The 143906-nt window shown below is 39.6% G+C and overlaps 1 protein-coding gene across 3 annotated transcripts; it reads left to right on the top strand.

Moving 5' to 3' along the window:
• Positions 1-37562: 37562 nt before the first annotated feature.
• On the top strand, positions 37563-139021 carry Scel (sciellin). Of its 3 annotated transcripts, none has more exons than XM_052732535.1 (30): positions 37563-37708; positions 54148-54209; positions 54906-55020; positions 58051-58110; positions 62042-62110; positions 65824-65862; positions 67275-67352; positions 68794-68859; positions 85930-86010; positions 88142-88207; positions 89873-89932; positions 94137-94181; positions 95658-95717; positions 96021-96080; positions 98069-98125; positions 100400-100459; positions 102026-102085; positions 107017-107076; positions 108264-108323; positions 111344-111406; positions 116927-116986; positions 117123-117182; positions 117317-117373; positions 125291-125353; positions 128150-128242; positions 129206-129277; positions 131208-131282; positions 134282-134390; positions 136771-136873; positions 138066-139021. In XM_052732535.1, exons 2-30 carry the CDS (start codon positions 54167-54169, stop codon positions 138080-138082), a joined length of 1911 nt encoding a protein of 636 aa, XP_052588495.1. In that variant the 5' UTR covers positions 37563-37708; positions 54148-54166; the 3' UTR covers positions 138083-139021. The 3 variants fall into 3 exon arrangements, with proteins under 3 accessions (XP_052588495.1, XP_052588497.1, XP_052588496.1); XM_052732536.1 differs by lacking the exon at positions 37563-37708 and adding an exon at positions 38625-38749; XM_052732537.1 differs by lacking the exon at positions 107017-107076.
• The last annotated feature ends 4885 nt before the right edge of the window (positions 139022-143906 follow it).

The raw sequence follows: 143906 nt of genomic DNA, 5'->3' as shown, positions 1-143906 counted from the left end.
AACTGTCACCCACATGCAGAGGTGGTTTCTCCCTAGCCCCATAATGCCCCCCTCTATCAATATATTTCTTTCATTGCTCTCCCTCTCTGTCCCTCCCCCAACTCGACCATCCAAACCCTCATGTTCCCATCCCCCATGACCTCCCCTGTACTCCCCTACCCCCAGTTTATCCAGGAGGGAGATCTCACCTATTTCTCCTTCCCAGGGTGATCCATGCATCTCTCTTAGCGTCCTCCTTGTTATGTAGCTTCTCTGGGACTGTGGATTACAGCCTGGTTATCCTTTGCTTTACATCTAATATCCACTTTTAAGTGAGTACATACCATGTTTATCTTTCTGGGTCTGGATTACCTCACTCAGGATGATTTTTTTTTTCTAGTTCTATCCATTTGCCTGCAAATTTCATGATGTCGTTTTTCTTTTTAACTGCTGAGTAATACTCCAATGTGTAAATGTACCACATTTTCTTTACCCATTCTTAAGCTGAGGGGCATCTAGGTTGTTTGCAGTTCCTGGCTATTATGAATAATGCTGCTGTGAACATAATTGAGCAAGTGTCCTTGTGGTATGATTGAGCATTTTTTGAGTATACACCCGAGTGGTATTGCTGGGTCTTGAGGTAGATGGATTGCAAATTTTCTGAGAAAGCGCCATACTGATTTCCCGAATGACTATACAGTTTGCACTCCCACCATCAGTGGAGGAGTGTTCCTTTACTCCACATCCTCTCCAGCATAAGCTGTCATCAGTATTTTGATCTTAGCTGTTCTGACAGGTGTAAGATGGTATCTCAGAATCATTTTGATTTGCATTTCCCTGATGACTAAGAATGTTGAACAATTTCTTAAATGTCTTTTGGCCATTTGCGAGTCTTCTGTTGAGAATTCTCTCTTTAGATCTGTACTCCATTTTTTTTTTTTTTAGATTATTTGGTATTTTGATGTCCAATTTCTTGAGCTCTTTATATATTTTGGAGATCAGCCCTCTGTCAGATGTGGGGTTGGTGAAGATCTTTTCTGATTCTATGGGCTGCCGTTTTGTCTTATTTACTGTGTCCTTTGCATTACAGAAGCTTCTCAGTTTGAGGAAGTCCCATTTTTTTAAACTGTTGATCTCAGTGTCTGTGCTACTGGTGTTATATTCAGGAAATAGTCTCCTGTGCCAATGTATTCAAGGCTACTTCCCACTTTCTCTTCTATTAGGCTTAGTGTAACTGTATTTATGTTGAGGTCTTTGATCCACTTGGAATTGAGTTTTGCGCATGGCAATAGATATGGATCTATTTGCAATCTTCTACATGTTGACATCCAGTTATAGCAGCACCATTTTGAGGAGGCTTTCTTTTTTTCCATTGTACAATTTTAGCTTATTTGTCAGATATCAAATATCCATAGATGTGTGGATTTAGGTCAGGGTCTTCAATTTGATTCCATTGATCCACATTTCTGTTTTTGTGCCAATACCAAGCTATTTTTTATTACTATAGCTCTATAGCAGAGGTTGAGGTCAGGGATCGTGATGCCTCCAGAGGTTGCTTTATTGTACAGGATTGTTTTAGCTATCCTGGGTTTTTTGTTTTTCCATACAAAGTTGAGTATTGTTCTTCCCAGGTCTGTGAAGAATTGTGTTGGGATTTTGATGGGGATTTCACTGAATCTGTAGATTACTTTGGTAAGACTGCCATTTTTACTATGTTAATCCTACCTATCCAAGAGCATGGGAGATCTTTCCATTTTCTGATACCTTCTTCAATTTCTTTCTTCAAAGACTTAAAGTTCTTGTTACACAGGCCTTTCACTTGTTTGGTTAGAGTTACCCCAAAGTATTTTATAGTATTTGTGGCTATTGTAAAAGGTGTTGTTTCTCTGATTTCTTTCTCAGCCAGTTTATCATTTGTATACAGGAGGGCTACTGATCTTTTTGAGTTAATCTTGTATTCTGACACATTACTGAAGGTGTTGATCAGCTGTAGAAGTTCTCTGGTAGAACTTTTGTGGTTACTTATGTACACTATCATACCATCTGCAAATAACAGAAGTTTGACTTCTTCCTTTCCAATGTGTATCTCCTTGATCTCCTTTTGTTATCTTATTACTCTAGCTAGAACTTCAAGTATTATATTGAATAAGTATGGGGAGAGTGGACAGCCTTGTCTTGTTCCTGATTTTAGTGGAATTGCTTGGAGTTTCTCTCCATTTAATTTGATATTGGCTGTCAGCTTGCTGTATATTGCCTTTATTATGTTTAGGCAGGTTTCTTGTATCCCTGATCTCTCCAAGACCTTTATCACGAAAGGGTGTTGGATTTTGTCAAAGGCTTTTTCAGCATCTAATGAGATGATCATGTGAGTTTTTTTGTTTGTTTGTTACAGTTTGTTTATATGGTGTAACATCAACAGATGTTCATTATGTTGAATCATCCCTGCATCTCTGGGATGAAGCCTATTTGATCATGGTGGATGATTTTTTTGATGTGTTTTGGATTCGGTTTGCCAGTATTTTATTGAGTATTTTTGTATCAATGTTCCTGAAGGAGATTGGTCTGTAATTATTTTTCTTTGTTGCATCTTTGTGTGGTTTGGGTATCAGTGTAACTGCAGCCTTATAAAAAGAGTTTGGCAATGTTCCTTCTGTTACTACTGTGTGGAACAATTTGAGGAGTATTGGTATTAGCTCTGCTTTGAAATTCTGGTAGAATTCTGTGCTGAAACCATCTGGCCCTGGGCTTTTTTTTGGGGGGGGGGGTGGTTAGGAGACTTTTAATGACTGCCTCTATTTCCTTAGGGGGTTATAGGTCTATTTAAATTGTTTATCTGGTCTTGATGTAATTTTGGTATGTGATACCTATGCAGAAAACTGCTCATTCATTTCGTTTAGATTTTCCAATTTTGTGGAGTACAGGTTTTTGAAGTATGATGTAATGATTATCTGGACTTCATTATCAGCTGTTGTTATATTCCCCTTTTCAATTCTAATTTTGTTAATTTTGATATTCTCTCTCTGCCTTTTGGTTAGTTTGGATAAGGGCTTGTCTATCTTGTTGATTTTCTCAAAGAACCAACTCTTTGTTTCATTGATTCTTTGTATTGTTCTCTTTGTTTCTATTTTATTGATTTCAGCCCTCGGTTTGATTATTTTCTGTCATCTATTCCTCCTGGGTGAGTTTTCTTCTTTTTGTTCTAGAGCTTTCAGTTGTGCTGTTAAGTCACTAGTGTAAGATTTCTCCAACTTCTTTATGTGGACAGTTAGAGCTATGAACTTTCCTCTCAGCACAGCTTTCATAGTGTCCCATAAGTTTGGGTATATTGTGCATTAATTTTCATTGAATTCTAGGAAGTCTTTAATTTATTTCTTTATTTAATTTATTCTTCCTTGACCCAGTGGTGATTCAGTTGAGCATTGTTCAGTTTCCATGAGTTTGTAGACTTTCTGTAATTTGTGTTGTTTGTTGAATTCTAAATTTAAGCCATGATGATCTGATAAGAAAACATTGGGTTATTTTAGTTTTTTTGTATTTATTAAGATTTGCTTTGTGGCCAAGTATGTGGTCAGTTTTAGAGAAGACTCCATGAGGTGCTGAGAAAGTGTATTCTTTTGTGTTTGGATGAAATGTTCTACAGATATCCATTAAGCCCATTTTGGTCATAACATCTGTTAGCTCTCTTATTTCTCTGTTAAGTTTCTGTCTGGCAGACCTGTCCATTGGTGAGAGTGGGGTGTTGAAGTCTGCCACTATTAGTGTGTGGGGTTTGATGTGTGGTTTAAGCTTTAGTAATGTTTCTTTAACAAATATGGGTGCCCTTGTATTTGGAGCATAAATATTCAGAGTTCAGACTTCATCTTGATGGATTTTTCCTGTGATGAATAGGAATGTTCTTCTCTATCTCTTTTGATTAATTTTAGTTTGAAGTCTTGTAGCTGGAGAATTTTTCCCCAGCTCCCACCACCAAGTCCCGCCAGTCCCGGAGCCCACTTATAAAACAAACACACAGACTCTTACATTATTTAAACTGCTTGGCCATTAGCTCAGGCCTATCATTGTCTATCTCTCACTCTTATATTTAGCCATTTCTATTATAGTAGTCTGGGCTGGCATTCGTGGTCCTTTGGTGTCAGCAAAACATTTGTCTAGGACCTTCTGGCTTTCAGAGTCTCCATTGAGAAGTTGGGTGTAATTCTGATAGGTCTGCCTTTATATGATACTCACCTTTTTCCTTTGCAATTCTTAATATTCTTTCTTTATTCTATATGTTTAGTGTTTTGATTATTATGTGGCGAGGGGATTTTTTTTATTTTTTTGGTGTTCTGTAAGCTTCTTGTGTCTTCATAGGCGTGTCCTTCTTTAGGTTTGAAAATTTTTCTTCTATGATTTTGTTGAATATATTTTCTGTGCCTTTGAGCTGGAATTCTCCTTCTTCTATCCCTATTACTCTTAGGTTTGGTCTTTTCATTGTGTCCCAGATTTCCTGGATGTTTTGTGTTAAGAATTTGTTGGATTTAACATTTTCTTTGACCAATGAATCTATTTCCTCTACCATATCTTTAAAATCTGAGATTCTTTCTTCCATCTCTTGTATTCTGTTGGTTATGTTTGCATCTTTAGTTCCTCTTTGTTTACTCAGATTTTCCATTTCCAGAATTTCCTCAGTTTCTGTTTCTTTATTGCTTCTATTTCAACTTTCAAATCTTGAACTGTTTCCTTCACCTTTTAAATTGTTTTTTTCTTGGCTTTCGTTAAGGGATTTATTGATTTCTTCCAATTTTTTGTTTTTCCTAAATTTTTTCTTTTTTTGTTGTTGTTTTTGTTTTTTGAGACAGGGTTTCTCTGTGTAGTTTTGGTGCCTGTCCTGGATCTTGCTCTGTAGACCAGGCTGGCCTCGAACTCACAGAGATCCGCCTGCCTCTGCCTCCCAAGCGCTGGGATTAAAGGCGTGTGCCACCACCACACAGCTTTCCTCAATTTCTTTAAGGGAATTTCTCATTTCCCCTTTAAGGGCCTCACTCATCATAAAGTTATTTTTAAGGTCGTTTTCTTCTGTTTTATCTGCCTTGGGATGTTCAGGTCTTGCTGATGTAGAACTGCTAGGTTCTGGTGGTGCCATGTTGCTCTTTATGTTCTTGAATATATCCTTACACTGCTGTTTACCCATCTGGGTTCGGTACAGGTGTTGATTCTTGTGATGTCTTTGTTGGATGCATCTTTTGTTCCTTTATTGTCTGTTTCCTTTATTAACTTTGGGCCTGAATGGCCAAGGGTTCTGGTGATTGTCTGGTTGTCAGGTCTAGTGTGGTTTGTGGGGGTTTGGGTGTTTAGATCCAGCATATTGTCCAGTTCTTCTGGCTGCTATAGGCTTTACTTGTGCGTATTCCTTCTGTTCTTCCAACTGGTGTAGGTTTTGCCTGTGCCTGTTCTAACTGGTGCAGGTGGCGTTTATGCCTATAGGGTCTGCTGATGTTCCTAGAAGGCTATTCATGGGGAGGCTGCTCTTCTTCCAATTGGTGCAGCTGGTGCTTGTGCCTCTAGGGGCTGCTGATGTTGCCTGGCTGGTTGACCAGGGGGAGGATGATGGGTTCGGTGGGTTTGGGTGGCAGAGTGGGTCTTAGAGGTTACAGAGTCTATTGGTGGCAGTGGTGGTGGAGTGGCCTGCCCACAGGACTCTTACCTGCTGGCTGGCTGCTGGGGCTGAGACAGGAAGGAGTAACTCCTTTGTGAGGCAGAAAAATGTAGGGTAGGCTTGATGGATCAGTGTGAGGACAGCTACTGTTGTTAGAGTTTTCTTGCCTGGCCCACAGTCAGGACAAATCTCTCTCACCCGCCAGTCCCAAGCCGCTCAAACCCGATCAAGTAAACACAGAGACTTATATTGGTTACAAACTGTATGGCCGTGGCAGGCTTCTTGTTAACTGTTCTTACAGCTTAAATTAATCTATTTCTATTAATCTATACCTTGCCACGTGGCTTGTGGCTTACCGGTACTTTACATCTTCCTTGTCCTGATGGCGGCTGGCAGTGTCTCCCCTCCAGCTTCCTGTTCTCTCAATTTTCCTCTCTGTTAGTCCCGCCTATACTTCCTGCCTGGCCACTGCCAATCAGTGATTTATTCATTGACCAATCAGCAACACATTTGACATACAGACCATCCCACAGTACTTCCCCTTTTCTTTTCTTAAAAAGGAAGGTTCCTGCCCCACGTTGGGCGCCATTTGTTGTTAGAGTTTTCTTGCCTGGCCCACAGTCAGGACAAATCTCTCTCACCCGCCAGTCCCAAGCCGCTCAAACCCGATCAAGTAAACACAAAGACTTATATTGATTACAAACTGTATGGCCATGACAGGCTTCTTGTTAACTGTTCTTACAGCTTAAATTAATCTATTTCTATTAATCTATACCTTGCCACGTGGCTTATGGCTTACCGGTACTTTACATCTTCCTTGTCCTGATGGCGGCTGGCAGTGTCTCCCCTCCAGCTTCCTGTTCTCTCAATTTTCCTCTCTGTTAGTCCCACCTATACTTCCTGCCTGGCCACTGCCAATCAGTGATTTATTCATTGACCAATCAACAACACATTTGACATACAGACCATCCCACAGTAAGCTACAAGTTAGGAAAACCTATTTTTTTTTTTTTAATGTTGACTGTTCTTAATCAAGTGCTTGTTTTGAAGTTCACTGAATAACATTATCAGTACCAAAATTTTCACCATCTGTGGGACAAGTACCATAACCTCTTTACCTAATTCAGGGCACCCCACTTTTTACATTCACTTTCTGACTTGGTGCCCTGTCTGTAAGGTCAAGAGGTTCCTTTTCCACCCACTGCTCATCCATTTTGCCATTCTGGGCTTCTGGACCCTGGCTCTTCCTGGATTGCTTGAACCACTGAGAGGCGTTTCTCTTCGGAATGTACATTTCCTTATTCCACCCATTCTAGAAAGCTTCTAATGATATGGCTATGCCTTAACACCACCAAGTGATTCAGAGTACAAAGGAGAGGTTCTGTGTGACACGTTCTAAGCCTTAGCTGCATGATGTAAATAATAATCAAATAAGTATGTATTAATAGTCACATACTCATTATCTACAGGCTGCATGAAGAAAGAGTTGGCCACTACTAGGAACTGTGCCTGCAAATTAGATTTGTGGAAGGTAGATGGATGCCTAAAATAAATTGATTCTCTAAAGGACCATACATGCATGCAGGTAAGGTAAATTATTCTCATGTAAATTAAATCAGAAATAGTGTAATTCTTGGTGATCTGGGCCATGGTCCAGACAAGGTAGGACTGCTTCCCATACCAAGCTAGAACTATATTGTTGGCTTAGAAGTATCTTACAGAGGAGATCCTCACATTTTTCTTTCTAAAATAGAATCCAAAATAAAACTTAGAAATTCTTTCTTTTCAGGAGGATCACTGCAAGGAACCATGTGGTCAGAGTTCAGGCTCTCATTCAGACTGACTCCACTGCTGTCAGCTGCTACCTTGGTAAAGTTGCTTCATCTCCTAAACCCTTATTTTTTTTTATCATCTTTAAACTAGGGTCAATTGTGGTACTCAGCTGGGAAAAACAAAGAGCACAGTTCATTTAAATGCTTAGCATATATTCTGATACATTGTGTGCAACAAAACTCCACCTTAAACACAGAAAGAAAATTTGAATGTAGCTTCAACTTCATTGCTGTGTTCAAAGTTGAGAAGGTGAATAATCACACATCAGATTAAAAATATAGAGTGACCTTCCCTACTACCCAATGTGAAGTAAAAAAAAAACCAATAAAACTCGTATCCTCTGTGTTATAATGTACCTTGTTACTGTGATGTTTTCATTTCCATTCTGTATGATGAGACGTTGAGGACAGATGCCAGGTTCAATGTGGGAGTCAAAAGGGAGGTGTGCTGGGAAAGTTGCATAATAGTGTTCCACCTAAATGCCATTCTAATCTCTAAAACCTCCTTTTAAGTGTGCTGTGATATGTGTTACTCCTGGTACAGCTGGCTGCACCATACCTGTTCCAATGTGGTGAAACCTGAAAACTTGGGTGTCAAACTTTCATTTGACCAAAAGATAGAAATCTAAACTGATAGGACAAAGAGGCAACAGGTAAAAATTGCAACTCACCAATCAGTGCACAGACTAGTAGATTGGTATCAACCTGTTAGAAACGCAGACGTGTGGATCTCACCCCATTCTAGCTGAATCAGGAGTTGATTAATGTCAAGACCCTTAGAGATGCACTGAGGTAAGGAATGTTTCACATCATGTGTTTCATTTTCATTTTAGAAATTCTTATATTGGGGTGATGGACCTCATTGCTTCAACCAATTTAATAAAAATGGTATAGTGGGGAGCAGATGAAGTCCTGAGTGAATGTACTGTTGACATTAGTACAGCCATGTCAAGGACACATGCCTCAGACCCCTGTGGATAGCAAGGCCTTCCTGTGGTTCTACAGATGTTGGCAGTGTATATTGATCACAGTTTCCTCCTCCTAGATCACTGCAATGAGACTGCTCCTCCACAGAGAGCTCCCTCTATCAGTTACATATAACAGATGTTTCTGGGGTGCTGGGGAAGCTCACCGTCAGAACACAGTGCCCACTCAGCCCCAGCTTTTCTGTTGTGTGTTTGTCATTCTTCATTTCCTGTCAGGCCAGTCCCAAAGGCATGCAGTCATGGCATTGTACGTTTCCTAATTCTAGTTATTGATTGTAATCTTTGCCCATGGCTTAGTGAGAACAAAGACCAGTCCATCACTGTTACCATAGCCAACCCAAGTCTTGCTCCCCACCTGTGACCAATACCCTTGAACTAGAAGAGTTAGCTATGGGCTTTGGGCTCAGAGACAGGGAGGCAAAGTTCCAGTTCTTCCAGTTGCCTCTCTGAAAATTAAAATAAATTAGTTCAGTCATTTGTAAAACAAGGATAATATTAATAATATTTCCACATTTAATCTTCCAATGGCTCTTCTGACTTATATCATAAGTACTTCTCTGTGTGATCAGTTCATTTTCCAAAGTCCTTTGTGTGACTAGCTTCAGGCAGCCTTTCACTGAGTCAGAATATTCAGAATTAATGCAACTCAGATTCTCTGGTTGATTTTATGCAGCCTTTATTGGAGATTTATTTTCAGACTGAGGATGCATTTTTCATTTTCTATTCATCAAGCTTGCTGTGCTCAGCTGTATCCTAGCTCAAGAGCCATGGTACTAGCAAGGAAAAGAAAGATGTTCCTCCACGGAACTGACATTGTAGAGACCACTCCACACACTGTAAATGTGTAGTATACAACAGGCTTTACTTTCTGTTTAGGAAAATATCTATAGGGCATGGGATTGCTGTATTCTATAATTCTTAGTTGAGTAAGACAATGTCAAAACTCAAAGATGGAAAGAAAAGGGCTAGAATCATTTTATTACTACTAATGTTGTAACTCTTACAGACCTTAGGAATTATGGGAAATAAGTTTCATTTTGAAACTTATAAATAAATAAAACACAGGTGTAACATTTTTCAGTCATTCTGCCACTCAAAGTTATTTTTTCAGAGTCCATTACTGAATGAAAAAAATTAGGAAATTAGGCATCAGTAAATTTGAGCCTGAATTTGTAAAACCTCAGATATTAAGGTTTCAGAAAAGACTAAGAGCTAAGTTATACTCAAGTACTCTCACTATTCTTACAAATAAATGAAGGACTTACAGGGTCATTTGACATACAAAAATTTTGACTTTACAGAGACATCATAAGCAAGGCAACAACAATCACATTGTTTTTCCTAATTGGAAACTGGTTCTTTAAAAACAACACACCGGGCATGGTGGTGTGTATCTCTAATCCTATCACTCAGGAGACAGGTAAGTGGATTGCTGCGAGTTTGAGGCCTGGTCTACATAGCAAGTTCCAGGACTGCCAGGGCTACACAGAGAAACGCTGTCTCAAAAAAAAAAAAAAAAAAAAAAAAAAAAAAAAAAAAAAAAAACCAAACAAACAAAAACAACACATACATACATTTTATAGATATGTCTTGAACTCAAATATGCCTCACCAAATCTGTCTAATAAATTGCTGAGACGGTGGGTTTTTCTCTCCCAGTAAGAATGATCTTAGTTTGAAGATTAGCTGATAATGCCCATTATAGGTTCAAGTTCAGGTGTCACCATTATGGCCTTAAACTAATCCTAAAGTTTTCCACGTGTAAAACATGTTTCAACATAGTCACTAGCTTAGCAGAAGAACCCTCTCTAACCTGAAGTTTTGTTTCGTTTTATTTTCCTCAGCTCCTTTGAAGAGAAGAAATAGACAACAGATGAAGTTTTAACCACTAGGAACTCCCAGAGAGCTTATTATTATAAATAACAAAACTCTTACATCACATTTCCTTGATGGGTGATGAGAATACATGAAGTCACGCACTTCTTTTTCTTCAATTTCTGAAAACATGGATGCACTGAAGGAAGAAAAAAATCAGGAGTTGTTCTCCTGTCCTTAATTATGGCTACATGTAATTGGGAAAGCAATTTCCTAAACAGAACTTGAATAAGTCTTGAATAACAGGTTTGTGTAACCCAAGCCCTTCTCAACCCTGACTTGGGGCTTGGCTGTTTTTTTTCAGCTGCAGCAGAGTGATGCCTCTTCTGAGACTCATCTGTATGTTTACTTTTGGAAAGTGAACTTGGTGTTTTGGGGAGTCAAATCCAAACCTTTTGGAACCATTTAAGCTTTTTTTTTTTCACCCAACAAAGTAGCAGAATACATTAGAACAAAAACAATGGTTTTCTTTTAAAAGCATCACATGCCGATCTTTAATATTTTTCCTACTTTGCTTCCCTCTAGTGTCTCAAAGTGAAATGTGCATGGAAATTTTACACAGGGACATGCCCTGCTCAATGAATTTGTTCATCAGAAAGAAGTGGTGCAGAGTCCTCTTGTCCCTTTAAAGATTTGAATGCCCTCTGTCTCCCTAAACTACCAACAGCACCTCTTCCTGGAACTACTTGGATTTTTAAGGGTATTTTTTCTATATAGAATGTCTGGTTCTATTTTTTTTTTTATTTAAACTGAGTAATACTAGAGATAATAAAAGTGTGCAGATTTCAAGCTCAACTTGTATTTTACAGGTGAATAATTTACTATAATGGAGTGTTGACTTCATTATACTAACATTTCATAATACAACATTTTTAAAGGAAGGGAAAAGTCTATTAACATTTAGATTTCATGTGTATTACACTCCACTCTTATCTTAGAGACAGCATCTTGCCTCTTTCTGTTAATGTTTTTACAACTGTTTTTGTTTGTTTGTTTGTTTGTTTTTTAGTCTTGTAAAGAAAAAAAACAACATTCAAAGTTTGTCCCACAGCAGGAACTGTTACTGCGCAAGTATTGCTATTTGGTTAATGGTCTAAATGAGACTCACTGTGCTTTGTGGTTACTGTGGGCTGATACTTTGGAACTGTGATTCAGAACCACTCAAAGTCCCCTTTGTTTGAAGGCAGGGAATACATCACCAAACACATTTCCAAGATTTGATATCTCACCTTTCAGGTTGGATGGCTCTCCCTAGTGACAGATGCATTAATCAAAGAATCTAGGTGTGATCGCCAGTAAGTGACACTCTGTCTTTTTCTCAAACAAGAAGATGCACTGTGTCTTGAATTGTTTGTGCTCACAGCGATACTACAAGACACCATAGATGCCATATCTTTGCCTGCTCTCCATCAGGGAGTAACCTAGATGACAGCCAAAAAGCGTCATTCTGATTTTAGTCAGTCAATTCTCTAATGTTTTTATTTTTAGGGATTAAAGGTTATTTTCCTTGGAGAATTTCTTAGATGTGTGAAATATATTATAAGCATATTCGCCATTCACTATCTATCTGTAGACCTCTTATATCCTTTTGAGGTGTAAGGGAGAATTGTTAGGCTGTAATTGATAGCCCTGGTATTAAGAAGAGAAGAGGTTCTGGCCTGTAGGGACACATGCAGGCAGAATACTGTATACATAATAAATACATGCATACATACATACATACATACATCTTTAAAAAAAAAAGAGAAGAGGTAAGGTAGAGATGAAGCAAGCCTGGGTGAGATGCTTTTTTTGGCATTGTTTTAGAGACACTTGGCAGTAATCTTCAAAAGAGGGTGTGTTTATCTTTCTTGGCATCGTTTTTGTTTACTTGTCTCAGAGCCCCACCTTTTACTTGGGGTAGCATTTTCTTCAATATGCTAGGCAGCTGTGCTGAAACTTCCCAGAGGACCCAACTCTCCAGTAAGTTAGAAACAAATTAAGTTTGGTTGTTTGTTCCATCCAGTAGAAAAATAATATCCAGATGAACATATTGCAGTTCCATGTTGCTTGATATACGGAGGCAAGCACTAAGAAATTTGACTGCTTCAAAGTTGTTATAATTCATTATCATATATACTTATAAAACTATAAGCCCCAAGGCTATTGGTTGCTCTACATAACTTGATGGTAAAGCCCTGTTGCTGAGGACACTTACTTGTCCTCAAACATGGAGAAGTCAAGCTGGTGCCCAACTAGAAACTTCATCCCTACTAACCACCATTCACAGTACTAGAAGGTACTCTATACACTACTGGAGGGGAAAGGTACTCATCAATGTCACCCATCTACAAACCCTGTGCTCTACAAGATTGATCTGCTGCAAGATACACCAGTGCAATAGTGGCACAAGCATAGGCGTAACCAACCACCTTTCAACTGAATTTAAGGCCCACTCCATGAGATGCCACTCATACCTGATACTGCTAAAGTGGCCAAGAACTTGCGACTAGATAGGTCATGGGCCTAGGGAGAAAATTATTACTATTATTCTTCAAAAGAAACATAGCAATAAAATGACTCCTAATGTCACAGTGCTCTACCCATAGATCAATGCATCATTCAACATGCAGCAGATAGCTTCTTTTTTGCAAAGATGGAAACTATTATAGAGATCCACAATTGGACACTGTGCAGAGGGTCAGAAACTTTGGAGCACTCAGTTGTAAATGGGATGTCTGCATCAAACCCCTCCCTGTTGCTAGAGTTTTCCTGCCTGGCCCACAGTCAGGGCAAATCTCTCTCACCTGCTAGTCCCACAGCCACTCAGACCTGACCAAGTAAACACAGAGACTTATATTGGTTACAAACTGTATGGCCGTGGCAGGCTTCTTGCTAACTGTTCTTACAGCTTAAATTAATCCATTTCCATTAATCTATACCTTGCCACATGGCTCGTGGCTTACCGGCATCTTCACATGCTGTTTCTCATCATGGTGGCTGGCAGTGTCTCTGACTCAGCCTTCCACTTCCCAGCTTTATTCTCCTCCTTGTCCCGCCTACACTTCCTGCCTAGCCAATGGCCAATCAGTGTTTTATTTAATGACTAATCAGCAACACATTTGCCATACAGAACATCCCACAGCACCTCCCCTCAAGGCTCAGTGATCCATGTGGAAGAGAAGGCGAAAAGATTGCAAGAACCAGAGGTGTTGGATGACTACAGGGTGACACTGTCTCCAAGACACAACTGGACTGATGCACATATGAACTCACAGAAACTGTGGTACCATACATAGCACATTGCACAAGTTCACATCAGATAGGGTCCCAGCACTGAGAAGGGAATGTAGACATAAGGTCCCACCCCTAACCAAGAAGCTGTTTGCAATTGATACCTGCTGGCAAAGGGAAAAATCAGTTTTCTCCAATGAAGTGTGATTGGATATATCAACCATAATCCAGGGCAGGCCTCCATGTCCAGGAGTAGTTAGCCAACACAAAACATACTCCATGGTTTGTTTGCTTTTTTTTCTGAGCTTTTAATTTCATTTTAGCATTTTTTTTGTCTTATTTGTTGTTTTATTTGTTTTTTGGTTTTGGTTTGGTTTGGTTGTCTTTTTGGGAAAGAGAGAGAACATAAAATTGAATGGGTAGGGAGGTGGGGATAATTTGGGAGGCGTTTGGGAAGAAGAAAATGTGATGAAATGTATTATATGAAGAAAATTTTAAATAAAAAGTTTTTTAAAAACCTTAAAATAAATTACCAATGAACATTTTATTTTACTGAAAGTGTTATTCTACTTTTATTAGTCATTACTAGCAACTTTACCTTTTAATAAAAATCATAACTACTAAAGTTATTTGTATTTGAAGATCTACATTTTAAGATAGAAATTTGTGAAGGGCTAATTGCTAGTGTAAGAACATAGTGGCCAGATGGATGGGTTATAGAGATAGATTGACATGAAGGTCTCCTGGAGCAAGAACTCTCTGGGACTGAAGGTTTCATGAGGACAGGGATCTTTGATTCATGCACTCATGCCTCTGTCTACAAAGTGCCTGACATAGTTAAAATAAAACTATAAGACTGGCTGTTACTTTTTTTCTTTTTGTGCATGAATTTTCTTTTTCAGCTAATTTTTTCACACAAAAAGAGAGTGATTTCGCTGCCTTTTGAAGAACAGTTGGTTTCTGCAGGCTAATGCATACTTGAAAGATGAAACATTCTTCAGAACTCTGACATGCTTGGTTGGCTTTCTGTTCCCATTATCTTTTTCATAGTTTTCAGTGAAATTATTTATGAAACTATTCCCCTATTTAATGATTAGATGAGATAAAAATGTATCTAATATTAAATGTTTTAGTATCCAAATAAAGGGATTCTCCATGTGCAGTGTTGAAAAGCGGGAAAGGCTCATTATGTTCTATTATTATTATTGTTATGAATACTATTACAGTGTGTTTGGAGGGTGCTCATGTGCTACCACACACATATGGGGCCAGATGACAATCTTGTGGAGTAGGTTCTTTCTTTTCCCAGGCTCCGGGGATTGAACTCAGGTCATCAGGCATGGGTGGCAAATGCCTTTACCATCTCTCTGGCACTAGACTTTATTGTTGCTAAAAATTTCAGTTGATTAATATCTTTCATATTCTATGACCTATAACCATCATTAAATTTCATCAGCCCCCAAATTAAAGTTGTATTTCATAACCAAATTAAGCTTTTGAGAAATAATTTCTCAAGGGCTTTCCATAACTGAAGGGTGTCTGTGCAGAGTGTCCATGGTATTTAGCCTGAAACATGTCAGGTGGCTGCCTGTCAATGGATATGAATGGCACCCGATTTCATCTACCTACATGAGTAATTACAGTGCCATTGGCCCAGAGCCAGCATTAGAGCTTCAAAAATGAGTAGAGATATTTCATATCCAAAACCTATGTGTTAGAGTTACAATATTGTTATGAACACAGATAAAATACAATGAGGTACTGTAACTAAAACAACTGCAAATACCACAACAATGGGTGTGTAGAAATTAATTCCCGACCCTATATTAATACTTCTCTCTTCCTGTCTGTGTTTGAATGGGGTTACTGGGAATTGAGCTTAGAGCCCTGAACATGCTAGGCAAGTGCTCTACCACTGAGCTATACACCATGCCCCCCTTTTCTACTTTATATTTCAAGACAGGGTGTTGCTAAGTTATCCAGGCTGGATGTAAATTTGTTCTGTAGCTCAGGCAGGCTGTAAATCTGTGATCCTGCCTGGTGACAGAGGAGACAAAATTCCCAGTTTCATTTTCCATCTTCTATTAAAGTTAGATGTGACCAACAGATTAAATTCTGGCTAACAAGAAGGAAGTGAAAAGTTTGGGGTTGGAAGCCTAGTGAAGTCTTTTTAGCAAAGGAGACTTGCTGTCCTGAATGTGGTTGTAATGGATGGTGCTCCAGAAGCAAGCTTGGAGGAATAGAATCCCAGAACTCTGGGCCTTTGAGGATGGAGTAGGTGCACAAAGATGGCAGGACACAAAGACAGGAGCAGCCAGGACACTGAAGGCTCACCAGAATCATGATTGACACTCCCTTGACTTGGATGTAGAAATCTGTTTCTGCCTTAAGTTTTTGATACGTCCACTCTGTTACTTCAGTCTAATGTGATTCCAGATGATGCCAAAGGTGCTTTTTGTTTTTGAAAGAAGGATGCTCGGGAAATTATCAAAGAGAGGAATGTCTTGAATGATTATTTTAAAACAGTGGTTCTTGCTAGGTGGTGCTGGCACACACCTTTACTCCCAGCGCAGAGGCAGAGGCAGACGGATCTCTGTGAGTTTGAGGCTGGCCTGGTACAGAGCGATATCCACAGAAACCCTGTCTTGAAAACAAAACCAAAAAGAAGCAGTGGTTCTCAATCTTCCTAGTGCTGCAACCCTTTAATACAGTTCCTTATGTTGTGGTGACCTCCAACCATAAAATTATTTAATTTCTACTTCATAACTGTAGTTTTGCGACTTTTATGAATCATAATGTAAATTTTTTTTAACCTAGAGTTTTGCTAGAGGGGTCACGACCCACAGGTTGATAACCACTGTTTAAAGGAGTCCCAGCAGGAACTGTCCTAGTTATAGGAAATAAGGAACCCATGGAATTGTTTATTGCTACCACATGCTTCATTAAATATTTTTTATAATTTTTGGTTTTGAAATAATTTCATACTTAAAAATTGACATGAATAGTATTAAGAACACATCTTTACCCTTCCACTGGATCCAACTATTGCCACCATTTTACTCTATACTACTCATCTCTGACAGTTTGCTTTCCTTACCACGCAGTAACCATTATATGAATATGAAGCTGTGCACATCACAGTCATTTTCCTTGTATCACTTGTGCCCTAGACATTTCCTAAGAAAGAAATATTCTCTTTCATAATAAGAAGTCGGTCTACAATTAAGTGACGGTAACACGGATGCACTGATGTTTCAGAGCTACTGTCCTTTGCAGTTCTCACCTCCTTACTTTGCTGTGCTTTCCCCTTCAATGTAGGACGCAGCCTGTGCTCAGATATTTCCATAACCTTCAATAATTATCTTCTGTTTCAATGACATTTTGAACATATCATTGTCCTCTTTTTTACTCGAATATTCCTCTTTGGTCTTCTGATTTCTCTTGGTTGGAGTCAAGTATACATTCTACACCAACCCCTTCTCCGGTGACAATGTGCCCTTCTCAAGGTATCCCATGTGGAGTCAGACAAAGGCTGTCTGCTTCTTACTGTTGATCTTAATAAGGTAGTGAAAGTGTTGCTTAGTTTTCACCCTGTGTAATTGCTTTGTTTTTAACTTGAAATTAATTAGCAACATGTGTGGTAAGACCCTTTAAGTCCATGCCAAGTTTCTGGTCTTCATCAAAATCTCTTTTTGGATTTAGATCCAATCTTCCTTTTGATACTATGATAGTGTAAAATGATTTTCCAATCTCTTTCACCCCTGACATTTACTTGCCAGCACTCACTCAGCTATTTACCTTAAGCAAGAGAGTTCCATCCCTCTCCTTCTCTCCCCCCTCCTTCCTTCCCTGTAACTAGAGTTTTCCTGCTTGGACCACAGTCAGGACAAATCTCTCTCACCTGCCAGTCCCACAGCCGCTCAGACCCGACCAAGTAAACACAGAGACTTACATTGGTTACAAACTGTATGGCCGTGGCAGGCTTCTTGCTAACTGTTCTTATAGCTTAAATTAATCCATTTCCATTAATCTATACCTTGCCACATGGCTCGTGGCTTACCGGCATCTTCACATGCTGCTTGTCATGGCAGAGGCTGGCAGTGTCTCTGCCTCAGTCTTCCACCTCCCAGCTTTATTCTCCTCCTTGTCCCGCCTATACTTCCTGCCTGGCCACCGGCCAATCAGTGATTTATTTATTGACCAATCAGCAACACATTTGCCATACAGACCATCCCACAACACCTCCCCTCCCCTCCCCACCCCTCCCCTCCCCTCCTCTCCCCACCCCTCCCCTCCCCTCCTCTCCTCTCCCCTCCCCTCTCCACTTCCCTCTAGTTGCAATGCATTCCTTTTTTTTTTTAAGCCATATTTGTGTGACCCTTCTTTCACAGCAAGATTCTGGCTTTCAGCTATACAAACTCACTGCTCGATCCTATAACATATCTGAATTGTTTCACCATCATGTCACTCATATCACTGCAATAAGTAAATCTATTTTACATATGTAAATTGTAAAAATAACAAATTTATAATAAGTAAATCTATTTTAAAAGGCATTTTGGGAGCTGGAGGGATGGCTCAGTGAATAAGAGCACTTGCTACTCTTACCATAAGTTTGGATCTAGGCATCTCCGTCAGACCATTGATAAATCTCTGTAACTCCAGCTCCAAGGGATCCAATAGCCTCTTTAGCCTCCATGGGTACCTACACACATATGTGTGCATATACATACACAGAAACACACACACACAATTAAAACACAATAAAAATAAACTGCTTGTTTTTAGTTGTATACCCACCTCTCTCACTCCATAAATATCGTTTTAAGAACAAAACAAGTTTCAAAGTTACCAGTGTGCACTCCTGTCTATTCCATTGGCCTGAGACTATAAACTTAACCTGAGAATGACTAGAAATGGTTTTCACTCCAAAACCCAGGCATCTTGTATTTGGAACATTAATATAGCTGAGTGGTGACTGATATGTGTGCATGTATGTTTACATGAGAGTACACATGCAAGTGTGCATGTCTACATGTATGCATGCATATGTGTAATAGCTATTGGTAAGTAAAAATAGTTGTTTAAAATTGACTTACTATTGTTTTTTAACACCCAGCAAAACAGTGAGTTCTAGCATATTGCTGAGTGTAAAAAGCCAGTCTGGGAAGGCTACATGTTGAATGATTCCAACTTTTGGGAAGAGGTAGAATTACAGGAACAGTAATTATAGGAATGGTAAGATAAATCTGTAATTTCTAAGGCTTGGGAAAGGGGGCTTCGGGGATGAATAGGTGGAGCAGGATTTTCAGGGCAGTGAAGAATTCTGCATGGCCCTGCATGCCTGAAATGCTTCTATAAGAAATGTATATGTAATAATCACCACAAAAGAGTAAAACTCGGGATTAAATCACACATCACCAGCAATTATAAAATCAAAAGATTATTTGGGAAAGAGAAATGAGAAGATAATATCTGTTCATTTAATTTTTTTCTGCCATGATACCAAGAAGCTACATAAAAATTCTCCGAGGGGTTTTAGTGTGTTCCGGGCTCTGTTGTGTTTTAGGTAAACCTGGAGACGGAGATCAAGGCGTGGTGCTCAGACATCCCGGCTGAGTATCTCAGGCTTGTTTTCCAAATGAACATGAAGAGCAGTGGGAGATTCTTTCCCCAGCTCAGACCCAGACTTTCCAGGCTCACTCCCTGTGTCAGCTTGTTTGACTAGACCTGGAACACAAGCACTCTTTCTTAGTACCTCTCTCTCCGCACTCACATCCAGACCCATCACCCACCATTTCACTATCTCCCTTTTCAATGCACTTTCCACTTCTCATCTCAACCCCCACTCTCCTTCAGAGTAGTGTCATCTCTTGCCTAAAATGTGGCTCCACCCTCTGAAACATTCTCACCAAGGTTGGATTTCTGTAACCAGGGTAGTCTTTTGTAAAGAAAAATAAAAGGCTTTAGGTGAAGCAAAACATAAACACACTAAAATGGTCATGCTTTAATTATGTATTCAAATTTATGTTTTTATACACTATAATCACTATTTAAATCACACAGATGTAATGAAGCCTCCGATAACCCAGAAACCTCCTGTGTGGTCCTGTTGCAACATCCTGGCTTTGGCCAATGGGAAGGGAAAGTGCCCGATAAACGCAGGAATCAGTGTCTCAATTTACCTTCTGTGGGAGGGAGGTCAATCACATTAACATACTATGCTAAAGAGGCCTGAGAAATGTCTGCTGTAGCGAGGCAGCCATGGGCTCATTCTCAATTCTGTTATCATAGAAGAAAGGGAAAATAAATTGTGATGGAACCCTAGTAGCTTCTGCTACAATATTATCATCATCATCATATTTTTCTAACTCATAAAATTTTATTTCACAATATATTTAGCATTTTACATTTTTTCAATAAAGTTAATAATCACCCACTCCACGTCCTACATGCTTTTTCTTAGATGTATTTCTTGGAGTTTCATATTCTAAGCACTATCTTCGTTTAATTTTCTGTGTGGTCTGTTACCGTTCAGACTCACTTCTTGGAATCCTGGCCAATAAGCAGATAATACCCTGGCCTGCCCAGGGTCCTGATGTCATCTTATGTAAAGCCCGCTTTAAGAGAAAACTCTTCCTCCCCCGCTCCCGTTTTCTTTACTCCCACGAGGTGTGCACCCCTTTCTTTCTCCTTCCCTCCATTCTTTCTTCCCCTCCCCCCAAATAAACTTTCCATGTGGACATGTGTCTGCATGGCTGGCGTGTGTCCCTCACCCACCGGGCGGGGCACCTTGGCCCAACCAGCTGAGGCCTCCTGTGCGCCGCATCGTAACAGTCTATAGAGGGTAATGCAAATTGACTTAGCATGTTTCTTTTATGTATTTATTTATTCTTTTAAACTAACACCATTGCTTGGTATATTTGTGGGTGGTGCCTACATAATCTGTGTAACACAAAACACACAAAACTAGAGTTGTCAAAAGTAAATTGTAACCAGCGTGGTTTTTTATGCCGGTGGGAATGTGCACTCAAGCGTGTTTTGGGTAGTAGTTCCTTTGTGCTTGTCTCTCAGCTGTGACATCTTAGGTGTGATCCCCCTGCCATCTTGTCTGTTCCTCCCTGTCACCATCTGATGGACAGGCTCTTCGGAGACAAGTTTCCTCTTCTGTCTTACGCAGGCCCCATGGTGTGTAGCTGATGTTTACCTATGAGCCCTTCTCTCTCTGGAGCATCCTCAGGAGATGGAAATGATGATTAGAGGGTGGAGCTGAGAGGCCAGTCTTCAAAGGCTCAGCACTGGAGTGGGCTGGAGAGTGAGAAGGGCTGTAGACCATTGCTCACCACTATCTTTTGCTCCAGCACACAATCAGAAATGATCACAGTGTCCCTGTGCTAATGTCCCAAAGGTTTTCTATAACTGCTTTCTCCTCTGTCTTTCTTGTTTTTCAGCTGGTCATTATGGCTTAGAGGAAGTGGCTGATTTATTTCATTTGCCTCTCCCCATGGATGGCCCACTCCGTCTTCCTTGTTACAAACTCAAAATAACAACCATCAAAAAAAAAAAATTCTTTCAGTGCTCCGCCTGTTCCATTCTGGCTTCCAGGAGGGTCATACATGGTTCACAAATGATTCACAGACCATGAGAGCTGACTCCTGTTGAGAGTCAACAAGGCCCAGGATGGTAGCACATCTTATTTCTGCAGGCTACATGATTCATTCACCCGGCATGGGACTCCTCTGTGATGTCAGCAGGGCAGTAGATTGCACAAATAAGCAGACCACATGTCATGACAGACAGGGAGTACCTTCAGCTGGAATCTAGTAAGAATAAAGGTAAAAGATGAGACTGGAACCAAGTTCTTCCTCCCAAGCCCTTGCTTTTTCCAGTGACTGCTATGACCTGCAGAAAGACAGTGGTATTTCTGGTATTCCACAGAGGGAAGCCTGTGAGGAAAGAGGAAAGCAGGGGATATTCATGTAAAGTACCCAGTGTTACATCCATGCCTTACCTGAGTTAGGCTAAAATCACTTGCCACTGTAATTTTTTTTTTTAAATCTTACAGGTATCAGTAGCAGGGGAAGTCTATAGAGATTTCAACATAAATATGGATTTCGGGTAAGTGCAATTTAATAGTAATTTCCTTTCAAGAAACTCTAGATAATCCTGTGCCTCTGGCTGAGGAACTTGTTCTCTGTGCCACACCTCATGGGGAGACTCTGCTGCCAAATTCCCTCACACAGATCCCCAAAGAATGCCAAGGAGAGTGTGTTTGCTAGGCCCTGTCAAGTTAGTCTGTGGAGGGTGGGTCAGCACACAGGGCAGGCTGCATACCTTTCCGGGGAGACTCAGGAAACTGCCCTGCAAAGCAAAGGGCAAAAGAACTTCGGAACCTCAGGTGTTTACTGGAGTTAGGAATTTGCCTGAAGGTGTCTAGAGTACCAGTTTCTCTCTCTCTCTCTCTCTCTCTCTCTCTCTCTCTCTCTCTCTCTCTCTCTCTCTCTCTCTCCCCTCTCTCCCTCCCTCCCTCCCTCCCCCTCCCCCCCTCTGTGTAAATGGCAGTTGTTGGTCATTATTTTAAAATAAATTCTTTTACCCTCAGAAAATGATCCCCTTGACCAGTCACCTGTCTTTACTGATGCTCTTTTACTGTGATATCTTTAAATTCTCCCATAATAATTTTGCACATTTACAGGCATATGGAATGACATCTCAATGTGTCAACCATGTGTGATGATCAGATCAGGGTAATTGGTATAATTTATAACCTCAAATACTTACAATTTCTTTGTGTTGGGATCATTCAAAATCATCTCTACTATTTTGAAATATTGGTATTGGTATTGAAACATTGTTAATTAAATGTGCCAACCACAGTTACCTCACTGTGCTATGGAATAGTAGATGTTACTTTTCCTGTCTAACTTTGTCCCTGGGCCTGTTGACTATCCTGTCTGACTCACCTCTAACCCCCATCTTTCCCTGGTAACCAGAATTCTGCTCTTAGATTTTGAAGCTGACATTTTAGTTTTCACACTTGATTGAGAACACGGCAATATTTGTCTTTCTGTACCTGACTTGCTTCACTTAACAAGACTGACCAGATTTTTAACATTTTGTGATGGGCCTCTGCTCTTGACAAGTCACAGTTATGTGAAATGTGATGGTACTCCTTCCTTTTGCTCTCAGGGTTACTCCAGGAGTAAAAGCTCACCGTTTTTGAAGGCTCTGCTGAGAGGACAAAGGCAAAGGCATGTATCAAGCGCCTCTTTGGATTCCACAATCTTGTTTCATCACCATCAAGTATTGTATTTATTATGAATTGCCTCACCCAAGGGACTCTTCACAGTTTTTTAACTATTGGAAATCATGAGAATGGGGGCCAACCGTAGCCTCTTAAGATTGTGGTCAGGGGTAGGATGCCTGACAATTTACAGTCATTCCCATGGGTCCAGGGAACTGGAGATCCCAGCTGGATCAACAACAGAGAGGGAGAACAAGGAATAGGAGACCATGGTAAATGAAGACCACATGAGAATAGGAAGAAGCAAAGTGCTAGAGAGGCCCACAGAAATCCACAAAGATACCCCCACAACAGACTGCTGGCAATGGTCGAGAGACAGTCTGAACTGACCTACTCTGGTGATGGGATGGCCAAACACCTTAATTGTCGTGCTAGAAACCCCATCCAACTACTGAGGGATCTGGATGCAGAGATCCATGGCTAGGCCCTGGGTGGAGCTCTGGGAGTCCAATTAGCAAGAATGAGGAGGGTTTATATGAGTGAGAATTGTTGAGACCAAGGTTGGATAAAGCACAGGGACAAATAACCAAAAAGAATGGAAACACATGAACTATGAACCAATGGCTGAGGGGTCCCCAACTGGATCAGGCCCTCTGAATGGGTGAGACAGTTGATTGGCTTGATCTGTTTGGGAGGCATCCAAGCAGTGGGACCAGGTCCTGTGCTCATTGCATGAGTTGGCTGTTTGAAATCTGGGGCCTATGTAGGATTGCTTGGCTCGGCCTGGGAGGAGGGGACTGGGCCTACCTGGACTGAGTCTACCAGGTTGATCTCAGTCCTGGGGGAGGCTTTGCCCTGGAGGAGGTGGGAATGGGGGGTGGGCTGGGGGGAAGGTGAGGAGGGTGGGAGGGGGGGAGAACAAGGGAATCCGTGGCTGATATGTAGAACTGAATTGTATTGCAAAATAAAAATAAAAAAAATTTAAAAAAAAGAAAAAAAAAGAGAAAACTCACCAATTGAAGCAGCCTGAGTTGTGTGAAGGAAAGTGGGCAGTTGCAGATGAACCAACCTCGGTTCAGGATCCTGGCACAGGGCACTGGGAGGGCCTGTTTGGTCACGGCACCAGTGCTATTTATTTGGTGACATTATTTACCAGGTGCAAGAAAACACAAGGTATTGAAAGGACCAAGCAGTTGCCATAACAGGCTGCTCAGTCTTCTCTCAGAGATCAGGCCTCAATTTCAGTTTCCTGAGACTTGAGCAAGCAGTTTCTGGGAAGGCCATGAACAAAAGACATAGTCCTTGCAGTAGCTCCCTTTTTGCACGTACTCTGACTGCTCAAAGTTCAGCCAGATGTTTACTGTCTGGGACCCCTCACCAGCTTAGAGTTATGTGCATGAGTCAAGGACAGAGCCTAGACCACTGAGCCAGCCCCCACAGTCAGTATGTGCTTGGCCAGCCAGCCCCCATGGCGGCTCAAGGACAAAGCCTGGGACTTGTGCTGGACTGCCCCCAAAGTGATAATTGTAACCACCAACCAGTAAATTTAAAGGTTACATACCCTCACCCAATTAAAAGAGAACAGAGATAAAAATAAACCAATCAGAGTTGTACCCGTGCAAAATCCCCCCAACCCCCATGAAGGGCTTGTGGTTTTTGCCTTTAAAAAGCTAGCCACACGAAGAAAGAGCAACTCCTCTCTGCCTCACTGTATTGGGTATAGGGATGAGTTCCCTGTCTAGACTTGTATCTACAGAATAAACCTTGCTGTTGCATTCTGGACGCCTATGGTCTTCGGTGGTCTCTTTGGGGTCATGAGCTGGGCATAACAGTACAACGGAACCCACTATAAGAGTTTTTATTAGGGAACAGAAAGGGTGGAAGTGGGTAGACCTACCGATAAGAAAGAGAGGGGTAGAGCCTGCTTTTATAGGTCACCTCGAGCATGCATATATGGGCTTACTCGACTATGCATGCATGTGCATAGATTACATGATCACGCTTTGTGCAGATTATGTGACCATCCTGTGCACAGATTACGTAGGATATAAGGCTCTGGAGTGATTAAGCATTTTGCTTGACTGCTGACAGTGCATACACAGTCGTGTGACTCCAGAAGTGGCTAGGAATAATAACATAGATTACACCCATTTCTGTAAGTAAATGGGTCAGTAGTGGTGGTCTACATTCACACACAGAATGTATGAAGAATAATTGATTCTGTAACGTGGACACAACAACTTAAAAACTCCCCCACCTCTCCAGGTCATGGCTTGCCATTGAGACTTTGATGGCTCTTTCTTTTAATGATGGAGTCTAGTTACAGTACTTATCAAAAGCTCACAAAGAAAACATTAACGGATGAAGAAGCATGCATTGAACGTCTCTTTATTCCTCTGTATGCACCTTCATCTAGTTGATGGTCAGGATTCTGGGAAAAGAAGTCGAATGAAGTGGGTGGGTGCTCATGTAATCAATATTGGGGTACTTCCTATAAGCAACAGACATTTGTCTCTGGATGGAAGGGAATTCAACTATTTTTCTGGGGCCCTGCTTTGGCTCTCAGTAGCTTTGGACGTGTTCTGAGCCATCAAACTTCACCAAGCATCCCACAGTAGAGAAGAAGCATGGAGTCCATTGACTTCGCTTAGCAGGCCCTGTGGTTGTGGTTCCAGGCGTCTTCAGATTCATGCTGTTGCATAACAGAGATCAAACATGCACACTCCCCAGCCTTTCTCCGTAGGGTTGGCCATGGGTGTGTGAAGTCAAGACTCACTACCCGTTTCTGTGTTGCAGAATGATAGTTAGGCTGGATAGACAAGTCAGGTGATGTGGCTATGTCAGACAGGGAGGGAGAGCCAAAGACTGGTGAGAATCTGAGGACTGACTTTTCAACGCAGAGACTATGGAGGCTTGACTGAAAAGACTTCTCCCAGGCATTGTGGAGCACTGTGTGATAGGAAGCAGAACAATGTGAGCAGCAGTAGAAATGTTGAGAGGCAGCGAGAGCCCCCCTTGGCCATTTGCCTGATGTGAAACTCTAGCTACATTTTTAAGGTCTCTGAATCTCAGGGTTTTGTTTTATTCATGTGAGTTGAAAATGATGATAGTATTTTGCAGTGTTGATATGAGATGCCATGAATCTGTAATCTTAGCACCGGGGAGGATGAGGCAGGAGGACAGCCAATTTGAGGCCGGCCTGGACTACATAGGGGAATACTGCCAAAGGAAAAAAAAAGAAAGGAAAATAGGAAGGAAGAAAGGAGGGAGGGAGGAAAGGAGGAAAGGAGGAAGGGTTAGAGGGAGTGGGAAGGAGGGAAAAGGGAGGAGAGAGAAAGGGAGGGAGAGGGGGGAGGAGGAAGGGAGGGAGGGAGGGAGGGAGGGAGGGAGGGTGGGAGGGAGGGAGGGAGGGAGGGAGGGGAGGAGTGAGTGAAGGAGGAAGGAGAATTAAGAGAGAAAAGAAAGTTGAGAGGGTGAAATCAGATAAGGCATGAATGGCTAGAAGCTTGCTGACATAGTTCATGGTACAGATGTGACCACAACTTTGAATGGAGAGTGATATCACTTCCACACAAACTAAGTTAGTGCATCTTATTCTAGTCTCCCGGACCACTCAGAGGCTCATCATTATTGTTTATAAAATGAAGTATTTGCTCAATCCTATGTCCTTTTCTGCTTTAACATTCTCCTTGCACAAGAAGGGAGAGAAGCAGGAGACAGTCTTTCAACAGGACAGGTCTGCACAGACCAGCGCTTGGCCAAGTGTCGGCAGCTCTGGCTGTGGCAGGGCGTTCGGCCGTACCCACTCTTCCATGTTGCCCACCGCCGCAGCTTCACAGTACAGTGGCCGAGCTGAGGTGTTTGCATACGGCCAGCATAGGAAAATATTTCCTATCTAGCCTTTAAGAAAAAGATTTCAGGTCTCTGGCTGAGTTGCACATGAAGAGGCAACATGTTTATTGTCTGATGCTGTCACATGAACCCGTGCCTCATCTATACTGGAAATCAAGTGTGTCACGTTTTATTTCTAATGTTAGATTTGAAGGCTTCTTCAGTTGTTGGGAGAAATTTCCCCTGATGGGGAGGAAATATTCTGAAAGATTTTTTTAATAACTCATATTTTAAACTGATGAGCGTTTTGGAATCTCAAGTTGTTATGTCGTTTATGTAATGCTTGTATATAGATATGTGTAGCTGAGTCATGTTTTAGCCTGCCTTCACCTCCTCTATATCGGGTATTAGTAGTAGAACTGATAAAAGTTAAATTTTGTTTTTATGAAAGACACAGGAATGGAAACCTAAATAACCTTCCCGGATAAAATGATTATTAAGTAGACACAACAGAAGACAAAATGAACTCAAAGGTGAAAACATTAAAACGTATCAAAACTTTAAAAGAGCACAGGATACACAAAATAAAAAAGCAATTGGGACGGGGGAGATAGTCAGCAGATAACGACACTGATCACATGGTGGGTGGAATTGGATCTCTGGAATCCACATTAAACTCCGGATGTGATGGTTCATAACCACAATCCCAGCACTTCTCTGGTGAGTGGGGAACCACAGACAGGAGGTAGCCTGGAACCTTGCAGGGGGGCTAGTGTGGAGCATAAGCTGCAGCAGTAGAAGAAACCCTTCTGCCTCAGTAAGCTAGAAGGTGAGAACTCACAAAGTTGTCTCTGATTTCCATAGGCACATAGAGGCAGGTGTGTGCCTGCACACACACATACACACACTCTCACATATACACACATACTTATATACATACGTATACACACACACACACATAAGCACCCCCCACATACACACATGTACACACACACATGCACACACACGTACACACATACACACTCATACACACACACACACACACATACACTAACACTACAACTCTCACACTACTGAATCCAACTATTTTCAATAGCCTTTAGTTATAACTACTCCAGTAAGAATAGTTAAACTCTTGGTTGGGAGAAATGGTGTAAAATTAAAATGATGACATGGTAAGCTTATGTAAAAACTTCTAAAAACCAACATTTTCTAGGGACACAATTAGAGAATTTAATTAATCACAGATTTGTTATGGTAAAGGATGACTTACTATTTTACAATAATACTTGGGAGATTTGAAAGTTCCAGAACTATCTGGAAGTAGAAAACAAAATCAGGTTCATTCATTTGATTATATAAAGCACAGGGACCGGGGGACACTTTGAAGGTGGATTGTGAGAAGGATTGTGAACAAAGGAGCAAGCAGGCAGGAGAGGGGCAGGTGTGGGGAATGGAGGGCTCTCCCTGAGTGTGTGGGCAGGGAGCCAGGTCACAGTTTTGGGTCACTCAGGTGGTTTGAAAGAATGAGTGTGAAGTAAAGGAAAATTGCCACCGAAACACAGAATGAGAGAAGAGGACGGTGCGAGCCACGTTTCCCTAGTCAGCCAAGTCCTGGGACTTCAGTTGCCTTCCTAGTGGCTTCTGGGCTTTTTCCTCATTTGTCCTAAGTAATACTAATGCATTCGAACAATAAACCGTCTCTGAGACCTGGCTAGGGTGGGTTTGAGAAGGACTCAAGAGAAATAAACTCAGATCCACGTTCAAGTTGCATCCTCATAGCAAAGACAGGTACAGGGAGCACTTTCAGTGTGTGTGTGTGTGTGTGTGTGTGTGTGTGTGTGTGTGTGTGTGTGTGTGAAAGAGAGAGAGAGAGAGAGAGAGAGAGAGAGAGAGAGAGAGAGAGAGAGAGAGAGAGAGAGAGACTGGTAGATATGTGTCATGAATGTGTTAAGGATGTATAAATAGAAATTTTTATATATATATATATATATACATGGAAGTATGTACATGTATGTGCTTATGTAATATATGCAATTTATCATGGTTTAGGTAGTATGTTTCTCCAAGATTCCCAAACTATACTCCTAGTCTCTTACATGGTTTTGAGTATAAAGTTTTAGATGTGACCATAATTACGCCATCTACTTTAAGTTAAAGGTCATAATAATGTGTTCTATTTTGTATTGATTTACTCATTCAAATTATTATGTGCATTTGAACTTTTATTTACTAAATGAGATGTTTAGCTCTTTAACTTATGAAAGTTGATGAAGTTTTAGAGAGCTTGGAAATACCTGAAAACTTGATAGGTCCTGTAGGCTGAATAGTGGCCTCCTGAAAGATGTTCACATCTGAATTCCAGATCTAGTAAATGTGCTATTTTGATTGGCAGAAGAGAATTTGCAGATGTGATTAAATTAGTGAGGATGAGACAGGGCAATCATTCTGGACTGTTATGATAGGCCCGATCTTTTTTTCTTTTTTCTTTTTTCGGTTTTTGGAGACAAGGTTTCTATGTGTAGCCCTGGCTATCCTGGATCTTACGCTGTAGACCTGGCTGGTCTCAAACTCACAGAGATTTACCTGCCTGTGCCTCCCAAGTGCTGGAATTAAAGTCGTCCACCATCACTGCTGGATGATAGGCCCAATCTTATCACAAGCATCCTCATAAGAGGGAGACAAGAGGACCACTGTCATTAGTAAGAGCTGTGATAACAGAGCTAGAGGGTGGAATGAGATCTGGAAGAGATGTTGACAAAGGGATGGAGATGATCTCCAGAAATGAGAAAAGGCAGAGGCAGAGTCCCCCACCCCCCACTTGGTGCTTTCAGAATAATCTAATCCTGCTAACATCTGAACGTAAGCCCACTGGAACTAAGTTTTAGACATCTGACCTCCAAAATTGTAAGAGAATGAAGTGTATTGCTATGAATTTGTGGTGATTCATTTATGAGCACAATGGGGAGTCGAAGCAATAGTAAATTATGAGAGGGGAGATAAAGTAGATTTCAAGAAGGAAACGCAACCACTGTCGCAGTATTGGAGTGCTGAAGAAGAGTGGTTCCCAGGACAGAGAAATGCCAAGCTGGTCGAGGAGAAGACAAGTCTAAACACCAGTTGTCACCAAGCTGGCCGAGTAGAAGACAAGTCTAAACACCAGTTGTCATCTAAAAGAAATCAGCTACGCAGTATTTTAGCCAACGGTGCCCTCTACATGGACTTCTCTCATTGATTTTCTTGCAATCCCTTTCAGTCAAAGGTCATTATTAGTCATTTGTAATGCTCTCAGTATGCCCCAGGGGCTGACTCTTGAGATGATCTCCATGCACCTTTGAAAATCTGAATTCAGTCATAGCATAAACAAGGGTATTGTCCAAAGAGTGTTCTTACATTCTTGATCTTCTCAGGCACTCTGAGAAGTATTTCTGTATATTAAGAAATCGAGTGCATTAGTAGTTCATTAAGAGCTAATTTTTAGATGACACCTATTCTGAGCACTTTTCCCTTTTCTTCTTTTTATTTATTATTAATTTTTTTTGAGATCGAGTCTCACTATGTAGCTTTGGCTAGCCTGGAACTCACTATGTTGAACAGGCTGGCTTTGAACTCATAGAGATCTGCTCGCCTCTGCTTCCTGAGTACTAGGATTGAGTCCTGAGATTAAAGGCTTGTGCCATTATGCCCAGCCTAAGTGCTTTTTCTATGTTAACATAGTTGATACCCATAATGATTCACATAAGGAAAGCAGTACTTTATTATTACTGTTTCACAGATGAGAACAAGAAGAGGCATTGACTACATAAGTTAATGTAAGTAGTCTTTGTCAGAGGCTGACACTGTTGGCTGATAACTACGTTGCCTCCACTATTAAGATATCCTAATGTGGTATGTTATGCTGGGTTTATTATGTAAAATGGTTAAGTTCTGTAGCAGAAGAATATAAAGAGTTCCCTTGGCATAGAGAGAAAGGGGCCAGGTTATGTGTTCACTGACTGGTAAGGATGAATAGGGATCATAAGTTGCACAATAAACAGATATTTCAGGTCACAAGAATGCTGTTAGAAAAGATATTAGACACCTTAGGTCACAGGACATGTTGGGACACCAGCAAGAATTTGATATGGCTAGAGCGTAGGGTGCATGAGAAATAGCAGAGGCTGATTCTATAGAAGGAAAGGCCTTTTAAAAGGCAGAAGACCAGCTTTATGCATTTCCCACTTTCCCTACTTCTATATTGGCTGAAATGTGGCTGGTCAAGTAAAAAATGAGTATTAAGTCTTCCACAATGTAGGCTCCACCTCCTAAAAGCTCCCAAACCCCCAATATAGGATCACCAGTTGGGGCCAAGCATTTAAAATATGAACCAGTGGGGGACATTTTAGAGAAAACTTTGAACATTTCTAAACTGAATTGTCCTGTATTGCTAGTTAGTGGCTCGTGTGATGTCCTTGAACAAGATCCGTGGGCCTCTAATGTTGGATAGTGAACTGGTAGCAGGCAGAAAGAAGCAGGTAGAGTGTCAGAGTCACGAGCATGGGACATTCATAGAGGTGTTCTTGGGCCCCCAGCATTCTTCTGGATAATTAGTGATGTGTTTTTACAAAGTGACCAGCAAAACTGTTTTAAATTTTAGTAGATATTTGTTGAGAATTTCAAACATGAGCATTGCATTTACATGACTCCTGTCCCTCCCTCCAACTCTTCAGTCCCCTTCCAAGGTCATGATCTCATTTTGAATTCATATTTTTACATGTATATGCATGTGTATATATATATGTTCGCATATGTACATATGCATATACACACATATACACACACAACATATGTGTATATATATATACATACATACATACATACATACATACACACACACACACATAAAACCTGCTGAGTCCATTCAGCTTTGCTCACATCTGCATGTGAAATTTTACTTGTCATTCAAGAAGGCTAAGGAAACTATCTTTTTCTCTATAGTCTTGTGAATCCTCATATAAAATCCTCAGTGCTAAGCAGGTTCATTCAGACAGATCTAGAGTTAGCCTGAATGTTGTGCTAAGAAGAAAGGATTATGAAGAAAGGCAGAGGATAGAGGGATTGTAAATAGAGGCAAAGAGTGTGCTATGTGTATGTGTGTGTATGTGTGTATGTATATATATATATATATGAAAATGTCTATAAATTTCATATATATATATATGAAAATGTCATAATCAAGTCCTTCCTTTTGTACAATAAATATGTGCTGATTAAACAATTTAAAAAGTGATGGTGTTAGAGAGATGGGTCAGCAGTTAAGAGCACAGTTGCTCTTACAGAGGACCCTGGTCTGATTCCCAGCACCCACATGGTGATTCACAACCATCTGTAACTCCAGTTCCAGAGGATCTGATGCCTCTTTCTGATTTCTGTGGGCACCAGGCTTATTTGTGGTGCACAGATGTACATGTAGGCAAAATACTCATAAAATAAAATGAATAAATGTAATTTAAAAGTAAAAAAATAACGATTAAAAAATGTTTTTGAAAAGTGAAAGAATTAAGCCTAAACAGCACTGGTCTCAGACAGGGCAATAGTATCTGTGTGTGTGTGTGTGTGTGTGTGTATGTGTGTGTGTGTATGTCTGTGCCCATGTGTCTGTATACATGTTTACATGCATGTGTGTGTGCATGTGTGCATATGTGTGTGGAAGCCTAAGGCTGACATTGGGTCTCTTTCTCAAGTGTGTTTCACTTTAGTTTTCAAGACAGTATCTCTCATGGCACGAGAGCTCATTACTTCAGCTAGTCTGGCTGGTCCAAGCTCTCTAGGGACCTACCTGTCTTCATTGTCTACCCTCAGTGCTGGAGTTACAGATGTGTACCTCTGCATCTGGGCTTTTCATAAGTGCTGGGGATCAGACTTCAGGTCCTCACACTTATATGACACAGACTTTACCGGTTAAGCCATCTCCCCAGCCTTGACAGCATTGCTTTGTATCTATGCATTGTGAGTTCCAAGATGGTTTGTAACAGTCACCAAGCATTGATGATGGTTAAGAATGAGATTATTTTTTATCTGGCAAGGTCCCAGAAGGTCTGCTTCTATAGTAGAATGTCCTTGCATGACCATCAGGCTACCGGGTATCCCAACTGAGACTCCAGGTGGGTCTTACATGTATAAATCAGTAGTTCTTGACTTTAGAGAGAAACTGGGTGCTGAGAAAATCTCAGAGAAGGAAGACACTTGGGGCTCACATATGGCCGCTCTGCTGTTACTATAAGATAGCCTTTACCTATAATGCTCACCTTTACTGTAATGTAATAGTCATATCATTTTCTGTAATAAACTGTCGGTTCTAAGTATTATCATGTTGGGCTTTGTGGGTCTTCTCTGCAAAGGTGCTATTAGTGTGATTCTAAGAACTGAGGTTTCCAGAGCTTGACTTTGATCCTTACAACCTGAAAGAGTCCTGAGTGAGTCATCAGGGGATGGATTGAAAGTGGGAGTAGGCCAGGTAGCAGTTGATTAAAGTAGTTCTCTCAAGACTGGAAAGTCTGAAAGAAGTAGCAATGGTAGTCTAGAAGAAGGGAGGGTCAACCAAATAGAGATGTAGAATTAACAGTGTGGTTCAGTGACCGACTAATGGGATATAGTCAGAATATAAGGAGACTATGAGGAAGGAGGCAATGATGATGTGGGTTTCAACATTGGACAATAAATATAGCTATGATAATTATTATTTGAACAATATCTATAAAATACTAAGAAATATTTGTTTGAAGAAAGCAGTGAGGATCAGAGCTAATTTTATATTCTTCCAGGCAGAGATAGAAAAATCTAACAAGAAAACCAGAACATAATTTTTAAAAAGATATATTAATATATATATATGTATATATATAAAACTTCTGTTAGGAAAGAATACCCCTTGTTTGGTATCAATGAAACCACTTACTGTTTATGCTCATTATTCATTCATTCGGCCAAATAACACCAAGTGCTACTATGATCAAGAAGCACTACTGTGGTGTATATGGAGTCCTCTGACCTCAAGGGGCTTATCATGTAATTCCATTAGGTATTTGGCATTAGAGAAATTTGTGTAAAGTAGAAGAGTTTGATAAGAGTTGAGGACAACCATAAAGAAAAAAATAAATTATGAAATAATGATCACAGTTTAAAAATAAGACCGTAATTATGTAAATACTTTGCTAGTCTACGTTTTACAGTGGAAGGAAAAGTCGTTCATTCTTCTAGTCCCTATGCAGTTCTCTTCTTCACCCTGAAGTCAGGGTGGTTGAACCATATTTACAGAGTAGCACATGACTGTCTACAGAGGTCATGAGACTTGGTCATACACAGATATGCACAGACTGAGAAACTAGGATTTCAGGGACTGCCTTGGAAACATGTTTGGAATTTCCATGCTCCTGACCATGGTCCATATGTATTAAACAAAAAATTAATGTTTACAAAACTTTAACTAAAGAAGTTATAAGTCAAAATTAGTGTCACGTTGTGCCTGAAGTAACTATGTTCTGTCTAAACAAATATTGCAAGGTTCCTATAAACCTCGTCTAATGTTGATGTAACTGGGGTTTTGCTTTTAAAAATGCTGTACCCCTGAGGGTGGCACCAAGAGACATTGAGGCATGAGCCTACTCTTGGTCACTGGCCAAAATGAAAGGACTCATATACTCTTAATTTGTTTAATAATATACTCTTAACTGGCTTAATCAACATGGTTGTCTGCGTCTTTCTCATGTGGATTTATTACTGGTAGACACAAGAATAGAAGGGGGAAATTAAAACTTTGAAGTAGGGTTTTTCAACTTCAGTACCAAAGAAAGAGAGACTAGCTACAGATCTCCCTTATCCAGTTATATCAGTTCCCCTTTCTGCCATTAACTGGACCAGCTCTGCCCTGGATCTCCCAAACCAGAGCTGTGTTCATTATAGAGAAGATATCTGTTACTTGTTTTGAGCTTGAAGAAGACACAGAAAGCAGCAGGAATTAAGGACTAAGTTTTCCTGGTTCCTGCTGATGTTGTCTCTACAACACAGGCTTAGAGTCTGTTCAAGGCAAAAACACCTTGATATGATCCATCCTGTTGGTAAAGAGAAAGTCATTACAAACCACTATATCAAGAAGAACATGGGCTCAAGGGGTAAATAATTTGCTCACAGTGAATACTGAGTCCAGAGGAAATTAAATCCAGGCTCCAATGTGCTGGGTTTTTTTAAATTTTGTTTTGTTTTTTGTTTTTCTTTTTGTTCTTTGGGGGCCTGCCACCCAGCTCCCAAATAAATACATAGACTTATTCTTCCTTATGAATGCCCAGCCTTAGCTTGGTTGTTTCTAGGCAGCTTTTCTTAAATTATCTCATCTACCTTTTGCCTCTGGGCTTTTACCTTTCTCTATTCTATATACTTCTCTTTCCTTCTTTTTCCATGGCTGTCTGGCCCTTGGAGTCCTTCTCTCCTTCTCCTTCTCCTTCTCCTTCTATTTATTCTCTCTGCTTGGCAGCCCCACCTGTCCCTCTCCTGCCTAACTATTGGCCATTCAGCTCCTTATTAGACTAATCAGGTGTTTTAGGCAGGCAAAGTAACACAGCTTCACAGAGTTAAACAAATGCAACATAAAAGAATGCAACACATCTTTGTATCATTAAGCTATATTCCACAGCATGAACAAATGCAATACATCTTAAACTAACATTCCACAGCATGCATGGGTCTGTGCTGTGCTCTCCCACTGGCCTATGTCAGGATGGCACGTGAAGTGCATTAAGCAATACCTCAGCTCTGGCAGTGCTGGCAGCAATCCATTAATTATGGCATCTATCTACTCCTAGGCAGGAGAAATTGACTCTGTAATTACCACCCTAATGATGTCTTTTGTGTTAACAGGCATATAACATTTATTTCATTCACCTGGAAGAAAATTGAAGAGTCCTCTTTAAAAAAAAAAAATCCCCAAAGTCCAGGAAAAATAGACTAGAGATCATGATTTGTCTTTATCAGTTTTGGAACATCTTTGAGATGAGGAGGTAACAGTCATTTAATAACAATTATTAAAATAATGTGTGAAGGCTTCTTAGAACAATGCTTAGCACATAGAAAGTACAATACACGTGCTTTCTCTTTCCAATATTACGTAGAATAAGTGCTCACCAGAGCTGGTATTTCCTTAGATAGAATATAGAGACAAAGCAACATGGCATTATGATGTCTGAAAGACATGGTCCAACGTATACAGTAGACAGGGCTATGGTGCAATCTTGTTGAGTCCAGATTGTCTTAAAAACTTCATTCCATTTCTCCAGGCAGCTACCACCAATCATTTGGCATAGCCACCTGACATAAAACCTTTGCCGTTGCAGCTTCTGAGCTTACATTCGGAGCCCTCAGGAACTCACCGTGCAATGGGTCTGACCAAGCCCAGTTATTCTAAGCATCTTCAAGGCTTTGCAGTTCAGGCTGGAGTGAAACTGAGGTCACGCCTACCTGGCTACTACCACACCCAGACACTTTCATGTTTGACCTCCTTACACTCCTTGGAATTCTCAAGTTTTAGATAGTCACACTGAAGAATGCCTCTTTAGTATGAAGAGGTCTCGGTTTTGCTCAGGTGTTTAGAATGAGTCCTCTTTTGAATCAGAGTTGAAAGATACTGGTTTTGCTTGGTAAACTGGTTGTCCTGCTGCACAAGGGAGATGAACCACTAATTACACAAAGAAGAAATTGTAAACTGAAATACGTCAAATGTATCTTGGACAGCTATTTTTATTTTAAACTTCAACATGAGGTAAAATCCTACTTTTGCTTCTTCTGTATTTTAAGAGGGATGAAAGCATATATTTAAACAGTCTATAATGTAACTTACTACTTGTCCATACAAGATAGGTTGGGACTGTTTATTCCCACAGTTTTAACCAAGTTCTAATGCTGACTATAACTTTATTTTATTTTTAAAAGCTTTTCTTTATTCTTGATATTCTCACATGTGTATACAATGAAATATGACCATACCTATCCCCACTGTCTCCCTTTAAGTCTCCCACCATGTCCTCTTCCAATTTTATGTATTTTCTCTTTCATTTTTTGATAACATACTAAGTTCAGCTCGTGCTGTTCATATGTGCATGGGTGTGGGACCATCTGCTGGAGCTTGGGGAACCTCCCAGCTGCCCTTTCCTTAATAAACGATTCTCCCTCCAGTAAACTGTGATGCCAATAACTCCTCAGTATGGGGTGAGACCTGGAGACCATCTACACCATCGATGAAGGGGATTTTGAAGGCTTGATCCTGCAGAAGATCGGTCACATTTTGTTTTCCAATTTTTTCATGGGAGTTAGCAATATCCAACCTTACTCTAATCAATGTTTATCACTATGACAAAAATTTAAATTTTATTTTAAAAATAGTTTAGGGGGCCGAGGAGATGGCTCAGTTAGCAGAGAATCTGCAGAACAATTGTGAAGACCCGTGTTCCGTTACCCAGCATCCATGTAAAACGTGGGTGCAGTGGGGTTGTCTATGACCTTAGTCCTGTGGTAGTAGAAGCAGAGACAGGTGGATCCTTCGAGATCTTTGGCAAGGAACCCTGTCGTATAAAATAAGGGGGAGAGCAACTGAGAAAGACACCTGAGATCAACTTATAGCGAATGACATGTGTATACAGATGCATGTACACCTGCATGCACATTTGTGAACAGCCTCCACCCTCACATATATACCTAAACGCGTAAAAAATCACATATAAATATTTTACGTACATCACGAGTCACAGCTGTACGTGTCACTGTGAAAACTATCTTTGCTTTAGATTTTCAAATCCCTCAGCCTAGAATTAATAAACGATCAGGAAGTGATCTCCTGCAATCAGGAAGTGATCAGCTGCAAGTCATCCTGCAGTTGCCTCGCCCTCCCACCTGGATGTTTCTACTTCCTGTTATTCTTGTCATAGGCACAGTCAAGCTGGACCGAGGTTTTTAGGAGTAGTCTTAAGGAGGCTAATTGTTGGTGTGCTGACGAAGTAAGATGACCCAGGAAACATAGGTGATCCAGCTCCCTTTAGCAACGTTCCACAATGCTAAGCTTCCTCAAATCCTCCTCGCTGTTATGAAAGGTACGTTTCAGTGTCTGTGAGAGCAACCAACCCCCATCCAGGATGCTCGTCGGTGTCTCATGCCATCCACAGCAGAATCAGCTTTGATGTAGGAATCTATGCCCCCATCAGCTGTAAGAGAACTTTTAACCATTCTTATCACATTGAAAATTAATTAAAATTGTATTTTGTGTGTGTGTGTGTGTGTGTGTGTGTGTGTGTGTGTGTGTGTGTGTGTATGCTTGGATATGCATGTTAGAGTCCGCATGTTGTCAGAGGACAGCCCACAGGAATCCGTTTGCTCCCGTCACCGTGTGGGTCCTGAGGATCAAACTCAGGCCATCAGGCATGGCAGCAGGCGACTTTACCCACTGAGCCATCTTGCTGATTCTCTTTTAAATTTCGTTTTTTAAAAACATATTGTGAAATAATATAAGGAAGAAGATTCTTACATTTGGGGTGTGATATTCCTCTGATGTCTCTATAAAAAGTTCCTCGTGTGGAATTTTTATAATGGATTCCTTCTGCATTTTCTGGTCCCAGTGTTCCTGCAGATATTCCTTTCCCAAGTGAGCAGTGCACTCCTCGGACACATGTCTATGACCTCACATCCCAAGTAGGATGGGGAGGGAGGGAGGGATTCCTTCTACCACGAGTTTTTATTTTGATTTTTAAAAGCTTATTCACCAGTGGTGGGCTGGGACACCAGCTTGCTAGTATTGCGTGTTGTGGGTATCAGTTAAAGGAGTGATAGCAAGAGCATTTGGGGCAGAGCACCAAAATTATATGAAGAACTCACCAACAGAGACAGTAGGCCTGTGAATGAGACTGTTTTCGTTGAGTTGGTATTTGTACAAGGCGACACCCTCTTTCACACCGCCTACCTCCTCCCTGCGTGACTCAGTGTTGAGAGAGAAGCCTGTAAGCTGTTCATTAACAGAGTCAAGTGGAGGTGGGAACTGCACCTAGGAAACTCCAGGTGCCCATTTGTTTCAGCCAGATCCACTTGGGGAATCACTGTGGGCCAGTTAGCCAAGAGTTTTGGGTTTCTGCGCAAGAAAGGTAAGTTGAATTCTACTTGCAAAAATAAACACAGCTGCTTTGCTTTTTGTGCATAACTTTCTCGGCTTTCCCTCCAAACGATTCAGATCAGGGCTGTCTGCATTACCTTTGACTTGTTTCCAGCTAGATTTTGACAGCCTCTGATGAGTATTCTGTACGCCCGTAGCTCTGCACTTCCAGTTTCCATGGCTTTTAACTTGGCTATAGTACACATCACCGCGTCACAGAAATGGAGAGCCCTTTGAATTTCCCGTGGGAGCTGGCAGTTTTCGAATTCTACTTCACATAAAGATAATAAAGCTCTCAATCAGCACTCACTGGTCTGTTTTCTCCAGTGACTATAAAATTGGTTTATAAAAAGATCTTCCTGTTTTCACAGATGATGTTTCTAATGAAATTTTAAACTTTATTGATTTACAAATAGTGTCATTTTTTTTTTCTCAACTGTGACAAACACTGCTAACCCACTCAACCTTATTCTCTTCGGGTAGGAAAATCACCTTTGCTTATGTGAGAGAACCGTGGAATGGTGTGGAGGAAGGATGGGGTGACATGGAGATGTGTGGTTCTTCACAGGGGTCTGTGTGCATGTGTGTATGTTAGGTTCTGAATTAGCTTGAGAATGGATTAAAGAATGCAGAGGCAATTTTCAACCTCTCTGCCCATCTTATGCCTAAAAACCCAGCTGGCTTGTCTGCCTCCTCCCTTTTTTCCTTTTATCACTTCTGTTTATGATAGAGTAGTGGGAATAAAGCACAGCTTGTAGTAGCCGCCCCTTCCTCCTGAAAACCCGGCTGTTTAAGAACTAGAGGTTTCATTGCTTTCTTGACTGACTGAGCCACCGAAGTCTCAGTGGCTGAGACGCAAAGGCTTACTGATGAATTTGATGACTTGGTTTTTTAACATGAGTAGGCAGTAGGATGCCCAAGGATAGCATATATGGAGTGCAGTTTTGTTTTTCATGAAATTGAAAACTGGCTTTCACTTCTGTAGATGACACAGAGATGCCCTTTCTGACACTGGCCATGCTCTAGTAATTACAATATTGGAAAAGCTAAGCAGTTAAGAGTTTACTGAGACATTTGGATTCTAAATGTCAAGACATACAGAGAATGCACGGAAACAGGTCAGAATTTTATAGAAATTTAGGTATATGTACATCTTAGCATCTCATTGGTATAAATTTTCAACTGGAAGGGAATTATGGGATCATCTAGTCCAGCCTTTGCATTTTCTTTTAAAAACATATTTATTACTATTATTATTATTAGTGTGTGTATGCATGTTTGTACATGTGTGATATGTGTATGAGTATGTAAGTGTGCATGCCATAGCATGCATCTGGGATCAGAGGACAATTTTCAGGAGCTGTTTCTCTTCTTCCACCGTATTGTGGCAGCATCTCTCTCCTGTTTCTGCTGTGTGGTGTATTGCAGTCTAGCTGGTCCATGAGCTTGGAGGCAATCATCCTGTTGCTGAGTCTTAGTTCACTGCTGAGGTTACACACATGTGGTACCATGTTGGCCTTTTTACTTGGTTTTCAGGGATCAAATCAGGTCTCTAGGCACTGAGTCACCTCACTGGCACTACCCTTTGAATTTTCTAGATGAAGACAACAAAGAATAAGTATTAGGCAACCTTCCAGGCCCAGAGCAGCAGAACCAGATTGTGGAGTCAGATCTCTGTCATTTGCCTTATTAGATTTTCTCAATGATTTTTATAAAAAGTAGTAATAAAATGAACTATGCTCTATCTTTATAAAAGGACTGCAAGTGATATGTAAACAAGTATGCCCAACGCTCTTGCAGTGTATGTGGTGTGATTTTGACATAGAAACACAGTTGTATTTTGTGATGTTTGGGCTTGGTCTTTTTATTTTTTTATACTTGTTGGGTTAAATACTAAGCCCCAGCAGTCCCTCGGCATGCAGTTGTCTGACAGACATGTGCAGGCCCTAGTCTGGCCCTCACAGTCAGCATCCCCTCGCCTCCACTGCCTTTCCACAGGCTGGTTCCTGGGCTGTCTTCTCTGACTGTCAGAATTCTGATTGCTCTTCTTCAGAGAGTCCCATTCCTGGGAACTTCGTAAGCAAAACAGAAGTGTGTTTTGAGTGATTGACTACATACTGTGGAATGAACTTCGTATGGTCCCCCAGGCAGTCAACTCAAGAAAACATGATTTCAGATAGCATCTGGTATGGTGGATGCATTAACTCCAAGCATTCCTTAAGAGCAAGGAGATTAAACTCCTTAGTCCAGGAGTCTTAGAGAGAAATCTTAGTTGTTTCCTCCATTTTTTCTACCGGCAGTATCCCACTTCTCAACCATTTGTAGATCCTTTTCTATTTTCTCATCTCAAGAACTTTGAAATCAATAATGGTTGTAGGTATTAGTTCCTATATACCTACCTGTAGCTGCCTGGTGCTCCCCGTTTGCCACAGTGCAAAGCTATTATGATTTCCAGATTTGGTCGAGGCTCTTCCTCAGGTATGTGCTTTGCAAATGGCAGCTTGATTTATTATGCTGGTGTTTTATGTCAGTTGCCAAATTCTTTAAAGATACGGATTGTCCTTTTATTGTGGTTGTTAATTGAAAGAGTGAATTTTATGTTAAAGGCCAATAGGCTCATATCTAGACAAGAAAACAAGCAGCCCTGACTGCTCATTGTAATTGCACACTCAAGAACTCTAAAAATCTAAATAATTTATCCTTAGTCTCTAAACCCAAGGTTCTTAGCTCTAAAATGTTAGTAAATCTCCTTTATGTGGACATTCCCTTAGAAAACAATGAACTAGTTATTACGTTTATTGCAGCACAGACATCCTTGGACACTGCAGTAGGCTTCCCAAAGGTACATAAGAATTACACGGTCAGCAAAGTATGTCTGCACACAAAACTAACTTCACTTAAAAGATCTGTCCCATGAATCATTAAGGATGCTGTGTGCAAAAACTTAAAAGGCATCTGTATGCAAGAAATTCAAGGGGTTGTCCCCCAGATAGGCTTGACCTTGAATCAACCAGAACTAGAAATGGTTCATGATAGGACTCAGATGACAGGTAATTTTTATGAGATTGAAATGGGTATTCAATCAGTGTCTCTGTAGGATGAAATGGACAGTTGTCCCAGTAATCAGGATGTCACGTGGGTGATATGTCAAATTATTCCATAGCAAGGATCAGGAGAGTTTCATGTATTAAAACCAAGAACTATCAGAGAGTCAATTTTATATGTTAGGGTGTTATAAAAATAGAAAACCGATAACATTCAGAGATCTGGATAGCAAAAGATTTCATTAGTGCTAAATTTTGGATTTTTTTTTTTTTTTTTTTTTTTTTTTTTGGTTTTTCGAGACAGGGTTTCTCTGTGTAGCTTTGCGCCTTTCCTGGAACTCACTTGGTAGTCCAGGCTGGCCTTGAACTCACAGAGATCTGCCTGCCTCTACCTCCCGAGTGCTGGGATTAAAGGCGAGTGCTGGGATTAAAGGCGTGCGCCACCACCGCCCAGCTGGATTCCTTTTTTTATCATCAAGATTCCCACTGCTAAGCTTAGGCTCTTGGCCTGTGGGAGAAAATAAATGGCCCATTCCTAACCATCTTAATAGACTAAGTCCAGGCCAGCTAAGAAGTCTGCATTTCTTTCATTGGGTAAAACTCAACAGAGATGTTGACCGTGGTAAAGCCGTTTGCAAATTAACCTAAAAGGCTTGTCAAAATGGAAATATATAACTAAGATACTTAGAACTATTTATTTGTCTTCCCCTTTCCTAACATTTCAAGGTTTTGGGGTGATAATAGCTCTTTGAGGACAGTCCTTCTCTTTACAGGTCTGTCATCATTGGGTCTCTCTTCTTCTTCTTTTGAAAATAGTTTTACAGCAGTTGTCCTCTTCCTATTCTTAGGGATTCTGCCTGTCACACTGATTTCCAAGGAACAAAGTACCCAGGACTTCTTTATAAACCAAGGTGTATACCACTCAGGCCAATGCCGTTTACACCGTTTTTCTAGACGCATTTGCTGTATTTCTACTTTCCATTCTACAGATATTTGTCCTAGGCTAGTGTTCTCATTGCTTTCCAAAAAGTCAGTCATTTCCATAAATGCATTAGGAGTTCACTAACTAGGAAAAAGCTTCTGGAGTAGTTAACCTATCCAACTGTTACTCTCTGCGGATCTCGTAATACTTGGTAAAATGAGTTACGAAAATCTGCTCCGATTCCTGCAGCTGTTGACCCATCACAAGGCTCTGCTGCAAAGGAACTATTATTCTCTTACCATTTCCTTTAGTCCAGTAACTTTCCACTCACTGCCCCCTTTAGTTTGCTAAGTTTCTAAGACAGGAACTTTGGTATTAGGTTGGTCTGAGTTTGAACCTCTGCTGTGTAATTCACTGGCTCTGTAACCCCAGGCAAACCATTCATCCTGAGATAATGGTTTTTCAATGCCTGTCCTAGCTTTCTATAAAGTGACTCTGATGTTACTTTAATCATAGCAATTGCATTAGCTGCCTTTTGTTGCCGTAATAGAGCACCATGGCCAAGGTAACGTCAAGAAGATAGAATTTACATTGGCTTATAGTTCCAGGGGATAAGAGTTCCTGATGGCATAGTGGAGGCATGGTGGAGGGAAGGAAGCTGAGAACTCATATCTTCAAAGGTAAGCATGAAGAGAGCAAACTGGAAGTAGCAAGGCCTTTTAATCTCAATGCCTGTCCCAGGGATGTACTTCCTCCTGAAAGGCTGAACCACCTAAACCTCCACAAATAGCCTGCTAACTGGGGACCAAGTGTTCAAGTACATGAGCCTGTGGGCAACATTTTCATTCAAACGTCACATTCCACTCCCTGGCCCCCAGAGTGTCATGGCATTTCATGTAGTTATAGGATAAGGATAATCATTGTAAACTACTGACCTAAAAATGTGTGAGTCTTAAATGGGATGATGTGTATAAAACATAAACTTGTTACCCTATGACCAGTTTTTTTTTGCTTGCTTTTTCAGTTTTCTTCCTTTCTCCTCTGCTTTGTTAATCTACTTTCATCTCTACATTTTTTTCTTTTCTGTTTCACTTTCCATTCATTCCTCTCTGTGTCTTTCCCCCCATCCAGTCTAATTTTTTTGCTCTCATAATCCTAAGAGAAACTAGCAGAAAGAGACAAAGGCATTGTTACTTCAGCCAAGAGGCATTTTATCCTTGGGTAACATTTTTAAAGTCTATTTTGCTGAGAAGACCCAAAGATGAAAAAAGAAATTGCAGCTGAATTGGGAGACGGCCTAGGGAATTCCAGAAGCTGAGGGAGTTGGGGATAGGCAAGGGGAACAGTTAATTGATGGACATGAAAGCCGCCCCAGGAAATGTCATTATTAAAAGTATAAAATACTGGGGGTGTACCTCAGTGCTGGAGTGCTTGCCTAGCGTTCATGAAGCCCTGGACTCAATTCCCAGACAAACAATGGCAAACTATAACAACATGGACCACCAAAGCAAAATGAGGGTGGACAGAGTGCAGGTTTAAGAAGCAGGCGGCGTGGATGGTTTCTAAGGTATCTGAGAACTGAGACATTTGATTGGTTTATTGATTCAAAGCTTAAGAGTGTTTTCATATAAAACCCAAAGACAGCTGTCTTTGGGCAGAGCTTGCAAACAGTGAATGCAAAGGACCACCTTCTGGTGTTGAGCCACACACAGGAAATGAAAGAATGTCTGGTATTTGCTTTATATTTGCTTTTCTTTTACTTTGTTTTGTTTTGTTTATTCCACTGTCCTTGAGAATTTTGGCTTCACAGTTAGAATCTCAGCTCAGGCATTCAGTGTTTTGAAGTTAAGGAAGATTTAAACTTGGATGTTGAGTTTTGTGTATATGGCTCTCTAAACTGTAGGCGGTTATGGGTACATGGCTACTATGGCAAGAACGTTAGATTTAAAGGAGAATTTCTAGTCCAGAACTCTGGTTGGCTGTAAGACCCTGGACCCCTTCTCTGGGATTTTGTCTCCTCAATTACAAACTGTAGTTAACAATACTGATATATCACAACATTCTTGTGAGAACTTTGGGAACAAAACCCAAACCAAAAGATGATTTTTGTAGTTCCAACTTGGAGCACCATTTTTTTCCTATGAATTTCCACATTTAACATATAGTTGCTCTCCTGTAATCCCAAATTTTGGAACCAGAGGCAGCTTCTGGAGTCCAGCCTGGGCTTCATGGTAAGACCCTGACTCACAAAAGACCCAAACAGAGAGCTCTGCACAGTTGCTGACTGTGCCACTGTCCCACGTAGACTCAGGCAGCAGCTTTTGGAGGAGTTTCCTCTTTCTCCCAAGAAGCTATAAACTTTACTGCATTGAGACTGGAAGGTGGCACCTAAGAATAAGCCCATTAGCTGAACCGAGGCTACTAAGTGGCCTGATTTGAATGGATGTTGAGTGGTTTAAAATCTAGGCAATTCTAGTCCTTAAAAAATAATTGCATTAAAGAATTCCATAAAAATACGATTTTGCTGCAGTTAATTTTGTTTATTTATTTATTTATTTTTTGCAGTTAATTTTTAGCATTAAATTTGAGAGGCTTGTGATTAGCAGACCATTCATTCCCCAAACATCATTTTTAACAAGAATATTCTTCACAATGTATGTTGTGGATCTCTTTTTAATAACTGCTTAAGAAGTATCTGTACATTAAAAGATGTTACTTTCTATCTAGCAGAATAGGAGAGTTCCACTGCTGTATAATGTCTGGGGAAGTGGAATTGGATGAGAGGGGCTTGCATTACAGATGCTTTGGAAGCCTCTAGAAATGGCTTGGGACCACCGAATGGGCTGATCAAATGGAAGGCAGACAGATGATGGTTGGCCGAGGAAAGTTATTCAGGAAGGACACTAAGAGAAACAGAGAAAAGTCCACAGAGCAGACCTTGCCCGCCTTGAACCATTGAGCAGGCAACCATTATTTTAGTAATACTTAAATTCAACAAGAAAACAATTAATTTCTGTAATATCCGTCATTTTTATTTCAGAGGGAAAAACAGAATTCTTAATGAACTATTATTACCTGAAAATAGCATACAATGCATCTTCCTTTATTATCTAGGTTGTATCAGTGGGCAACACTAGTTTTGGAAATGAATAGGAAGCATTGCTCAGCTGTCTGGCAGCAAGATGGCCCCAGGGAAGCAGTGTGTTATCAGGACTAGTGTTGCCACACTTGGTTTCAGTGTGGTGGGAGCTGAGAAGTTCCAGGCTGAGCTGTCTGAAGATGTTGGGGTTGGCCTTCATTAGTGTTGCTACCTGCAACCACCCTCCATTGTTGCCCATCTTTTGGTATACAGGAGTGATTCTCTGCATGCCTTCTATTGGCAATATCACAGAGCACTTGAGTTGTATATAGAACCACTTACTGCATTGCAGTCATCCACACTTAATTACAGCTCCATTTCACCACTCACTGTGATCTGTGCAGGTTACATCTTGGGCTCCTGTAATTAGAGATAATAGTACTCATCTGAGAAGACCAAATAAAGATCATGTGCTTGATCACAGGAATTGGCACATGGCAGCAACTCAACAAGTGGCCCCTTTTGCTAAAAGCCTTGATCACAGATATATGTGCTCTTCACTAATAAAAGAATCACGACTCTCTTTTTTTGACCTCTGTCAGATTTTAAACCTATTTGTTCCGTACATCTTAGAAACATGGAGGAAAAGTATCAGGCTTGAGTAATAAAATCAAAAAGCAACTTAATTTATAATAACAGGAACTTTGTCATTCTTCCTGAAGGAAAAGTTTATTCTTCTAAAAGGGAAAGATAGACAATGGACTATCATTGTGACAGCTTTGTGACCCTGTCAAGTTCAAGATGGCCACTCCTACCTTCAGAGAAGAGCAGCTAGAAGCAAAAAGGGACTTCTTCTTCAGCATCAATAGCCTGAACTATAAATGTGCCCTCTGTTACTTCAACAGAGGCTGAGAAGTGGGGTTTTATCTATAAGTAAGGGGCAAGTAGAGAATGGGTACTAGAGAGGCCACCATTCTGTGTCATGAGTCTCTAAAAACATCCTGATGACCTGTGTCTGGGCTTTTCCTTTTCATCCTTTCCCATGTGCCCAGGGTTCCTTTGATGGCCCCTGAAATGTAAGAAGGCTCACACAATTAAAAAACATGTAAGTGATATTTTTAATTAAAAAATAAGAAGCCATGGTATCCGAAGAGTGTTTCTTTTTCTGTTTCATTCTGTGCAAGGACTCTACCACTGAGCAGGATCCCCAGCCCTTTTTTATGTTTTTTTTTCCTTAAAATTTGAGACAATAATCCCAGCACTTGGGAGGCAGAGCCAGGCGGATCTCTGTGAGTTCAAGGCTAGCCTGGTCTACAAAGCGAGTTCCAGGAAAGGTGCAAAGCTACACAGAGAAACCCTGTGTCAAAAAAAAAAAATTTGAGACAAAAATCTCACTCACTTTCCCAGGCTGGACTTGAACATACTCTGTGGTCCAAACAGGGTCCCCAGTAACTAGAATCACCGGCCTGATTGACATTCTGGTGGCATTCTAAATATGAATTTCAGAGTGATAGTTCTTGACCTTTTTGACCATGAAAATTCATTGAAAAAATTATGGGGTCCAATTATATGAGACCAATTATATATTCAGTGGCTTACAAGCAGACAAAACACATGATGGATATAGTAAATGGCACTCAACTAATAAAAATGTTTGGGTACACACAAAGATGTTTAGACACTGAGTACAGGCACATTTGTAAGCATACTTGTTACAGTAACCAGTGCTTCCATCTTCTATAACTATATCCTCAGTTCATCAGTTTTGCCACCAGGGTCTGGGTACCATGCTAGGATGGGTAAGATCCTGATACTGTCACATTGTCAGCCTTTTACAGAGTGCTACATACAAGACAGAACAAAACAAAACAACAGGAACTGCCTCTTCATTTTACATTTAGGACTAACTCCAACGAGACAGACTTAATATCTTCCTAGAAGGTGTGGCATTCTCATGCTTGGGTAGTGAGGTATTCTTCAGAAGGCTCGATTAAAGGAGATAGGCATCTGATCCAGCTTCCAGTCCTTTACCTCTTCCTCTCTTTTAATGACTGGGCTTGGATATAGTATAAACACCCAAAGGCTCTACCACAGAACCTCTGGGATGTGTCTAGGAGTAAGTAGTTAAGGGGACCTTGTTCTTGTTCTCTGGATATGCAGTTTCTGTCTTGTTGCATCTTCCATGGTGTGCAGCTCTCTGGTTCCAAATACATGTAGGGATTGTTCTTTGAATTCTCCTTGTTCTCTCACACATGTCCTACTCAGTGTTTGTATCAACCCAGGCATCTGTTGCCTTTGTAGGCTCTGGTAAGGAGAGGGGAGAGTTCAGACAATAATAATAGCTTAGATGATTTATAGTGATTTATAATTTGTAGAACGCTATCTTAGTTTTCACAGCAACCTTTTAAGCCTGACCTAAGTCCCACTTTGCAGAGGCAGAGTAATGACTTGGTCCACGTGGCTAATGAGTGTCACAGCTGTGTCTCAGCCTGAGGCTAGATCACAGCTCATCATTCTCCCTTGAGCCACCATGCAGCCTTAATGGGCTCCTTGCCCAGGAATACTTTACTTCAAGCTAGCTAGTAGTTAGAAAGATTGAAAGACATGGGTAGTCAACTAGATTATGAGAATTTGAGAAAATGTGAAAGTTCTGAGGCCTAACAAGAAGCCAAAGATGAGATACAATAGGGAGCGGAGGCATCATCATCAAAATGGGAGGGAAGTATAAAGTATAAAAGATCCAGTATAACCTATAAAGATGTGTACACACACATGTAGCTAGAGTTTTCCTGCCTGGCCCACAGTCAGGACAAATCTCTCTCACCTGCCAGTCCCACAGCCGCTCAAACCCAACCAAGTAAACACAGAGACTTATATTGGTTACAAACTGTATGGCCGTGGCTGGCTTCTTGCTAACTGTTCTTACAGCTTAAATTAATCCATTTCTATAAATCTATACCTTGCCACATGGCTGTGGCTTACCGGCATCTTTACATGTTGTTTCTCATCATGGCGGCTGGCAGTGTCTCTCTGACTCAGCCTTCCACTTCCCAGCTTTATTCTCCTCCTTGTCCCGCCTACAATTCCTGCCTAGCCAATGGCCAATCAGTGTTTTATTTATTGACTAATTAGCAACACATTTGCCATACAGAACATCCCACAGCGCACACACACACACACACACACACACACACACACACACACACACACACATACACACACACACACACACACACACACACACACACACACACACACACATACGCATAAAGATCCAGTAGGCATCATTAACATTCCAGTGACAATAAGGCAAATTACAACATGCAGAAGATATTTGTTCCAAAAGCTAGTAGAAGTGGTATGGATAAAACATGGCAAACATAATATGAGAGTTATGTGTTTTAAATGAGCACAAGTATGCCTTCTATACATTGAATTTTAAGTTCAATGATACAGGAATAGCTATTTACATTATTTGTTTTGTAAATAAACTATATATAGTCTATACTTACCATATATGCACTAAATATTCTATTTATCCAATATGTTACTCTAAAAAGGGTATATATGATATGTTGTTATATAGCACACAAATTGAAATATCAGAAAACATAGCGCCCAATAGTTACATGTTTATGCAACATGACAAAATGTTGCATTCTCTTATTGTCACACAGTCTGCTGTATCACCTTGTTAATTCACATGGACATAATGAGATTGACATTTTCCTTTTGACTCCCATTCATGCTTTCCTATAAAAGAGGGTGACTCTTGTTTCCAAATCCAAAATAGAAATTGGCGTCTGGTCAGGAGTCAGAAATCATGAAGCAAGAATGTTTCTCGGTGGTTGGGTGGATATAAGTCCTGGTCAACCTGAAGTAATCCTGTGAAATAAAATCTTACTTCATTTTATTCTGGCAAAACCATGGGGGAAAAATCAGGCTGTCCCTTGAGCTCTCATATGTCTTGTGCCTGCTGACAGTTTTTAGTTTGGGGTTTTTTAGTTGAAAGCTTACTTACATACTGTAACATTTATCCAGTTGAAAGTATAAAAATCAATGTTTTCTTTTCAGTTCACCAGTTTGTAATCCATCACCCCTAATTCCAGAACATTGTTGCCCCCAAAGAAGCCTCATTTCCATTAGCAGCATTTTCCTTTTCCTTAGCTTCTAAAACGCACAAGTTAGTTTTTCCCAAGAGCCTTTATTGTTCACATTTCTTTAGTGTCTAGTTCTATTCATTTAGCCTGTTTCAAGTTTCATCCATGTTCCAGCATGAAACAGTACTTCAGACCTGTGTATTCCTGAGCAATAGTCCATTGTGTAGATATGCCAAACTATGTATGTATTCACTCTTTGATGGGTATTTGGGTTAGTTCCACTGTTTTTTGCTACTACAAAAATGTTGCTAGGACTACTTATGTGCAGGTTTTTGTGTCGACATATGTTTTATGACCCAGATAATGTTCAAAAATACACAAAAAAGACTCTTCTGTGAAGGTTTGTCTGTAGCGATGATTCCTTGAAAGGCTGCCTTGGTTGCCCTGATGCATTGTGGGTAGAACTTGTTGGATTTGTGAGATGTCATGGGTCAGGCAGCCCCCCAAGGAGCACTATGTCCCTGTCACTCTATCTCCAGGGTACCCGTCTAGTCTTTGAGTGACTCATAATGAACATGATTGCTGGGTGCTCAGAAAAGAGTTGGCTTTGTTTGAGAAGTCTGCCTCCTGCCACTTAGCATCTTGGACAAGTGATACTCTTCCTGAACTTTGCATATTTTATCTGCATGTTGGCAATAATAATAGCCACCTCACAGAGTTTATTTGATGGTGAGAGATAATGTTCATGATATACGTTATAGTCTCAAAGCAGGGGCTCAACTAACATACGTTTATGATAGTGGTAATTGTTCTGTGCAGTATGACAGTTGAATAAATTGAGGGCACAGATTAGGGGCAGTGTGGCACAAAGCTCATTGGAAGACTTCACTACCTTGAAGAAGCTTGGTTATTTCTTTCATAAGCACTGTGTTGGTTTTTTTAGGGATGCCATAATAAAACACCACACAGAGATGTGTGAGATGAGCTAGACAGCAGAAATGTATTGTATTGGTGAAATTGTTAAGGCCACTCCACATAGTTAAAAGGGAGGTTTATTTAGTGGTGTAACTTACAAATGAAGGGATAGGTAGGTTGCAGGGTCTGGGGAAGGTGTGTCGCAGTCTGGCAGTGTTCTCTGGAGAACTCTGCTCCGTCTACCTCCACTGTCCAGGGTCCAGGAACAGAGAAAGCCGGCGCATCCAGATCTCGGGTCTTCAGGGTCCTCTCTTGGCCCTGCCTTGTAGGTGTGACAGTTACCGATGCCTCAATGGGGGTTAGAACTTCCAGATCAAAGCTGGAATGGCTACCCACTACAGTACTGTCTAGCGATTTTGGAGGCTGGGTGTCCAAAATCAAAGTGTCAGTGTATTCAGGTTCACTTGAGTTCTTTCTCCTTGGCTTGCAGGTGAATGGTCCTTGCTACCTCAAAGGCCTTATTTTAATTCCCCCCTCTTAAAAGCCACTATCTCCAAATATCACCGTAGTCTGATGTGAGGTTAGAGTTCAACATGTGAATTTGGGGGCAGGATTCAGTGTAGGAAATAGCTAGGTAGTGTCTGCATTATCCTATACTAGGAACAGAGGAGAAAGCCTAAGCCTTGCTCAGTGAAGCCCAGTTTCTCAGAAGAGTCAGCCCACTGAGCAGATAATTATATATTGTCTTTTCTCCACTTACCCTGTTCCTGGTCTCACAATTGAACTTGCAATCTTTACAAATGTATTATCAAATATACATTAAATATGTTGACTACCTCAGAATCAGGTCATTCAGCTGAGATGTTCCTCGTCTTTGTCAGCTAAGAAGGAAAAAGAAAAACTTATCAAATTCTATTTGGAAATAGGAAATGGGTAAGCCAGGAATCCCAAGAAGTAGAGCTAAAGTTGAGGCAAAATTAGTGAATAATTGAGATGTGTATTGTCTCATTTGTGTGTACGTGTGTGTGTGTGTGTGTGTGTGTGTGTGTGTGTGCATGTGCCTGCCACAATTGTCACAGCACACATATAGAAGTCAGAGGACAGTCCCTGGAAGTCAATCTTTCTTCAACCATGTAGATACTGAGGATTGAACTTGATCATCAGGCATGGTGGCAAGCACCTTTATCCTCTGAGCCATTTCAATAACCCTATGATTGTTTTTAGGTTTCTCTTTACTCCATTTTCCTAACACATCTTGTCAACCTCCAAATGAGCCAGCCAGGGCCTGTCCCATACTCACTGAATATCCATTTGCCCATGTTCAAGGCTTGTCCTCTCCTTTCCTTACTCTTTCCCTCCCTTTCCTGTTTTTGCTCTGTTTCCCAAAGTGAAAAAATAAAGGCATGAAGTTAAGAATTATTGAGTTCCAATGGAGTTGGGCAATGATTTGACATTGTACATGTGTCCTTACTTGATTCCCACAACAGCTTGGCTTTGCCTTATTTGTAGATGAGGGACCTGAGCTGTGAGGTCCTAGGGTGACTCCAAGCTTAGGAAGGCAGTGACCATGGTTGTTGATGTTAGTCTTTGTCTTGTATCTGGCTCCCTAGAAGCAGTGCATGAGAGGAAAGTTGGGTGTCTGTGACTTATGGCAGGTATAGTTGCAGGAGCAGGAAGTGAGGAATAGGAAGGAAGAAGAAGTTGAGGAAGGATACACTTTGTGCCAAGTGAGCTTCAGCGAGATCCCCTAGTAAACTCCCAAGTACACATTATCCTCACAGAATTTCCTCTGCCTTGAGACATGGGACTGTCATTTTTATCCTGAGTCAGTCATTTCCAGGCTACATGGATGTGTCCTTATGGCTATGACAATACCGATGGAAGTGCTTTTGACTTCAAAAGATGGAGGAAAATGACTTTAGAATCTCCAGGTTAAGCTATAGCTGATAATACTGTACTAAGCAGCACTTATAGTTTAACAAGGTATCTTTTATGAACATTATTCATTTACTCATCATCATTGTAATAACCTTATGAAGTAAGTGACAAGTTTCATTATAGCCGTTTGATGGGGAAAGTTAAGGGCTATGATTGTAGAACTTGAATGTGATAAATTGGACCTAGAATTTATTTCTTAGTTAAGACTGAATGGTCCTTCAAGTTCAGTATGCTGTCTGGTGGGATGGATACCACAAAAGACATGACTACTCATCTAGTGTGACTAGTTGTCCACATTTGTCTGGGACTTTTCTGAATTTAGAGCTGTAAACCCCACTTTCAAGGTAACCTAGGACTGACTAGGCACAGTGCCTTAGGTCTACGATGCTTCTAAGATTCATGGAAGTGTTCTCATTTTAACTTCTCTTAAGAAAGAAGAGGAGAAAACACAACTGTAATAATGATGAACACAAGCACTGCAGCCAGTCTTAATTGTCATGCTAACATAGTCATTCAGGATCTGTTTTGATTTATTTATTTCTTATGCGTGTCTGTGGATGCTTATGCACATGTGTGAAAACCAGAAGATAACTTACAGGGGTCGGTTCTCTCCTTTCACCCATTTGATTGCAGATTATGGGGATTGAATTCAGGTCATCAGGCTTGGTGGCAATTGCTTTTACCTGCTGACCATCAAATATAATTTTTTAATGTACATGTAAATATAAGAAGGGACTATGAATAGCTTCTAGGGAACGGCATCAGTCACAGAAGAACTGAGATTGGGGTCATATTAAACCCTTCGAATCTTAATCATGGTGGTTGGTCATGGCTAAAGACCTTGGAGATTTCCCCTGGGATGGTTGTCTAAAATCTCCAGTGTTTGTCTAGATCTGGAATTTCTGTGCATCTTGCTGCTTCCCCTCCCATGACACACCAGTTGCCTGGGTTTACTTTGATTTTCCTAGAAGGAATCAGTAAGTCCATCTTAAAGCCCTCTTCTCTTGTGCCATAAGACTAGCTCCGTGTCTCTTTCTCTCCATTTACCATGACCAAACACTGTCTGACTCACTGTGCTGGGGACAGGCACAGTGCAGGAACTCAGTGCACATTTATTGATTGAATAAATGAATTAATTGAAAACTGAATTTAATTAATTGCTTATTTTATAGCCCTGGGGATGTGAAACACTCTGGGCCTCATTTTTCCATGTATAAAATAAATTCCTTGGAACAGATATACCCTCGAATTCTCAGAAGGCACTTTATGTAACACTTTTATACTTGTAGGCTTTCCCTCTATTGTTGAAAACTATATCTTAGCAATTAAATTGCTCCTTGAAGGTTCTTAATAGCCTCACTATATTTTCTCTCATCCCCTTTTTAAATTTAGATCCTCACTAGAATCCAGCATGTCGAATTTTTCCTCGAGAAAAAAGTCTCCTACTGGAAATGGTAATACAGACAATGTTTACTAAAATATTATAAAAATAAGAAAAGCAACTCATAGATCATACATTTTTTTCTATAGATATCTGTTGTTTACAATGGCCTTACTAGCTTTGCTTAAATTAGGCTTCTTTTTTTTTTTTTTTAAAGTAAGAATGAGAGATTGGGAGGGGAATGTGATGTAGATGTAGTACTCATATGGGAAATTCTTTAAAATATGAAAATACATTTTTAAAAATGCTGTAGTTTCCACTTAAGTCATTGTAATTTAAAATTTTTAACAATCAATATAAATTTCTTTTGGAGGGCGATCTGTGCCCTGGTGCCTGTGAGATTCATGGGTTAGGTCATGTGTAATCAAATGCAGCACCAGAATTTACAGTGTGTTTCTAAGGCCCATTTCTATTGAGCAGAATGGCTGGCCACCAGATCCTGGCTAGGTTTGTCTCAGCTGATGATCCTACATCTCTGGGCCTCAGCTGGGGCCTCCTGAGCTGCCCTGGCGGTTTCAGTTGGCATCTGCGCAGGTTTGCTTGTTATCTTTGGTGATGGGGTGTGGGATTTGTTCTTTCTTGCTGGGGCATCCTGCTACTAGACTTGCCAGTGCAGATGAGGCCAACAAGATGCTCCTCTCAAGACCTTCTGGTTAACGCCCCACACTCAGCTTCACTGTCCTACAGCTGTTCATGTTTCTCTCCATAGATATGAAGAGCACCCAGGGGGCCGCCCTGAGACAGCAGGGTTTTCATGATGTGAACAGAAGAAGGGCTTTCTTACAGGATAACAGCTGGATAAAGAGGCGCCCTGAGGAGGAAAAGTAAGTGTGGAGAGGGGAGGGTGGATGGATGGATGAGAGGTATCTCTGTTTGAAAGATATGGCCTCTAAAAAGCAGGCCTTTCCCACTAAAACACTTGGCTACATAGTCTGATTTGTGTAGGATTTGGAAAGCATAAATCAGCTGTACCATATTCTTAAGAAAACCTGCACTTTTAAAAACAAGCATTTACATACAAAAGAATGTGAGCTGGTTACAGAGAGCATGCTTGTCACCTCAAATGGGTGTCTGTGCTTCCTTTTAAACCAAAAAGAAAGCAAGACATCCCAGTTTCCCAAAAGGCGGCAGTTTATCCCCTCTATGATGTATTGATCATACCAGGAACTTTTCAAATCTACAACTGTAGAATAATGACTAAAGCTTCTGCGTGCATGAGTAAAATCAGTAAACTCCCACCCATTTCGGGCCCATCTGACTATCTACCTCTGGTTGGCTGGAAGAACGTGACCTTATTTAAGGGCAAACACTGACCAAGTTTCCCTGGCTTTGAGCATCACTTCTGCGAGCTATATATTTAAAGATCTGAAACTATAACCATAGGCTTCTAGTAATATTGTCAACATAGATTTATGTAGCAAGTCTTTCTCTGTCCTGCCAGCCAGCTCCCAAATCTCTACATGGACACTTCTTATTAATTAAGAAAGCTCAGCTGATAGCTTAGGTTGGTTTCTAACTAGCTCTTATAACCTAAATTAACCCATTTCTGTTAATTTACGTGCTGCCATGTGGCTCATGGCTTGTTACCTCATCTCCTACATGTCATGTCATGTCTTCTCATGACTCTACCTTTCTTCTTCCCAGCACTCTCTCTGTCCCAAAAGTCCTGCCTAGTTATTGGCCAGTTGGCTTTTTATTAAACCAATCAGAGTGACCTAAATTCACAGTGTACAAAAAGATTATTACACAACAGGTTTATGATAGATATTCATGTAACCCAGATCCATCTTTATCACTAATTAGCTATGAATTATAAATTATGCATAGTTATGGATACATTTTCTGATTTCTTTATGTATTAAGCTTTGTGTTAGTATCTGGTTCATAAAGTATCACTAAGTCTTATAAACATATAAGGTAGGTATTATAATCTCAGTTTATAGGAGAGAAATCTATAGCTCTGAGCAGCTATCTAATTTGTCCCAATGGCACACAGCTATTTTGTGGTTGTATTGATATTTTAACATGATCCATTGTCTTTCCATTATACCAGTGTTTTTTAATCAGAGGCTATTTTACCTCGGGGGATATTTGACAATGTTGGGAGATATTTTTGGTCATAAAAGTGGGGTATACACCTAACACTTAGTGAGTAGAGATCCAAATAAACATCCTGTAGTGTGCAGGACAGACATCACAGCAGAAAGTTTCCAGCACCCCATGGTGGCAGCCCTAACTGAGAAACTTCATTTTGGGATACTTACTCTAACTTTTACACACTATCCAGACATGCTTATTTGAGGAATGCACTTATAACTGGCAATAAGTAGTGAAAGCATCTGTTGTCTTCTGCTGTTGTACCATGTGTATTGAAGGACTGACTGTGATGTGCAGAGATGCAGTCACTCTTAGACTGAGCACTGTTGGAGCACAATTACTCCCTCCCACAAATCTGCACTTAGCGCTTCTGTAAGAGTACTCTTTTTTCTGTAGTGGCCATATGATAGCAAATGTACATAGTAAAATTTGACTTCCAGTTATTTATACAGATGGGTGAAGGTAGAGATGCCTATGATAAGTCGCGGTTGGTAACAATGTTGACTCTATGCCAAGCGAGCCTCCCTAATCAGGCCCAGGGAAGCCAGCTTGGATGGCACAGTAGCTGCTGAGTGAAGGGGAAGTTGGCTCCTCCGGTGCTTTTCTGGCTCCCACTGGCCCAGCTCTGGGCTGTGTGTTATCATTTGTTTTCAGGTAGGAATGTGCCTGGTGCCTGCTGTGCTTTCTTAAGTTTTGCAGGATACCAGGGAAGAGGGAAGCTTTCTCCTGGTGGCCTTCTGAGGGCGTATGCTTTGCTCGATCATTGCAGTTTCTCTGCTCACCTTTCTTTTTAATTGTCTGCTGTCGTTTCTTTTATAGCTTTATTAAGCATTGTTCCAGAATGTTGAGTAATGTTAATGGAGCCCAACCAGAGAAAATGTGGTGTTTCAGGTTTGGGGGGTTGACAGGAAGAAGTTCAGGTCCTTGCCCTCTGCTGGGTGTCAAGGCCACTTCCTAATGCTGCCTGCACTTTCGTGCCTGCTCTACAAAGAAAGAATGACAAAGCTTTGGAAACTCATGTATAAAATTCTACCACAGGGTTAACTGTAAAGAGAATAGAGGACGGGAAGCAAAGATGTGGGTCCTAAACTGCCTTTGTCACTTGATAATCATGTGACTTTAGGAAAGCCACAGAATCCCTAAGGAATGACTTCATCTGTAGACTAGCTTAAACAGTGTCTCCCCTGCCTCATTTAATAGGGACTTTAAGGCACGTGCATCTCATGGTTCAAAAAACAGGCTCCATCTCCTGAGAATGATTAATCTCTCTCATTTGAGGCATTAGTACTTGTTTCCCTGTATTTTACCCAGGTAAATTGTCATATCCATGAAAATGTGCAGACATAATAGGCTTAATTAAACCTGAAGAATGTTTTTAGAAAACTTTTGTCTTTTCTTCTTGTAGGAAAGAACTAATATACATAAAGTCAATGGTCTTATGTTCTCATACTCTGGTTTAAAAAAACAAAACCAAAAACCAAAAACCAATCACAACAAACAGGGCACTGACTCATTGTTGAATCATGTGGAACTCTCATGGGACAAATGGCCTTTTGTACTGTCAAGCTTGTTTCACTCCACTCTGCTCCTGCAAGTCGTGACCGGTTAATTTAGATTTATGGTTATGCTCTTAGGCATGGAGTAAAACAAATTAACCTTGCCTGAAGTTGTAAACTCCCTCTCTGTCTCTCTTATTTAGTGCTTAGCAAACACTGTGGTAACTTTTGATGTAACTTAATTTGGGTCTTTCTCTGCAGAGATGAAAATTATGGCAGAGTGGTGCTCAACCGGCATAACTCCCATGATGCCTTGGACAGGTGAGTGTCTCCAATAATTACATCACTTACAACAAAAGGGGAGGTTTTAGAGAGAGAACTTGTTCAAACCAGATGAGTACTTGTAGCTGGCCTTGGGCTTTCTTCAACACATACACATGCAAAGGAGAATCTGGAATGTCATTAGGGCTTTCTTCCAGAAAACTGTCCTGTGTCAGCTCCCAGAACTGTGGCTCGAAGGAAGCTCTTAAATCATCTCATTCCACCCCACTGACAGGGAGAGAAAGGGCTCTCATAAGAACATGCCCAAAGAAGACTAAAATACAGAAGTAGCTCCAGAGCTCATGTGCTATGTGGGACAACACATTTCTTTCATGAAAACCATCGACTTATGGCAAAACGCTGACTTGTCTGTGTTATTAAGGAGATTGACCAGTGCAAATCAATAGGAAAATTCAGATAAAATGAGGAATCACAATGATATGAACAGTCTCAGATCCATTGAGCAGATAATATTCTCATTGGTACATGCTTGTACTCACAGGCTTAGCAACAGCCACGCCTGTTAGCAGAACCTAAATATTTACCACAGTCAAGTTTCACTTGGTGCAGTGGCTTGTATTTGTGTACCAGTAAGGAGTCTTTGGTAAGGGAGTGTGGATTAAAAATAAAATAACTACGCATACACCTGGAAATGTATCTACTTTTGAATCTTATATTCGTGAATTTTTCTTAACCATTTTAAATCTTTTCATAAATTTGACCTATTCTAAAGGTGCCTAACTTACCACTTTGTGTCCCTAATGTCAGCTTTTAGCTCAACAGATTAACTGTTGGTTTTAATTCTTTTTGAAGTTAGTACAAAAGTAATAATTTTCATTGTGACATTTTATACACAATACCACATACTTGTTCTAAATTGTCCCTTGCCCCACTTCCTGATTTACTGTCCTTGAAAGTACTTTTAAACAATTCTATTTTATAGAATAAAATATTGGTCCATCAGTATGATAACCATTTTTTTCCCCCAGTTTTTTCGAGACAAGGTTTCTCTGTGTAGCTTTGTCCCTTTCCTGGAACTCACTCTGTAGCCCAGGTTGGCTTCGAACCCATAGAGATCCACCTGCCTCTGCCTCCTGAGTGCTGGGATTAAAGGTGTGCACCACCACAGACCAGGGATAACCAATTTTTCAATGGAGTTTTTTTTTTTTCTGAAGAAATTTTAATTTGCTGTCCTATGGTCCAGGGATTCACCATCTGTGACTTCACCTTACTCTTCATTGTTTTGGAGATTGTCACCTAGTTTACAGTGGGTCCTCATTTCACCGAGCAAAGAGACACTGATTATTTGAATCCAACAACCAAGGAAAATTGTTCCATGCACTTAAATAGCATTTCTCTGGGACACTGGAGAACACACACTCCCATTTTAAACTGTGGCACTGAGGACTAAGCTCCATCTTCTCAGCTTCCCCATAGTGCACCTTAGTATAACAGGACCGTGGTGCCATCTGTGCTAATTTTACATTTCAAATAATATTGGTTTCCTGAACTCATGTGTTGGTGGTCAGCATTTTGACTAAAGCAGTACACCAAACTTTTATCATTAGTAACTGTAGCTGCAGAGTTTCTCTCCGAGTCCGCCAAGTCCCCGCAGTCCCGCAGCCCACTTATAAAATAATCACTCAGATGCTTATATTACTTATAAACTGTATGGCCATGGCAGGCTTCTTGCTATCTAGTTCTTCTATCTTAAATTAACCCATTTCTATTAATCTATACCTTGACATGTGGCTCGTGGCTTACCAGTACTTTACATCCTGCTCCTCATTGTGGTGGCTGGCAGCGTCTCTCTCTGCCTTAGCCTTCCACTTCCCAGACTTCTCCTCTCTCTTTGTCCCTCCTATACTTCCTGCCTTGCTACTGGCCAATCAGTGTTTTATCTATCAATCAATTATCCACAGTACTTCCCCTTTTTCTTTTTTTCAAAAAGGAAGGTTTTAACTTTAGCATATAAAATTACATATAACAAAACAATTATCAAGGAAGAATTACAGTTACAATAGCTAGTCTATTTATAATATCTAGTCTATTTGTATTTGGCAAAATTAAAGAAGATATCCTATCTATCTTATATTTGTGAGTCTAAGGTTTCATATCTAACTTATCTTTTATCATAACTGAGGAAATTATAACTATCTAGTCTTCAACTACATCAAAGACCTCAGAAGGATGTAATATTACCTGAAAAATGGGAGAAGGATGCAAGCAACTTTCAGGAGTCTTGTGAGAGTGGACAGAGACAGCTGGCAGCCTGGGAAGTCACCTAATGTTCCTTCGTAAAGTTGGGGCATCTGTCTTCAGCCCACAGGCATAGAGTCTCTCAGTCACTTTTCTCTGTGTCCTGTGGAATGTCTGGCAGTTTTCTCTGCAAAGCAGGAACCTGAAGGACCATTTTGCCAAGCAAAGTTCAGTGCTCACCTTCCTATGGGTCCTGCACGTCCAGTCAATCAAGCAATAGTAAATAATGCTACAATTCCCCACAGAGTTTGCTCTCCATAGGTCACAGGACTTCAGGAAGCATTGCTTTTGTGGTAAGACCCAGGAGGAAGAAAGCCAACCAAAATCTAAACTGATGGTGTTTGTGAATGGGCTGGTTTTTGTTGCTGTTGTTACAAAATTGTTTATGTTTTTGCTTTGTGCATTTGCTTGTTTGTTTTGAGATGTTGAGAGGAGAATCTGAACTTTTCACACAGTAGACAGCACTGCCATTTTGCTACAAAAAAGAGGGTCTTTTTTATGGCTTCATGACTTCGCTTAGAGGCTGTCTAATGTAGTAGAGTTTTCTTTCCTTCATTTTTGCCTTCACAGTACTGTTCCATCAGTCCATTTGTAAATGTTCATGTCTGTTTGTAAACATTCATGTCTGTTTATCTTCCTGCACCTCATCAGGAAATCCTCTGGTTCTTACTTTTAAAAAGCAGTTTCCTCAATGTATAACTTCCTTGAATTTTGCCTGAACTCGTATTTTTTATATAACATCAGGCACTTTTTGCCTTTGATACATGTCTGTAATTTGTCCCTCTAAGGTAAAGAAGATGCATTTTTAGTTAACAAGATGCGTTGTATATTACCTACTTCCAAATATTTGCAATTAAAAGAAATATACTACTCCAAGTTTAAAAATTAAACCAAGAAATGCAAACACAATAAATCACACCATAATTTCCCACAAAGCCCGCTCTTCATGGGTCGCAGGACTTTGAGAAGCATTAAGCAGGGTGTCTTCTATTTGATCGGTTCCATCTTCCTTGTCTTGTTTCTCAATGTTCCTCCTCTCTCTATTTTCATCTTTCTCCATTTTCCTGTTTTTCTTTCTTCTCATTCCTCTCCTGACCATCTCTATCATTGCTCTCCCTTCTACACATCTATCATTTCCTCTTTCACGCTCTTCTTTCCCTTTCTCTCCGGATTTTCTGTTCCTTCTAAGCGCTTTCTGTCACAAGTGTTTGGGTTTTGTGCCTGTCCATGGTGCTGAATGTTAAATAAAGCATTTTAGGAGTTAGCCCCCTGAGAGGGCTTACACATCCAATGAAACTGGGCAAAGCGTACCTGATGATAAGATGTTCCTATTCTGTAGAAACCTGCAACACCAGAAGAGCACACCCTACTTATCAGCCACTATTAGCATTAGTGTCAGATATCCTCAGCTTCAGTGTGAATATGTTACACTTCAGTGATTTATGAAAGCATGGAAAAATCATTGAAACCAGTGACGTATCATTTATTAGCAGTGGGAATTTAGTTTTCCCAAATTTATTTTATCTAAGTCAAAATTTGGAAGACTTCTGTATGCCAACTTGGTCTTTCCTTGCTAACATGTAACTTTCCTAGCTAAATAGGTCAACATTTTGTCGAATTTATGATAGGTTTTATGAGCTAATTTTGTCCCTTGGTAACTATGTTGCTACAGGAAAATAACTGAGAGAAATGAACCAAAAGCCACGATTAGCCGGTACAGATCTGATGACACGCTGGACAGGTGAGGTGCTGTGAACCAGTTCAGTGTTTTAAACCCACTGTGTGTGAACATCAGTGTTATGATGCATGGAGGGGATGGAGTGTTTGCTGAAGTGTTTTTTGCACTGGTGCTATTTTATCTCAAGGAGGAGAAGCCTCTGAAGACTGAATTGTCTCCTCAACTCACAGAATCTTAGTCAGATGTATTATTTTCCCAGAGGTCTAGGTTTTAGAGAATAGTAGGTTAATTTGAAAGATTGTGATTTGAGTATGAGTTTTGAGCACGGGTAAGACAGGCCCTGCCTGGAATCTGTCAGTTAAATTTAAACTGAGGAGTATCAGTCCCTATTCTTTGGTCATGGGCTCTTCAACTGTGATGGTGGAGAAACAGCAACTTCTGTAAAACTACTTGTAAATATATACATTGATGTCAGAAACGTGAATTGTGCTAAAGAAGTTTAAGTACTGTGCGGCGTGAAAAATAAAGATCCTGAAGCTAATTTTTGGAGAGTAATTTTAAGAGACTAGGTTAGGGAGCCCCCTAGTGTTCTGTTGTGGAAGTAAACTTTCCCCTTGGATCTTTTTTAAAACATTATTTCTTTGAAATAAATGTTGCCCTTTAACCTGTTTTGATGATATTCTCTCTCATTCCACATCCAGATCCACCGCATCCCACACTCACTGTTTTACTTTTTTATTGCTTTGATAAAGCTTCATGACCAAGGAAAATTATAAAAGAAAGCATTTAATTGTTTTCTGGTTTCAGAGGCTTAGAGTCCATGATGCCAAAGTGAAGGAACAATTGAGGGCTCACATTTTGGTTACAGCCATAAGGAAGAAGGGAGAGCACAATGGGAGTGGTTCTCATGTTTTGAAACCTCAAAGTCCACCTCTGGTGACACATCTCCTTTAACAAGGCCATACCTACAAATCCTTCCCAAACAGGTCCACCAACTAAGGACCAATTTTTCAAACATATGAGTCTATGGGGTCTGTTCTCATTCAAACCACCTCACTCACTCAACTTTATGTCCTGTTTTTTTTTTCCCATCAAGACTAATTTGTGCTGACATGAGGTGTTCCACCAGAGTGTGGTCAACTTATTGGGGGGACACAGTTTTAGAGAAAACTCTCTCTCTCTCTCTTCATGAAGCTAACAATTGCCAATAGCTCTATGGCTAGGTGTGGGACTTCCTGCCCAGCTCCCATCATTAGATGCTGGGATTTGGTCTGGTGTGGGTTTGTACAGGTTTTGTGCATGCTATCACAACTGCTGTGAGTGTATATGCACACCTGCCCTGCTGTGCCCAGAATGCATTGTTCCCTTGTAGGTATCCACTGTTTCTTTATCTTGCACTCTTTATGCCCCCTCTTCTGAAATGAGATCCCTGAGCTTTGGGAGGAGGGACTATGGTATATATACTACATTTGGAGCTGAATATTCTGCAGTTTCTTATTCTCTGCATGTTGGCCAGTTGTGGGTCTCTGTGCTAATCATCATCTACTACAGTTGTGAGTCATTGTATCAACCACTGCCTGATGAAAACAGAAGCTTCTCAGATGTAGTAATGCATGGTTATAAAGATAAGGAGTTAATTTAATAATATGTTCATTCAACCGAATAATAACGGTAGGTCTCTCCTAGGGCCTAACCTAAGTAGACTAATTTGTCAAGATGGAGTGCTTTTAGTCCATTCTTCCTTCTCCCCAAATCTAAATGGTTTAACACAATAGATCATTGCTTGACTCATGACAGTGACTAGGCAGTGACTAGGGAGTGAGTAGGCAGCTAAGTTCTTTTCATGTTTTAATGTTGCCATCTTCAACCCATGGGCATCAAAACTGTAATAGAAGAGGAAGAAAGAGCATAAATTGTAAGCAGGGAATTTTACAGAGGTCTGGATATGGTAACAACATTTCTGTCCACATTCTTTAATACCCAGTCAAGTGGTCCCAACTTAATGACCATTTAAGTTGGTAAATGTGGCTTCTGTGCACTCAGAAGAAGGCAAACACAAAGGATTATCTATGCTACAGAATTTTTTAAAAGACTACTAAAGTATTTCATTGATGCCTTTTACCAATGCAGGAAGTATTGTCATTGAACTATAAAAATATGAAAAATAACAAATGGGATAAGATCTCAATGAATCAGGAAGGTGAACAACAAATGTTACTATACACCCCAAATTCAAAGTGATTTCAAGATAGCTCATCAGCTCCCTTTTACTTTCAAATATTGTAAAATGTAACACAGAAAAGTTCTTTTTTCCAAAAAGTGATTGAATATAAAATTGTTGAAGCATTAAAAAGATCTGGAAGATGTTTGATAAGCTAAATGTTTATACAAACTTCCGTTTTGTGTATGAGGGTCAGACAGAAATGCTGATGCTAAGACAGTTAAGGCCCAAAGCGTGGAAAACCAACTAACAAATACATAGCAGCACTTACTAACTTTGGAAAAGGCTAAAATGTAATCCTTCCTAACCGTTAGTTATTTATTTTTACCTAACAACTCTCAATCATGCTTGATGCTTTCTGCACATTTTTACCTTCTGTACATTAAAAAATATATAATTATTTCTTTGAAAATTTCTTTCATATATGCATATATTTTGATCATATTCACTGCCACGTCTCCCTCTAACTCCTCCTAGATCCACCTCTTATCCCCAATTTCTTTTTAAAAGCTTTTATTTATTTTATTCTCATGGATGCTTTGCCTGCTTGTATATCTGTGTACCATGTGCATGTCTGGATGTTGGAGGAGGTCAGAAGAGGGTGTGAGTTGCCGTGTTGGGTCCTGGGAATTGAACCTAGATCCTCTGGAAGAACAGTCAGGGCTCTTTACTGCTGAACCATCTCTGTAGCCACCCCACCCCTGCCCCTGGTCTTTATTGTTTCTTTGTATACCCCGAGTCAGGTTTGTGCTGCCCATGTACTCATGGGTGTGACGTCATCTACTGGAGCACTGTCAACCTACCAGGAACTGCACTCTTTTTTTTTTGGAGACAGAGTTTCTCTGTGTTGTTTTGGTGTCTGTCCTGGATCTCGCTCTGTAAACCAGGCTGGCCTCGAACTCACAGAGATCCAACTGGCTCTGCCTCTTGAGTGCTGGGATTAGGGGCATGCGCCACCCCTGCCCGGGGGAACTGCACTCTTAAAGAAAACTTTGACTTTTTGGAAGCCATTAACTTTTAATACCTCTTCAGTTGGTGGGTGCTTGGATCCCCTATTCGTACGTTCTGGAATGTTGACTGGTTGATACGGTGCAAGCCTTGTGCAGACCATATTACCCTCTATATCTTTAGAACAATGTTTCTCAAGTAAAAACCTTTGATTTTGCTCATGGTAGAATAAAATGCTGCCTGGCTTACAAACCTGGAGGCTCCATTACTGTGGGTCCTTATTCTTACCTCATCTATTCCTCTGTTAAGGTGTTCTGGTGGTGAGATTATGAATTTTACGTTTGACATTATCAAACCTAGAATCTTAAGACATTGACTTTAATAATCATGACTTTTCTGAAGAAAAAGAATACCTTGGGATTTAGTACAGGAGGTTTTAAAGACCATGAAAGCATCTCACCAAATTTATTCAAATAGTAATGCTTTTTTTCCCTCTCAAGCAACCTCTAGTTTTTCCTAGTAACTTTTAATTCTTGGACAAGCACAGACAAAGGAAGGATTAACTAGGTTTTCATGGTTGCTGAAACTGTGCCACTGTTTCTTCCAGAACACTGTCCACGTTTAAGACACCAGAGGCAACCAAGACGTAAGTATTCTCCTAACTGATGTGTGTTTCCTTGTGTACATTTAAAAGCTATCAAGACTTGCAACCCTTGGGCCAAAGTGTCATTGGAATACACCTAGCCCTGTGGAGTTGGCACAGTTAGTCGCCGAGGAGAAGAACCAATATAGGCTCCAAAGGATCAAGTGCTTTTCCGCCTGGACTTGTACTGAAAAAGCTTACCGACCATCACTCTAAAAATATCGTTAAAGTTTAGATCAATGCCTTTAGTCTTATTTTTAAACATGGACTCAGGGCTAGAGGGATGGCTCAATGGTTAAGAGCCCTGGCTGGTCTTTCAGAGGAGCCAGTCTCCATTCCTAGCATCCATATGGCAGCTCACAACCCCCAGTAACTCCAGTTCTAGGCAATCTATCGCCCTCTTCTGGCCTCTTCTCGCTCCGCACATGCAAGTTGTGCGCAGAAATCATGCAGGCCAAACACCTATACAATGAAAACCCAACCAAGTAAAACAATGGACTGTGTTTCCCCCCATTTCTCAGGCAACCAACTCTTTCTCATTCGATACCTCACCTTCTTACCCAAAACCCCCCACATAAATGTCTCTTCCCTCCGTGCAAATCCAGTGAATCATGAAACTAGAACATTATGAAATGTATTTTCCCTGGCATATTCTCCTAGTATTTATAAGCAACACAAATTAGATGAGCTTTAACATAATTACCTTTAAAAACTGTATTTATTGATAAAATACTTTTCATGCTGGATCCAAATCTTAATGTATAAAACAGGCCCTAGGTCATTGACATTTTTTGAGGATCTGAATATATGCCAAAATGGAGAATAAATACCAAATAGAGATTACTAATGTGTGTTGTTCAATTTTTTTCTTTTTCTTTTTTTTTTTTTTTTTTGGTTTTTGGTTTTTCGAGACAGGGTTTCTCTGTGTAGTTTTGTGCCTTTCCTGGAACTCACTTTGTAGCCCAGGCTGGCCTCGAACTCACAGACATCCTCCTGCCTCTGCCTCCCGAGTGCTGGGATTAAAGGCGTGCGCCACCACCGCCTGGCTCAATTTTTTTTCTTAAGATCACATTTCTAATGCAAAAACCCAGCATAATTCTGTCGATCACAACAAAATAATGAAATTAAGAGAATGCAAATCTATAGTATGTCACAACTGATTAGCCTGAGCGTCACACAATCGACACCAGGTGTTAACGGCTTTCTCAGCCAGTTACTTCATCCTTTAACCAGCTATGTGAGAGCCTGATAGTGTACAGGACAGGTGAACTAAGGAAGAGTGCTTTTCTCTTACTGCTTTTCAGTCCTCAAGTGAAATGTTTTATTGTGGATGGGCAGTAGGTTGGGATATGAGTAGATTATAAGATGTTTCAGAGGCGGGAGGAAGGTGTTGATCTGTTCTGCTCATTAAACAGGCCAGCTGTGAGCTCTTCTAATGCAAACACTACCACCATGGCGACCACACCTGCCACCACCCCTGGGAAGAAAAAGAGGTAAGATGGGTACCCTGTGTCTGCCTCTGGCTGAGCTATACTCCAAGCTCCTCTAGATGATGTTGGTGGTGAGCTTAGATGTTAAGAGCTATGCTACTTCAAGTAACCTTCCATAGAGCTGCACTAAGGGTGTGGTTTAACTTGAAAAGTGAATAACCACACATTACCACGCACCCATAGCATCCTCCTTTGCTCTGTACAGCAGGCTAATTCTACTTGAAAGCAGAGTCAAGGCCCTTTCTGGGGACCTTGTTCTGTTTCCTTTGTTCTTTTAGACATATATGGTTTTATGTCACTCATAAAACTAAAAACAAAACCTACTACATGACCCAGTATATTCCTAAGTACTAACCCAAAGGACTCTAAGCCAAAACATCCCAGGTAAGTGGGGAAAGGGATGAATAGATGGAGGGTAGTGGGGTGCAGAGAGAAATATTCTCAATGGACAATGCATACCTGTGTGAAAATACTTTGAACTTAATTTTTTTAAGCCAAAGCAAACACAATCAAATACACCAGCATTTACTCCAGCACTACTCACAAGAACTGAACTGTGGAGACCAATCTAGGTATCCAGCAATGGAGGAATGGATGAAGAAAATGTAGTATATAGCACAATAGGATTTTTCAGCATAAAGTTATGCCGAGGTTGAAGTTATGTCAATTGGAGATAACTTGCATTAAGCAAATCAAGCCATTTTACTTTGGGAATGTTGGCCAGCACTCCGGGCCTCCTTAGCCTCGTCATCCCTTCCCTGGCCTATGTTACTGTTTCCATTTCTTTTATTTATTTATTTTTTTCATCTTAGACTTCTCAGTAGAGATCTTGGCTACAGCTACAATCTGAAATTATATCCTTGCACTATAAGGTCATCTTTCTGGCAGATGTTGAAGCCGAGGTTAGCCTTCTGTGGTGTTCCCTTCTGTTTTAATGTCCTTGTCAGAGTGTTCTATCTTACAGTTTAAGCATCTTGTTTTAACTAGAGAATAAAGTTGTTATTTCCACTGTGAACTGGACCAGGAAGGTAGAAAAAGAGGAAGGTTAACGTGAGGAACACACACAAACCTGCAGTCCAGATTTAACAGTTATTATTCTTTCCCTATTTTTTACTTTTTCAGGAAATGTCCACATTGTTTGGTGTAAAAGGAAATGACAAAAAAAAAAAAAAAGACAAAAAACAAAAACAAAAAACCAAAACGAAACAAAAAACCCAAAAAGCAGTTCGCTTGGTGGAGGTGGGGGTGGGGAGGGGAGGAACAGCCTGAAGCATAGGATCCTTTCTTCTTATTCCATTTACGAAATAGTGTTCATTTTATTTCCAAGGCTTCCTGTAAAATTACCTTGTTGCTTTTTGAGCTATCAACTGCCCTCCCACCCCCAAATGTGGGATGGGATCAGCCATTCAAATGCTATGGTATGACTGGTGTCATTTCTTAACAGACAGTCCTGGTTCCCACCACCCCCTCCTGGTCACAATGCCTCTCCAAGTACCGGAGCAAGCAGAAGGTAAGGGAAGGTGTCAGAGGTAATTGCTACGCCACTGATGGAAGAATACATTAGTCGTTGACAGCGTATAATTGTGGATGCTTCTGAATAAGCTGATGGCAATTTTGTGAACTCTGAAGAAGACAGTGCCCAGTGGGAGTGGGGGTCAGGCTTCTCAGCAGCACCCTTGATGACGAGCTGTGAGAACTGAGGTGCCTATATGAGTTGCAATGTTTTCTGCGACAAAGTGCTACAAATATAGTGGAACAAAGAGTGGACATTTATTGCCTCACCGTGAAAGATCACAGCGTGGGCAGGATTGGCTCCTCCTGGGGGCTGTGAGGGGATCCTGCTCTCCCCAGTAGCTGCCGACTTCCTGGCAATCGCTGACATTCCCCAGTCTGAACAGGCATGCTTTTGTGTGTGTCATTTCCATGCCAACCTTCATCTCCCTGTGCCATCTTTCCTGAGCATACAGCTGAGTCCAAATTTCCTTTTCTTTTAAGACCACTAGATCTATTAGATTAGAACTCCATCTTATTCCAGTATGACACCATACCAACAATACCTCAAAAGACCCTGCTCCAAAACAATGCCACATTCTCAGGAGGAACACGTCAAGACTTCCATGTGGGAATTTTGGGGGACACAGTTCAGCTTGTAACAGTGACAGAGGGAGAACCGAGCCAAATTTCAAGCAGGGCTCCATTGTGTGTCCATCTGCTTCCAGGCTGTCATGAGCCCAGTTGACCGGTGGGGATATGAGTGGAAAGTTCCCTGTGTCACAGGAAGTGACAAGTGAGAGTTTTCTATTTATTTATTGTTTTTCAGAAGACACATAATTAAAATTATAGACTATTTGAGGGATCCCTTACACTACAGTGTCCATGCAGGGCATATCAACAATTCAGCAAGTATTCAGTAGATGAATCATCGTGTCAAACATCATTGTGGATTATTGGGCTCTCTCAGTGAATAAAACATGCAGCCTGTGTTTGGGTTTTTAGAGAACGCTTGTCTTCTACAAGTGTTAAATTCTGGTGGTGGATGTCGCCATTAACACAGGAGGGAGGAGGGCTCACTGGACTAGATCAGCTCTGTATTCAGATATCCAACACTTTTCCATGTCAGAAGCCAAGAATATCTTCACCAAAATGTTTCCATATTTCAGTGGGATTTTGTCCTGCTTACAATTGTGAAACTGTATGTGTAATGTAATACTGGGATATTTTCTAAATATCTAAATATGTTCATCTGCCACACAGGCTTCCAGTGACTCTTTTATTTCTAAATGATAGAAATATGTGGAAATATAATTTATTACAACCCAACTTTATAATATAATATATAGCATATATAATAGTATATAAATGTATTTTAACATATAATATAATTCAACTTTAATATAATTTAAGTGATATCTGTAAAGATATAAATCAACTTTAGTTGGTCAAAGAAATTAAGTTACTTTCCACACCCAACTCTTCTTCTTTCTATATATTTATGTATAGATATGGCATGTCACTCAAGTTGTAGAACATATTGAATACTCATAATTTGGAATAACATCCACTTTATCTTAAAATGTTTTATTCTTAAGCATACAAATCTGAGGGTGACTTCCAGTTATATGAACTGCCAAGTATATAAAGCATATTTAAAGCATCCTAGATAATTGCTCTACAGATGATAGTATTCATGGAGCTACCCACATTTCCCTATGTTGATGAGAATATTCCTGTACCCCCAAGTATCAGGAGAATCATTTAATTTTTCTTTAATAGGCAACAAATGCATTTTTGTTAGAAGTGTTTATTAGATATTTCCAAAATAACTTTTTATTTTGATTCATTCTTCTTCCTTCTTGTATTAATATAAATTGTCATTACAATGGACAAATGATTCTAAAACTTTGTAAAAATGTGCAAGGGTTGGTCATTAATCAAAACCTCATACATTCAAAACATGTTGAGATTGTGGGTATAGGTTTGCTTGGAGCTGGCAGCCCTGGCTAAAAGCCCTAGCAATTCAACAACATGCTGAATGTGTTCAGTGTGGAAGATGAAATGAATAATAATGTTCCTTAGGAAAAAAAACCTAACTCAGATACACAGCACTAGAATTAAGAAAATGAGGAGGTCATTAGGTTTCATTGATCAATGTAGCTCTCTGCTCCCATTTTAGAATCATGGGTTATTTACACACTGTCTCAACTGAGGGCTTCTCCCTGAGCTTTCAGGGCAGGAGGGGAAAATGACAGTGTACAAGGACTTGGGTGTAAAGAACTTTTCCTTGGAGTAGGAGTGCAGTGTCTGCTTCTCATCTTTATATACCTATCCCAAGGTTGATTGGTAGACTTTGTAGTAAATACTGAAAAAAATAGAAGCAATTATTAATGACAAAAAGGAGTGAATGCTATACAAACAGATCTCTGACCCCAGAGGACCAAAGTAAATGAAAATGGGTCATCAACAGATAAAACTAGGGGACTATGATTTTTAACACCTTATGAGCATAACACTACACTTTTTTCTCTTTATCTCTGGCTAGTGCACTGGGATCCTTGCCTCTTTCTCCTCCTTCGCTTCTACTTTCAAAGAACTGCCCCCCTGACTGCCTCCCTCACTGTCTTCTGTTCATTGCACAGGTGTGCTTTCCCTTTGCATCTGTCACTGAAATGTTGTTTTATATCTGAGACCTCCAGACTGCACCACCATTCCAAGAGACAGCCTCTCTCCAGTCTTTTTTCCTAGACTTTTCTGCAACTTTTCACATCATGGATCATTCCCTTCCTGTCACGTGCTAGCCAAGAAATCAAAATCAGTTGTGTTTGGATTGAAAGCTTGTGTTTAATACAGCGTAAACTGGAACAAAGGTTTCAACCTGTTTTATTAATGAAGGCCAAGGGAAGGTGAATCTCTATGAGTTTAAGGCCAGCCTGGTCTACATAGAGAGTTCCAGGCTAGCCAGGGTCACACAGTGAAATCCTGTCTCAAACAAAACAAACTACCCCCCCAATCACATTTATAGCTAAACAAAAACTTACATGTCTCAAAAAAGCATAGCAAAACAAAACAACAACCAACCAAAGAACAACAAAAACAAACCAAAACCCCTCATATGTTCTGAGTTTTTCACAGCCTTGTAACTTAAACATTCCCATAGCTAAGTCTGAACTCCTTTCTTGAACTATATGCAAAATCCCCCAAACCAATGATGAACAAAATTATAAACAATAAAGCAAAAAAATGTTTTGTACAGAAGAAAATGTGAATGTCACAAAGACCAATTTTAATTTTTGAAACACCACTCTGAAATGCTTTAAGGAAATTTTAAGGCTCAACAATAGAATTGGGTAAAAGATTTAATTTTGTATGGCTTTACTCTTAATGAAAAGAAATCAAAGATTCTCACATTTGAAAATAAATTATGATAAATTAATTGTTTAAATAATGTAACTGTTACTCATGGCTTTGCATTAGTTTCAATAATTTCCAAACTAAAATTTCCAAGACTAAATAAAATAAAATGAAAATTTTTTAAGAAACTGATAATTTTCTGCTCCATATACATTAGTCTTGAAATGAAGGGTTCAGATAAACAAAACAGAGGGCAACACTGAGAAGTTTGAAGGCTTTTCCCTTCATCTGGGATGGATGTTAAAGAGACAGATTTATTTCATCACAGTAGGATGCAGCATGTAAAGTTCGTTTAAGCAAACCCCTCTCCCTCTTCCCACTGACTTCTGAGGCTGCTCTTGTGATCAGTGTACTACTTACTGGTTTGTAAATGTTTTGAAACACAAATAACCAGCACAGTGTTTTGAATTATCAAGATATGTCAGCAGGTTTATAGTCTCTGAAGTTTTATCTGATGCCATCAGCACAAATATTTTCCTTTCATTTTTATCAAGACTGAAAAACAATTTTAACTTTATTAGTTGTTCCTTATGACATTCATCTGTCTGGTCTCCTGCCCCCAGGACCAAGTCCTTGCTTTCCTGTTTTCTCTTTATTCAAATCTTTCATCTTAAAAATATCATCTTTGACATTTTCTGGGCAGAGCCTTCAAATCCAATCAGTTGGCATTCTCTCTCTTTTTTACCCTGCCAATGATTTCCATCTGTATTTTGCTGGTTTCTGTTATCTTCAGCTCCTAGGAACAGGGTTCCCTAAGGTCACGATGGCCTTGGTGACAACTCCATGCTAATCTAGCAGGTCCTGCAAGGACTTACCCTTTCATGCTACATAGCTAGACTGCTCCTTCATGACCGCACTAAGCCCCCCAACACCCTTTTCTAGATTGTCTTTTAAACCATTCTCCCTGGGTTACCTTTTCTTCTTCATGATCCTATGCCAAATCACTATGTGCTGATGTGTCTAAAGCTCAAAGCCGTCTTCTCCTCTCTTCTGATGGTGTGCTCTGACCTTCAGCAGCAGTGCCAATGACAGGGCTCCCAAAGCCACTTGCTCCTCCAGACTTCCCTTCTGATTTTCACTGGATAGTCACCTGCCTCCTTGACACTTTCACTTAAATGTCTCAAAATGATTGGAAACTCAGCATGTTCACGATATTTGTAATTTGCTGAAGCCTGATTTTATTTTTTACCTTAGTTAACATCATCAAATTTTCCAGCCATTTGGCACCTTAAAATACAGTCTAGTTTCCTTTTGTTGCTGTGATAAAATACTCTGAGAAAATTAACTCGGGGGAGAAGGAGATTTATCTCATCTTACAATTCCGGGTTACATTTCATCATTGTGGAGATGTCAATGCAGGAACTTTGAACAGCTTTTTATATCATGTCTACAGTAAAGAGCAGGGAGAAGTGAATGCAGACTTGTTTACTTGCTTGTTTGTTCTCATCCTGATTTCTCCACTTTTATACAGTTCAGGATCCCTTACCTAGGGAATGGCGCCTCCCACATTGGGCTGGGTCTTCCTTTATTGATTAACTTACTTAAGACAGTTTCCCATCAATACGTCCACATGTCAATTCAGTGCAGGAAATCCCACATTGAGATTTTCTGCTCAGCTGATTCTAACTTGTGTTGACAGTTAAAGTTAACTATCACAAAAGCCATCACAAAAGTTAAAGTATTTGTCCACCTTTTTCTACTTAACCACATGTACCCAGTGCATAAGCAATGCTGGCATCCTGTCTTCTACATGCTTTTTGAATCCGTGTGTCTCCTTGTATTCTTATCATTTTGAATCATTTCTTTCTTGGATTAGGATAATAGAAACCCTCTTAATAGTCCTCTTCCCCTCAACCTTATATCTACCCTTCACCCCTCTATATGGTTGACAAAGTTTTATTTATTTTTAAAAAGTAGTAATCAAATCATCACATCTTCCTAAGTAACAATTAAAATGATTTGTGTTATCTTAGAAAAATGAGCCCGGTCCTTAGCAGGGCTCCTGGCACTTGCTTGTCCTCCATTCATCCTGAATCCCCCTTGTTGTTTGGGCTCAGCTATTTAATCTGTTTTATCTTGCTTATTCTATTCTCTACATTCTAGCAACCCTCAGGATATCCAGCCTTTCTGTCTTGAATGTTATCTTCTCCCATATCTGAGATGCTGGAGTTCTCATGCTGTGTTTGGATCTGATTTCTTTTCACAGTTTTCATTTCTGACTCATACCATCCTGTTCTTTTAGTTCCACATTAGGTAAGAAAGTTTCATTGGATTCTTGAAGTGCTACCTGCATAAGGTTTAAGTAGAGATGTGAAGGGGAGGGATGGTGACATTCCAGTGAAGAAGGTCCGGCCAGACTACGTACCAAGAATCATAAGTCTCCGTGAGTTCTGGCATCACCCCCTTGTCAGGTGTTTCTCATTGAATGACATTTCCCACAGGCCCTCCCTGGAAGAGATCATCCTCATATCCAATAGGGGATCCATTGACCTTTGGAAGGGCATTCTGTGTATTCAGTCTTGGAGGAGGGCTCTGTGCTCCTTTTACAACAAAACTATTCTTTCAACTCATAATCCTACGAACACTTAGTGCCACTCACGCTGACAACTTCCATCACTGACTTCCATGTCTTCCTTTCTTCTCTTATCCCATCTTTACTGTAGTGTTCAAGATTAGTGGTGGCCAAGGAAAAAGTCGTCACTAGGTGGCAGTAGCACACTGAGCTTAGTTCGGCTGGTGCTTTGACAGATTTGCTGAGACTCTCCAAAGGCAACCAACCACATGCACATGGGGCACCCTCACAGGGGAAAAGTGGAAGGGGGCTCCTGCCAGAGGAAGGGTCATAGGGGGGAGCGTGTGTGTTCAGGTGATGCCATTTGGGAGTATGATGGAAAATTCATGTACTAGAACCCTGAGGGGCCACAGCAGCTTGGAGTTCTTTGTGATAGCTGAAGGTGTAAACTACAGACATAACCAGTCTAGCAGCAATGCAAGATCCAGTGTGGGGTCACACAAAGAGCATCAGCATCCTATGGGGGATCTGATGTGCATGGTAAGCTTCTGTGGACCTGGGGGACCGATCCTTGTTGAAAAGGAGAGAAGTTACACAAGGAAGGACTTCCGAGCCCAAAGTGATTTAAGCACAGTGATTCAACCATTCAGTACCAGCTGAAGTGATTGCCCACAGCTTGTACAGTAGGACCAAAGATGCTGCCACCATGCTTTGCTTTGAGCAAGTAGATTATGGGACACTAGAAGGCTGTTTCTGTGGAAGTGATTCTCAAGCAATAAGAAATACTTGGGGGTAGGTTGGGGTAGAGGAGGCACTCAGGTAAGGGGCCCTAAGAAACTAAGGGGTCCTAACTTAGAGATGACATATTTAGAATGAAGTTACTTGTGGAGAAAATATCAAATAAGGGAATGAGTGTGGGATGCTGTCCAAGGAATTTTTTTCTGAAATCTGGACTCAGAAAAATTATTGTTATTAATACTCATTTGGCAACTAATAGTACATTACCTTAAATAAATACTATAGCATATTCATCAAATAAATGGGATCATCTTGTAATCCTTCACACCATTAAGTAAATGATCTATAGTAATGTATCAATAACCACATATTTATCCATTGATTCTAATTCCTAACGTGTATAAAACAATGCATTTTCCTCAGCTTATTATCCCATCTATGTCTTTGAAGTTGGCTGGGACTTATTCTCTTTGCTTGTTTTGATGACTGATTAAATACTTCTCTACTGGCCTCCATTTCTTCCATTGTCTGCCTCTTTGCAAAAAGTAATAGTTGATCTCTGTCTACTTGTAAGAAAGTACTTGGATAGATGCCAGAGGTGCAGAGAGGTGTTAGACCCAACCCCTACTTCAGGAGACTCTAAAGCTACCACGGATCACTAAACATGGAGGCTAATTCAAGTGGCCCTTGGGCATCTGATAAACACAAAGGTGGAGGAGCCTACAAAATATGGGGCGACACGTAAAAGCGGGCAATAGAAGAAGCATTTGGGATACAGTAGACTCAAAGACGTAGTGCCGGAGCTGGCAGTTAAATAATGAGTAAGGTTAAGGTATAGTGAGGTTGTGGGGCGGGGGGGGGGGGTATAAAGGAGGAAGAGTGAGACTCTGATGGCAGAATGATATGCACACATGTCATGTCAGTGCTGTGAGTGCACTGTGTGCATGGAACTCTCTGTGGGGAGTTCTGGGTAGCCAGCCTTCATCAGGTATCTTTACATGGCTGCTGGCCCAGGCTATCATAAGTATATGCATTCATACCTCATGGTAAGCTCCAGTACCTTTTTGGAGTCTCTGCTTTCTGCTTAAGAATCAGCACTGTGCTATTACGTCATTTGAACTCTGACTTCATGCCAGTGTGGAAGCAGGTGTAGAAGAAAGCACACTCATCAATACAGGAAACCATCAGAAGGTCAGAGGCGCTGGCCAGTTCTCTTTCACTGCTTTTATTTAAAACAGTGTCAGAAGGTCTGACACGAAACAATTGCCAGCAGTCACTAATTCATAGCTGTATATTTTTATTTGGCTCTTAACTCCCATTTTCATCTTGTGGATCCCTTTGAAAGAGTGATAGTGTTTGCCAGGCTAGAGCCAATGAGAGAGCAGGTGATAGGTACCACGCAGAAGACATGGAGCATGGATGTAATGGTGACAGAGAGCTGCCTTCTGTCTTCTGAACCACACATTATATCTTCATGAATTCAAATGCTTTTATGTATTTTGGAGATTTCAAAGTTTAGCGGTTAGATGTCACAAAAGATTCATTTAAGAACCTTGTTGGCCAGGTGCTATGGCACAATCCCAACATGGGAGGTGGATGTAGGAGGCTCACGAGTTCAAGGCCAGCCTAAGCCACACAGTGAGCCTGTGTCTGAAAGCAAAGCAAGCAATTTGTTGAGCCATGTTAAAGTACTCGCTTAACAGACAGTATAAATATTCATAAATGCTATCCAGAATGCTGAGTGAGGAAGAACAATGAAGCCATTGTCTCCATTTCCAGTACTAATAAAGCCAGTATGTTTTTGTCTGGAATCATTTTTAAACATAAGGAAGAAAATAAACATTGGATGACAATAAGAGAGTGGACGTACACCTGGTAAAATGAGAAAACAACCGTTTCCTACACACCACCCTTGTATCTCACCCTTATTTTGTTGCAACCTCTTCTTTCATGGCTTTGACTTCCAGTTAGGTGATTGGTAGAATTAGAGGAGAAAAAAATCCTGATTGCGGAGCAAGTTGCCATAGCAACCTTGCACTGTAGTTATATTTTTCTGTCTGTAACTATAAATGGTAAAATGTAACCTTTCTAATTATGCTGCTGCATTTTTAACTCTATTGGTGCCAATTCCTCTACAGAGTTTGATGCCACACACACGCAAAAACAACAGATTTCGTTTTCATCTCAATAAAAATCTTTACATTAGTGAGAATCTCTTATAAGTATTAATATTGTCTGACACTCAGAAACATGCCAGAGTAGAGATATTTAAAAAAATCATGCCCACATGCCAGATTACATATTCTAAATATCCAAAATAATGAAGACATTAGCCTGGGTAAAGGTTTGTTATTTCTTTGAAGTGGCATTTGAGTACAACAAGAAAGCTAGCTCAGCATGAGCGAGTAAAGGCCTTGACCTTGAGCAAGGACTTGTGTTTTCTTCAGTTGTATAGGGGCGACTCAGGCAGTCCTAGGCCTTTCCACATCAGTTTTAAGCAACTCATATGTTCCAACAATAAGTGAAAACCAATGCTTTGCCCAATACAGTTTCCCATGGCTCCTTTCTCCCTTTGAGTCCCTTTTGTTCTGTCTGTCAAAGACCAGCTGATGATTCTGAAGCAGAGATGTTCCAGGTCCAAAGCAGAGATGAGGAAAAATCTGAGAGAGTCGAGATACCTAGATTTATCATTTACCAAAACATCACCATGTCCCAACCATAAAAGTCAGGTTGAACAAGAATGAAATGGTTTCAGTATTTAGCAGCATTGCCCAAATCTCTATCAGAGACTATGTATTTCATAGAAGTAGAGCACAGTAAGGCAAGGGAGGGTTACCTTGTGTAGTAGGCAGAGAAAAGGGGCTTTGGAGTAAAAGTTGCAGGCAGGGAGCTCTGCATGTGGTGTCCTGTGGTTGATGGGGGGATATTGATCACAGCGTCTTTCAAGGACATTGGGAATAGGAGGAGCATGTGAAGACAGTCATTTTTCTTAAGACGGTCATTTACTTGGGAAATGGGGGAACATACTCTTTTGTCTTCTAATCTCTTGGCTATTAAAAAAATCACACAATGATTCAGATGGTGTACAGTCTTTTGAATGTGTACAGTGCATACACAATTTATTCATGTTCTTGTGTGCATCAGTAGTTCCTTCCTTTTTATCAAGAGTAGTGTTCTATTGTAGAGATGAACACTTCGTTTACTCACTCACTGAAGGAAAAATGTCACATGGTTTGTGTGAACACACATAATTGACTCTCTTAAGCAAATGCCAGTGAGTGGGGCTGCTAGGTCATGTGATAAGCATATGCTTAATTTTGTAAAGACCTCACAGGGTTTGGTCAAAATGTCTGTCCCTTTTGCATGCACATCAGCAAAGGATGAGACTTCTTCTGTTCCATTTCCTTAAGGTGATTTAATATTTTCAGTTAAAAAAAACCCTTTTAACCATTCTAATATATAGTTTATCTCAATACTATTTATTTATCAAACGTACAAACAAATTGTGAAGTATACAAAACTTCTTGTGAAGTATACATCCAAATGTTTCATCTTTTGGGTGTTTCATTTGCTTAATGCTGAGTTTTGGGAGTTTAAAAAAATACATCTCTTATCACATACGTGATTTACAATTTTTTCAATGTGTTGCTGTTTTTTTCAAGCTTTTAACCATGTATTTAGTACAGCAAAAAAATGTTGAAATCTGATTTGTCAGGTTTTGCTAGTGAATTTTGCCTTTGGTATCATGTCTAGCAACCCTTTGTCTAACCAGTGGTCACGAAGAGTTTCTTCTAAATACCTTTTAGTTTTATGCTTTACATAGAGGTCTATAGTTGATCCATTTTGAGTGAGTACCACTTTAGAGCTGATGTGATTTTCTGACTCACCTAATAATGGCTGGACGATTATTACTACTTCTTTGTAAAAACTGAAGACGAAAAGCTAGTATGACTGAACCAATATTTTATGTTGTGTCTATTGACCAACTCTATTAGTATTATTTTTGGTTGCTAAAGCAAAAAAAATCTGAAGTTCTGTTCTTATCAAGAAAGATTAGCTTATAGCTTTGGGAATGAAATCCTAGCTCAGGTAGCTTCATATGCTCAGACCCTGAAGACTTCCTCACAAGAGTGTCTGAGAAAGGAGAGGGTATCGTGAGAAAGGGTACCAGACTGAGACATTGACTCATTCTTTTCTTACTAATTCACTCTTACGGGAACTCGAGTAGGATCCATACATTATGATTTGCTAGCCATTTTACCCTGAATCTCACCACCAGAAGGTTCTGCTCCTCTCATTGCCAAACCAGGAACCAATCTTTCTGAGAGAGCAGCCTTTGGGAGATAAACCACATCCATATCAGAGAACTGACTCTTGTGGACCTATGCTATGTTCTAGATCAATGCTAAAGTTAAATTTTATTAGCCACAACAGCATCTACATACATTTGAAAAAGCCCAATATTCAAATGTCAAGTTACTTGATCTATCAAAAGAAGCCAGGGCCTTCAGGGATGGAGAATTCTGTGCAGTTACTGTCTTCTCAAATGGTCTTCCAGAGATCTAGAGCAGCCTGTCTCTTGTAGGTAAAGAAGCAGGGATTCAGGAAGAGCATCATCCTTTTCCTACTCATAAAAAGTCAGCTTCAAAGCTAATCCAGAGCAGAAATCCTGGACTCCTGACTGTGTTCAGGGTTTAGTAGTGACCCTAGCCACTAGAAAGTCACAAACTGTTACAGTAACTGTCCTTTGAACATCACCTTATGCCTTATCAGCTCTTTGCAAGAGTGGGCCATACTTTTTCTAGCCTTATACACTGGTGTCTACCCTAACACTAAACCACAGGTGGCTGTGGAGCAGGTTCTTGTTGAGCTGATAATGGTTGCTTCTCTGGATTCGAACTCTAGATCCTTCTGAGTTAGCCTCCCAAGGGCCGGGAGTGTGGGGATGTACCACCACGCCTGACTTAGCAGCCTTTGAAAAATAAATTTGCATTTAAACCCGATTAGACATAGTATGGTAAAGAGAAAAGAAGTGTGTGACCGACATCGAAAGGACTGTACCAAAACCGTGACTGAGATACTGACGGGCAATGTGGTATAAGGAAAATCACACAACTTTCTAGCCCTCAGTAGAAAAAAAAAAAGCACCCATATGTAATTTTATATGTTATCGCACTAATAAAATTTTGTGTAGGAGAGCCTGCCAATGCTGATACACAGTCATTCCTAAAGAATTTTAAAACTGTCTTTCTAGAATTATATTTCAAATTTTGGACTTTAAAGGATGTAGACATTAGAGATTTTGATATTTGAGGATTTCAACATTTGGAATTGTGATTTGGGGGGACTGTGGCCTCACCCAACCTTCAGATTCTTAAATGGATGTGGTGACTGTACTAATCATCTTCCTATTGTGATAAAACACCATGACCCAGGCGACTCATAGAAGCAAGAGGTTCCTTGAGGTTACGGTTTCAGAGGAATAGGAGTCCATGGGGTAGGGAAACACAGTGGCAGGTGGCAGTCTCGGCGGCAGGAACAGCTGAGAGCTCGCTTCTTGGTCCAGCCCCACTCCCTTGCTAGTGTTGGGATGGAAATTCTGTTTGTGCAAAAGAAGAAAGAGGCACAGTGAGATGTGAGAGGGAAGTTCCCAGTTACAGATGAGGGTTGGTTGTCTTTGGTGGACCCCAGGCTTGGGCTGCAGTAAGAGAAATGACCAACAACTCAGACTGGAACTCCTTGGTGAGTCCTGGAGCAAGCATGTTACCCCAAAGCAACGTGAGGACCAAAAGTGGTCTTTGCAGGGGCTTGTGAAAAACAGCCAACATAAACAGCCCTTCCTATGGAGGATTTTATTTTTTAGCTCTGGTCTTCATGCTACAATCTGAAAGTTTTCATGTGTTTCTCTTGAAAATCTCCTTTTTATCCTTGAAACAACTCTACAATTACATCCACTAATGTGGTGGCATAGATCCTGTGAAAGCTCGTAGGGTGCCAGGAAGGACAGAGGAGAGAGTGGGGGTATCTAAGCTCAAAGATCACGTCTCAAAGAAGAATTCAATTAAGACCACTCCAATAAATGCCTTTTGTTTCCTCCTCTTCACAACACTCCAGGCCACAGCTTCCTGCCTGCCTTTCATTTTTAATCCCGCTGCTTGGCTCACATAATGTTCCTGGCACAGTGTGAATGACTTTTCTCATCCTCCCCTCACACCAGGCTTGGGTTCTGTCATCTGTGGCTGTCAATGCAACCATGCAAATGGAAGCTCCTCTGAGGTGAAGTGAAGCCCGCAGGGCATTGCCCTGCAACTGACCCAGCAGGGTGCAAACCTGCCACCCAGGGAACTGAGTATGTTCCGCTGCTCTTAGCTTTCATGACCTCATATCCACCTTTCTTTCCCGAGTGCTACCCCAACCATCTCAGATCTATTTTTCTTTCCTCTGCCAACATCTCCCTCCCAGACTCACTTAACAAATATTTACTCACCTCTTTGAAGCTTCAGCCATTCTAAAATAGAAGAAATCTCATGTTCCCTTGATGTGGGTCTGGTATAAGCAAAGCTTGGCACAGACCTACTTCCCATTTTTATAACTGTCCTTTTTGTGTGTGTGTGGTTTCTACCCTCCTGCCTGTCTGCGTATCCAGTGCCCTGTGCAGTCCAAGTATTACTTAGATTGATTCTTCCCTCTCTTCCATCTGCTTCTAGAAGGAAAGCATTTGATCAGCAAATCCACACAGATGCAGTACTGGTTATCAGTTGATGTGTGTGCCTATCACAAGGATAGTTTCAGAGAAAAGATGATGGTATCATTATAAATAAAATAATCCCAGCTGTATATAGGACCCTAAGTCAAGATGGGGAGAGGACTTCTGTGCAAACTGTTCTAGTGACCCGTGCCTACTGTTACGGAACTAAGAGTCAGGAAACCCTGTGCTCTGTGTTCCCCAGGAGCTTCAGAACAAGATCGATCATGGCCCCTAGGCATGTGTTCATTGACACTGTAAGAAATCCAGTCAGGTCATTTCCAGCCACTTGGGCCACCACCACAGATTCTTAGACCCTTGAGGTCACCACACTTGATAGTGTCCTGTATCAAATCCTTCTACTCTGGCTAGCATCCATCATCACCAAACTCCACTGCTCCTCAGCCTTGCTCAACTGTTGCTCATCCTCTGGGTGTGTTGTATCTCCACCTTTCTTTGATCAAGGGCTTTCCCCAGCGCCTACATATCACGGGGATCGAGGAAGGAAAGGGATCTGGTCTGGTCCTGCTTCTACCCTGCTTTGATATTAACTCCCCCCTCTGTACACTCTACCTCTCCTTAGCAACCATGTGGTCTGGGCTTTTCTTCTTTACTGGCTTCCTCCAAAGGCCTCTGAGTCACTCAACTTCAGTCTTCGAAGACTTTGACATCAGACTCTCTGTTTTTCATAAACACCTCAAACCCCATTATACTATCTGATAGTTTCCCTATCTATGTTGAGGACACCACCTCTGGGTTTGTTTTTTTTTTTTTTTTTTTTTTTTTTTTTTTGGTTTTTTGAGACAGGGTTTCTCTGTGTAGCTTTGCGCCTTTCCTGGAATTCGCTTTGGAGACCAGGCTGACCTCGAACTCACAGAGATCCGCCTGGCTCTGCCTCCCGAGTGCTGGGATTAAAGGCGTGCGCCACCACCGCCCGGCCACCTCTGGGATTTTACATGCTTGGCCTCCTTTCCAAAGACCTTCTTCACTCTACCTTAACTGCACACAGGCCAGGCCCTTGTACATGACCACAAAGTGTCGCTTTCTGAGCTGTACTTTTACTGCTGTGTCGCATCTCTTTGGATCTCTCCTGCCCATCCCCAGTCTGGTAGTTCCTCAGCCTCCCCTTAAACACCAGCTCATGGATTCTGCCATCTTTTCCACAGAAGCACATTCTCCAGATCCCGTTTTTGTTCCTGTCCATTGCAGACTGTACAATGTCTTGTTGCAATCCTCGGCTTTCACGGTCTTCCCTGTCTGTGTCACCACATTCTGCTGCACCCTCCGCTGAGCTGGAAACTTGTTTACCTCTAGGCCATAGCTGGGTATGGCAAGAGAAAACTATGGTCAAGAGCTGTCTTTTAACTCTACGAGTGGTAACATACACAGGTTACATACGAAGGTGTTCAGGATCCCTGGAGAAGCAGTGGAACATGAGGGAGACTATGGTACCAAACTTCCTGGCTCTGTTTCCCCACTCTGTGTATTTATGAGATATCGTTTTCACTGTTCCTGGCTCAGTCTTTTCATCTGTAAAATGGGAAGAAAAAAATAATATTTAGCTCTGGGATTGTAGTGAGGATTAATTGAGTTAATAAATAAGAAGTGCTTGTAAGAGTTCCTGATGTATAGTAATCTCTTAAAATAGTATGTTGTTACCCGGGTCTACTTATTCCTCTGCTCTCCTAGGGAAAGATTTCATGTTTTTTTTCCCCCCTCTCTTTCCAAATCCTTCTTGCTTTCCTCACTTTGAATCAATGGCTTTGATTTTCATTTTTTCCTTAGATGATAGAAATAAACAAAAAACAACTTTCTCTGCTCCAAATCAGCTGACGTGTCTCAGTTGTTCTGGTTTTCTCTGTTCCTTTTCATACAATCTGTGTTTCTATCAAAGACCAAACACAAACACAGACACACAAGCACAGAAAAAACACACAGACACAGACAAACACACAGAGACACACACACACACCACACAGACACAGACACAGACACACAGACACACACACACACACACACACACGCTTGCACACTTTCATGCACATGCATGCTTGCACACAGTCACAAGACCTTGGGCCTTGGACCTTACTGTAAAAACATCTGCTTCAATTCTTCTTCCTGCTTTCCCATTTTCTCCTAAGTCTACTCCTATCGTATGTCCAACTCCACCCCCAAACATGCAATGTTCTGTCAGGACTGCTCCAATCAGGGTTTTCGATGACCTGACCACGCTGCCAAAGTCACACTACTTTCACAGTCCCTCTCTTTCTTGGTTTGTCAGTCAGATTGGGCAGGACTTTGCTCAGCTGCTTTCCAGGATACCACCTCCTCACTCTCATCTTCTTTTCTCTTGGCCACTTTTCCTTGGGCTCCTTTGCTGTAACTTCTCACATTTTTGATCCCTAAATACCATGGGATGTGAGACAGGAATCCTTGGCTCCCAGTTTGTCCTTTGGTTATCTCACACAGTTTCAAGTGTCCAATGCCATCTCTAAGCTGATGTGCCAGCTGTCCTCAGGGCATTTATCACTTCCTGCATCTCTCAGCTTTAATTTTGCCTTGCACAGAGGCTTTCCAAGGGTATGCTAATAAAGTAAGAGTCCCTACCCCATCTCTCTATGTCTTTTCTTGAGTCCCATTACTCTGTCTTTACTCTGACTTTTTCTTTTTGTACAATAGCACTTATTTGTATATTTAAAGTTTTCTGGAAACAAAAACCATTATTTCCTTCATAGAGCGTGTTGCACACAGAAAGCTCCCAAACGATACTTGCTGACTAAAACCGTGATTTCATTCAGCCTTGAAAATCCCCCAAAAATCCTGTTAGAGAGCTTATTACAGATGAAGAAGCAGAATAAGCTCAGCCCATTGCCATGGAGCTGGCACTGCAGGTAGCCTTGTACTTGAGTGCACATCACCCAGCAGCTGCAGAGGACTAAGGGATCAGACCGTGGGTCACTTTTCACTAGGTGCGGAGCTTAGCATCAGGGCAACAGAGAAGCAGTAAAGTGGCAGTGATGGGAAGCTGGAGAGTGCCATGGCTTTGGAAAGGAGATGATTTCATCCAAAGGAAAACATACTTGCCCTTTTCCAGTTCCCTTGTCACCCAATCAATGTGGACTTCTTGGGTCTGCTTTGGTGCCTCATTGAAAATTGACTAATGGCATATTTCATGTTTTGTTATCACTGAAGTGTCATGTGTTGATAATAGTTAAGTCAAGAATTAGTTAAAATCTCCAAACCAAGCTTTCTTTGAGATCTATCACATAAGAAACCTTCTTACTGTTTCTATAGTAGCCTGTGAGTTGACATAATCCCTAAAGAAGCTTATACATTAATAGCAGGGAACCATTTACTGTGCTCATGTGACAACTCAAAATGTCATGACTCACCAAATATACTAGCAAAATACTAAGCTAATTGAAGGGCATGCTATAGTTTCACCTGTAGTTACAGGTTTCCAAAGTTCCGATTTAATGGACTTTTAAAATATCCATATTTAAAATAGTTGACTTCTTGAGAGTTCATGCTCTGTGAATTCTGACCTTTCAGGTTCCCCATACATGGGGTCATGGGTTTAAGGGATATTTCCATGTACATTATAGATGTTGTGGGTTAATACATAAAAATGGATGCTGTTTCCATGATGTAATGGACTGTTGTTTTCTGTTTCAAAGGGATCCAGCTGTTCACCCTCCAATACCTCCAAAACCCTGTTCTCCCATCGCTTCTCCTAAACAACTGAGACGGAATAACAGGTAAGGACTTGCCCTTCTGAGTGTCTCACCAGGGTGTTGAAGGGAAGTGACAGTAAAGGGCTTGTGAATGGCTTTGTGCAAGGCATGGCCATGTTTTCTGTGTGCATTCACTAATGCAAGAGTCACAGAACTTCTATCAGTACACATGTGTAATTACTTCTGCTTTAGAATAGTGCTGGCTATTACCTGTCTTAGAGAGCCTTATCTTTGAAATAGCCATTGGCCGGCAGAATTAGAAGTGTTTGTAAGGAAGTTCCTTATATATTAGCACTTGATATAAATGAATGTATTTATTGGGCATATATCTCATGCCTATTAAATGAAACCATATTAAATGACAATATGTGAATATATTTCATTTCTATTTTCTTGCAGTTAAGTTTCCTCTTAAGAGCTATATATTGTGATAAGGGATATTCTTACAGCTTTGTATTAATACTCAAGTCCTCAGTTGTGCTTGAAATACCTTTTAGGCTACTACTTGATTTTTTAAAACTAAAGAATTTTTGTTTTATATCAAAACTATCATGACTATTGCAGAATATTCCAAATAACTTATCTCCAAGTCAGGAAAAACATACTTTATTTTCTACTTTGAACCTTTGCCACTCTATAATTAATATTTAGAAACAAACTCAGATGCTTGACAGTCTTCCCATGTGTCCCTATTACAGAATTTGATGATCTTGAACCATTTTTTTCAAGATGGATGTCCCATCTTTTCATTAGATTGTCAGATTAAATCTCAGCGTCTCAGTAGAGACTATGTTGATCTGCCCGAATGTCTGCTTCTACTTCTTTTGTAATTTTGGCCTCTTGAGGGGGATTTTTGATGCCATGTAAGACACAATTATATAACTGTTATTCATAAGTCCCAATTATAGAAGCATTTTTTTTTAAAAAAAATAAGAGGGTGACCTGCTAGAAAGTGCTGACTAAAGAACACAGGTGAGTGGCACCGTGTGCTCATCCACGGGGCTAATACTCTAGAGCTGAACTTCTGCCAGTAAAATCCCTCCAGATTGCTGAAATTTTGTCCTTAGGATATTGCTTTAATGAATCAGGAGAATAGTTTTTCACTGAGCTAATTAATGAAATGGATTCATTTTATAACTTTTCATTTCTGCAATGATTATAATTATCTCATAAGAGCAAGGTCTCAGGTTTCCTGTCTTATCCGATTGGTTCTCTTAGTCTTATAGTATTAAGCAATTAAGTCATAATTAGAATAGATTTTCTTGAGGAACTGAACTAAGTTGTCCCTGTACCACCTAAATTCTAATCTAAAATCACGGACACTAGGGGGCTGTACATGTTTATATTCAGAAAAGGCTTAATTCCATAAGAATTGGTCAAATCCACTTTTACTATTCTCATTTCTTTCTTCCAGTAATGATCCAAAAACTAAAATTGGGACAACATGCATGTTTTAAAAACCTTGATCACTTTAATCACAGCATGGTGATTTTAATGAACGAATATGAAAGGGAAGTAATTAACACATGTCCTCAGGAGAACAAAAAAAAAGTTGAATATAGCTTCTTGAGAATAAGCAAGAATGTATAAGTAGGTCAGCCACGGTCTAAGGAAAAGAGAGAAGTCTTATAAATTCTGACAACCTAGCATTGTACAATTTACTGCTATCAGTTCAGTGTGGCCTTTCTTGGTGTGGGAGACGTACTTGAAATATAGACTCACTTCTGTCTTACCCGAGAAAATACATTTCTTGGCAGTATTCACATGGGATAAGTCTTTAAGGAAAAATATTATTTTGGTGCCTAACAAAAAAATGATTCTTGGTATTTAAAATGTTACATAATTATCTAATGGCGATAAAGACAAAACACTTTGATGAATGGAAATATAATGAACAATGTCTAGATCAGACACGACTAAATGTACTTAGTGGTTTAAAACATATGAAAAGAAGTTGATATTGTGAAATTAGCACTTTGTATTTTTTAAACTTTCAAAAAGGGGCATGGTTGAATTCTAGCCAATACAAAGAACTAAGGTAAAATTTTTGTCAATAGTATTATATTTATATTTCTGAACACAAATGTATTCTCATACATATAATTTAGCATGAAAGAGTTTTCTTACCTAACAGGCATTATTTTTAAAAATCTAGGCAGATACATGCAGCTACAGCAGGTGCAAATGGAGAAGCCAATAGGCATGCTGAAAGAAATACAAGGTACAGAGATCTCTGTCTACATGTGTGTAATTGTACCAATAATAAAGCATGCTTTGTTGGAGTACTTTAAAATAATAAATTAGATAAAAGCAGTTTTCTGGTCAACTTTAGCTATAATAACTAAACTGTTTTTGAGACAGGATTTCACTATGTAGCACTAACTGCCCCAGAACTTAATGTACACAAGGCCAGTCTCAATTTTGCAGAGATCCATCTGCCCCTGCCTCCAAAGTACTGGTATTAAAGTGTGGCACTATGCCTGGCTAGGTAATACATGTTTTTATTGGTTCTTGTTCTTTAAATTTGTCTTAAGATTTACATTGCAAATCCAAAATTGTCTGAACATAAGGACAGGATGAGATAAAACCCTTTGAAGGAAGGAGGCTTTGCTTATCTCTATATTTCCTGTACTTGCTTCAAGATATAGGACACTGTTGCTGGGTGGGTATAAATAAACAAGGAGAAATAGTTTTACTTAGTTGAACTTGTACTACAAAGGCTTTCCATTGGTTCTGGCTGTAGAAGTCATGCTCAGCCTGTCCTGCAACATCAGGACAGGTTCACCCATCATGTGGATTAATTTGGTAAGGAGGCATTTCCCTACCACAGTCCTGATTCACACATGTTTTGCATATTGTACCTAGTTTAGCATTCATTCTGGATATGTTTTGTTTGTATTTCTTCTTCTTTATTATTTAGGAAAAATAATGTCTTTGGGGAATACTTTTTTTTTTTTTTTTTGAAAGCCGGACACAGTGACATACAACTGTAACCCCAGCCCTTATGATTCAGGAACAAGAGGATTATTGCAAGTTTGAGGCCATTATGGTAAACACAGTGAGTTCTAAGACAGTCAGGGCTACATATGGAGTGCTGAATATGGGAGAAATAGTCTTCCATAAGGAAGAGCACACCTATTGGCTATCCGATACCAAACAGTCAGTCAGCCTTAAAATTGTACATACAAATAACATTACACAGACTGAGTAGTTTGTGCTTATGTACAGTTAGTGGACAAGGAGTCTATGAATCTGAAAATGCGCAAGAGGGTACATGGAATAGTTTGGAGGGAGAAAGGTGAGAAGGAAATGATGTCATTACATTATAATCTCAAAAAAATAAGAAAGGTTGTGGGGCAGGTGAGCCTTGTCTTCAACATATGAGCCATCTCTCCAGCCCAGAACTTTTTTCTTTTAAAAAAACAAACTGAAAAATTATAACATTGCAATTTTATAGTTCCATCAGTACAATAAGTGAAAAAATGACTAAGATATTTTCCAAAGTAAAATTTCTTTTGTGTTATCCCCTTGACTCTCAGAAGAGCCCTGGTTTGAAGCACAGACCACATACAGATATACCTTAGACTTGGAAAGAATCAGACTTCCCTGTACTTAGAATTTTTGTGAGACACTCATCACCTCCACACAGTGCTGTGTATGTCACTGATGCCAGCATATCTTGTGTGAGAAAGGAAGTCAGTGGCAATGAAGGATGCTAGTGTCTGTGTGTACCATGAGTGGAGACGATGGGATCAACCTGTGATTCTGTTCAACTCCTTACTCCTGACTGCAGACTACCCTTCCCTCCATCAGAAACTCTAGGAAATTTAGTTCCAACAGTCTCGCTCCATCCTCACTGACCTTCTTCTCTTTCTGTTCTGTGAAGGACTGAGGATCTCGATGACATCGTCAGCGTGGCTGCTTCACTTCAGAAAACTGACAAGGGGTGAGGTCCCAAAGCTCCCACGCTTGTTTCCCCTCTTGTTTTTGTGGTCTAAAAGCAAGCCACTGCCCCACTGGAATGTCTAAATATGAGCCAATTCCCAGTGATGCTTATTGCATACAATTAAGAAGGAAAAAAAAACCTTTCAGTGTCTCTTTGTAAGTATCCATTATAGTGGGTGGTGCTGACATTTATGGATGCCCATCTTGACCATCCAGTCTACTCTTCCTAGTGACCTCAGGTCTCAGTCAGATCTCCAATCCCGTGTTTGTGTTGCTAGCCCAGATATCCACTTATGTTTACCCTTAGCACCGCCATTCCAATATCCTTGGACCACGTTCCCCTTTCTTCCCAGGTGTGCTGTTTTCTGCTTCTGTTCTTCCATCCCTGCAGGCTTGACTTTTGAAAGTCATTTTTAGTTCTTCCATCCCTTTACCCTCTGTGAAGTATAGGTTTGTATAACCTAAATGTCTACAATGTCTCATGTACATATGTGTCCTTCTGCCAGTTCAAGCCCTCACTGTGTCCAGGGTAAGACACTAGCATGGCTATTCAAATTGACTTATACTCCTCTAGCCTCTCTTCCTTCCACCCCTGTTCCTGCCCCTGAATGCATGAATTTTTTCTGTAAATATCTGCCATGACTCCCCATTGCCCATGTAGTTATGTGGGACTATCTCTGCTGAACTGGATCGAGAATAATTCAGTTCCAGAACCATTTCTGACTTCACCCACATGTTTATCCCATATTTGATACCAGCTTAGACCACTGTCTTTCTACAGTTCCAGACATGTTTGTTTCTGCTGTTCCTTCTACACGATGCTTGATACCGGTCTCAACACCATCATGTCCATCTAGTCAAAGCTACTGTTTTCAAGGTCCAGCTCACACATCACATGCCCTGTGAAGTTTTCCCTGTGTGACTGACCCAGTGGAGTGCCACTCTTGTCTGTCTCGGTGATGAGAGAGCTGTTGCTTCTACTGCACAGTGCCTATTTGCTTTTTGATCTTTGTTATCTGCACAAACACGTCATCTTCTCTTTAATCTCACTGTCATCCCGTTCATCCTCATCTTCGGTGAAGATACTTTGTCTTAGTCACCAGAGATCATTTACATGCTAACATGCAGCTTTATCTAAAGGGGGAATGTGTACAAATCCTGGCTGTAAATATCTCATTGCTTTAATCCCAGACACGAGAAGTTTTTCCCTGTTTAATGTAATTAAGCAACAACAAGAATTTATTAGAGTGCATCTCACTAAAAGCCAAACCAACGCCCCCCCCCCCCCACACACACATAAACCCAAAAGGCTGGATGTGCTGGCACACACCTTCAATACCAACATTTGGGAGGCTGAGGAAAAGTTGCAGACTGGACTACAGAGTGAGCCCGTCTCTCAATAAACACCATTAATTGACCAGAGGGGACAATGACTCTTGGTTTTCTGTGAGGTTAAAAAGAGCTTTGTGTTAGATGGAGAATAGAAAGTTTCTGCATGTTTCATGTTCAAGTTTCATTTTTCTTTCATTTAAGAGCCTATATTATGGATACTATTAATTTACTTCAAAGTTAGCTCTTCAGTACTGAGACTTAAACTGAGGCCTTATACAGGGTAGGAAAGTGATCTGTCACAGAGATTTCCTCAGGCTTTTTTTCAATTTCAAATCAAGGTCTCTTTAAGTTTCCCAGGCTTGCCTTGAACTCACTCTGTAGCCCAAGCAGTTCTTGAAGTTGTGATCCTTTTGCCTCAACTTTCTGAGTATCTAGGGTGACAGGTCTGACACAGCCATACCTGGGTTAATATTTTGTTTTCATTAACAATGGAACGAGTTTGAAGTTGGAGGTTGAGGGAAAGATAAGTGACTGATGGGGAAGAGCAGGGACAGCATGACATGAGTCACTCCACACAGTGAGAGCATCAGCAGCTTGGCTTCCCTGTCCCCAATCCCCAGCCCACAGGCACAGATCTCACAGAGACATAATCATAGCGAGAGAATGCTGAGTTCACATGGACCAGGGAAACACGTTACGAGGGAGGCTCTCTGAGGGAACAGAAAGAGCTCCATTATCCCAGCTGCTCTTTGTGGGACAGAGAGTTAGTGCTATCTGATGAAGGGCATTTAATTTGTTGCAAAGACAATGGTGAAACTTAATATCGAAGGCTTTTTATCAATTTACAGTCATTTTGAAAGCTCGGGTTCTTCATTCAGAATGCTGTCTCCATGGTATTTAATTTACCACAGAGTGTCTTCTCATGATTTATGCTAATTTTCCTGTGGTAAACACCAGAGTCCTTGAATCCTGAAAAATCTCATCATTGTGGCTATGCCAGTCACAAAGGTCTGGGGCTAAAATTTACAGGATTCTTGCAGTTGCTCCTTCCCATGGGATAGAAACAAATTTTCAGCTAGCCTCTGTTTATCAGGTAGGATTTCAAGCAAGAAACAATAACAGAACACCATGTTTGGACACTAGGCAGTTTGTTTCCCATGAGGGTAGAATATTACTCCTTTCCCTTTTCTGTTGGGGTAGTACCTGTTTTTAAAACATTTCAGTATTTCTTCTCAACTTTCAGTCTTATCGTTAAATGTACAAAGCTTTTTTAAATGGATTATCAACATATTGGTGATGAATTGAACACAGGGAAGAAGGTCTCTAAGAGGACTGTCCTGGACAGTTCTCCTGGCAATAGTGGTTTACTTAGTGTTTGCACCACACAGAACAGAGGCATCCACTCTGTTTGTGAAGCTGAGACAGTATCTTGCTGTCTACAAATTCAATTGAAAGGTAAATATAGCAAGCATGAATTTTGTGAAAAATACTGACAAGGTCCTATTTATTATAATGGCTAAGATTAGGTGAGAATTTATGGCTTTCTAGGCATTATGCTCAGAACTGTATGCTAACTTATTTGATTCTTTTTAAAGATGAACATGATTAGTATTGTTATTTTACCCGTGGGGAAATTGTATCAACATGAGCTGAAGCAATTTGTCAGGGTCAACAATGAATCATGGTGTCCTTTAGATGGTAGTGTAGATGTCTTTAGCGTAGAAGCTTGAAGGTCTAAATACTGGTCTCCTGATCAACACTAGAGATGACTCAAGAAGCAAGAAGAATGTTGAGGAAGCTGGAGACATGTGACTCTAGAGCAGCAAAGAGAGAGAGAACCAAGATGTGTGAATGGAAATACTAAATAAGGAAGGCAAGAGGAATGGGGATGAGAGCAGAAGGAAGAAGGAAGGAAAATCCGTGGAGAAGGCATAGTGTGAGGAGCACACAGGAAGAAGTAGTAGAGAACACTCTTGGGGAGCACCCTAGCCCAGCTCCCTGCTTGGGCAAGAGAGCTGAGCGCTCGGTTTAAGGGAAATTCTCCAGCCCAGAAGCTTAACTTAAATAGCCCACGCCCCAAAGGCTGTCAGAAGGGGCTTTGCAGGTCTCAAAACTGGAAACAAGCTTGCAAGTTTAGTTGACCTAGAATGAACTTGTAGTGGAGTTTAAGAAATGAACCCGTGTCTTTGAGTCCTTACTTTCTGAGCAGCTACATCGTGTTAGAATAGAATCTATAATTAGCCAGTGTTCCTGTACTTGCTGATTCAGTTAAAATTGAGTATTAAACATCTACCTAAAGGTAATGTATTAAAGACTGACCGGAGCCGGGCGGTGGTGGCGCATGCCTTTAATCCCAGCACTCTGGAGGCAGAGCCAGGCGGATCTCTGTGAGTTTGAGGCCAGCCTGGTCTCCAAAGCGAGTTCCAGGAAAGGCGCAAAGCTACACAGAGAAACCCTGTCTCGAAAAACCAAAAAAAAAAAAGACTGACCGGATGCATTGTAAAATACAGTCCTGAATTTGAAGTAGTGTATACTGGAAGGGACATTAACACACAACAGAAGCACAATTGCTGTTGCTATAATGCATACCACAGCGAAGTTGACAAAGCAGATACAAAACCCTACATGCTGCAAGACTTCCAAACACAGGGGAGACTTCAGCTAATGGGCCAGAAAGGCTTCTTTGGCAGCATGGCATTTGAGGAACACCTTGAAGGATAAATAGTTTCACAGATAATTAACATGGGGGCTCACATTCTATTTCTGAGTACTCGGGGTTATTTTAAGGTGAATCTGCTCTTTGACTCTGGGAAGGTTTTTTTTTGTGTATTTTGAATTTAACTAATATTAGATTTTGTTTTCTCTTCCCAAAGTGAAGAACTGGACAATCTCATCAGAATGAACAAAAGCTTGAACAGGTGAGGTTTAAAAAAGTGTGTTTTTCATGTTATTGTTGAATTGAACATTGTGACTTCTTGTATCATCTTTTCAGAATCAAAAACAATGCTCAGTTTTAGAATAGGAGGATCAACATATCTGAATAGTCAATAATACCTCACAAATTTTGGATGAAAAGCTTGGAGAAATAAACAGTTATTAAAGTACTAATATTTAAGTATCTTTGATTTTCATATTCCATAAAATTTAAGGTAGTTTTATGTTTATGCATATACCACAGTTCTTGGTATTTTAATACATTTATATATACACGGTCTCATTTGATTGATGAATATTTTGAGTTGAACCACTAATATTTCTGTTATTATTACCTCCCAGTCTTGAATCACTTGGAGTTGTGAAACAAAATATTCTAGGAGAGACAAATGGAGGACAGAGATAGAAAGGGTCAGCAGATACCAAAGGGAAGAAAGAAATATAGAAACATCCACTTGTTTCATTGACCTAACGCTATGAAATATGGTTTTCATATGCTCGTTTGAAAATAGTGATCTGTGGGATGGGTGCCAAAAAGTCACCTAGATGTGCTGCTCTTCACTTCCCTGTCTTTACAGACAGGAGGTTTTAGATCAGGAGCTGTGGAAGCAGGTGTGAATGAGTGGATGTGGCTGACCCATAAGGCATAGGCAGTGGAGGAACCAGAGCCAGAGGAAGATAAAATGTCTTGTCAACAGCATCTCAGCACCGATTGAGGAAACCACATGGGAATCTGGAGCCAGTGTTGCAGGACGTTTTCAGAATATCCTGAAACATCAGTTTTATATCATGGATAGCTCTATAAATACTGGCTTATGTTAGAATGAATATACATGTATATGCAATTAATGGAAAAGTGACAGAGGCCATGAATCTGAAAGGGGTGTGCATTGGAAGGATGGCAGAGAGGAAAGGGAAAATGATGTCATTATATTTTAATTTCAAAAATAAAAAGAAAGAAAACAGGAGCTGGAGAAAGGCTCAGCAGTTAAGAGTATTTGAGGTTCTTTCAAAGGACCTGGGTTCAGTCCCCAGCACCCACATAGTGGCTCACAGCCATCTGGGACTCTGGTTCTGGGTGATCTGATGCCCTCTTCTGACCTCTACAAGAATCAAGGGTTGTGCACGGTGCCCAGACATGCTGTCAGGCAGAATACCCATATACATACAATTTTTTAGAAAAGAATAAAAGATAAATAAAAAGGAAACATTTCATGGCCCTGAACAGCATTTCTACAGACCTGTCATGGCCTGCATATCCCTAGTTTATCTCTTTGGTTGCACTTCCTGTCAGTCTTTCTGTAATTTAAATTTGGGGTTTGTGAAAACACCTGTGTGGAATAAAGCAGTTTCCCAAACCAAAGCTCATCTTTCCCAGCCAGCTTCTATTTTACATGTAAACTGGTATAAGCTTTTGATATCATTATTACTGATGAGATTTTTAATCAATGTATTTAAAGAAATCAAGGTCTTGATGGCCTCTTCCGAGCAAACCTGAAGGGACAGCAGATAGACAAAAGGTAAGTGTGTCTGTCCGCCCTAGATGTCCTGTGTCTCAGACTGCTTACCTTGTTCCTTCAGACTGTGGAGGTGGAGGGAAGGGAGCTGTATCCTCTGGCAGACAAACATACTAACAGATGGGCTAGCTCTCTCAGCATTGTACATTTAGTTCAGACATAATTGCCCGGAAGGATCTCTGCTCTTCCATTCAATGAGAGTAAATGAGCAATTCATAGGAAATGTTTATTATATCTGACCTTTCAAGATACCCCACCATTTCACTTCAACATGTGGTTTTTATTGCAATTCGTTTTTGTTTCCAGAGCCCAGAGTCTTGAAAGTCTCATCTATATGAACACCCAGATGGACAGAGATGGCAAAGGGTAAGAGCCATCAAGTCAGGCCACTTTGGGTAACCCTTTGACTGCCTTCTGTTGTCAGCAGGAGGCCGCCTTCTCTGGCCAGGATCAGGCGGTCTGGTGGCACAGACTCTGGGTAAGGGTCAGAAAAGGCCGGGTGCCTCAATAGTGGTTTCACCGCCATCATGGATCTCAGTGACCTAGTCAAGTGCCTTAGTTTCTGGGGACTTGTTTCCTCATCTCATAAGGAGAAAAGTGTGACCCAGATGATCTCTACATTCCCTTTCATATTAAAAATGAAAGAAGCCCAGCCAGTTACTGTAGGAAGCTTATAGCTAAGTATATTGACCACAAGGTGTTTTGGTTCTGGGAATGGATCCATTCGACTCTGAAGTCCTTAGAATGTAGAAGGCACTTCTTAGATGGGATCTTGGTCACACCTCATATATTTATCTTTTCATAAGTATTTGTAAATATCTTAATGTTGAAAGACACTGAAAAATTCTGTAGTGGGTTAATTGGTGATTAAAAACTAAGCTAGTTGTTTTTGGGGGATGAATTTATAATTTTAGACTCATAATGACAAACTAGAAAATTGGCTTTTCATTACTGAGAATATTTTTCACATTGAAAGAAATCAAATTTCTGAGCAGTCAAGAATGACGAAGGTTAAGGGTTTATGAGACTTCCTCCACTCTCCCAAGACTGGCCACTAACTCTGCATTTGGTTAGACATTAAACTTGCCTTTCTAAGATGACAGTTATTTCTGTTGTCACATTTATTTTTCAAAACCATTTATCTGTGCCAGTGTGTGCATGGAATGATACCCTAGTTTTCCAAGTCAACCTATCAGATACACAATCGGCTTTCTGATCCAGAACACATAGCAAAGTCTCTATGGTGGGAAAGGCTCTTCAGAACAGTCACACAGGCATGTTGACGCATGGTAGGTGACATCCTCCAAATGGAGAGCGCAGGTGGAGAGCAGGCAGTAGTTTTGCACTGTCAGTTTGTGTTTTAGAGGAGAAAATGACATTTCAGATATTCTAAAACAAGAAGCTTAGAAAGAGTCAAAAGAATGGCAGAAAACAGGAAGAGCAGGGTGAGCCTTGTCAGTCATGGTATGGGCTCAAGGGGGAGGGACAGGGACGTGTAATATGAGACAGCTTGGTAAGGAGTAAGTGACCTTGCAGGTATAGGAAGGAGAAAGTCCTCATTTCTTGTCCTTATTCCCTTCTCCATCGTACAATGAAAGAACTTAATACATCCATAATTTTATCACAATGAAATTCATTAGAGATGAAAATGTCAACATGCAGCACTTGGTCAGTTGTGCAGTGTTAGGGGATTAGCTTTCACTTCTTTATTTCTCTAAAAGAAGGTCTTGTCGTGTAGCCCCAGTTAATCTCAAACACACAATACTTCTGTCTCAGGCTTTCGGGTGCCTGGATTACAGGTATGGACAACCAGTAGCCTCTAATAATTCTCAGATTTTAGTATATTAAAGTTTCATTCTATGTGATCAGTTTGCATAAGGTATTAAAGTCAGTGCAGTTATTTCTACTCTTCAAGGTGATGTTAGACCTTTTGAGGACACTCTGGAAAGTTTTATGGGAAATAATTTCTCAAAGTCTTCAAAATATGTCCATTTAAAGTGTTGATCAATTAATTGATTTCTACCTAGCATGAATGAATTTTTGTGCTTAAACAGGACAAAACTCCATGCATATGTTAAACTTAGCCTCCTTCTAATCTAACCCCCAAAAGAAAAGGCTGAGGCCTAGTGGTAAAGTTTGCTTTCAAATTGACTCAGTTGTAATTGAGTCATGGTTGATATCTTGAGGTTGAGGTGTCTCTCGAACATTTTATGCCACTTTAATTAGGTATTTCTGAGAATTTCCAGCTCTAGGCTCTGATTGCATCTTATTCCTGCTGTGAGAAATCTGCAGCAGTCCTAAGAGATTCTGAACATGCCACTGAGTTTCTCTCTCACACACTTTCTTTCCTCAAGAAATCAAGCCTTTGGAAGTCTTAAGAAAATCAATCAAAGGACGGACAAAGAGAAAGGGTAAGTAAAGCGCCTTCATTGGTGGGAGTCTTTCTTTTGGTTAGCCTTTTACTCCTTGTCAAACTGGGAGTGTTGTACTTATGTTCTTTAGGTTCTGATGAACTCTTTAGGTTCATCAGAAATAGTAGGTCAAAGGAATACAAGCCATGCCATTTTTAAAGAGTGGCCATGCAAATTCTCTACCAAATCTCTCATTCTACATTTTCCTGAATAGTAAAAACACATATACATTTTTAATGTGAATCAAGAAATGTAAAGGAAAAACTGCAAAATGAGAGACATGACGTAGACTGGTTTAAATCAAGTACCACTGTGGAAATTAATAAAGATAAGAAGCTAGAAAATGGGGTAGGGAGATAGATGGCGCAGTCAGTAAAATAGCTGCTGTGCAAGCACGTGGACATAAATTCAGATCCCCAGCACTCATGTGAAGGCCTAGTAAATGAGGAACATCAGAAACCCTAGCACTTAGGGAGCAGGAGGTAGCGGGATGCCTGGAACTTGCTGAGCAACCAATCTAACTGAATCTGTGACCTCCAGCTCCAGAGAGAGATGCAAGGTAGAAAGCAATGGAGTAAGAAACTGGATGTTTACCTCTGGGGTTCACATGCACACAACTGTACACTTGTACACATATACCCACATGCACACATGTCATACACATGAATACAAATACACATACCACATATACAAACACACCAAGTTAAGCCAAGGATAATTAAAGCAAAGGTCTTTCCGGTCAGTTGTTTCTCGAAACATCTGACACCACAATCAGGCACATTCTCATTTACACAGTTAGGGTTATTATTGATGAGATGAAACACCATGGCCAAAGCAACGTGGGGAGGAAAGGGTTTATTTAGCTTACACATCCACAGCACTCTTCACCATCAAAGGAAGTCAGGACAGGAACTCAAGCAGGTCAGGAACTTTGAAGCAGAAGGTGATGCAGAGGCCGTGGAGGGATGTTGCTTACTGGCTTGCTCGGCCTGCTTTCTTATAGAACCCAGGACCACAAGCTCAGGGATGGCACCACCCACAGTGGACTGGGCTCTCCCCCATCTATCGCTAATTAAGAAAATGCTCTACAGGCTTGTGTTCAACCCCATCTAATGGAGGCATCATTTTCTCATGGAGGTTCACTCCTCTCAGGTGACTTTAGCTTGTGCCAAGCTGATATAAAGCTAGCCAGCACAACGGTTTTCAGAGAATATTGCATGGAATCTGGCATAAGTTTTTCAATTGCACATTCATACGATATATTCTGATCACTGTTTCGTCTCCTCCATTTTTGCCAGTTTCTCCCCACCTCCATACCCAATTCAACACCTTATTTCTTTAGAAAAACAAAATAGTCAAAAAAAAAAATGAACCAGAAAACAACAACAACAAAAAAGCACAGGAAACCACACACACACACACACACACACACACACACACACACACACACACACACCCCTATAAAAACACAAAATTGAAAACCATAATATACAAAAGACCAGTAAGATAAAAGAAAATGCCCAATATATGATAAGCAAATTCTAAAACACTTTTGAGTTCCTTTTCTGTTGGTCATCTGCTGCTAGGCACAGCACCTACTTAAGCGAGGTTTATTTACTCAGTGACCCTCCATTGGAGAAAACTTTTCCTTTGCAATCAGTTGTCTATTAGGGATAACTTCTTGGATAGAGATGGGAGAGAGTTGTCCACTCCTCTCTGAGTGCTGGGGCCCCATCTAGCTTGACCCTGTGCAAGTCCCTGTGTACTTGGCCACAGTCTATGTGAGGTCATATACATGTCAGCGTTCCCGTGTGGCAGACACTGTTTCCTTGGTGCTGACACAGGCTTTGATGACTTTTCCCCCCACCCAATGAAGCCAAGACCTCAGTCCAGTTACCAAAATGAATGCCATAGCAGATAAAGTGAGCAGAAGGTGAGAACTGCTTGGCTGTCTGAGTCTCAGGCTTCTCTTGGCTTAACTGGTAACCTTTCAGTGGTGTGGAGGGAATCACAGCTTCTTTCTTTTGTGTCTTAGTTCTGCAGCACTGTTCTTCACTTTGAAGAGTGTATTGTTATTACATTTATATATAGCACGACAAAATCTTGGAGATTCATTTAACTATATAATGTGGTCAATTTTATACTAAAATATATTTGGTATCTACATAATAATTTTCACCAAAGGTTGAGTTAATCACAAAAAACATAGAATGGTGATATATATCTAATTCTATGGAAATGTCATGAAACTAATCCAAACATTCTTTTCATAAGAGGTAGAGATCTTGATAATGTTATGAAGATCAACTCCAAAGGACATGAAAATACCTCTGGGTAAGTCTCACTAATGTCTCTGACTCTGATTTCTACATAATAATCAGAAGACAAATGACTTTTTAGATTCATAACCATAATTTAAAGTATGGAATTAGCCAATAAAGATGAAAGATGTGGCCATTCATTCTTGTCTTCCATAAATATATTTATTTTAAAATGATTGTCTCAATATTTAATACTGAGTTACTTTTCTCTTTGATTTGGGGCATTATTTCTTTTTAAGTATTGATGAGAGAGTAGAATTCTTTATTTAAAGAATGCAGCCTTCACATAATTCCAAAGTACATTTCCAGATTGACACAGACATCCAAGCCAGGTTTGACTAAGACTCCCACAAGTCACTTCCTCTAAGGATGGTGGTTTCAGCTACAGCCCAGGATGAGGCTGGGCCAGTACCTAAATGGGAGTAAGGATTCACAGCTGCATCACCTGTTCAGAGCTATGATGCCTTCAGTACCCAATCCCTACTTAAACTATCCCCCACTGTCTACTTGAAGCATAGCTTATGCTCCTCTTGATTTTTAATGGGGCAGCACGTAGATGCAGTAAGAAGAGAGTCATTATGTTTCCTATTATGTAATGAGTTTTGTTTTTTTCTAAATCTTGCTCTTTGTTACTCTTAATAATTGACTCTGAAGCTGGGTGGTGGTGGTGCATGCCTTTGATCCCAGCACTCGGAAGGCAGAGTCAGGCGAATCTCTGTGAGTTCGAGGCCTGCCTGGTCTACAGAATGAGATCCAAGACAGGCACCAAAACTACACAGAGACACCCTGTCTCAAAACAAAACCTAATAATAATAATAATAATAATAATAATAATAATAATAATAGTAATTGACTCTGAGGCAAAAGATATTTAAAAGGTTTCGACATGAGCATGATTGATAGGTTTATATGAGGGCATGCTTTCTTAGTATTTCAATTTTGTTAAATCATTACGTTGTTGTCATTATTTTCTTATTATTAAAGAAACAAACAAAAAAGAGATTGTATCGATTTGTTGAATAGTAGTTTGTATTCAGTCTGGTGCCATTGAATAACTTAATCTAATTTACCTTGCTTCACTGTGGCCCATTAGAAGTGATCTAACTAGCCGGGCGGTGGTGGCGCACGCCTTTAATCCCAGCACTCGGGAGGCAGAGCCAGGCGGATCTCTGTGAGTTCGAGGCCAGCCTGGGCTACCAAGTGAGTTCCAGGAGAGGCGCAAAGCTACACAGAGAAACCCTGTCTCAAAAAACCAAAAAAAAAAAAAAAAAAAGAAGTGATCTAACTATAGATGGATCTGAAGGCCAGGTTGACTTTGTTCAGGAAGAAGTTTCACATGTACTTGTATTCTGAGAACAGAACAGACAGTACTTACATGTGTGTGTTGTTAGAAAATTAATGACCTGAAATGGCCTCCAGCTTAGACATAAGACATCTGTCCTTTTCATTTAGAACTTTAAATGTTCACACCGCTGTAGAGAACTTTTACATTTATCACTTCTTAATATCTGAGCTATTATTCATTTGATTAGTGTTTTATTTTAATGACATTAATTAGAACTTATTTCCTTTTCCAAAGAAAACAAGACATCGATGGATTGATTAAAGTGAATTCTGAAGCAAATAAAAATATGAAGAGGTAACATGTCTAGAGTTTCCCTTTGCCAGGCAGTTAAGCATTAGAACGCTAGTGTTCATGTTTGGAATGCTGAATTGAACTTCAAGACCAAACAGCTCATTTATTTTCTCAAACACATTTTATTAAGCAGTTTGATAGGAGTGATGCACAGAGACATTTGCATTTTGTTCTTTGGTGACATTTGTTATCTGGTAATTTTAAGAAATTACAAGACAGTTTTGAATAAGCTTCTCAGCTATGTTATTTAACTGTGTATTAGTGTATACGTGTATGTATAAATAATGTATGAAGTGTACACGTGAGAATTATATCTATGAAAGTGTGTGAGTGAGTATATTTGTAGAGGTATACATAAGAGCACATGTTTATGTAAGAGTAGAGTATATATAAATGCTTGTGTGTGTGTGTGTGTGTGTGTGTGTGTGTGTGTGTGTGTATAGGACAGTGTGCATGTGCATATAAACTGTATTTTGAAACTGAACTTGCTGCCATGTAGCTGAAAATAGTGTATTAAATAATTCCATGAACTCATTTCCACTTAGTTAACTCAGTATCTGATATTATTTGTTGACTCTGACATGTGTCACCAATGCCCCAGAGGCTATGCTGGCAGAGCAAAGGCTCAGCTAGCTTAAAACGGTTGCACATACTGCCAAGCGGCCCTGCTTTCGGCTGTGTGGCACAGTCAGAGGCACAATCACCCAGGAAATTCGGCAAAACAACTAAATCTTGCATCCTCGCTGAGAAAACACATTGGTCTCTTGACTCCTTAAGTGGTTCAGGAAGATAACTGAAGTGTTAATGTGAACAGGGAATCTGAAAGCCCTGGTTCAAGTTCAGCTTCTGACTAACCATGTCACTGACTCTGTTTACTCAATGTCTTAAGTTAATTTTCCATTGCTCTGATAAAGACTATGGCCAAAGCAACTTGGGGAGGAAATGGTTTATTTTACCTTACAGTTTTATATCACAGCCCATCTCTAAGGGAAACCAGGTCAGGAGCAAACAGGGCAGGAATCTTGAGACAGGAACTGGTGCAGAGGCCGTGAAGAAGTGCTGCTTACTGGCTTGCTCTTGTGGCTTTCTCAGTGTGCTTTCTTATACCATCCAGGACCATCCCACCTAGGGGTGGCATCACTTGCCTAAGCGGTAGGTACACCCACATCAAATATCAATCAAGAAAATGCAGCAAAGTTTTGATCAAAGGCAAATCTGGTAGAGGCATTTTCTCAATTGGGGTTCTCTCTTCCAAAATGACTCTAGCATGTGTCAAGCTGACACAAAACTACCCAGTACACTCATCTACTGAAGAGGAATCACCGTTCTCTTGTGCTTAGCACATGCTAGATACAAAAAGTGAATCAGAAGTCACTGTTAGAAAAACATTCTGATTAATTACATTTTCACAATGGTCTAGACAGTCTATATATTTAGTTCATCTTGATATCTTAAATTATTTTCCTATTTAATCTATTTAATATTTATTAGAACACTTCAAACTGTGGCCTATTATTTCTTGTATATTGAAATGGGTATGACTAGGTATGCACTTATGTATGTTTTGAATGCTTGCTCGCATGTGTGCATTCTTATATAAGCACATGTGTATGCTTATTCGTGGAGATATGTGCCTGTGTATATATGCAGGTGGATATGTGCCTGAATGTGTGCACGTATGTATTTTGTACAAGTGAATTATGGCATATATAAAAATAGTGGTTGCGTGTTCATGTTTGTATGTATACATGACTGTATGTGCACATGTATGTATGTATGTGTGTAGACACATGTGAAATATATGTCCATATTTGTATGTGTGTGCTCTCTATGATCTTTTAAGGATACTACTTTTAATTTATTTTTTACATAATGAGACTCTGTAGATATTTTAAATATATAATTGGAAGCTCTGTCAGGAACAAGCATGAGAATCTGAGTTCAATTTTCAGCATCCTTGGAAAGGTCAGACTTTGCAGCATGGTCCTGTAATTCCAGTCCTTGGAAGGCAGAGATAGGAGGACCCCTGGACATAGCTGCCCAGTTAGCCTTACCAAATTAGTGAGCTCTACATTCAGTAAGAAGCCCTTTTTTCAAAAAAAAAAAATAACATGGAGAGTGATCCAGGAAAACACAAGATATCAACTTCTGGCATACACACACACACACACACACACACACACACACACACACACACACACACACACACATACACACACACATACACACACACACACACATACACACACACACACACACACACACACATACACACACACACATACACACACACATACACACACACACACATACACACACACACACACACACACACACACACATACACACACACACATACACACACACATACACACACACACACACATACACACACACACACACACACACACACACACACACACACACACACAGAGAGAGAGAGAGAAAGCAAGCTTCCTTCTTTATTAAAAAGCTTTCCATCTCAGGTGGAATAAAATTCTAATGCTTAGAGACAACCTTTTACTTTCTCAATAAAGTCCAATCAAATAAATCTTTTGTATTTCAGGTTCATTCTTGCCTTAAAACGTTTACATGTGCTGTTCCCATTTTCTGGAATACTGTCACCATATTGTCCTCCTTTCAAACAGGTCATTTGTGACTACTGAATGTGATTAAATCACACCCCCCCACTTGTCCTCAGTACTACAAACACCAAATATTTTTTAAAGTACAGCATGGATTTTTAGCTGAAAATTGTGCCATTCACTTCGATGTTTGTCTATGTTCTGCTTTTCCCCAGTTTGGAATGGAAACCTCATGTAGACTAATTCTATGTCTGTTTTGATCACATCTATCCCACCACTTGGCAGAGCCTAGACAATTGGTCTGTGCTATTTATAGACTGCAAGCACATATAAATACTGATAATATATACACTATGAGGCAATGATTCACATACTTAAACTTCAAATAGTATACCATTATAATAATTAGAGTACCACATTAATTATTTTTTATTGACTTCATGTAATAAGAATTTAAATAACCCTATACATTTATATAGGGCTCATTTAATGTTTAAAGAGAATGAAGTCTACATAATATAATGGAAGCAAACTCCTCAACCAGCACTCTCAAAGAAAGGGCTTGTGGTGATTGCTGATCTGTTACTGATTTGAACACTACAATCTTCTAATTGCAACCTGGGATTTTTTTTCCCTAGGACCATGTGATTCAAATCCCATAGGCTTCATTTCGGTGAAAAACAACAAAGGCTAATCTGGAATACAGCAGTTGTTTCTGTGGGGTTAATTGTTTCATTATTGTCATAATGAAAGTCCACATATTTTCTCTGTTGTCTTTAGTCTGAGTATCACATCTTGGGACATCTGGATCAAGCAAAAAAAAAAAAAAACCAAAAAACCTTGGGTCAACATCTGGTTGCTTCTAAATACTGTATCTTTGATGTTGTGTAAATGAAACCTCAGAGACATCTTCGTGGGGTCATCAAGTGTGGAGAGAGAGTGGTAAAGCTCACTTCTGAGGAGGCTCTTCTCCCCATGTGGCCTCCTCTGTAGTTCAGAGCAGTGTTTGCTGGTGAGATGTATGTGAAAAGCACATGCATATGCAATAAGAGAAGCATCATTGCAGGAAGATCAGAAGCAGGCGAGTAGTTCAGGCCAACAGTGAAGTGCTCAAGTGTTCTTCAGCAACTGTGGAGGTCATAGTTCAGCCAATATGGCTTACATTTTGGTACATTTCAGGAGTCTATAGACTTTAGTTTTCTTATTGTTTATTCCTAAAACAATCAATTACAATGTGCCATTCTAATGAGTTATGAGTACCAGAAGTAGATACCAAATTGTATGTAGTGCATTTTAAACAAAGTAGTATTGTAGCATGAATCTTAAAAGTTCTTATTAATAAAATCAAACCCAGGGCCAGTTATTGGGGTGAAATGCTGGATGGTCAGAAAGACAGAACAAGCCACAGCTAACCTCACCTGGCCAATTTCTCAGCTGATCTTGTTTCCTCAAACTGGAAGCCTCTGTGTCCTCACATCCGAATGGTTCTCAGCTGAACTGTGCTGCTCAAAACCTAAAAGCTTAACCAGCCAAATGCTTAACCAGCCAAATGCTTCTTGTTTCTGGTCTTCACGCCTTATATGTCTTTCCTTTCTTCCATCACTCCCTGGGATTAAAGGTTCGCTTTCTGGGATTAAAGGCGTGTGTTACCATGCCTGGTTGTTTCCAATGCCTTGAACTCACAGAGATCCAGAGGGATTTCTACCTCTGAAATGCTAGGATTAAAGGTGTGAGTGCCACCATTTTCTAGCCTTTGTATCTAGTGGCTGTTCTGTCTCTGACCCCAGATAAGTTTATTAGGGTGCACAATATTTTGGGGAACACAATACCACCACATTGTATACTTATCTTAATGCAGTTTTGTAATAGAAAATGTACCAAAAATATCAACAAAATGTAGATTTTAAAAAGTTTGTTTTATATGTGTTGGAGGTTGCTACCAAGAGAGAATGCTTTCTGGAATATTCTGTGAGAGAAGTATATGGTCTAATTAAAAAATGTTTTGTATACTTGGAAGTGGTTAACAGGGTACCATTAGATGCAGAGCTCTAGTGAAATTTTGCTAATAGCCTAATGTCTGAAGATTAAAATATTATCTCACCAAGTCATTCATTCATATATATATATATATATATATATATGTGTGTGTGTGTGTGTGTGTGTATACATATATATATATATATGTATATGCATACATACATAAAATCTCCCTCCATCGCTGCACTATCACCTTTAACTCTTTGGCATGATCTCAATGAGTGCTTATATTATTTCTGAGGCTTAATAGTTTCTTTAATTCTACTAGTTGAAAATCTACTATTAACCACTCTTTTGTTCAATGTTTTAAAGGGGCCAGAGCCTTGATAATCTGATCAAAGTCACCCCGGAAGTAAACAGGAGTAACCAGGGGTGAGAGAATTATGTCTTATCTCTCTTCTTCCTGCATCAATATGTAGCACTTACAAAAGGACCCAGAAAGTCCAAAGCTCTTTGCTTACTAGATGGGGTTCTGAGCAAGTCCCATGGACACTGAGCAGCGGCTGGCCAGTATAGCATGAGGATCACAGGCTTATTCTCCCATTGGCAGCAGAAAGCAAGAAGGATCCAGTGGCATGATGGTTATAAGGTCCCTTTAAAACAAAAGTGCTGAAAATGAAAATTATTATCAGAACACAATTTAGTTGTGGCTACAGGGTTAGCATGGCTATTTCTGGGTAAACCATTGCTTTGTTCCAAAATAAGCCAATGAAAAATAATCTCAACCATGCCCTAATGTTAGAGTTTTGAGAATAGGTGGGAAACAAAGCCAGTATATCACCGATTTGTTTAAAGGTTGAAACTTTACTCCTGTAAGCTGAAGACTTAGACCAGTATTGATTTATATCAAAACTTAATAGTAAAATTAATTTTGAGGACATATGGATTCATAGGATTCAAAGCAAAATGGCCAGTTGATTTATTTCCATTTTTATTGAGTGGGTTTTTGGTTTGTCTGTGTAAAGTTACAAAGGTCTTAATAATTTCATCATGGTGAATCCAATAATAGGAAAAAGTTTTCAAGAGTAAGATTTAATACGCTCCTCCTTTTGGTTTTATGCTGATCAGTGTTTATAAGTGTATGAAATCATCAGTTAAGTTGGCTAATCCCGATTGAAGTGCCGACCCTGACCACCTTATATCTGAGACATTAGAGACTTTTGTCAGATAATTTCCAGTACAGTGAAGGTAGCTTTGATCTTTTAGTTCAAGTTGCTTATCATTAAATACAGAAAACATGTTATTGGTTGGCCTCTTTTAGCAGAGAATGGCACAGAATAAGGGTGAGCATGGTAGACTAGCGCCCACAGACGTGAGTCTAGGTGTCATCTCAGACCAGTCAGGACTCGTCAGTTTGTTTGGGCTTTGGCTTCTTCTTTAGCTGGAGCTCTCTGTTCACTGGATACTTTCAGAACCGATTCCATTACTGTTTCAACAAAACGGCTGGTGTCAGGGTTTTAGTAAATATTTTTTCATAAAGCATTTATCAGTTTTAACAAATAATTTCAACCATTTTTATGTAATTTAATTAATAAAGTTTTTTCTTCTATATTTTTTAGGGGTCAGGGTCTTGACAATTTCATTAAAGCTGTGCCCACAACCAACAGAGCTAACCACGGGTAAGGTTTATGAAACTTTTCTCTCTCCTTTTTTCCATTCCACTCTTAAAAATCAGAGAAATCCTTTATACTGTCCTAGAGACGTCCCTTAGAGGGGATGCAGAAACAGAACAGGGGTGTCACCAACCCATAGGCTGGTGCTGAAACCCCTACCCAGGCTTCCCCAGCTATGGACTGTGGTGGGAGACAGGAAGTCCTTGAAACACAGAGGTGGACTCATTCTGTTGTAGCGTTTGTGTTCCATGCTTGGTGCTTAAGGTGGATTGGAATTCTCGTGGGATAAGGCAGCGTCCTAAGAGGATTTCTTAAAACAAAGCAGCTGAAATAGAAATCTGCAGACGGCAAAAGTTTCTCTTCTCTTCATCCATTTATTTCCTTCCTTCTTTTTGTGTAAAACCCAACTAACTCTAAAGTTAGAAAGCCATTTGTGTGTGTGTGTGTGTGTGTGTGTGTGTGTGTGTGTGTGTGTGTGTATTTGTCCTCTTGTGTATGTGGATCTATGTATGGGGGCTGATTCATAGATTGTGTGTATGTAGAGGTCAAAGGTGGACATAGTGTGCCTTCCCCAGCTGCTTTCACCTTCTATTACTGGGGCAAAATCTCTCACTTGAAACCGCAGCTCACAGATTAGGCTAGTCCAGCTAGGATTCAGCTTTTCTAGCTAGCCAGCATGCCCTGGGGATCTCTGTCTGTTCTCTCACCACCCTTCTTACCTGCCTAACATCTTACATGGTTCCAGGAATCCAAATTACAGTCTTTATGCTTGTGTACCAAGTGCTACCCACTGAGCTAGGTCTCTGGCCTAGGGGGTCATTAAAAATCACATTCGAGTCATTGAAACATAAAAATGATACTTGTATTTCATATAGAAAGAACTTTCCCTATGATGTACCAGGTCAAGCAAACAAAGAAACATAATCAAACCATAAATATGCATTGCTGTGTCAGCTTGAGTTGAGTTAGATATGAATGGTATATAGAGATAGGCCTTCTTACCAACTGTTTCCTGTCTCTGAGACTAGGGATGTTCTCTGTTTTACAGTGTGTAACAACTGTAACAAAAAACAAAGCTTATCTAGATTATACCAGAAGTCCCCAGCAGCTTTTCTCAAAGATCTAAATAGCAAATAAATCAGATTTGGGAGGCCAAAATAATTTCTCATTTAACTACATAACCCTGCCACTGCCATGAAAGTAAGTAGAAAACACCTTGTAAATAAATGAGAGTGTTTGTGTTCTAGTAGATCTTTATTATAAAACCAGTATGTAGCAGGAATTTATCCTGGTGAGAGGGGGCTTACTCAGATGATCAGTAGTTTGTATTTGGAAGGGAGAGGTGATTCAGTTCATAGTGTAGTTGAAACAACTTCTCCAACACAGCCAACTGCCCTGCCTTCCATAAATGATTTTATCATGGTAGGCTAAGCTGATGATGTTGTATTTGAATCTTCAGTGCTAAGTTGTCCTGAGATTCTTATAACCCAAATAAGAATAAAACCTGTTGTTAGACACTGAATACAGACAGCAAATAAATGCTTTACAGTGAAAGTGTAAAATCCAGTGCAGAGCTCCAGAGCTTCGGTTCTGAATGGCCATTCTAACTACAGAGAAACCCTTGCTATGGGTAGACTTTGTGTCTGGTTCATTTAGGTGTGTGATTTGTATATTTGTAAATTGTGTATAATAAAGTTTATTTAAGAAGAGGATTCAAGTCACGCTGGAGTTTTAAATCACTAAATATGAATTTGATTTGATGTTAAGGTTGAGAAGAATGAAATAAAATTGTTTTATTTAGTATAGTATAGTATAGTATAGTATAGTATAGTATAGTATAGTATAAAAGTATAGTATAAAATTGTTCTTAGTTGACCTTATCAGATATCACAATGTATTACTTTCAGGAACCAAGATCTGGACACTCTGATCAAGGTGACCCCTTCAGCAAACACACAAAAAGAATCCTCCAATTTATGTAGAAGGAGTAGGATTATTTGGTTAAAGACATTTCAAAAGAGGGAATAAAAGAAAGAGAACATGATTTGTTGATTTGTAAAATACTAGATAGGGTTTTCTTTTATTATTCCTTCCATTTATTTCACTATAACATTGTTTAAGACAATAATACTGATGTAATTCTGTATAATTACTACTTGAGAAATTTCTTGTGACACAATAATCACATTAGTAGGCTAATACTGCAAATTATTAGTTAATAAGTTATTTGTATAAAAATGAATAAACTGAAGAATATCAGTTTGCTGCCCTCATAATCACAAGGATTAATATTTAAATGACTTGTGAGAAAACTAGCAATATAACAGGTTTATAGTTAATTAGAATATTTTTGCATGGCATTGAACGCACTTCTGTTCTTTAGAAATTGAGACCATTTATATATTGGAGAAATCATTGACAAGAGCATGGTAGAGAAACTCCAAGCTATCCCTCATAAAGCTGCTGTGAGGGTAACGTTGGTATGGAACACATGGATGGAAGGAGCTACTGCCTCCTGGGGACATGATGGGGAGGAAGGTTGTTCAGGGAAGGAGCACAGAGTTCACCTGCAGCTGTGCCAGCTGAACGATGGCCAGATGAAGGAGTGAGAGGGCCCGATGCACTTGTTCAGGGTTCAAATTCGCTTTGCCTTTAGCATTTCTTGGGGATTTGGCCCCAAGAAGTATCTCAGTCCTTATGAAACTCTTTATAAGGGTTGGTATACTAGCCACCCCTGTACTCTCAGAGCTCAAGGTTAAAGTAGGAGAAGTTAGAGTTCAAGACCAGCCTGCGGCTCTCCAAAGGGAGTAAGGAGACCCTGTCTGAAAATAAAACAAAATCCAAAAGTAATTAATGATCTGAAATAGACAGTTTGTAACATGTTACGTTTATTCTATGTTCCAATTGTTTGTGCACCCATGCATGCACACACACCTACACGCACACACACACACACACACACACACACACACACACACACACACACTTCTTACTGACTTTGACCCTTTCTTTTATTTTTTTTTTAGCTATCAACATAGTTTTGATGAACTTATTAATACAAGCCCCAAAGCTGTCAAAACTACTTCTGGGTAAGGAAAATATTTTTTGTTTTCTTTTATTCTTAACTAAACATAATATGAATGTAAATACCATAATCATTTTATGGGAAACTTGAACAAAATTCTTGAAATATTATACTATTTTTATATGTATCTAGAAACTTACATGTTAATTTATGTATTTAGACATAGCAAAACACAGGCAGCTGAACACTGTACATAGTGGGGCCTTCTCCCAGTCTTAAGTAAAGTCATGGATGGGACCAAACAGGAAGGGGGGGGACACAGCTGGGTCGGGAGCTGGTTCATTCTGTTTGGTTTGTAAAGTATTAATGTTAAGCTTTTGTCTCTGAAGTTAAAATTGATTAATGATAGCTGTGTCATAAACCAAGATGCCTCATTTGATACATAATAGTGCATTTACCTCTTTGTAGAAGAGTATTTTCTGGGGGACAGTAGAAAGTTTATGAGGCTTATTGTTCTTTACAGGGCTTGTGCTTGCAAAAGGGATATGAACTTCAATTTAATAATTCTTTGAGTGGTTTCTCTAAGATAATTACATTCACTTTTTATCTTTATATATATATATATATGCACATATATGTGCTTTTTGTATAAAGTCTTAGGAATATTTTCATAATTTCCATTTTTAAATGTTGATGACACCTTAAAAATCATAAAACCTTATGGATGGGATGGAGGAAACTTGGAAAACTTTAGCCCAGTTGATGGGAACAATTTTGAAAACCCATTCCAGCTGAATCTGTTTAGTAGAAGAGGGAATCAGGACTCAGAGAGGTTAAGCGATTTGTCCAGGGTCACAGAGAAAATTATGGGAAGACGGATGGTAGTTCTCTGATTGCCGAGGCAGTAACTAATCACTGAGCACCTACTGGGTTCACAGCTATCACTAGGTGTCATTTGCTTGCATGTTAGGTCTAATTACAGGCCACGGACACCAAAAAGAGAATTCGGTCGTCATACTCAATCTTATTAACAGCAGGCAATTAGCATAGATTAAAGCTAATTATGTAGCAGGGCAGAGAGATGTTACGCTAAGACAATAATAGGTTGTCAGTTTAATATATTACATTTAGGAGCCCCCGTGTACTGCTGGCTGAATATAGAACGTGTTGTCAGTGAGTTGCATTTAAGAAGAAAAATGAAATGAAAGGCTGTTGTAATAAACATTACATGCAGTAACATTTGTAATCCTGGGGTTGATGTTAGAGAGGACAGAGCTGTAGGCAGTGTCTGGTCCAAGCTCCTCATTTACACATGTCAACACCATGGCTTGAGCGTGCGCGTGCACGCGCACGCGCGCGCGCGCGCGCGCACACACACACACACACACACACACACACACACACACTTCTGTCTTCTATGGGGTCCTGTGGTTTCCAGCTGAATTCTATTCTTTACTCCACAGTACACAGACTTCAATCTTCAAATAAATAAAGCTTCATTAAGTGTCTCAGAAAATGCAGGAGGCTACAAGGATAGGATTGGGGCTTCTGTTGTGGGACAGCTAGGAAGTGTCCCTTAGTGGTCTGACAGGGTCACTTGAAGGATCACATATGGATAACATGAGCACAGGTGTGCAGATGACTACAATACACTCTAGAGTCTTAACCTGCATGGAAGTAATACCTAAGTATCTGGTGCATCCTCTAACTCATCGGTAACACAAAATCAAATCAGGAGCTTGTGTAAGAAAGATGTATTTTTCCTGGATAAAATTTAAACATTGAATTCCTGTGTTCATAGGATCCAGAGCCTGGAAATAGTGTTTCCAGTTCCTGTTTCCAGTTTAGTGAGATAAGATGCATCTGTCACTCATTGAGGGGATTCAGGACCATTGCTTACACCCTTGCTGTGGTGACACACTGTGTTGCTTTTTTTTTAAAAGGAGTGGCAGCACATCGCATGTGTTTATGTCTGCTGGCTTTTGTTCCTCAGACTTTGAGTTTGCCCCTTATTAATGGTTTTTATAGTTAATACAATGAGTAGCAATCACAATAATGAATCAAATAGAAAATATTAAAGTTCTGATGTTGTCAGGACATTGTTTGTTGAAAACCCCTGCCGTGTGTGTGTGTGTGTGTGTGTGTGTGTGTGTGTGTGTGTGTGTGTGTGTGTGTTTACTGGGCTTTATATAATACTAGTTCCAATATCTCTGTTTTAGACTTTTAGATGAACAATCTTATTTTATGCTCAGTAGAACATGTAGAGAGGGAAGCTTTGACATTTGTTTCTGCATTTTGTCTTTATTCTAAATTAAGCCTATGGAGAGTATATGCAGTCACACCAAAACCCACTGTGATTGATTGTAAATGTAAACAAGCTGTGACTTTTAAAAGCGTCTTTCCTTCTACAAGGTTTTATTCCTTGTTATTCCTTTTCCTTTTAATATATTAACTTCATTTTAAATGCTTACATATGTGTCATCATTTAGTTTTTAACAGCCCTTCCAGCCTGTTGTCTCATTTAATTTCCATGGCACCTATTTTGTAACAAAATGTTTCCAAGTGATTTATTCTGAGAAATTATGTTTTTAGTTGTGCTCATTTGCCAATCATTCTTCCTATTATATTTATAGATTTTTTAAAATTGAAAATATTATTCTTGAGGATAACTCAACACAGTAAAAATTTAGGTTGAGATTTTCCATCTATCAGGGAGATCTGAGAACTCTGAGAAGATACCTCCAAGTGCTGGAAGTCATGATGGACACACATTCTGTGGAAAGGCTGGGGCGGAGATGCTGCCTTTGCTCAGACTTTGCTGGTGACTCCCTGCTAAACAGCTTCCTCTATGTTTAACCCTGTAGAAATCCTCTTGATTAGTAAAATATGTCCTTACATTTATCAATGCAAAAGGGAGTGTTGAAGGGAAGGGGACCCAGGCAAGCTGCTGTCCCAGATGGTACTGGGGGAAGATACTGTCATTCTTGCAATCTTTTGCCATAGCATATGATGTGTCTTTCTATGAGTTTATATTTATAAGATGCTAAAGAATAAATAATCCTATTAAAGTAGACAAATGAGCTGAATAGGCACTTCTTAAAAAGTGTGAATGCCCAGTAACATAACAGAAAGATACCTGATATCACTAGTCATAAGTGAAATGCAAATTCAGACTATTTTTTTGGATTCTATTGTAGTCAAAATGGCCATTATGAAAAATAAAATAAATTTTAAAAAACCAGACCCAAACTATAAACAAACAAACAAACAAAACCCCCAAATACTGATGAACATAAGGGGGCAAAAGTAACCCTTATATGTATATGCTGTTTGTGGGAATGGAAATTATTACAGAAATCATTATGGTGTTTCCTCAAGAAACTAAAATCAGACCTACCATATGACCCAGCTATACCACTCTTGGACATATATAGAGAAAATTGTCAGCCTTCAAAAAAGACATTTTAATGCAATGCAGGGGGGTTTGTATCTTGAAAAATTCAAGGTTTAAAAAAAAAAACAACCAAAACAAGAAATAAAAGAGTGTGGCAGGTTTGTAATAAACCTTTCCAGGTAAGGAAAACATAGTAGTCATTTCCAAAGTACTAGTTTCCTTAAGCGAAGGACCATATTGTTCAGAAAGCTTATGCATATTCCCATGGAAGAGCATTTTGAGGGCAGGCACACTGCCAAGCATGCTCAGTAGATTATGAGCATTGTTGAGCAACCTTGGTTTCAGGTCGTAGAGCTCAAGAAAGACAGATGGTGGATAGAGATTCTGGGCACACTTAGCTTATTGCCCCAAAAGTTTTAGCCAAGGTCAAAGGAAAAGATAATTAGAAGGTATGTTAATGTAGACACTGGTCCCTAAGGCTTCCTACCTCACTTAGCTTCTAACAGTACCTGCACACTTGTGTTTATCATGACACTGTTTGCAGCAGCTAAGCTATACAATCAGCCCAGCTGCATGTCAACAAATGAATGGGTAAAGAAAACAGATTAGTGCATATGCATATCCATGTATCTATGTGAGAATTACTCAGCCATGAAGAAGAACAAAATTATATAATTTACAGGAAAATGGCTGGAACTAGAAGGCATCATGTTAAGTAAAACATCACAAATGAAGAAAGACAAGTCATGTGTTTCCTCTCTTATATGGAAACAAAACTTCCCAAAACAAAACAACAAGGCATTCACAGCAGAAATGGACTGTTAGGGCAAGGAAAGGGAACTGGGGGAGGAAGGGAGACCCAGAAGGTTCAGAGCAGGTAGAAGAAAGGGTGACGTGATCAGAGCATGTTAAAAGCAGGTATGGAGAAGCCAGAATGACATTCACTGCTTTACATGATCAGTGTTTGCAATGATTGTAATTTAAAAAGCTAAATGAACAATCACTGGTCATTAATATCCCTTAATATCAATGAACTTAATTCACCTATAAAAAGACATAGGCTTACAGAATGGATACGAAAGCAGGACCCATCTTTCTGCTGCATACAAGAAACACATCTCAAATTCAAAGATAGATACTGCCTAAGAATAAAAGGCTGGGAAAAGACTTTCCAATCAAACGGTCTTAAGAAACAAGCGAGTGTAGCCATCCTGATATCCAGCAAAATAGACTTCAAACTAAAATCAATCAAAAGAGATCAAGAAGGGCATTACATAATCATCACAGGAAAGATCCACCAAGATGAAGTTTCAGTTCTGAACATTTATGCCCCAAACATAAGGGCACCCACATATGTAAAAGAAACATTACTAAAGCTTAAACCACATATAAAACCCCACACATTAATAGTGGGAGACCTCAACACCCCACTTTCACCACTGGACAGATCTCCCAAATCGAAACTTAACAGAGAAATAAAGGACTTAACTGATGTCATGACTCAAATGGACTTAATCGATATCTACAGAACATTCCATCCTAACAAAAAAGAAGGATACTTTAAATGCCCACTCCTTAGACCTCAAGACTGGAGTTATACCAAGGAGCTTGATGGTATGAGTCTGGGGGGGAAATGCTATTTTGTAGTTGAGAAAGTAAAAAAGAAGCAAAGCAAAACAGGAGATCTTCAAGAGGATAGTGGATAATTTATAGAGTATGCACCTAATTTAACAATGAACAACTGAGTTCAGCTCAGTTCTTCAGTCAGTCTGAAGTCATGATTTTGATAGCTTGCTGGAAAGCTGTTTGCTAGCTTTACGTTCAGGACATCCCAGCTTTTGAGCTCCTGTTTTTGATATTGATATGATTTTTAAAATGGCAAAGGCTTGAGAATCAGTCTGTGTCTTCATAATGTTGAAACACTGAAAAATGTTAATCCTTAGATACTCCTTGTGGAATACTGAAGATGCACGCCCTGGCAGATTGCTCTGGAAATAAGTGTGAGGACTCAGCAAGTTCTCCTGAGCATAATTCTTGTACCCTGTGTTGGGTGGGAAAGATACCATTGCTGTTCTCCACTACAATGATGTATCCCATGATAGAATCCTTGCCTCCCGTAGAGGCCATTTACGAATGCCCTAAACACTAATATCTCTAACCCTTAATGCTTTTGTCTTTTTCCCCTTGAAGACATCAAGATCTTGATAAGTTCATCAAAGTAAATCCCGATGTTCTTGCAAACAACCAAAGGTAATAAAACTTATTTTTTATTGAGTTTGTGTCAGGAAGAATATTATGTTTTATTATTCCAAGAAGAGTTAAAGTGTTGTCCTCACTAAAATAACTTTATCATTAACCAGTTTTCTATCTATTATTCCACTGAAAGAAACCATGATCTGGATGGCATCATCAGGGGGAATCCTACAGTGATCAGACACGATCAAAGGTAATAAAACTAAAGCTGCTAATTCATGTTTTCAGCTGTTTTCCTTGTATGAAATGGATTTTTACTATTGCTGTGTTGATCTAGCATAACTAAATTGCCATTACTAATCCACCTCCTTTCACTATTTTAAACAGCCAAGACTTGGACAATCTTATTAAAGTGAAGCCTTCTGCTCTCAGAAACACAAATCGGTAGGTAACCTTACCTGACTGGTTTTGATGTATTCCCAAGGTCCTAGGGTAGGAATTTTCTTTCTTTCGTTTTTAAATAAGGCTTCTAATTTTCTTTAGTTTTCAAAGAACCCATTTGTGACCTGTGTGTCTCTTGTCAACAGGAGATATATTGTACTCTTCTTGCATCAATTGCTTGGTTTTGGAGTGAGTTCTAGGTTTCTTATTTGTACCAAGACAACCCAATGTTTGTCCCCTAAAGGAAAAGGAATTTTGAAATGAAAAATGAATAAAACTAAATAAGAGGACAAAATATTTTGAGGAAGTTCAACCATCTTGGAAAGGATACTTAAGTTCTTCAAAATCCCAGATCCTCAGCTTGTCTGGGCCTACAGAATATTATAGCACATTTTAACCTTGGGCTTACACCTTGAGTTTAAAGCTATTCTCTTATTTGCTATTTCAAAATTAAAGTAGAATTATATCCTTCCCCCTTCTCCCTCCCCTTTCCTCCTCCATCTCCTTCGAGATACCCTTGCTACAACCTCTCTTATGTCCCTTAACTCTCAAACTGACAGTCTTATTTTCTTTATTATTGTTATGTGCACATGTGTACATGTATGTACAAATATATAAATACAATCTTCAAGAGTCTACTTTTGTTGTTTGTGTGTATATAGTTTCAGGGATGACCACTTTGGATAAACAGTAAAGCAGCTCATTCCTGGGAGAGGCTAATCGCCCTCTCCCATCAGTCACTAGTTTTCTATACTTTTGGTCTAAGGGTGTGATCCTGTGAAATTTCTCCCTCTCACATGAGTACATGTTAATATTGTCAATGTTCTGGTCTTGTTTATGCAGCTATTTCTAGGACAGACTATTTTATAGCAGACTTCCTGATAGTCTGGCTCTTAAAAATCTTTCTGTAGTTTCTTCTATGATGTTCCATAAGCCACAGATACAGGAGCTGTGATGCAGATGTGTCTGTGGGGGCTGGGCTCTCCACAATCTGTTGATCTCTGCATTGTGTCTAGTTGTGCTTTTTTTTTTTTTTTTTTTTTGTAACGGTCTCCATTTGCTATAAAGTGAAACATCTTTGATGGGGAGGTCACTACATTTTATCTATGGATAAGGGTAAGATTTAAAATGTAGTAAGGAAGTGGGAGGGTCTAGCAAAGTGATGATAATAGATTGTTTTCTAAAGTCCACAATCACACTAGCCCCAGGAAGATATCTAGGTTTCTAGTACCAGGAATGATTTCCCTCCTGTTGAGTGGGCCTTAAGTCAAATTATTTGGGTGGATTTTTTTGTCATGATCAGCATGTCAACCAGTCATGTTGGTAACAGGTCTAATAACCATGTTATGCAATAACTAATAGGGAAAATTTGTAGCAACACACATTTTATCAGTGAATTAAAGTTCACATTGTTCTACTTACTTGAAATTTTATCATCATAATTACATAACTGAGAATCATGGCCTAATATTCTGAAATGAAGGCAACAAATTATTTACAAAAAGTACTATGAACCTATGAGGAGAGAAAGGACAATGTAGTCTTACCTTGTGTCCTACATCAATACCTTATTTTGTTCTTGTGTGTTTTTATCCTGGGGTGTTGAGTCTTAAAAGCAGGGCATCCTGAAAGTAATTAAAAATCAATGGCTACTCAGAGGGTACTTACTGAGCCCCTGGGCAGTCAGACTAAAAATTACATATGATTTATGATCACTATACCCCATGGGATAGATATTTCTATGCCTTATTTTATAGAAGAAACTATAGCTCAAAGATACCAAACTGTCCTTCAAAGGAAGAAAATATACAGTAGATATAAACTCAGATTCTTCTGACATTATGACCTTGAGGAGACCAGCAAAGATATGTGGTTAAGTGATCCTAGGCTCTCTAACAAGATCTATTTACTCCAGAGAATTAGAATTAAATAGAATAATTTCTTCACAGTGGTAGTTAATGGGGTGGATTGTCCTTGTCATCAGTAGCAGTTTTTGGAGATTACCGGTAATGTTGGTAATGGGTCTAATAGCCATGCTATGCAGTAACTAATAGGGGAACGTGCCAACTCCTGCCTCTTGCCTATCACCATCGAATGTGTTATATTGGCAATGGCAGTTCTTGTAAGAGTCTTGCCTCTGGTTTTACTGCAAGAGGCAAACTTTATGAAAAGTAGTTTGTATGCTAGCAACTCCTTTTCCAGAAATCCACAGAAAAAAGAAATTTTTCCTTAAGCAAATACATTACTATTAAAATGATTTAAACAATCTGGCACCATAGAGTTCTATGATGACAGCTCGGTCAGCTAAGCTAACCTGTCTGACTGTTTTCCAGTAGTGTAGTGGATTTGATGATAAATGGCCAAGAATCATCACACAACAGACAGATAGAAAAGACTGAACTGTCTTAGAAGAGTGAATTTATGGATTGATTCAACCACCTGAATCTACCATGTAACCATGCTGCCCTCTTGATTTCAGCATAGGCAAAGAAAAGGGAGTTTTTAAGCTTGTACTAGTGGGATGAACCATCACAAAGCCTTCTTACATCAGTGCAATGTGACACACGCACTGATCATTTAGTAGCAAAGCAGCAGTGAATCCGATCTTTTGTGTGACTTCGCTGACACTTTCAGCAGCTGCATATTTAATTCTCAGTTAGAGACTGAATAGACTTCACTCATCCATCAGAAATATATACAAGCACTCTGAGATCCCAGGAACACGGCAACCAGAACAAATGCAGATGTGCTCAGAATTTCCATTTACTCAATGAGAAATAGCATGGCTTTTAGTAGTAATGTGAACCAACACTAAAGATAGACCCCATTATCTGTAGTCAATAAGCTGATGTTAGATTAATTATTAATGTTCTAAACTTCTGCTTCCAATAGGTACTGAAGAATACTGCAAAAATTAACATTAGTGACATCAAATATTTTCTAGTAAAAAAGGCATTCACATAGAGCAAAAAATAACTTCTAGTTATTAGTAGTTATAGTTCCATTTGTCAACATTTTTCCTGTTTGTTAACATATACCTTCTAAGATTTTAGTACTGTAACATGAGGTCAGTTTCTTCCTATCTCCCCGCTGTGTGTCTCTCATATTTCTGCTCAAGACATAAACATGGGGTGAGTTACTCTACTGCTTCATTCGAATCCAGCGGTCATCACGATAGATGCTTCTCATCACAATCTCTGGAAGTGGTTCTGCATTTTCCATAGTGCTGCTGTAGTGATGGTTACTTTCCAGCCTTCTAACCACTCCTGCTGCTAGTCACGACTTCTAACTTTCAATCTGTCCACAGGGATGAACAGTGATCTTCCTAAAACAGGAATCTGATGACGTCACTTTCCAAGTATAATCCTTCACTGTCTTCCTATTACCATTGGGTCACAGCCATGCTCCTTAACCGTGCTCCAAAGACCACCATGATGTTTTCTGTGTGATTCCCCCGAGTCCGGTTACTCTTCTCTCACAAGCAAACCCATTTCCCATCCTCATTCTCTCTGACCTGTACTCTTGGTTCCCCTCTCAATACATTGCTACAGAAGCTACTGTGTATCCTTTGGGTGCCAGCCTGGTGTTTCTCACTCAGACTCAGGAAAGCCCCTTTCAACCTCCATACGTACAGCATTCCATATATGAATTTTGAGTGAATTATTGTCTAATAATCTCTTTCTATCTATAAGGTCTTTATAGGTATGAATGGAATTACCTTGTTTCTTTCTTTATATAGTGCAGAAGCATAATGACACAATGCCTGATAGATATTAAATTTTTAATAAATATAATGTGAATTAAAGACTAAATATCAGAATAATCAACATTTTATGATAGTCTACCTAGGTAAAATCTATTGTATTCCATCTCCAACATTCTAAGTCCCTACCACTGAAACTAAATAAAATAAATCTATTTTATATGATTGATTTCTTTACTTGAGTCAGTAACTGTTTCCTGCTTATGACAATCTCAAGGAATCACAGTGACTCAGGAACACTAAAATTTTTAGTTATGTGTTATATTTTAAATATTTAAATCATACTCAGATCTATTAATTTCTTGAATATAAAATCTTTAAGAATATAAAATGTTTATTGAACAGAATTATAAAAGTATGTAAATGCCATCCCATTTTGCTATGTCAGTGAGCCAAGGAATTATGTGAGTTATTTCACTAAATGCAATATTCCTTTCAAGGAGATTCATTTTGAGTTAAAAATCTAATGCCTCATATGAATTCCTGACATAAAAGAAAAAATAGTTAATTTTTGTATGAAAACTCTTTAATTTTGTAACTGTGTTGGACACTTTACAGAAGCAGATTAAGTTAGCAGTGTAGAGAGAAACATATTGTACCCTATTAATAAACTCCTCCTACACACGCACAAGAGAGGAAGAGTGGTTAGAACTGAGTTAATAACTTTCTCACATGGGAACACATCCTAGGAAAAGCTAATGAGAAAGAATCTCCATGTTTCTCCTTGATTTGGCCCATAAGGTGATATTTTGTTTGTGTTCTGACAAATAAAGCTTGCCTGGCGATCAGAGGGCAGAGCAAACCAGTAGGTAACTATAAAGGCCAGGCAGTGGTGGCACACACCTTTAATCCCAGCACTTGGGAGGAGGAAGCAGGGAGATCAGGAGTTCAAAGCCACCCTGGGCTACACAAGATTGAATCAGTCTCAAAGAGAAACAGAGCCTGGTGGTAGCGGTGGTGCACACCTTTAACCCCAGCACTAGGGAGATGGAGTCAGGAATATAAGGCAAGTGGACACAGGATCTCACCCCATTCAGTCTGAGGATTCGTAGAGGTAAGAAGTTTCTAGTGGCTGCTGCTCTGCTTCTCTCATTTCCAGGCAAGCTTTATTTGTCAGAACACAAAGTATCATAAAACACACAACTATGGAGAATGCATTATATTATTACAAGATGGAGAATTCTTATACTGAAAAATATGTATGTGGCTTTATTCCTTAAATAACTCACAGTCTGCCCAAAATGTATTTAAATCTTCATCTTTAAGGAATTCTTAGACCTATGGATATAGCTTAGCAAAGGTCTTGTCTAGAATGTGCAAGACCCTGGGCTTGATTCCTACCACCAAAATGTAAACAAAAGACACAGAAAGACTTTTGAATCAAACATTTGCTCAACCTTGCAACATTGGGCTTGGAATTCTATAAAAAAAAAAAAATCTATTTTCTACACTTTGACTCACAGTTTTTCATCTTTTGCCACAGTGTAAAAGATGCCATGAAATACATGTGATCTTAATTAAAGAGTGTTTATTTTTGCATCCTTTAACTTGGGTAGTCTAAAGTTCTTTTACTGGATCTACACATCTAGCTAATGCTATCCATCAGTGTGCATACCCCAAGCAAATGCATATTGTGTGATTTTCATAATTAAGTTTGCATTAAATATTGGTATAGATTATTCAAATTAAAAACCTTATAACTTATACAATCAAACTTGATGTGTGCTGTTATCTAATAAAATATGAAAATCTTATGAAACCTAATAATATCGTTTCTTTGATGACTCACCCTACTTTGGGAGTATCTTCTTTGAATGCATGAATAGGCCCAGTTTTTGAGTTTCCTGTTGTAGTTGTTGAATCTGCAAGAATCTGGGTTCTTCTGCTTCCTCAGGTGGAGCTATTCTTTTTCCTTCTCTCCAAAACTACAGCCCAAAGAGCAGGCATGAAGTTTGTAGGCAAGGAAATACTCAATATCTGTAGCAGTCACAAGTGAACTGTTCTTGAGAAACTCAATACAGACTTTGTAGGGATACCCTAAAAAAACTCATAAATTAAATCACCTAAACACATGAAGAATGCTCTCTCATAGTTCTGGAAGTGAGAAACCTGAGGTCAAGTCATCATGGCAGGGTTGATTTCCTCTTGGACTCAAGGGGGAACTCTCTTCCAGACTCTTCTCCTTAACTTGTGTCTTCACATATTTATGTAACACATACTTTACTCAAGTCTGTATTAGACCTTACTTCCAAGCTGTGAAAAGCCACAGCCTCCTTAATGTAGCACCTGATTACTTCAATGTTATCACAGTGGAAAGAGAATAACTTCCTGGTACAGGATGCTGATTTCCCAACATTCACATATCTTGTGATCTTTCACCATCTATCACTGCCAGTCTGAATGAATACTGGGATAGTCCATGTCTCAAGCTTTCAAACAGGAAAGAAACACTTACTAGTGAAGGATGCTAAGATAATAGGTAGGTAGCCTCTGATATCACAATGATGACTTTTGCAATAATTAGTGAAAAACCATCATTTAGGCAAATTCAAAGCCTTCTATCTGCATTATAAATTTGCAGGATTGACCTTATACAACTTAGTCTGATAATGTGGAGGAATTCAGTTTTGAATTTTGTGTCATCATTCAGATTACAACATCAATTAATATTCCTGAAATGAGGTACATTTTACTGAAATATTTAAACTCACATTAAATATATTTAAACTAATTTCTACATTTTTAAAAGCACACAAATATTTTTTAAGTGTGAAGTTTAAGAAGCTAAAGTGTGCTGACTAATTTGCATAGTTTATCAATTATTAATGACTTGGATATTACTAAATCTCTCTCCACATAAACATGAGGGTACTTTATTGTATTTTGCTTCCATAACAATGTTAATTTTGTGAGTGAGAATCTACATGCTGATTCTTTGTAGAGTAACCCTATTTGAATCCAACATTTTGGAGAGCAAGAAGGGAGAATTTTAGGAACTGGAGTTAATTCCAACGCTGTAAAATTTTGGACTGAAATGAAAATGAAAAGGCCGCTCAGGACTGTGGAGTCAATAACTCACTTTGACATTACCACAGTCTATTAACTATTTACCACTAACTCACTGCATTCTATTAAATATTACTCTTCTTTTACTTGGTTTACTCACAGCTTAATCATTTTGCTATTTTGTATTTTTCTCACCCAAACCATGTTGTACTGGATATTAGGAGCCTCATTTAAAAAAATGAAGCCTAAGGAAGTATGTACTGAAGGAAGTAGGGGAAGAAATGGGCCTCACTGTTATTCCGAAGTGGTGCTTCTCCTCAGGAGGCTTCACAACAGAGGCTTTTCCAAACTCATGAAAACAGCAAACAGGGTCTTTTAACATTAGGGTACTATGCAAATGACTAATCTATGACAACATGTCAGAGGACCCTGTAAATCATGGAAGGTGTAAAATCATGGAAACAGCCTAATCTCATCATCACATTTATCCTCTACCTTGTGAATTTCTTATTCAGTTGTTGGTCTGAGGTTTTATATTTCTATAACCCAACGGTGTGAATGAAGTCTCCAGCTAAAAACATCCAAGCATTGGTTTTTTGGGAGGAGGGTAGTGTGAGTTCAGTTCTTCATTCTTCTGTAAGTTAGTTCACAGGCTTTGGGAGATTCACTCAGTGTTTCCAAGCTCCAGATGCCAGAACTGTGAGATTTGAATGAGGTAATCCATGTGAACCTGAGATCAATGCTTCAGGACACAAACCTAGCACCCATTCAGTCTGAGCTAGACACTTTTTAGACTGGGTTTCCCAAGCTTTCCAAAAGCAATTTCTCTGTCACTTATAAAATCCACACCCCTTTAAATGGTGCTAGAATCAAACCCAGGACCTTCTACATACTAGGCAAGCCTGCTATCCACCCTTCATGGCTAGTCCAGCCACACTTGCATATTTACCTACAAACCAATAGATTAAATAGTTCAATATCCAATTTCTAGTCTCCTAGGCACTTCTAAACCAAAAATGACTATGTCTAAGATGATGTACTGATTTTTATTGTAATATTTTTTATTTCCTACAATTGTGTTGCAACTAAACCACACATACACATTATGTTTTTGTTTCTTTTTATTTATTTTTATTTTTATTTTTCTTTAGAGACCAGGGCCTAGAAAATTTGGCTGAAGTAGATTCTCACGCATCTGAAAATAAGAATGGAAGGTAAGATTGATTGCAACTGGCTTTATTTCTTAGGAATTCCTTTTGTACCTGAGTGATAGTTTAGAAAATTTTCTGGGGGAGTTGGATTGAATTGTGGCATTTAAATGTAAGTACTATCCAAATCAAAAAAGTTATAGCACCATATGCTTAATATCTAACACAGAAAAAAACTAACAATGTTCTAATTGTGCTCGAATTTCTCATTCCTGTTGCTCCATCCTGTTACTCGGTATAAAAGGTGTCATGAAAATTCAAAGCCCTTTACTTGGTTTGTAAGCATTTATTTTTACTCACTGTTGCTTGGTAGGTTTTCAGTAGGGAAAGAAGTACCCTGCAGCTCTCTTCCTTGGATATCTCATGTTCACACACACACACACACACACAAACACACACACACACACACACACACAAATTTCTCATAGCAACAAAGCAAACTCTTATTTGAAATTTCTTTGCACAACAGAGGATAAGGCCTTCACACTATCAATGCCTCTTAATACTTTGAAATTAAAAGGAATATTAAGCATAGGAGCTATACTGCATTGTTACATACAACTTGGGGAGGAACTGATAACTTCTCCATGTGTAACAATGCTTCTACACATGTTTAAAGGACTCTAAAAATACTCATTTCCTTTTTTTAACCTTCCCAAGGTGCCTCTGCTTTTTTTTTTTAAAGCTTCTGTGATTATGTAAGAAATAATATTGTGGGTATTTTCTGCAAAGAGTAGAATGGCTAGGGAAAGAGGAACTGGCTGTCTTCCCCATACTGTCTGCAAAATGCCTTTGAATCTGGTAGAGTTTATGTTGCTCTGGTTCTCCATATCATCTGTGCCTCTTTGTTGTGACCCCAGCAAAGTCTATGACTGAATGAGAGAAAAGAAATGTTCAGTAGGATCTGCGGCTCGTAGAGATGCATCCACAGCCTAGGACTGACGCTTAGCCCATTTCAGGCAAACATTACTTGGAAGTGATCAATGCCATATACACTCTGAGTGTTTAAATGCTGTTAAGGAACTTTCCACTTAAGTTGATTTAAAAGCTGCTCCCTTTTCTATTCATGAAGCAAGAAAAAATTGGTGAGGAAACAATATATTGAAGACTGGGACTTTGGTGTATGCATTTTAAGGAACACAATTCAGTAGAGAACAGCAGTGTTTACAGATTATTGCCCAGTTCTGTTTGTGTATTTTATAAACGGGTGATGTTTTGAATTAGCACCACCAAAGACAACATAAATTCATCTCAGCAACCCCCATAGCCTTCTTCTTGGGTAGCTATGCATTGCTTAAGTTAAATTTTATAGTGTGTATTATGTGATTTGAATATAATTAATATTTATTTAGTGAGACTGGAGTTTGAAACTGAGGTCTTATGAATTCTAGGAAAGCACTAAATTTGAATATTTTTCAACAATTCAGAACCAAGTTTATTGTTCTTGGAATGACAAAGCCTAGTAATCCCAAGAGAAAACTTTCTATGACAGTAGTGATCCCACATTTTTACTACTTGCTATAACTTGAAAACATCTCCTTTAAAGCAAGATTGTTAAAGGTAAATAAACACAAAGTAACTTATTATGGATGAATATATAATATGTTAATTACATCACAACTACCCACAAACATTTATTGACATAGAAATGTGTATACACATTTATAATCACATAAATGTAATAACTTTAAATTTATGATGTTAGGACCTGATGCATTTAAAATCAACATATCAGAACATATCATACATCAAAACTTTGTAAAGTTTCTTTTAACACAAGAGAGAGAAAGGTTATCCTAACTTCAATTCACAGCTTCATACTTGGAAATGTTAGTGTATGTTTAGCAAAGACTAAAATTTTTATAGTTTAAAATAGTTTCAGATACCTTCTTCTAATATTTTCATTTATTTTATTAATTTTATTTTTTGTATGTCAGAGATGATCAAGTAACACATTTTCTTCCTTAAAAGTTATATAGGACAAGATTAGAGAGAAGGCTCAGTAGTTAATAGCACGGACTGCTCTTGCAGAGGACCAGAGTTCAGTTCCCAGCACCCATGTTGGATAGCTCAGAAATGTCTATTATTCCAACTCCAGAGGATTGCTGTCTCTGGCTTCTGTGGGCACCAGCACTGAAGTGCACAAACCCACCCACAGACAGCCTGTTTGACAATAAGGCTTAATGAAAATCTGAGCTTTCCTGTGGGCTTTCATGGCTTTGCTCTCAAAGCTTACCAACACAGAAGAGGAAAAAAATGCTACAACTTTCACTATTTTTTCACTGAGAATTTCCTCTGTTGCAGGGAAGAAACTGAATGTGTTTATGCTCTGTTAAACACGATGACATTTTTAGATCAGCAGAAATCTAGGTCAGACTTCTGTAGTCTTCAAAGTATTACCTCTCATTAAAGCAAAGCGGGAACTGAAGTGTCTCAGAGCAACCCCTGGATCATTCATTAAGTTGATGAATTCTTAGATATATGGTACAAAGGAAGCTTTCTAAAGGACACAACTATTATGAAAATGATTGAGGAACCAATTTCCATCCTTGATGAAAATACATTCTAACGTAGCATTAGATATTATGCCTGTGTTTGTGGATTATTCTTGAAGGTAAGACAGTGATTTCTGTGGAGCCAGTGGAACCAGTAAAGCAGGCTGCTATTCTTTACTGTATGTCTCTGTGCAGAAACTAGGTAGATGTAAAGAAATACTGTCTACTGAGTAAAATCTTAATAAATCAAAAGTATTTGCAAGTGACCTTGATTTTGAGTGCTAAACACATATGTTTCCTCTTGCAGGCTAGATGGCCAAGTCAATGGATTCACCAACACTCTACTCAAGGAGTCCACGAGAACCTCTGTCTATTCTTATGAGGCCAGAAACAGCCTCAGGTACTAAAGACAATTACAAAACCAAACACAGAACTATCCCTGTGTTTATTTGTTTACATGCAAGCTAATCATTTTTTAAAGTGTGGAACTTTCTATATGTAAATACCCTTACATGAAATTGTTGAGTCAGCAACTCAATTATTGCTGGGATGCACATAGAAAAATATAGAATGTGGTTGTTGCTTTAAAGTCTACAATTATATAAAACATGATTGTGACATTGACGTTGGCATTCTTTTCCTAAGGATTCATTGATTTTCTTTTGTGTGTATATATACCCGAGTCTATGTATGTGGCCACACATGTGCTGGTATCATAGAGTCCAGAAAGTATCAGATCCCTGTAACTTGAATTACAGATGATTGGGAGCCACCCAGTGTGGGTGCTTGGATTCAAACATGGGTTCCCTAAGACAACAAGTGCTCTTCCTTACTGAGCCATCTCTCCATCCTGTGTATTCACATTCTTGAACTAGATCTGTCTGAATATGTCATTAAATCTGAGGTTTGACTAGTCAATTAAAGTCCACTTTTAACTTAAGTTATGGGGGAAATTTATGGCTTAGAAATGAACATGGCATCAGGAGAAAAGACATTAAAATACAGTACATCGATAGTTGGAATGATCTTCACGCTCTTAGACAAATGTACTGAATCATTAGTTTTCACAGTAGTAGAAATACTGAATGAATACTAATACTGAATACTAATACTGAAGTAGAACAAGACAGTGGAAGTTAAGAATTGAATGGGAAGGGGTGGCAAAATTCTGCAGGAGTTGGTCAATAACATTTGAACATTTTCATTTGAACAGAATAGATATAAACTAATATATATATATATATATATATATATATATATATATATATATATATTACCTTTTGCATTGAATTGGAAAAATGGTTTTGTTTTTATTGTCCTCACAAGTTATATTTCAATATGAAACTAAATGTTTTTATTGTAGCTCCAATACTGGAACCAGGAATGCTGGCCCTAAGGACACTGTTATCTATACAAGGACCTATGTGGAGAATAGGTAATGGAAAAGTGCTTCAGATATTTCACTTTTTTATAGCTGTGAAATGATCTATGCCATGTAAAAGGTACTACCATTTCAGGGTGTGCTTTTTTCATAGAGAAGATAGTTTAAGAATATTGTAAGTTCTACACATATAATATTTATGTTGTTTCCAATATTAAGCAGTTGATAAATGACTTATAGTCATTGTATATACTCAAAAGTATTTCAAATCACTAATGAATAAGTAATAGGATTCATAATCAAATGTTATTACATAAATGTGTGACTATTTGGTTATAATAACCTTTTAATTTGAATCACCTTAATTCAAAGACTCTATGTACTATTTACTTCCTGTCTAACACAGGTCAACATATCATAGCCTAAATTGCAGAGCATCTATGGATGCTCTATGGAACCATCTGCATGGAATGATGGATATTGACAAAAATGTCAGCTGAGGCTATGGATCACAACATATTTAGTTTTCAAGGAGTATAAAAAGTGAGAATTGGCCTAATTATAGGGTAATATAATGGCAAAGCACACAAATGCAGACGTATGTGACATGTGTGAGTTTACTTCAAAGAAGCCCAAGACAGCCATTCAGGGGAATCTTTTGTGTGCATGGGACCTCCCAGGGCAACTCAATGCCTCTTTGGGTCAAACCCATGTGTAACTTAAGCATACAGCTTCCAAAGAAATTTTTTCTTAATTCAAATCTCACTCTATTGTGGCTCCATGACAGTAATTTCTATTATCTTTTAATTAAACTAAAAGAGAAAACATTTAAGGAAAAAATTAAAATAATAAATAGTTATTGAATCTGAAAGAAATTGGCACATATGTAAATAGCATGAGGATGATGTACAGTAAAGACAAGACACAAAATATTGGCAAATAGGGTAAAAGGAATAGGCATTTATTCTGCACTTACATGGTACTCTGTATGCACACATGGGTGGCCCTGTAGGACAGCAGCACATCGATACATTTTGCTTCCTAAAGAAACGTCTCATTGAAACTAAGGCCAACAACTCTGGTATCAATTTTTAAGAAACAGTAAATCTCTAGTATTAGGCATAGTCTACTAAACACTACTTTCTGGTTTTTGTTTTTTTTACTTATTGAATAGTTGATTAAAAATATTAACTTGACTTATACAAGTACAGGAACTAAACCATATTTGAATTATTTAGCCATGTTGGCTATGGTTTGCTTTTGTAAACTACTGTGTATATGTTATTGGAATAGCTGAGTATGTGTGTTCAGACAGCAATTCTCAAATGTAGTTTTGGGGCCAGCTTCAACAGCATCATTGCAGACTTGTTACAAGTGAAAATCACTTGGCCCCATCTCAGACCTGAAGAATCAGAAACTCTGCCATGGGGGTCCCGGCTGTTGTCGTTTTAACAAATTCAATGTGCTTTTGATGCAAATGCAGATTTGAGAGGTGTAACTGTAACAGATAATACTGTATTGTGTCAGACCAATAATATGTAGGGTAGAATATTCTGAAAGGATGGATTTGCTACTGTTTGTTTGTTACCCTAATGTGACAGTGATGTCCCTCAAGTATCTCTGATTTTCTGAAAGTCTATATTGACAGATGGCACAGTATAGTATGAAAGTCTCTAGAGTTGGGTTCAGGATTGAGTCATTGTTTGTCATTTACAAACCCGATAGCCTTGGCAAAGGTGTGTGTGTGTGTGTGTGTGTGTGTGTGTGTGTGTGTGTGTGTGTTATGCGTTGACTTGCTGGGGCTTTGCATCATTATTTCTACAGATTAAAAAAAATGAAAGGTGTAAGGATATCATCTGTGTTTGCAATGTTATAAATAATAATATAATAACAATGTGTGAAGGGATGCATGTTTCCTAACTATGTGGGGCAATATGAGGGAAAATGTCCTGATTCTCACATGCCCCTATATGTTCATTTTTAGTAAATCACCAAAGGATGGATATCAGGAAAATATCTCAGGAAAATATATACAAACTGTTTACTCAACTTCAGATAGGTGAGTATGCTTATATTTCTGTTATAGACATAAAGTGTATATACGCACTTACATACACACAAACACGCACACTTTCATGTGCATATACATATATGTATATTTCTCTTTGTCCTTTGTCTGGAAATGGTTTTGATTGGTAGACAGGTAGGAAACTGTTAGGAATATACACAAAGAGACCGCAGCACAGTTCTGCATTCAGGAACCTGCTTCCTAGCCGAGGTTGGCTTTTATGTCTGTTATTCTAGAAGACCTTTCCACACCTTCCAAACTTCTCTGGCCTTCTTCCTGCTGGTGATTCCCAAGAGTCCCCTGCCTGCAGTGTTATAAGTACCTAGGTTTTATTGCTTCACTAGACTGCCCTCAACCCTTCCTTCTTGTGGTTTTCCAAAGGTAGCTATGTGGATGGCCTGGTCCAACACATGGACTCATCTCAGTTCCTAGAAGGGTTAGGATGAGTACACATTTAATGCTGGATGGAGAACTGGCCCTATCCCAGGCTTTTTCTTCTGGTGACCCTCCTTACTGTTTCACATTCCATGGGGGCCTCTAGGCAGAGGAAAGTGACTTGCAGATCTCCAGGGATGCAACTTAACTTCTACTTTTTTTTTAAAGATTTTTTTTTAATTTATTATGTATACAGTGTTCTGCCTGCATGTACGCCTGCAGGCCAGAAGAGGGCACTAGATTTCATTACAGATGGTTGTGAGCCACCATGTGGTTGCTGGGAATTGAACTCAGGACCTCTGGAAGAGCAGTCAGTGTTCTTAACCTCTGAGCCATCTCTCCAGGCTGGTACACAAGAGCCCACTTTTCCTCTGTTAGGGTTTTTCCCACAGGGGCTGGAAAGGTGGCTGCCTGGAGTAAGGGCCGAGCTTGTTTTCAGGTGTGGCTTCTGCTTCTCATGCAGCACTTAGCACCTAGCAGGCACACAGTAGGTGACTCTTGAAAACACAAACTGACATTCCACTTGCTAAGGGAAATAAATGGAGCAACCGTTTCTCTGATGGCATTTCACGACCATGGCCTTCCCAGTGCAAAGAGCATCTCACCAGAAGAGGCCATTTCTTCTTTCCCTGTGTTTCTGGATCTTTATCAGTGCTGATAGAGTGAGACGATGATTCTATGAGGCACTATTTTCTGCTGGTGATGTGCTTGCAGTCTTAAATGGGAAGCCTTGTTTTATGCATTATATATATATATATATGTACATATGTGTGTGTGTGTATACATACATATATACATATGTGAAGATAGGGACAGTTCATAGGGAAATATTTGTCAGGCATGTGTATGCAAGTAGTCACAGAATAAATTAGAAGTTGCAAATATTTATAAATAAACCACTATGTAATTTGCACATATATATGAATTGTGTGATTTACATATATGTAAATCTTTACATACACACACACACACACACACACACACACACACACATATATATATATATATATATATATATATATATAGGTATGTATATAGTGATTAGGATGATGCAATTAGCATGACTGGAAGTATAAAACCAGACAAGGTTTATCTTCTCTTAATGCCTTTCCTCTTACGTTCTCTTCCTCTCAGTTCCCCTTTCTCTGCTTGTTCTCTTGGTGGTGGAAGGGGGGTGCCTGGGCATGACCAGCTCATTTCAGCTCTGGAGGTTAGAAGGCCTCCCAGGCAGGCGAAGGACTCTGGATCACACTGCTCCATTCAGAGCTCCTCCCTGGCTGCATGAGCAGCAGTTCACCTGCTGTTCTGTGTCCCTGTTTTCTTTTCTATAAAGTGACACAAATGATAACAATCCCGACTTCTCAGGATGAACTGTGTTTTTAAAGTAAAGCACATGGGAAAATGCACTGGACACATCATATGCTATATGAGGATTGTACTATACACATACTGCATAAATGTACAGTCAACACATCATATACTATATGAGTATTGTACTATACACATATTGCATACATGTACAGTCAACACATCATATACTATATGAGTATTGCACTGTACACATATTGCATACATGTGCAATCGACTCATCATATACTATATGAGTATTGTACTATACATGTATTGCATACATGTGCAGTCAGAGTCATCGGGCCAGTTCTCTTGGTAGCATAATAGAGTTAGGATACAGGGATGGAGATCATGACAAGATTAATTTATGTATGCACTGTACAAGTATTGGCTATTTTTATTTCATTATCTTATCATATATGCTACTCTGAAAACTTTGGACCTACATGCTAATAATGCCTCAAAACCAGTAAAGTCTGCCAGGAGCTGTTTAAGACAATTTTGAGACCTTTCAAAAGGAAAAGAACCTTTTCTTAAGGTTCTGGCATGATTTAAAATTTTTGTTTACTGTGTTGATCATATTTATAGTTCATTTGTTGTTGAATATTAAGTTTCTAAAATAAGTAAGAAAAACTGCTTTTTCTCTCATCTAATTTTTGGCAGGTTCATACCTTCCTTTAGAGAATAAATTAATTTTGTCGTGATCTACATCCCTGTATCCTGCTTCTCACCATGGTACCAAGAGCACTGTTCTGATGACTCTGACTCTGTAGATTCATCATTTATGAGTTCATAAACACATTCCTGAATGGATTTCTATTTGGGGCCTATTGGATGAAAATTTGCATTAATCAGATGCACAATTTCTTTATGCAGTGTATAAGTAAATTAGTTTAAATGTTCTTTAAGATTTGAGGAATGCTTTTGTTGTAGTTCAACTGGGAAACTGAGCATCCTTTTCTGCCCAGATATGCTCTTGATTGCTGGCAAATTAATAACCTGAGACTTTTCCCTTGTGCTGTTTCCTTGACATCGTTATAGAATTAATCCTGTCATGAGAATAAGTAAACAGCATGTTTTTGGATGTTCGTGTGATCCCTGAAGCTCCATCAGGATTAGTATGTTCCCACATGATTTTGCAGAGAATATGCCTGTCCCCACACGATGGCAATTTTAAATGGTTTTTAATTCTTATGTCACTACAGGTCTGTCATTGAAAGAGATATGTGCACTTACTGCCGCAAGCCCTTGGGGGTAGAGACTAAAATGATTTTAGATGAACTACAAATCTGCTGCCATTCCACTTGCTTTAAGGTAAACATGCACTTGTTTCATGCTACTAAGTGTAAGGTTGCACAATGACAAGGAAAAATGCATTTATTTATTGAGATGCTTGGGATAAAGTTAAAACTTTAAACACTCTATAATCCACATCAATAACATGCTACTTAAGTATTTCTTCATGTTCTGCAGTTCCACCCTCAAAGGTCTATAATTACTACCTTGGCTTTAGGCTTAGAATTCGTTCACCACACATCCCTTAGCCAGGAACCTTAAGTCTCTGGAAAAGGTGAATGCTTGTTCATTCTTAAGTTTCTGTAACATTTTAATAAATAGTGTATTACAGCAAATATGTAACCAACTCCGTCATGGAAAATGGACTGTTGAGAATAAAGCTAGCAGCTCTCTTGTCATGAGCTCAGGACTCGGGCCTCACAGTGGTTTAACCTCAGTCTGCTATTGAGACTGTGGTTAACTGTGGCTTCATAAGTAACAGAAATGTTCAATAGCAAGTGCATCCAAGTTCGGTTTTAGTCAGCTCTTTCTTCTCACCTTCGCAGTGGTGGTGTGTCGGTCACAAACCTCACAGTGTCATTGCATGAGCACCGCACTGGGTATCTGAAGACCTCCATTCCGACTCTGCCCCTCAGTATGGTGTCCATGCATGCGGCTTTGGTTTCCTTACCTGTAAAATAGATCATTGAGCAGGCTGTGGTTCTCAATGCCGGTTATGAGTTATAGTCACAGAGATTGATTAAGGAAAAAAAATCTTAGCATACTCAGAAAATTTAAGATTTCAGAGATTATTTTTGGACACCAGTAGCTTTAAAAGCTCCTTAGATTTGTCTAATATGCATCCAATTTGGAAATCACTTGCCTAAGTATGGATCCTTTCTAGTAATGGACCAATTATGACCCATCTAGTGGTGGAACTGTGATGACCCATCTAGTGATGGAACTGTGATGACCCATCATCTAGTGATGGACCAATGATGACCCATCTAGTGGTGGAACTGTGATGACCCATCTAGTGATGGACCAATGATGAACCATCTAGTGATGGAACTGTGATGACCCATCTAGTGATGGAACTGTGATGACCCATCTAGTGATGGACCAATGATGACCCATCTAGTGATGGAACTGTGATGACCCATCTAGTGATGGAACTGTGATGACCCATCTAGTGATGGACCAATGATGACCCATCTAGTGACAGATCTATGATGGATTCTGTGGTTGATGAAAATTTACTTTAGCCAAACAGATGTACTACTTTGTCCATTGATTGTTTGTCCACCAATTACCTAGCAATCAGAAATATTCGTTTTGGAAACAAAGCTGGTAAGATGACTGAGCGTGTATACTAACCTGCAGCCAGTCTGATGACCCGAGTTTGATTTTTAGAACCCTCATTCTATAAGGAAAAAACTAATTCTCACAAGTTCTCCTCTGACCTCTCCTCCTGAGTCTCATGGCACACATGCATCAAATAAATAAATAAATATGAAAAACAAACTAAGCCACAGCCCAATATAGCATTATAAAAATATAATCTAAAAATGAAAACAAGTATTCGATTATAACATGAAAGTATTTCTAGTTTCAAGATATACTCTCTTAAACAAAAGCATATATCTTCAAAATTTAAAATTAGTATGCATAAAATCTTCTAAAATAAGAAATTCTCCTGGTGATTGCTCTTAGTAAATAGGAATAGCTTTCATTTATTATGTTTTAAGTGATTCATTTCCATTTTAAGCATATGACAGAAGAAAAATGTTCCTCATACTCATAGAAAAAGACAAATTGTTCTACAGCCATGGTAACAGAGAACCACTTAAACTAGTTTAAATGTTTAATAAATGGATCAAAGGCAATTTGCTCTAGTGAATTCATCTTGAAAGTCAACCAGCGACTCATATTTGGAAGTTGGCCAATGAGCAGCAGACAGGTCTGAAAAAAATGGAGGCAAACCCCACCCCATCCCTATATGATCAGCAGCTTGTTTGGTTCAACAGGCTGTGCCCGGATTGCACAGCTCTCCTTTGTGCAAGCAAATGACAAATACAAATCTGTGTTTTTGTTTGAGACGTTAGATGGTTATCCTGTCCTTGGCATAGACAATTTGTGAACAACTCTGTCTGCTCCATTGTGAGTTGTGAAGAAAACGTCAGTGGTAAAGATTCTCTGTACTTCACCTGCACTTGGAAGGATGCTGTGGAGATTTATTTAAAAAATTTGGCATGTGATGATAGGCAAGCACACTCAGTTTCCCTGTGACATCTCTTCAGGGCTGTCTGTGACTTTCTCAGGAGGGTGGTCTTAGAACCGAAAGGTTTTTCTATCCCCAGTCCCTTGAGGATACATTCTCAGTCTATAATATGAACTCCATATATATCGTTTTCTCTAGTGTGAAATATGCAAGAAGCCTTTGGAAAATCTACAAGCAGGTGATAGTATCTGGATTTATAGACAGACCATACATTGTGAGCCTTGCTACTCTAAAGTGATGGGTAAGTGCCATATTCTGTGAGCAGCAATTATTCTCACTAACTCTGGTGACTATTTAGTGTTGATAAATATGAAATATTCCAGTAAAGTTCAATACTTTATGAAATGCAACTAATGAAAAAGGAAGTGGCAGATAGTTAAACCGTGACAGCATTTTGTTTAATGATATAAATCAGTCAATACTTACACTATTTTTTTTTATCAGTCAGGATGCAGTATAAACAAAGAGGCCATTTATTTTAGAAAATTTTCCTGTTTGTGAAGCAGAAATAATTTTTGCTGATTAAATGACTGTTTAAGTTGAATCATTTCTGTGGATGTTCATTTGGACTTGGACTTGGAAGTACATTTAAATATAGTCTGATAATACAACGAATGCCTTTTAATGTTACTTTTACCTGAAATAGTTAATTTTATATAATTCTATGTTAAATATAGCATTAAGTTTTGTGGGGTTTTTTAAACAATGCAAGACCAAATGTTACTATAATTTGGACTCAATTAGCATCAGTAAAGAGAAAGCAAGATGTTATGGGCATGCATTTTTAACTAAGCATGAGAAATTTAAGTACTGATCTAAAACACATGCAGAATATGTCTGGAAAAATAAGGTCCTGTAAGATTTAATTGATTGTTACAAGGAAGTACATTCAATTTATTTTTAGATTCAATAGTAAGTAGAACAAGAGAAACAAATTGCTATTGAGGGGAAGGTCCATAGTTGACCATAGTCACAATGTTTAAAGGGCCTTTGTTCCTGCTGACTTTGGTATAGTGAATGAGACTATTAGGGATTCCTACATGGGGATCAAAAGTACAGAAGTTAATGACAAATGGGTGAGCTGAATGAGCTACTAGGTGGCTACATCTGGAAAAGTGTCCAGAGACCCATGTTCCATCAGGCTCCAGCATCAGTTGTAAGGTTAAACCTGATTATATCTGTACTCCGCAATCTGCCTCCCCCAGATTGTTCCCCATGCATAGCTGTGGCTCTCACTCGTTTCTTAAATATACACACCCAGTGTGTGTCATTTCGTGTTTGACCAAAGCCAGAGTGCAGAACTCAGGACCAGAAGGAATGAGAGAATGCTTCATCCAGAAGGAGCCCCTGGGAGAATGGCTGTTTTTTCACATTTTAATGGTGGTTTTATTTTCATATTGATTAACGTATCTAACTTTGTTTTAAATTTTCAGCAAAGTGGATTCAGTAACACTGATATGTGGAAATGAAGAAGAAAAGCCTTCGTTAAGGAATTCAAAGCTACATTTTAAGACTATATGCTCTAGAAAAGATTTACATTGAAGATTATCTCTTGTATCAAAATAACAATTTTGTTATTGCACAAATAATCTAATTACTTTGAATAAGGTCACATATATGAAAAGAACCATCTGGTATCTGGCAAGATTTAGTGATAAACATTCACACAGTTCTAGTTACCAAAGTCAATGGCAGTGAGCACTGTCAGCCCTGAACAGGCCATCCCTGTTCTATATTTGGCTGCCCATCTTGATTTTCATTATAACCAAGTTTCCCACCTTCTCACCTATATTCCCCTAATAATTTGTATTAGAGCTTTGTTGACACACCCTGACAAATAGGCATAGGAGCAAGATAAACTTCTTTATTTCTGCAAAAGAAAATGCACGTAGAAATTTTGTTATAAAGTTTTTCAGCAAGATCAATGTACAAGTTGTTTGGACCTTAGAAAATCACTTAAAGTTTCCCGACTTCTGTGACATTTTCTGTGGCACCACAGGCATTAGACAAAATGATTTCCAAGGTCCCTTTTTGTTTTTCCAGTTTTCTGATTCTAAAAGAAATTTAAGTTTGCTGTTTAGAAATATGTTGGTATATTTGTTAACAGTATTGGGACACATAAATAATTTCACCTAACTGTCTTCCTTCAGTTTATCACAGGCATATCTTTTATAGACTATTCTTAAAACTGAAATTAATAGCTTTATGGGTGATAGGTAAAATCATATGATGTATAATTTGTTAAACTTTCTTTGCATGCATTTCAAAATCTGGGTGTACAAATTATCTGAGAAGTAATAGCTATGGATTACAAACATGTTATATGTGTTCATGTTACAGTTTATGTTTACAGATGACTGACAACAATAAAATGAGTTTCCATAATGTCTCACTATCATTCACTAAAATTGACTTCTGGCAATTATAGTGATCACAAGTTATACATAGTTCATACTATGAGAGTTAACTTATTTTTGTTTATTTTATGTATATGAGTACTCTATCTGCATATATGCCTTTATGCCAGAAGAGGACATCAGATCCCACTATAGATGATTGTGAGCCACTACGTAGCTGCTGGAAATTGAACTCAGGACCTCCAGAAGAGCAGCCAGTGCTCTTAATCTCTGAACCAGCTCTCCAGCCTGAGAGTTAACTTTTTTGGGGGGAGAGGGGTTTCGAGATAGGGTTTCTCTGTGTAGTTTTTGTGCCTGTCCTGGATCTCACTCTGTAGCTCAGGCTGGCCTCAAACTCACAGAGATCCACCTGGCTCTGCCTCCCAAGTGCTGGGATCAAAGGCGTGCACCACCACTGCCTGGCTGAGTTAACTTATTTTTAACTGCTTAAAATAAATCTTTTATTTTGAAAAGAATTCTTTTGTTTCAGAGTTGGAAATTCAATAATCACACAAGAAATCATTATTATTGCTAACATAGAAAAATTGAACAGATAAAGTATTTTATGGGCACATAGCAACTGTTTCTTGAAGGAAGAGTGACTGGGCTGTGCTGGCACATAGAATTCTAGGGCACTGGCAGGAAGTTGTGAGAAAACAAACTAGGGAAACTGAGAGATGACTGCATGATTTGCAAATAGTGATAAATTAAAGAACTCATTCTCCTGTGTGATAATTTTATGCATCGGTTCTGCTTAGACACTGGTCCACAAAGTGTTAAACACAAAGTGCTTATCAAAATTCAGCAATGTGTAATTGTCCTATGGGGAAGGAGCCAGAAAAAACAATTAATAATAATTTGATATTCATTAATTCATGCTTGATGAGAAGCAGTGGTAATTGAGCCATATGTTTTATTGTTCCTTTATTACATGCTATCAGAGTGGATCAAAAGAAATAATTTTCTTAGAGTTGAAATAGACTGCAGAAAGCAAGGATTAAATTGCCCCCGTCTGTTTTATAAAGTACATTAACATCTCAATGCCTTTATAGTAATTAAAAATCATCTGAATATCATTTACAAATATAAAAATCTGAAGAGAACACATTTCTCACTTTTCCATAGCAGGTTTATGGACATTTTCTTGTTCAACAATGTGTTAGACCAAGCCAAAGGCTGTTGGAAAACAGAATATACACATATCAGAGAGACAAAGGTTTCTGCTTCATTAAGACTACTTCATTATGTCTGAAGATTTTTCTCTCTATTGAAATGACAAATCCTTTTAACAGTCTGGAAGATTCCATCATTTTTGTCATCAATTAACCATGACATGATTGGCATACTACTCCTGAATAAGATTACCAAATCACCAATACCAGGTCCTGAATTTTGATATAAATTTTTAAAAAGTCTCCATAAGAGAAATAATTGTTCTATCAAGATAGCTTCCTTTGTGTGTGCATGTGTTATGTGTGTGAAACTACATATGTGTGTCCATGTGTGTGGAGGTCAGAGGTGGTTGACTTTGGATATCGTGATCCAGTGACCTCCCTCCACTTTTCTGAGTCATGGTCTCTCCTTGAGCCTGGAGCTCACTGATTCTTCTTAGCTATCCAACCTCCTTCAGATGCTCCCGTCTCCACTTTCCCAGCACTGGTGCTACAGGCATAAACCACCATGCCGAGGGTCTACGTGAAGTGCTGGGCATCAGGCCTGGAGTCTCATTTCTGTGTAGCAAACACTGTCATCATTCCTTCCTTCTACCACCAAACATCGCATACTGACAAAGCCCTCGCCTCAAACCCACGACAGTATCCTTTTATAAAAGCAAAATAAAAGAAGTACCGTTATTTCAGAAACAGAATTTGTTAAAGGAGCGTGTACTTTTAAAGGAAGGTCAAGAAAGAGGAACTGACTCAAGAATGAATATATCCTTAATTATGTGACTGCAGTTGCTCAGCTAATTGATTCTGAGTGACAAGATGGTCCAGCTCCCACTGCTGGTGACTTGCTGATTTGTTTACTATGGTGGAAAGTTGTGAGCATTTAGAACAATGTCCTGTCCAGCTGGATTCAGAGCTCTCTCAAAACAAGTGATTTATCTACGTCATGACAAGCTAATAATGAGACTGACTTGTTGTCAGTTGCCAGTGGAATTATTTTGGTACCATGTAAATAAATTGGTTTGTAGAGTTCCATCTATTTCATAGTAGTCAGCAGTTTCCCCAGAGGTACTTGTAAATGTCCTCCTTGAATTGGGCTGGCTACTTTCTCCCTGTCTTGACGGCTTCCTGTTTCACATGTGGCTTTGGAACACTGGCTCTCTAATGTACCAAGAGCTCAAGCACTGTGGAGATTTCAAGTCTGCTTCTGTTCCTCACCTCACTTGCTTAAGATCTATCTTGTTACATACCTATGGATCACTGAATGTTCTGTTTGTACTTAGAATTTTATTTGAATTATTCACAACACAAAAGTTGGGCACCAGCTAGGGTGGTGTCATGGTTATGCAATGTCAGCATATGTGAAGCTGGGCACTAAGTTCAAAGCCAGCCTAGGTAACATAGAAAGATCCTTTCTCAAAGGATAAATAATAGAGTAGGCACCATTTATTGAATCTTTGACCTGCCATTTGATAAGTGTGGCTCCTGCAAAATGGTTCTGCAGTAGTTAAGTGCACAAAGTAAGGGATGATTTTTTTCCAATGTATAAAAAAGAATCCATGGTTTATAATCTACCATCATTCATTCACTCATTATTCATTCAATTACTAAACAACTCTGAGCTTTTCTTTGACAGTCTGTGTTGTGTTGAGGAGACATTTATTCAGCCTGGCACTAACACTTAGGGTCAAATCTGGGGCTGTAGCAACCTTATCTGGGGCTGTAGCAACCTTAACCAGTCAGGATCACCACCATGTGCTCACCTAGCTAGTTAAACAGAAAAGGAATGGTGACATGTAAAGGTATCTATCTATTAACCTTCCTCTCCCAAGTCCATCTTCCCTCAGTCTGTCCTAAAAAAGTGCTCAGACAGGATGTAGACACTGTAAAATCTGTTCCAAGAAGGAAAATTGTTCTGATTGGCACCAGGCTTTTTAGCATTTTTCTTCTTCTTCCAGCATGAGATTCCTGGGGAAATCCCATCCTGGGGACCATTGTTTCAGCAGTCAGATAGGCCAAGGGCACAAGTGTCTCCCTTTAGAATCTCTTTGATCTTGCCAGGAAGGTTACCACCCTAGACAGGCACCAGTCCCACACTAGGCTAGCCTGGTGAACCAATGAGAATTGTGCTTACTTTAGGGAAGATGAGCAACTCCATGGCAGCTGTATCGCCGAGAAAGCCCACCCAGCGTAGGCAATCACTCTGAAGCTGTCTCCCGGGATCTCCCGCAGGACTTCAGGCACTGGGCTGCCTAGAGAGCCCCTGTCCCCTGCAACTATTTACTGTTTGTAGAACCTTGGAGAGGCCTCCAGTGACTTTTGTAACTTTCTCAGTCACAAGTTTTGTAGCTTTCTCAGTCACAAGTTTTGTAGCTTTCTCAGTTTTGTTTGGAGGAAACAGCCACTCAGCCTCAGTGCTGAACAGAACAGCCAAGGCCCTTGACCTCATTGAGAGCAACTTACGTTCTACAGGGGGAGGGGAAGTGAAGGAGCACTTTGAAAGAGAGAGAGAAACCACAGTAATAAACCCATGCAGGAAATGAAGCATGCTGGCTGTGTGAATAGCAGGGTTTGGGACATCATGTGGCAAGAGGGGGAGGGGTTATTTCAAATAAGACCTAGATTATAGGCAGGAACGGGCAGGGGAAACAGCTAGGGTGAGGAGCTGTCTTGGATTTGGCAATAATCAGATCGCATTCTAGGTGAGTCTAACCTCGATTCTTTTCAACATAATGAGACAGAAATTCAAATGCTAAGAGACATGGAAACCAAAAGATCCTGAGGTTTCCTTTAGATCTCACATAAAACAATCTTCAGATAGGACTCAGACCAACTTTCTGTTCTTTCCTAAGAACAATTAGTTCCAAACCCCAGGGTGAAGTTTCTCACTAGATAGAGGAGCCCACAAGCAAGTGTGAGGGACAGTCAGGTGACTGGGAAGTGTGACCTGGACAGAGGAGCCCACAAGCAAGTGTGAGGGACAGTCAGGTGACTGTCAAGTGTGGCCTGGACAGAGGAGCCCTCAAGCAAGTGTGAGGGAGTGTCAGGAGACTGGCAAGTGTGACCTGGACAGAGGAGCCCACAAGCAAGTTTAAGGGAGTGTCAGGAGACTGGAGAGTGTGATCTGGATCCCACCTGGGATGGGAACAGAGAATGGTGTGGTGTGGGATCCCTCACTTCATTTGGGGCACGAGATGTCTTATCTCTTACATTTTTTCAAGTGAAAATGTTAAACAGAAAAGCAGCATTATTTCTCATCAAGGAGAGCCTTCCTGCTGGAATTTTATCAACTGTACATGTTCTTTTCCCTTGTTGCAATACGAAATCATATCTGGTAAAAAGAAACATTTAGAACTTGATATACCTTTCTTGACAATCAAGTTTGTTAATTTTGCTCTTTTTCCCAAGAGAAATGGAAAAGTCTCTAGTGTCAGGGTCTCCCAGGCCCTGCTTGATAGGATGAGGAAGGTATTGGCAGTACCCACAGTCACAAATAATGTCAATAAAGATCCCTAAATGTGTTGTAATTTTGTGTTTGACATGACATTTATACCTTTTTCCAATTGTACCATTGAGATGTTAATTGCATTTATGAGCAGATTTCAGTCACATTGAGACAAATATGGCCCACTAACTTGTGTTCACACATTTTACAGAGGTTCAGAGACTGACTCATAGACCTAGATGTGAAAATGGAAAACTATAAAACTTG

Source organism: Peromyscus californicus, unplaced genomic scaffold (genome assembly GCF_007827085.1).
Source record: "Peromyscus californicus insignis strain IS unplaced genomic scaffold, ASM782708v3 Scaffold_12__1_contigs__length_115047231, whole genome shotgun sequence".
In the NCBI taxonomy this organism is placed as follows: Eukaryota; Metazoa; Chordata; class Mammalia; order Rodentia; family Cricetidae; genus Peromyscus; species Peromyscus californicus.
This window is presented reverse-complemented; position numbering and strand designations above follow the sequence as displayed.

Excerpts from the sequence above, each read along its gene's own strand:
- Scel (XM_052732535.1), top strand. The coding sequence starts at position 54,167 with ATGTCGAATTTTTCCTCGAGAAAAAAGTCTCCTACTGGAAATG. Across the intron at positions 62,111-65,823 it reads TCTGATGACACGCTGGACAG|AACACTGTCCACGTTTAAGA; the intron begins GTGAGGTGCTGT and ends TGTTTCTTCCAG. Across the intron at positions 95,718-96,020 it reads GGACAGCAGATAGACAAAAG|AGCCCAGAGTCTTGAAAGTC; the intron begins GTAAGTGTGTCT and ends TTTTGTTTCCAG.